The 144,179-nt window shown below is 37.6% G+C and overlaps 3 protein-coding genes and 2 non-coding genes across 5 annotated transcripts; 2 read left to right on the plus strand and 3 right to left on the minus strand.

Annotated features, from left to right (window-relative positions):
* Positions 1-55,688: 55,688 nt before the first annotated feature.
* LOC145637434 (small nucleolar RNA R71) lies at positions 55,689-55,795 on the plus strand. The gene has a single exon (XR_014114219.1). It is a non-coding gene; the product is annotated as a small nucleolar RNA R71 (small nucleolar RNA).
* A 27,852-nt stretch (positions 55,796-83,647) lies between these two features.
* On the minus strand, positions 83,648-84,889 carry LOC145636923 (protein FAR1-RELATED SEQUENCE 1-like). Its single transcript, XM_081688456.1, has 2 exons — positions 84,725-84,889; positions 83,648-84,466 (listed from the first exon to the last, which is right to left on the minus strand). The coding sequence occupies exons 1-2, from the start codon at positions 84,887-84,889 to the stop codon at positions 83,648-83,650; spliced, it is 984 nt and encodes a 327-aa protein (XP_081544582.1).
* Positions 84,890-91,845: 6,956 nt separating this feature from the next.
* LOC145634856 (putative F-box/LRR-repeat protein 23) lies at positions 91,846-95,115 on the plus strand. Its single transcript, XM_081686199.1, has 3 exons — positions 91,846-92,409; positions 94,131-94,762; positions 94,906-95,115. Exons 1-2 carry the CDS (start codon positions 92,054-92,056, stop codon positions 94,720-94,722), a joined length of 948 nt encoding a protein of 315 aa, XP_081542325.1. The 5' UTR covers positions 91,846-92,053; the 3' UTR covers positions 94,723-94,762; positions 94,906-95,115.
* Positions 95,116-104,417: 9,302 nt separating this feature from the next.
* Positions 104,418-105,305, minus strand: LOC145636924 (uncharacterized). The gene has a single exon (XM_081688457.1). The coding sequence runs from the start codon at positions 105,303-105,305 to the stop codon at positions 104,418-104,420; it is 888 nt and encodes a 295-aa protein (XP_081544583.1).
* A 32,894-nt stretch (positions 105,306-138,199) lies between these two features.
* Positions 138,200-138,305, minus strand: LOC145637580 (small nucleolar RNA R71). Its single transcript, XR_014114348.1, has one exon. It is a non-coding gene; the product is annotated as a small nucleolar RNA R71 (small nucleolar RNA).
* Positions 138,306-144,179: the final 5,874 nt, after the last annotated feature.

Raw genomic sequence — 144,179 nt, forward strand, 5'->3', positions numbered from 1 at the left:
CCTCAAGAACGTCGCCAGAACCGCCTCGACAGCTCGCGGCACGCCAAAGCTTGATGATGCAGTACTTCAAAGCATCAACCAGCTTCATGAAGCCCATCATCTCCGGTTGAGTAGGTTGAGAACAAAGCAAAGAGAAAAATCAGTAACAAGCGGTATTAAAAAGGATGATTAATGTATCAAAAGCTTACCGGCTCAAAAACAATAGGTAGAGACTCCTACGCCTGTCTGAAACCCTCCGGCACGTCAGCAATATGGTCCTCGGTAATACCAATCGACCCTGGGTAGCGGACACATTGAGGCGGAATCTCAATCCTCCCCACGCGGCGAACAGCCGTCTGAACAGTCGTCTGAAAATACGATCGAATAATCAAGTTATTCGACTATTAAAACAGAGACTAGAAACAAACTCCTCAAAAGAAATCATACCTCAGGAAGACGGAGTGGAGGAGCCAAAGAGGTAAGCACGCATAATCGCCCTCCATACGCATAAGCTCCTGCCAAGGAAAAGTGTAGCGCTCTCCCCTGTTTATCAACTCCCTAAGCAACCGCGAGTCCAGCATCGACTTTGGTGGAGACAAGGGAACCACAAAGCGATCACCAATGTACTGACAAACGACATGCTCCCCCAGATACCAGACAAAGCGTCCGATACCAACAAAAACAGTGCGGTACGTTGAAAGCTGCAAGGCCTCAGGAAGATTACTCATCCCAGCCCAAGGACGATACCTGACATCAATAGCAATATGAAAACCATAAAAAGTTGCAATGAAGCGCCGGAAATAACGTCAAGATAGAAAATAACAGGCTACAAAAGTAATTCTTACACCAACAGAAGAGGTGCCTCGGCGTAGCATCCCGCGTAGCGCAGAGACAGACTCCACCCATGACTCGCCTCGATCACGCCAGCTGGCCCCGACAGGGAAGTCATGAATCTCTCCACGACACCGTCGAGGGGCTAATCCCGGAAAGTACTCGTAGAACCATAGCTGCAATGAAAAGTAATCTTTGAGCACAAGAGTCGAACAAATTAAAATAAAACAATAAGAGGAAAGGATCGTCACCTCTACGACTCTCCATAAACCGTAGACAGTGACAGGGGACTCGTCATTCAGCTGCCTACAGCCATGACGTAACGACAAGAGAAGATCGGCATATCCAAGGCTGGCCCAGTTATAGGATCCTATCTCACTGATTCTAACCAAAGAAGGAAGGTAGCAAACGAACGCACGCGAACTCCTATCAGGAGAAAGAGTCATGGAAATGAGAATCAAAATGAAGATCCGCACTCGCTTCTTAGGTGATGTCTCCTCCATGTCAAAACCACGGGCCAGAACCGAGGTCAACTCTGATCACCCGCTCCTAGGACCACCTTGAGACACTGGCTGAGTCCATATATGCTGAACGATCGGACCTAAATTGGTTGCCTCAGCCGCTCCCCAAGAAAGATCAAACATCTGTGCTACGGCCCGGTCAGTGAAGCGTAGACCACTGATCATGCTAAAGTCCAGAGGGGTCACTGTCATCTCCCCCCAAGCAAAGTGAAAAGTGTTGGTAGTATCCCAAAAATACTTCAACAACGCGCGAATGACTGTCGCACCACAACCCCGGGGGCTGCGAAACCCTATTATTGCCGAATAAAAGACTACTAGACCAGCAGGATCCCTCGTGATAATCCGATGAAGTCGAGGAATCAAATCTCTGGCTCCAACCGTGATGGCGAAGCGTGCCGTCGACTATGCCGGCAAGTTGACGATGAGAAACGTGGTTCTCACGACAGAAAACCAACTGCTCTGGTGTCCACGGAGGTGGAGCCCACCTACCTCTACCCGTAGAGGGTCAAGGCTCAGACTCTAAGACGTCATCATCCATACCCTCGGGAATCGTGGGAGTGTCTTCTCGAAAAGCCTGACTCCGGCCATGAGTGGAAAGATCGCGATCCCGTCTTCTAGGCAAGCTATTATAAAAAATAAAAATCTAAATGCTTAGCATCATTTCCTAAGATATTTAGTTGTTTATATCGAGTTGCATTTTAATAAAAACCTAAATGCTTAGCATCATTTCCTAAGTTATTTATTGCATTTTCTATTATACGCTAACATTTTACCTCAAGGCTAAAAATTAGCAAAATAATGGAATTATTTATAGTATTTAGTTTATCCATGACGAACTAATACTATGTTCTCCTAATTACATGATACTATGTTCTCCATGACAATGTAGTACATACACAACACAAAACATGTTTCAAAATTGCACGAAAAAAATAGATCGATGCGTCATGGCATATTTTACAACATCTACAACCAGTATGTCATCATTTCAAGTGCAAAAGAACAACATGAACAACAAAGAACACCATTTCCCAGAAGTAGTACCAAAAATGGTGGTTTGCTCAATTCTTCACCAAATCATGCAATTTTTGTCTCAAATCTCTCACAAACACACATACATACATATTCAAGTAAATTCATGAAAAGAATTTCAACATAAACCTCAAAATCAAAAAATGCCCAAATTGATTTTTAAGGGTTTTTTCATGAAATTACTCATTTGAAGCAAATTCGAGACAAAATCAAAGGAAACTTACATATATCCTTGTAAAGAACAAAAAATGAAGAAATTAGCAAAAATTTAGAGCAAAATTGATGAAAATTTGAGCTCCAAATTTCGCAAAAACGTGAAGACAGCAGAGCAGGCCGTCGCGACACGGTCAGCCTACGCCACGACACGGTGATCAGGTACCGTGTCACAATGATCAGGACCCGTGTCACGGTGAATCTAGGAGTCGACGGAGCTCCGATCAGCAGCAACGAGCTCTGAATAGCAGCAGCAGCAACGAGCAGTAGCGAAAAAAAAAATAAAAATAAAAGAAGAAGAAACAAAAACCCAACATAACCGTCGCGTCACGGGACGGAACTCCGTCTGACGGGAAACAAAATGGAGAAGAGGAAGAGCAGAAGTAGCAAGAAAATGGCATAAATGGTGAAGAGTAGCTCGAATTTAAAGACAAAAAAAGCATCTCGTTTCCCGTGCGACGGTTTCCGTTACCGTGTAACGGTAACATATTGACGCGGCGCACGTGCTCTGGACTGGTGAAATATGCCAATTGACTTATTTGCAACAATGAGATTTCTCGTTTCACGGGAATTTTATCCGCGTGACGGGGATCCCTGCCGTGTCACGGGAATTCTGCTTCGTGACACGGTGGTCTCGTGCGTGTCCTACATGTTCCTTGAAGCTGTCAGCAAATATTCCTGGCATTTTGACTAAAATTGCGCAATTTTCCGTACAAATTGGACAGTTAGTAAATTACGCGGAAAATTTTAACTAACGTTTAAAGGGTATCAAAATTACTAGTTTGCCCCTTGTAAACGTCAAAGTCAATTTACCGACGTTTTGAACACCTAGTATGGTCGGATAGTCGACTTGAAGGTGTGAATCATCTGTGGCCCACGTTCGGGGATAATCGAACCATCATTCACTTGCAAATTTCAGCGATTACAATAGTTGTCGGCTTTCCTCAAGCATGAAATGCGTTATCGGTAGATTTTTCTTCAAGTATATAAAACCGCCAAGTCGGCTTTCCTCAAGCATGGAAAGCGTTATCGGTGGATTTTTCTTCAAGTATAGAAAACCACCAAGTCGGCTTTCCTTAAGCATGGAAAGCGTTATTGGTGGATTTTTCTTCAAGTATAGAAAACCGCAAATTCGACTTTTCTCAAGCATGAAAAGCGTTATCGGTGGATTTCTTCAAGTATAGAATGACACCAAATTCATACGTTGACTTTCCTCAGGCATGGAAAGTGTCACTCGGTAGGTTTCTTCAGGCTTAGAAAGCTACCAAATTCCTCAGTCAGCTTTCCTCGGGCATGGAAAGCGTTTCAACAAACTTCATCCGGTGGATTCCTTCAAGCATAGGAAGCTGCCAAACTCATTTGTCACCGACACACTGGTGCCAGATACGTATTCTATGGAATTAACATTTTTTTATAGGTATCGGTGTATACAGAGTGATTTAGGATCGCATAACGTCTCAAATCATTCTCCGTCCCTATCGGCTACTTTGACTATCGTTTTCGAAACTGACGTTTCTACAAACTTAGTCAAAGTGGGGGCTTCTGTAGACACCTAAAAATGTATCCCCAAAACCAAACTTGATGATGAACAACCTTTCACCGCCACTATTGGTCGGGTTCAGTATATAATCCCGAGAGTGCTTTAAAAATCGTGTTTAATTAAATTCAATTTTTTTGAATAGTCCATGGATCAGTATTGATGTTTAGTCAAAACATAGTTTTTAATTTTAGCCCAAACCTTTTTATTTTATTGTTTTATTATTTATTTTGGCCCAAACTTTTTTATTTATTTTATTTTATTTTCTTATTTTAGCCTAAATAATAATAAAAACAGAAATGGCCCGAAATTATTAATCGGCACTTAAAATGCTGAACAAAATTAGGGTTAAAAATGAATTTAGACGGAAAAGCGGACTGAAAACTCCCGCGTCACTGCAACAGTCCACCGTGTCATGGGAAACTTTCCCGTATGACGGTGGGGTTCCCCATGACACGGGACACTTGCTGTGACATGGGGGTTTCCGTGTCCTTTCCACGTAAACCCTTAACGCGTTTTCTTCCCCCGTTCACTAAATATTTCCCGCGTCACACAAAAGAACACCGTGTCACGGGAATGTTTCCTGTCTGACGGTGGGATTTCCCGTGTCACGGTACACTTTGCCGTGTCGTTGTATACCTTTTTAGGGTTTTATCATTTTAGGGTTCCGTGTGTTCCCTCAGCACTTTTTTTCTATAAATACCCCCTCACTTCTGATGTACGGGGCATCAATTAATTCTCTATTTTTCTCTCTTCTATGCTCTAGCCTAAACACTAGCCTACCCTTCTTCTTTCAAAATTCCTTCTTCAAGCACTCCAAGGAGTCCGTAATTTACTCGTGGTTCTGTCCTTAAGCCAAGGCGTGAAAGGTAGAACTGTTTGAGGGTTTGGCCCCAAATAAACTCTACTTAATTTAATTTAATTTAATTATTGTTTCATTATTATTTCCTTAAAGTTACTAACTCGTTTATTATTTTGTAGTTGCAAGCAAACAGAATCAAAGTAAGAATTATGTTCCTTTTATTTCTATTATTTTTCTAACGATTTTATATTTATGGAATTATTGTTGAATTACTTCCAATATTAATGTGTGTTCTATTATATTTATTGATCACCATTTTGCATGTTTAAAGGGAATATGTAATTGAAAATCACGCCTAATAAGATAATTTGGATGACCAGTTTAGGTTCCTTTTTAATCTTGTTGTTTAATCAAGTGATCACGATATTTTAGAATTACGTGTTGCATTAGTATTAAACCAATTTATCATAATAATAGATTGGAGCTAATTGAATCTCTGTTTGTATGCCTTTGAGATTGCAAGAATGCTTTTCACTATAAGAATCGAGTAGAGGCCAATATGGGCGAATGTGACTCCATGACTCACTTCGTACCATCATCCCCGATCCTCCTTTCATGGTTCCCAACCATATGGAGTTAGTAATCTCATGGATTATGAATGGGGTGTAACCTTCACGGATCAATCGTTGTTGCCTATCGTTGTCCCTTAATCGTGGTTGCATTTTATGATCCGTGAACGGTTTACAAGTTCCTTAAAAACTTGTTGGCGGCTCCCTACTTTCCTTGTCCCTAATCGTATATGTCAATTCCAACTTCATATGAGTGCCAAGCATATTCACACATGCTTTAACGTAGGCGCACTTCGAGTGACGCCTACAAAAAGCGACTAGAAGCTCTACATCATACTCAATGCTATCAAACCCGTATGGCTAGACACTTTAATAAGAAGGTCAAGACAAGAAACATCAAAGTGGGAGACTTGGTGTTAAAAGCATTAAGAAAAAATGTTTTGGATCCGAAAGGAAAAATTTAGGCCTAATCGGCCCGGACCATAATTCGTCAAAACCATTCTGTCAAGAGGTGCAGCAAAATTAACTGATATGGATGCCAATGAGTTTTCTAACATGACGAACCTTGACCAACTTAAAAAGTACTACCCATAATTGCTTGAGTAGGATACTCAAGAGAGCTACGTTTGGCCTGATTCATTAGGAAAGGATACGTAGGCAACCCTTTACAGGGTGCGGCCACTTTATTTTTCGCAAACCTCGCATCCCAGCATCAATAAAAACTCGACGCAACATCAGCGCAACAGAAAGAAGTCTGTCGCCAGACGAAAAACTGTAGCGCAAGACGACGAAGCCTGTCGCCAGGCGACAAAAAGCAATGTCTGGCGACATACTTCAAATCGCGGCGCCGATTTTCTGCGAATATCTGGGCAAATTTTGGTGTATTTCGGAAAATTTTGACTTCCGTACTCGAGAAATTTTCTAGAAAATAATTTTAGTCGTTTTCATTGCTTTATCAAATTAATTAAAAAGTTGATTTAATTAAAAAGTTGAAATTGCATTAATAAAATAAAGTAAAAATTACATTAGTGATGGAATTTAAATAAAAGCTTAATAAAATAAATTGACTTAAAATATAAACTAGTCTAATAAATTGGAAGTTAAACAATGCTTTAATCAATTTTCTCTCTCTTTGCCCTTTTCCAATTTTTGTCTGTGTCTTCTTCATCAGCCATGACTTTGGCTAGTAGGCATCCACTGGAAGACCTACATTCAATTTTAGAGTAAATGGTTTCTCCCTTAGCTAGGACTCCATGTTTCTTTTCTACCTATACTTTCTTTTATGAAGTATCATCTTTTTTTTTCTCTTTGCCCTTAGTAGTGTCTTTCTTCTTAGGCATCATAGGGGTTTTGAATTCAACTTTTTTTACCCAAGAGTTCCTTAACAGGAATTACTATTTCACCTAGATGGTTCTTCACATTGGTTCTACTCTGAACTTTCTTCATGTCCTTTTTAGGCTTATTAAGAAGCCAATTCTTCACATTATTGGGCAAGGAAGGAGGAACCTTTTGGGTAATCACTTCCCATAAAGGCCTATCACTCCAATATGTGTCAAACTTCTCTACTTCTTGTGAAACAGGGAATTCATAGGGCCGATGGAGATCCCCAGAAAGAATTTTTTGAAGTAGACCATGCTGCCTTTTTACCCTGCAGGGATAATAAAAAGTCATCTTGGTTAAGCTTGGAAGACGGCAGAAGGGTTGCTTGTTGACACCAACCATCTTCTCAATTTTCCACCATGGGACGACCCAGTTAATAGCAAAGTTACAAGAGGCAAATATTTTACTCCATTCATGGCAACCTATTTTAGAGAAACACTTCTTTTGCCTCACAAAGCAATTTGGAGTGTATTTTTTAATATTTTCAGGAGGACTAATTAATTCTAGTCCCTCCATTAGCCACATCTGCAAAAATATTCAATGCAAATAATTAGTATTACTATACAAAAATATGTTTTTTATTTCTATAATTAAAAATATTATTTTTCTACCTGTAATAAAATTGGAGAGCCCCAAAAAGCTGCTTTTGGATTTTTCTTTAATTCATCTAGACTAAGCATAGTCTCTCCAACAATTAATGGCATTAGATTCCTCTCATATTCAATTTGTTCCAAGACAGATATTATAATTACTTGACCTTCATTATTTCTACCACTAGTAAGAAGATATTGGTTAAGCATGCAAAAGAGAAAAGCCCTTCTTCTATAAACATGAAAAGACTCAAAATACGGTCTATCAAAGTAGTGGCGTGCAAATTCTTTTAGATTACCTACGCTACCATCTACAATATTTGTTAGATCCCTGTCTTTTAAATTAAAGAAGTGCTCAAAATCTTTATAATAATACTTATTCACTCTAGAAATTACCGCAAGATCTAATGAAGGAAAGCCAAGGATGGAACCCAATTCTTCCGGTAGAGGGCTAATTTCATCACAGCCTAGTCTAAAGCAATGTGTGTCAGTATCCCAATATTCTAAGGCGGTATGAATAAAATCTATGTCAAGATCTACCCCCTTAATACCATAAATACCTCCCATGTGAAAAAAAGTCAAGTTCTTTTCTCTCTTTAGCAGTTAAAGACCAACACCACTCGCGAGTAAAATCGCTAAAACTCTAAGTGACTAAAGACGTGATTATTTGTTGAGAGGCTAAGAATATAATTAATAATTAATCTGTTTGAGTTATACAAAAAATTGGCAGATTAGGGGGTTATTTATGTGCAAAACTGATGCAGTTTGACAACAAAAAGCATTCGGAGGCAACACACTACAGCGCCAGACGACAAATCTGTCGCCTGGCGACAGAATGAAGCGCGTGTTGACAAAAAACGCTACAATGCCTGCTCAGCGCGCTATGCAAACTGCGTTTTTCTAACTATGATTCGAATTCGTACATTGACTTTACAATTTTTCTCTTTTGTTCCATCACCCTATACACAAAATTCAATATATTTTTTTTCCTTTTGTGGATTTTTTCGAGCTTAATTAAGTTTAGGCTCATTTTTTGTCCGATTTATTTTCCATTTTTTTTTCTTTTTAGGGGAAAAAAACAGATACCCTCCATTAATAATAAAAATGACTGAAATTTTTGCGCAAATTAATCACAATTTTTTTGCGCACACACATATGCACATAAAATGAAAAATAAAATGCAAAGATAAAAAAGTTATAATAGATAATAGTTTGTATATACAAATATGTCTAATTAATGAGTCATATAATACAATTCGCAAAGTCCTACAAAAGTCAAAATAAAATAAAAACACAAGTACAACTACAATGCTGGAGGGCGTAAATGATGAGGAATGTTCATCATATCGAAGAACATCGCAGACCGAGGAGTATGCTCCTCACCAGCTCCAGACTCGCCATGAGTCGGGAACCTCAACTCAGGGCCGGTCCACCTAGGCTCACCCTAGTGCTGAATCAACAAAGGCTGAGACTGCGGAGGCTGCTACGACGACGAGCCGATCTCGTACGTCCCACCACCTACTGGAGGAGTCGATGTCGCGCCTCCTAGGCCCATTAGCCCTGTCAGTGCACCCTTAGAGGAAGAACCCGAGCCCTCCACTGCCTCGGTCCGAGCAGCGTCAGATCGGCCACCCCAGCCACTAGAAGTTGTGTGGCGACGCCTCGAGCCAGACCTAGACGACTCCCTCCTAGCCTCGAGTCTCGTCCGAGTACGTGAAGGAATAGGCTATCCCTTCAAAATTAAATCAAGTCAAATGCAAAGAAAACGGGAGGATAAACAATGCAAAATATAAGGAAAAAAGATACCTCCTGAGCAACGTCGTCATAACGACAGGAAGCTACGTTCCTCATCCTCACTAGCTGACTCCGAAAGGCGTCTATGCACCTCGCCATAGATGTCATCACCTCGCGCGAGAACTATCAAAAACAAAGTAAGTAACCATACAAGGCAAGTATAAATAAATAGCAAGCAAATAAATCACCCAAGTCTGGTGACGAGGAATAGATCGCTCGACGAAGTGCTGATCCTCAGGAGCCGCTGGAATCATCTCCTCAACAGGGTCGTATGTCCCCTGATAGCTGATGGACATCTGAGGAGGAACGAACTCAGTAGGCCTAACCTGGAAAAAAGCAAATCTAAGTGAATAAGGTCCACTTGGGGGCTATCTAGGAAAGAAATAAAAGATAAAAAGCATACCGCCGTCTCATTGGATAAAATAGAGGACGAAGCTAGTAGTGGCAGCAAGTCCTCCTCGTAACACCGCCCTAAGCTAGCATGAGATCGCCAAGGGTTAACAGCAGGCGACCTCTCGGCCAAGTTTATCAGCATCGCATCATGGAACATATGTGGGGGCGAAGGAGCAGGGATGACAAAAATCTTCGAAGAGTGCTGAATAGCCACTCTCTCACCGAGGTACACCACGGCCTCTTATGTCTCCGGAAAGTAGCGATGCTCAGTGGTGTACAGCACAGCCAGCGCAAGAATAGCTAGATCGGCCCATGGCCAATGCACTACATTAGGCTCCTACAAAATATATGTGTAAGGTAAAATTCTATCAAAACTCAATACAAAGACGACAACTGTTCAAAAGAACATACCTAGAGGATCAACTCTCGGATATAGGCAGTAGTCGCCTGATCACTAATGCAACCTCCCCAACAGGCGCCAATAGGGAGCTCGCGAGGAGATGGTCTCGCCGGCGCTAGCGACAGAAAGTACTCGTAGAACTAAATTTATGAACAAAGACAAAAGAAGATTAGCGAATGCTAGTAAGAATCTAGAACTAACTTTAAAAAGAGATAAAGTATACCTCAACGATTCTCCAAAAGCTGGAGAGTGCGATGTTTCCTGTGAAAGCTCTGTAACGACATGAGCTTCGCAGACCCCGCAAGAAATCAGCATAGGCCAAGTTGGCCCATTCAAAGGTCCCGACTAGCTGAAGGTCGCGGAGAGCAGGAAGGTATTAGAGAAGTACCCGACTACTTTTGTTAGGGGAAAAAGTCCCTATCAACAAGATAAGAACGAAGATGCGCACCCGCTGCTCACTGGTGGTCGCATCATCCTTGAAAGTCATCGCTAGAATAGACCAGCGGATGCACCGAGCGCTAAGTCGAGACGGCTCAATGATGAGTGACATTTATGTCACTCTTAGGAAGTATTTTTAGAGTCATTTTCGTGTTTATTTTACCTTAGTTTCCCTTTTATTCTCTAGTTTTCTTTTTAATAAAGTTTCTAGTTTATTTCTTAGTTTTAGTATGTTTTAATTTAATTTCTTTATTTAATTGGTTTCTAGTTTATTTTCATATTTTATTTTCTTTCGATTTATTTTATTTCTTTCCTTTTCTTTGTTACTTTCATCGTTTTTATTAGTTTTAAGTTTATTTTGTTATTTATTTGATTTTATTTACTTGTATAGTTTTATTTAATTTTTATTAGTTTAGTGTTATTTCTTTTATTTTCTTTTTTATTTATTTTATTTTATTCTTTGTCCCAATTCTATTCTCGGTTTTGTGTGTAGGTGTTTGGGTTACTTGTGAAGTGAGTTTGGAGCTCGGGGACGAGTTCAAGTGTGCATTACTTTGATTGCTGCTGCCTCCTTCCACCACTTTCAGCCACCCAAAACAGCAGCCCCTGCACCATCGTCCACCAAAACCCACACCAACACCACCACAGCCACCTCCTATTATCCTCCACCACACCAATTCCCCTACTCCCTCATGCACCCAATCCACGCACCTGAACCACCATAACCCACCATTTCCACCCACCTAACAACTCCCCAACAACAACGCCCATCACCACCAGCACCAATAAACCGCAACAATAGCAGCCCCGCACCGCTACTACTGCTTCCTTCACCACTTAAACCGAACCAAACCACCTTGGCGCACCAATTCCAGCCCACATCACCCCACGCAATTCACCTGACCAACACGAGCTGCAACCCAGACCACCCAATTTCTTCAATGCAACTACCAATTTACAGCAGCCCCACAATCAGTCATCAAACCACTAATTCGCATAAGCAACGGAAAAAATCAGAGCAAATGACAAATCAATCGAGTTCGGGCAAACCAATAAGAGTTCGGTCAAAGTACGAGTCAGAAACTTGTGAGGTTTTGTAATTTGAAGAGGTGTGGTCGAACACCCCCATGGTTCGACCGAACCAACCCCGTAGTTCGACCACACCAACCCATGGTTCGACCGAACCATTTCATGAGCTATGCACATGATATTTAGTAAAATCGAACGGTTGATATTGAAGGCCAAAGCGAGGATAGCCGATGATGATGGTTGATGAACGGTGGTGATGGTGTGATGCGGTGGTGATGGAGTTCAGAGATCGAAGAAAAAGAAAAAAAGCGTCTGTTGGTTTTGTGGGAATTGGAATTGTGGGTTTTATTTTTCTTTTTCTTTTAATTTTAGTTCTTTTACTTTCCTTTTCTTATTTCTTTCTTTTATTTTATTTTTATTTTATTTTCCTTTTCTTAATTCTTTTTAATTCCTTTTCTTTATTAATTTCCTTCCTTTATTTTTCTATTTTTTATTAGCTTTGTATATATACCTATTTTTGGGGTAATTAGAAGGAGGGGGAGAACAATTACCATTTTATTCAATTCTCTAATTAGTTTTTAGGAGAGATTCTCTCTCTAGGTTTGTTATGGGGTAATTTTGTACAATGGTTGACCGATAATGATAGTCAACGATCGATGCTACAAGACCGAGTCAAGATAGTTACGAGTGCTCCCTAGAATCAAGGAGAGACAGAGGGGCAATAAGAATAATTCTTCAAGGTTGTTACTACGTATATACACTCTAAGAAAGTCCAAGTTCATTGGACACCAAGTAAAAGCAATAACCACTACTCCCAATATTTGAGGATGTGGTTGAGGAAATCATGCAACAACCACCCAAAGTATCTCACAACCACGGTGCTGCTACATTGAAGCTCTATAAATAGGAATGCCCTCTTCCCATGAAGAAGACACATCCTGCGTACATAACCTCCTCCTAAACATACTACTCCTTTATTCCAATGCAATTTCTCCAACCTCCATCCACATGGACCTTCCACTAAAAGTGCCATTGCTCAACTACTATATTTTAATCCCAATACCACTCTCCTAAAAGACCACTACTGCAATGTATTTCCACAATACTACCTAGCCTATTACGCCATATACACCCTGCCATACTACGTACAAAGTCCATACTCCCTGTTTACTTGTAATTAGCTCCGTATATTTCTATAATTATCGTATACATTGTAATTGTAATGTTTGGCTTCATGCCTATATTATAGTGGATTGGTGGCCTCATTGCCACCCGCGGTTTTTACCCACCTTCATTGGGGTTTTCCGCGTCATATTGCGCCTCCCCTCTCTTTCTTTTTTTCCGTTATTTACTTTCCGCATCCAACATTCCTTATTTTAATTTAGTTGATCCATAGCTCGTATCCCACATCAAATCCTACTTGAGGAAATTTAGCATAAACAATTTGGCGCCCACCGTGGGGCTACAACTAGATTGAAATATCAACCCTACAAAAGTTCCTTTCCAAACACATTCAAACACATTCCCATCATCAAGATATATCTAATTCTGTAAAGTGACTTTATAAGAACTATTGTTCGTGGTCTCGGCGACGAGAAGTGGTGATCGACGCCAATTTAACTCAATATGCTGCAACATAGGCGATTATCTTTCACAATCTCGAGACATTTGGTAATATTCTTTTTTGTGGTTTAATTTAACTAACTATTTTGTGTCTCTTTAAGCTATGACAGATTATATCGTCATCAAAAAAGTAAACATCATACTTAAAGGGAAGGACGCCATGGAAAACACTACTTTAAGTCGTGGGTCTCATGATGCCACAAAAATTAAGGGTTTGTCGTCTTGCACAATATTATTTTTTGTTTAACTAACATTATTTTTAGGCTATGTTGTCGCTAAATAAAACAGTATTAAAGTTTCCACAAAGGAAGCCTGCTCCGACGACAGTCAGTTCCGATGACGACAGTCAGCTCCGACGACGACAGTCAGCTCCGATGACGACAGCCGGTGTCGACGACGACATCAATCAGTTTCAACGACACCAGTCAGTAACGTCGTCAGCAGCCTAATATCATCAGTTAGTGACGACAACATTAAGATAAATGTTGCTTTAAAAGACGATGCAAGTAAGCTTTTGCCTAAATGCAAAATTCAGATTTATTACTAAAGACTATTCTATTCTAAAAATAATTTCATTATCTTTTATTTATAACTCATGACATTAGCTTAAGTAGCGCTTAGATTTTTATATTTTATGATGACTAATTTATGTCATACCAAGCGTATTTTTAGATAAAGTAGATTACAGGTGGAGATTTATAACGTTAATTGATTGTGACATCGGAGTATTATCATCGACAACAACAAGTTGACGGTAACATTATATTTTGTGGTTAACTTCATTCCATATTGTTTTCATTTTTTCATGAAGTTGCCACAAGGGGGCAAGATAATATGCTCTGATTATCAATCTAATGCTTTGATTAAATTTTGTTATTTGATCCCTGATGTTTCGATACATCATGCTTTGGTTGTTATGATTATTTTTCCTTAGTTTTGATGCTTTGATCATTATACTTTGATTAACTGTCGATGCTTTGATTATGGTTCATTCTTAACGTAATTATGAATGTTTAACGCTTTTTCGAATACATATGGTGGATATTATTATTTGTTATTATTTCATGAATAGTTAACAACAAGTTGGCATATATGAGAATGCTCTTGTAGATAATTCACCAATGTAGAATATGACGTCGGAAGCTAAACCTGACTTAATCTTCCCGAGTGATCCAACATTGGGGGCTTGATTTAAGTGACATCAATTCTTATCAAGGTAACTTTCTATAATTTAAAATGTATGTCGACTTCCATCAATCTTGTCACAAACCGTGGTAATCACCGACACTATTGAGGTACACCACATTATCGCTTTTAGTTTTTAAATTTACATTGTCATGATCATGCTCTTTAATTGGTTGCCTAGCTTGAAGTATTTATTTCTGTTTCCATTGATCATCTTCATTAAAGTATTATTACTTTGATTTTCTAATTAGCATTGTCATTGACATGATTCTACCGCCTTAAAGTTTTACTTGTTACGTCTATCATCTTTGTTGACGTAGTAATACACATAGTTGATTTATGTTTTCGCTATTTGGCTTACTTATTTTTATTAATTAATTATCAGTATTTCTTGTGATGAAACATGTGGTTACATCTTAGTTTATGAATCAACGCCATATGCAATATCTAAATCTTTTTACGCATCGTTTATGTAGACACCCATTTGTGTCTCCCCAAAACAAAACCCAGTGATGAGTGCCTTTCACGTCGAATCATAATCGAATGAAACGAAAGTGTGGAAAGGTCTAGCGTTGCGGAAAGTTTTATTTCTTTTCTCTTCTCCCTGTTTTTGAAAACTTTATTTTAAGAAAATAGCCAATCCAGTTTGGTTGGTCCATGATATGGGTCCAATAGTGGTGTAGTTGGATAGAGCTTGCAAAGACCTTTCCAACGATATATTATAAGCCCAATTCCGATGAATATTGAGGAAGTTATGGCCAATTTACTAAACTGGGCCCGGTTTGAGTTTTAAGTACGGCCTAATGATCTAGGGAAGGGCCTAAAATAATTTATCATTCCTAATGCAATTAGGAATGGTTTTAGTCTTCTAGAACATTCTAGAAGGTTATTTTCATTCCTAATTCAATTAGGACTCTTCAGAGTTTTAATCAAGATCAAATAGCATTTTCGACTGAAATTATATTATTTTATCTTCCAGTACGGGAAATTTATCTGATTTTCGAAAACGCGTTAAAAATCAGTTTGGCGTCCAACCCCAGGCCTTGGCGCCTGGAACCAGGATTGGCGCCAGGCGCTAGCCACTGGTGCTGGCGCCAACTAGCTAGGGCTGGCGCCAAGGTTGTTTTTCGATCTTCAGACTCTGTTTTGTTAAATTATCTTTTTTGGCTGATTTTCTCTATAAATATCGTATTAAAAACTCCGTTTTCATTCATCATCTACATCTATCATCTACAAATTCTCTCATTATCAAGTATTCTCTAGCATTTAATTCTTTCTTGCTTTTTCATACAAAATTCCGCATTCACAAGATCATGATACACCTAGCCATATTCGAAGTTGCCTTTGCCCTAGACGTGAAAGGTTTTAATTTTTGAGGGTTTGGTCCCAAATCTCTCTTTCAATTATTTAATTTGATTGCTTTGATTATTATTTTCCTTGAAGTTACTAACGTGTGTATTTTGTTATTAGATAGAGGTACGAGGCATCCAAGTAAGTGCTTTAATTGATTTATTGATATTATGATGTAGATATCATGCTTAGATTGTTATTTTAATTCCTAGTATCATGTCTAGGGCAACTTTAATATTAAGTATGATTAAAAGTACGATGCTTCCTATATTCTTCCTAATATTTATTCATGTTAGTATCATGTTAGGGTTAAAGACTTGATTTTTATTGCTTAGTGACATGCTAGGGTTTGTTATTAATCTTGTTAGTATCATGCCTAGGATCTTGCTATGCTTTAAAATGATCATGATTTTTTATGATTATTATTGTTTTAATAATGATTATTTAATTATTATTATGATTATGTTGCTTGATACATATTATATTTATTCTTTATTTCTTGATCACCTTTATTGCATGTTTAAAGGTAATTGGTACTTGCAACCACGCTTAATAAGATAATTAATAATCTTGTTTAGGGTTAATTTAGATTATAATTCAAGTGATCGCCAATAATAGTTTATTTGTGCATTAAATTCAACCAACATAGATAAACAGGTTTAGGGTTAATCCTATTGATTGTATGTTAATCAGAAAGCGCACATGAATACGAGCAGAATAAAGCAGAGGCCTATTATTAGGGCTGGTTCAATCTCTTTTAGGTTGGATTTGTACCATAATCCCCGAACCCTTATTTGGTTCATGACCTTATGGAGTTGACGATCTCTTGGATCGTTAAGGGGTGTAACCTTCACCTCGTGAACGGTTTACAAGTTCCTTAAAAACTTGTTGGCGACTCTTTTGCTCTATCTTCTTCCCTTTTGGACGCCACCGTACTTTAGTGTATGATCACAGTGGGGTTCAAGCTAGTGGGATTTTAAAGGCTTGAAACTATTCCCTACAGTTTTTGGCGACTCCACTGGGGAGGATTTCTATTTTAATTCCTGAATTTGTTTCGGCAATGATTTAGAATGAGTGGATGAGACTCGAAAAGTTCTAAGTATTTCATGTGCGTAATTTTGATTAACATTATTGTCATATGCATAAAAAGGTTCTCATTAGAAAGACCATCCGTAATGAGTCAAAAACATAGGATTTTACACGTAGGAAATTTGAGAAATGTCTTTCACAACTAGGACTGAAATAACACCGCGCGAAACTGGATGATTTTATTGAGCACAGAAAGCTGCTGAGGCATGTGGGAAGTAGCGTCAGGGGCCAGAGCTTGGCGCCAAACTTTTAGCCGTAGCGCCAGACGCCAGTATTGGCGCCAGTCTCTGTTTGCTGGCGCCAATTTCCCCCAATACCGAGCCAGAAATATGCGTTCTAATTTCGATCGGTTTTTCGTATTGTTTGCTCGATCCTGCTTCCTGATTGAATTTTTTCTCACTTTTCTGAAACCCATATATGTTCTACATATGGACATAACCCTCTGGGAATTCATGCTCTATCTACCCGATTGAACGCTCCTGGCAACAAAGGGTACATCTGAGAGGTTGAATTCACCAAACCATGGAAGTGAGTTTTTTCTAAAAACTCTCGGTGTCCTATCCACACGCGTTAACCCTTCACGGTTAGGCTTCTACGCGGTGCATCTGGACAATTAACCATGGACCCTATTTGACTAAACCATATTCCGAACTTTAGAGAACTAGAGCCATGGTTAGGTTGCGAACTCATTGCATCATATTGTGCCTACTTGACTAATTGTGCATTATTTGTTGTGCATATATACTCTATGCTCCTCTTAACCGTTTGTTGATTTGTGTTGAGATTAAAATTAATGACTTAAATAAATTTACCTAATTAATTAATTAATTTATTAATTTGAATCAATAAAGTTTCTTTTTAATCGGAATGGACCTAGTACGACTTTAGGCATACCCCAGTTGACTAATAATACCGAAAACAGTCCCAGACCAAAGCTCCAATGTTGGTGCCAAAGTCTGAGCTGTAGCGCCACTGTATGGTATGTAGCGCCAGACATTTACTAAAAAGTCTGGCGCCATTCACTATGTTGTGACGCCAATCCTGTCGCTTGGGCGACAGTTCGGATTATTTGTCGAGTCATCACCTAATGTCTAATTAATCAGTTTTCTGTTCAATTCGGTTAATTTTGCTGACTATGATGCTTAATTAAATTAATATTTGAGTCTAGGCACTAAGTCCCGTGGTCATGACACGAGTCTCAACATACCATCTACACTCACTAGTCTTAGCACACACTTTGAGCACATGTCACCATGGCCATGTCATAGGTTCATGCATTAGTCGGTTTTTTCCGTCATTTGAGTTGAGGGGGTACATTCTATTCTTAATTCTTCACATCCCTCCACCTAAATCTTCTTCACATTCTTCCATCTTTCTTCACCTCCTCCATCCAATCGCATGTTGAATAAAGTTTGAGTCAAATAATTAACAATAAGTACCCCCAAATTCCTTTTCCACAGTACTTGGTCGAGGAGAGAAGGGCGATTAATCAAGGACAACCTCTTTATTCAAGTATCGCTTTTTGATAAACCGATTCGTCAAAAGAGGAAGGCTAAGAAGATAATGGCAACTCAAGAAGAAGTCAATGAGCTTAGGAACCAATTGGTTACCATGACTGAAACACTGAAGCTACTCACCCTCAAGGTTGATGATCCCGTGAAGCAACAACAAATGAACCTCATGCAAGAAAGCTTGAGCAAGCTATCTAGTGACTACAAATTTCAGGGCATGAGTTCACAAGGGGTCTCGCTGGACAAGGAACTTCTTCCGCATAAGTTCAACGCCGCTGACATCCCTAAATTCAAGGCAACAGATAACCCTTACTTCCATCTAAGAGCTTTTGAAACTATAATGAGCATTAAGGGTATCGATAAGAAGGTTTTCCCCTCTCTGTTCCCACTATCTCTTGAAATCGTTTGCCAACAATGGTTCTTCTCCCTTGACAAGGAGAAAACCTCTACCTGGGAATTGATAGTGAACGCTTTCGTTGATAGGTACAAGTGCAATATCCAAGTTGAAACTGACCATAGACAACTTGAGATGCTAAGACAAAAAGAGAATGAAGGCTTTACTTCTTTATTTAATAAATGGAGGGAAACTTCCGCCAAGATGATTGAGGTCCCCACCGAAAAGGAGTCTGTGAGGATGTTTATCAAGAATCTCCAAGAAAAGTATTCAAAGCATTTAAAATATCAACACAACTTGAATACTTTCAAGGCCGTTTATGACATCGGAATTGAAATCGAAGACGACCTCGCAAAGCAAAAAGCTACTAACAATAGTAACCACGGTGGCTGGAAAGGAAAGAAGAACGACAATCCTTCTTCTTCCGAAAACGCCCACTCTAGTAATAATGTTAGTACCTTTGACCATAATGGTGTCTTAGCCATGGACAATCAAGGATCTAAAAGGAAACCCAGGCGAGATTTCACACCCATTGGAATGACCTACGATGCTGCTTTCGATCGTCTCTATGATCGAGGATTAATCAAACCTATTGGCCCTACCGAGGATCCAACACCAGAAAATAAATCTTTGAGATGGAATCCAAACTCCTATTGCAAGTACCATCGAGGGCGCGGTCATACTACTGATGAATGCTACAGGTTTCAAAACCTCATTCAAGATCTCATAGAGGCAAATAAGATCCCATCGCCTCTAGCTAGCGAGAAGACTGGATGATGTCAGAGCAAACAACACAAGACAAGAGGCGAGCTTCAATGACAAGATTTCATGACCTCCTTTTCTATTTCTTTTTCATTTTTTCCTTTCCCTAATAAGTCTAGCATAGGCACCTTTTCTTTTCCTTTAGATTATTTTTGTAGTTTTTTTTTTCTATTCCCTTTTTAATAAAATGAGCATTTATTTCCTTGCATATGATCATTTCATTACATTGCATTCAAAAAAAAAAAACAAAAAAAAGAAAAAAAAAATCCATGTCGAATTAAGCACAAGGTATACCAATGATTTGAGGCACCCCTTGTAGCCACTTCATATCTCCTTTCACCTTTCAATTATACATCCTTTCTTCATAAACCACTTTGAGCCTCGTCTAACGATAGACCCTTCTTTTTTAACCTACATCTATCTAACCTTGGGATGGGATGGTGTAAAACTTATGCAATTTTCAAAGAACAAAGCTTGAGTGATTTCAAAAGATCAAAATACAAAAAAAGTAAAAAGTAAATAAAAGTGTACAAAAGGGCAAGTGTTCCAATGTCTTTGATATGAAAATACCTTTGATAAGAACACGTCTCAGATTGCGTCTCTTATCGAGTGCTCGGTACCGTGCCTGAGAAACATGAATGCCAAGTGAGTGATAGACTGCATGACCGGGATTGCCCACACTCATAAAAATAAAATAAATGCTAAAGCAAAAGATGAAAGAGAGCTAAAAAAAGAGTAGAAAACCTCAAGCATAAAAATACAAATATTCAAAAGCAAGGTTGCACACCTTGGGGGCTTATCTAGGGTCTTGAGCCTTTATCCCCTTCTTCTTTAAACCTTTAGCCTAACCATGTTACAACCCTTAAAAAGACCTTTTTGAGGTATACACACTTGTGCGAGGTTTGGCTAGAGCTACGTTCGGCCTGATTCCTAACGGATACGTAGGCAACCTCACATCGAGGTGCGGCCGTAATAAATATGCATTCATATTCACATTCACACACTTACACCATGATCATATCAAGGGATCTCCAATGCTCATCCCTATTCATTTAGAGCTAGACTTGGGGGCTTGATCCCTACATCATTAGCTTACCTAGCCTAGGAGTCACCACCATTTGACTCTTTTAACAAATAACATCTTCCCACACACTTAGCTCTTGCGGCCTAACTTTAGTGTCACTATCACACACTGCACAGATACATGACCAAATATACTTCCCTTAGGAACCCTTTGTCATGAAATCTTAACATAACGATGAAGCATGCTTCGTCAAAATCACTCATCACTCATAATTGTCATTGCATCACGAAGTATGAAGTGCTTAGCCTCCGTGCCTAAGTTACCCAAATACTTTCATCATGGAGTCAACAGTTGAGATAGCCTAGGATGAATTAATCCTTGAACCTTGAGAGATAGTATCAAACAACATTTAACTAAGCTCATTCAACATGCATCTTCAAACTTTTTATTTTCTTTTTCACGTCTTTCTTTTCCGGGAGAAAGTCGGTACCCTCCACAAAAATGACGGAAATTTTTGCTTTTTGCATTTTTGAGTCACACGATCACATTACAATGCACACACGGGTCACGAGTCACACATGTGTCATTTCACTTTGAGTCGAGACAACCTCGAGTCAGTCAAACATATCGAGTCAAGTTTATACCTTGAGTCGTGTCAAGTCAATGAGTCAAGCAATGCTAAACCTTAGGTCAACCCTAAGATAATTAAAGAAATTGGCAAAGTTCTATAGTAAAAAATAAATACAGGTGCAGCAGAATAGGGAATACCCTACTCCAATTCTTGGCACCAGAGATATCTCAGCAACGACAGAGCTCGAAGCCTCTCAGAAAGGTGATTTCGACTTCATACAGCAATTTCGGGTTCCTTGGTACGCCAGTTAGCCCCTATAAGAAATTTGACATGATTAGTAGTCGGCTTGATTAAAATTGCAATAAGTGATTGACCTGACGAAAGATCGTCTCACTTAGCTTAAGCGCCTAAGTATTGGCTCATTACAAGCACCAAAGCATCGGTTCAAAAGCAAACACTTAAACGACAATATTTCCAAATATGGATTGTCGCGCATTCTTATTAAACGACAAAGTTTTCCAAAAATTGGATTGTCATCCCCAACTGACAATATTTCCAAAAACGGATTGTCGTGCATCTTCTTCAACGACAATTTTTCCAAGATTGGATTGTCATCTCAGGCAAAGTTTCCAAGCGTGGATTGTCGCGCTCCTTCTTTGTTGGCAAGTTTTTCCAAGTTCGGATTGTCATACATTCATCGGCTTGTTGGCAAGTTTTCCGAGATTGGATTGTCATCTCTGGCAAAGTTTCCCAAAGGATTGTCGTAGGTCTCTACTTATCATAAATTTCGGCAAAAGTTCCTCAACGTGGATTGTCTTCAGCAAGTGGAAAATTTTCCCGAAGTGGATTGTCGGTCGACTCTTTTTTGCAAATGTTCCAAGACGCGGATTGTCAATTGTGGCAATATTTTCCTAAAAGGATTGTCGCATAGCGTTGGCAAATTTCCAAGGTGGATTGCTTTCAAGAGTTATATTCCAAGATATGGATTGTCGATCGTAGCAAAGTTTTTATGAAAGATTGTTACAAAGCATTGGCAACTTTTCCAAAAATTGGATTTTGGCAAATTTTCCGAGGTACGGATTGTCGCTTCATCGTGGCAACATTTCCTAGGATGGATTGCTATGAAGCATTGACAACTTTCCCTAAATCGGATTGTCATACATCATACAAGAGTTATGTTGGCAACTATTCCCAAAGAAAAGAGGATTGTCATCACAGCAAAAGCACCGACATACTGGTTCACAAGCAGCAAAGCGCCGACGTACTGGCATAGCAAATATTAAAAAGCAGTGATCTTTTCGAAGACTATCACAGCGGGAAAAAGAAGCTCTTTGTTCAAAACGTCAAAGCAGCAAGGTGGCATTCCCTAGCTTGCGGAAAGTTGTCACAAACAACTGAAGGTAATTTCGGGCGAAGTTGTCTTCGATCATATTCACTTAGGCATGGAAGATGATCATAGTGCGGATGAGAATTATTTTGAGAGAAATAATTTTCGATAGTGTTCCCTTGGACGTGGGATATTATCAATGCGGATGGGGATTATTTCGAGAGAAATAATCTTCGATGATGTTCCCTTGGACGTGGAATGATATTATAGCGGGGAGGATAGTTTCAGGCGAAGCGATCTTCTAATTTGGAAGCAGTTACAGGCGTAGCGGTTTTCAAGCGGGATGGCATTCTCTAGCTTGCAGAAGGTCGTCACAACAGCAGCAGCAACAATCGGTTACTTTAGAGACGTGTGCTCGACGATGCAAGATACGCGTTTCTTAACTCTTTTATCTGTTTAACTAATGCTAGTTTTGCAGGTATCGGCGTTACAAGATTGATTTAGGATCACAGAACATTCATAATCATTCTCCGTCCCTATCGTTACTTTGGCTTTCGTTTTCGAAACTCACGTTTCTCCAAACTCAGTCAAAGTGGGGGCTTCTGTAGACACCCATTTGTGTCTCCCCAAAACTAAACCTAGTGATGAGTGCCTTTCACGTTGAATCATAATCGAATGAAACGAAAGTGTGGAAAGGTATAGCGTTGCGGAAAGTTTTATTTCTTTTCTCTTCTCCCTGTTTTTGAAAAATTTATTTTAAGAAAATAGCCAATCCAGTTTGGTTGGTCAATTATATGGGTCCAAAAGTGGTGTAGTTGGATAGGGCTTGCAAAGACCTTTCTAACGATATATTATAAGCCCAATTCCGATGAATATTGAGGAAGTTATGGCCAATTTACTAAACTGGGCTCGGTTTGAGTTTTAAGTACGGCCTAATGATCTAGGGGAGGGCCTAATATAATTTATCATTCTTAATGCAATTAGGAATGGTTTTAGTCTTCTAGAACATTCTAGAAGGTTATTTTCATTCCTAATTCAATTAGGACTCTTCAGAGTTTTAATCAATATCAAATAGCATTTTCGACTGAAATTATATTATTTTATCTTCCAGTACGGGAAATTTATCTGATTTTCGAAAACGCGTTAAAAATCAGTTTGGCGTCCAACCCCATGCCTTGGCGCCTGGAACCAGGATTGGCGCCAGGCGCTAGCCATTGGCGCCTGGCGCTAGCCACTGGTGCTGGCCCGCGCCAACTAGCCAGGGCTGGCGCCAAGGTTGTTTTTCGATCTTCAGACTCTGTTTTGTTAAATTATCTTTTTTGGCTGATTTTCTCTATAAATATCGTATTAAAAACTCCGTTTTCATTCATCATCTACATCTATCATCTACCAATTCTCTCATTATCAAGTATTCTCTAGCATTCAATTCTTTCTTGCTTTTTCATACAAAATTCCGCATTCACAAGATCTTGATACACCTAGCCATATTCGAAGTTGCCTTCGCCCTAGACGTGAAAGGTTTTAATTTCTGAGGGTTTGGTCCCAAATCTCTCTTTCAATTATTTAATTTGATTGCTTTGATTATTATTTTCCTTGAAGTTACTAACGTGTGTATTTTGTTATTAGAAAGAGGTACGAGGCATCCAAGTAAGTGCTTTAATTAATTTATTGATATTATGATGTAGATATCATGCTTAGATTGTTATTTTAATTCCTAGTATCATGTCTAGGGTAACTTTAATATTAAGTATGATTAAAAGTACGATGCTTCCTATATTCTTCCTAATATTTATTCATGTTAGTATCATGTTAGGGTTAAAGACTTGATTTTTATTGCTTAGTGACATGCTAGGGTTTGTTATTAATCTTGTTAGTATCATGCCTAGGATCTTGCTATGCTTTAACATGATCATGGGTTTTTATGATTATTATTGTTTTGATAATGATTATTTAATTATTATTATGATTATGTTGCTTGATACATATTATATTTATTCTTTATTGCTTGATCACCTTTATTACATGTTTAAAGGGAATTGGTACTTGCAACCACGCTTAATAAGATAATTAATAATCTTGTTTAGGGTTAATTTTGATTATAATTCAAGTGATCGCCAATAATAGTTTATTTGTGCATTAAATTCAACCAACATAGATAAACAGGTTTAGGGTTAATCCTATTGATTGTATGTTAATCGGAAAGCGCACATGAATACGAGCAGAATAAAGTAGAGGCCTATTATTAGGGCTGGTTCAATCTCTTTTAGGTTGGATTTGTACCATCATCCCCGAACCCTTATTTGGTTCATGACCTTATGGAGTTGACGATCTCTTGGATCGTTAAGGGGTGTAACCTTCACCTCGTGAACGGTTTACAAGTTCCTTAAAAACTTGTTGGCGACTCTTTTGCTCTATCTTCTTCCCTTTTGGACGCCACCGTACTTTAGTGTATGATCACAGTGGGGTTCAAGCTAGTGGGATTTTAAAGGCTTGAAACTATTCCCTACAGTTTACAATTCATATTTTCAATTTATTTATGACTTAATGCAAAATCCGACATTAGTGTTTAGAGTGATGACGAACAGGTTACTCGACGCCAAGATTAAGCATAACGATTTCAATATTATGTATGAAAACATTATACACCTCGACGCCATGAAGATGATGACATAAATAAAGATCATGACGACATGTGTGAATTGGGAACCTCAATGTCATGGCGATGACAACCAAGGGTCACACCAACAAGTTATAGTGACATTGACAAAGGATCAGAGCATCAGATAATTATGATCAAGGGTCATGACGACACCAAAGTAAACTCTAACCCACTTAAATACATTTTAACAAAATATTTCAAATGCTTACAATAACTCACTAACTAAGTCGTCAAAAGAATATCCATTGATTTATCCTATATTTTGCAGAATACAATGAACGACGGTGTCAAAGGAAAAAGTTCATGACCAAAGCTCCAAACAACGGTTACTCACAAAGGTGTCAGTTACACTGACATCCCTAAAAGGGATGAGGAAAATTGCCTCTCAAAAGAACATCGTAGCAAACGAATCTCGGGAAAAGTAGACCTTAGCGTTAGACGCCAAACGCTCGGTACCTGAACTACCAGTTTAATCCTCAGTGTTAAGCGTCATATGCCAGGACGCAAGGGGTATTGGCGCACAATGCAATTATGGCAATACAACGATAGTATAACTTTTTAAAGTTATTCTTCAAAAGTACACCAAAAGGATTGGTCGTAACGATTGATCATATTGACAAATGAAACACTGCAAAACGAGCAAGTCCTAACACCGAAAGGTTTGGTCGTAACGATTAATCATATTGACAAACGAAACACTGCAAAACGAGCAATTCCTAAAGTACATAAAGTTCCTTATGTCTACAAAGTGTCATAAGCATGTAGAGTATCGTTAGTGTTGACAAAAAATCGTTTTAGAAAAACATTCTTTTATTTATTTGCATGTCTTCAATATTTTATCTATGAAACATTTATTTTTTGTTCTCTAAGTTAAATTGGTTTTGTCATGCATCGGTAACATAGACACATAATGTCCAATGTCGGCAGCTCTTTGTTCTCAACGATGTTACAAAAGTTATCACATACAATAAATATTTGGTACTTTAAAATTTTAAAGTGCAAGACAAAGCGGTCGAATGTTATCTCCGTACAAAGAAAACGTTTGAAATGTTAATGGCCTTGACGCCTGAAATTATTATGACGAAAGCACCACTTGGTTGTGACACCAAGTGTGAACACTTAATACATTCAACAAACTTAGCGTCGTACATCGCAACAAAGTTTTCCGATTGGCTTTAACGCCAAAAAATGAGTTAGCACATTAAGAAATCCTTTATTGATTGCATTCAAATTACATATGTGGCCTCGTCGCCAGACACCATGTTGAAAAGAGTTTGTCGCCTAAATAGGCCGAGTTCGACACCATAGATCATAACAAAGAGCTAACGTATCATCTTGGTTATTACTATAATGACAACAATTCAATTGCTCTACCCTCGAATTGAGCGACCATAAAGCAACATCACTATCATCAACAGGTTTGGTTTAATTTAATGTCTTTCTTATTAATGAATTATTATATTATCCTCTAACAACATGTTGATGCAGGATCAAAAGTAAGTATATTTATTGTCTTTCTATAATCATTATTCATATTTAAAGTAATTCTATCATCTAATTGTCCAAGTACTCAATCTATGTTACAACATTCGAGATTTGGCTTTATCGCCAGTGTACACAGACATCGTCTCTTTCTTCAATGGTCTTAGCACCCGAATCACCTATTTTAGCCTTGTCGCCAGTTCATTATTTGTTGACAATATTTGACTAATGTTGTGACCATTATCACAACCAACTTTCAACATCGACAAAGTCCTTCCGACGTCGAAGACATCAAATTCTGTCCGTCAACGTGTCCGTCAACGATCAGCTTTCGTCCGTCGATGATATTAGCCTCCGTCCGTCGATGACATCATCTTCCGTCCGTCGACAACATCAGCTTCCGTCCGTCGACGACCGCCTTCTGTCTGTCAACGAACATCTTTCATTCGTCTACGACATATGCTTCTGTCCGTCGACGACCATCTTTCGTCCGTCATCAGCGACACTTGCTTCCAAAGTTGACACTAGCTTTCTACTCGACGAACAACGTCCAATGACATCATTGACATTGATAAGGCAGCAACTTAAGCTTACATATGAACAAATTATGACCTCTAAAAGACCAACGATGAAGGCATCAGGAGTCAAGACACAAAGGCAATGCCACTAATATTGAAATGAAGACAGAGTCGAGATTAAAGTAAGTATAATTTCCTAGTTTCGCCGTGCTCTAACTAAGAAAATGGGGGCTATTGTTATGGGGTAATTTTGTACAATGGTTGACCGATAACGATAGTCAACGATCGATGCTATAAGACTGGGTCAAGATAGTTACGAGTGCTCCCTAGAATCAAGGAGAGAAAGAGGGGCAATAAGAATAATTCTTCAAGGTTGTTACTACGTATCTACACTCTAAGCAAGTCCAAGTTCATTGGAGACCAAGTAAAAGCAATAACCGCTACTCCCACTATTTGAGGATGTGGTTGAGGAAATCATGCAACAACCACCCAAAGTATCTCACAACCACGGTGCTGCTACATTGAAGCTCTATAAAGAGGAAAGCCCTCTTCCCATGAAGAAGACACATCCTACGTGCGTAACCTCCTCCTAAACATACTACTCCTTTATTCCCATGCAATTTCTCAAACCTCCATCCACATGGACCTTCCACTAAAAGTGCCATTGCTCAACTACAATATTTTAATCCCAATACCACTCTCCTAAAAGACCACTACTGCAATGTATTTCCACAATACTACCTAGCCTATTACGTCGTATACACCCTGCCATACTACGTACAAATTCCATACTCCCTGTTTACTTGTAATTAGCTCCGTATATTTTTATAATTATCGTATACATTGTAATTGTAATGTTTGTCTTCATGCCCATATTATAGTGGATTGGTAACCTCATTGCCACCCGCGGTTTTTTTACCCACCTTCATTGGGGTTTTCCGCGTCACCATATTGTGCCTCCCCTCTCTTTCTTTACTTTTCCGTCATTTACTTTCCACATCCAACATTCCTTATTTTAATTTAGTTGATCCGTAGCCCGTATCCCACATCAAATCCTACTTGACGAAATTTAGCATAAACAAGGTTTAGGTTAGGATTAGGATAGTTTAAAGAGAGAAAGTAAGGGTTTCACCATTGATGAACTTGGATTTTGAAGAAGAAATTGATCATCTTTTCTACAGATTTTCACATTCAATTAATGAGAATCTCTAACTCTCTCTCCTCTTTTTTTATTGCTTTCTTTTGATTATTATTTTCGTTGTTGGTATTGCTTATTAATCATGTTTATTCTTGATTATTTGTTAATTAATCTTGTTATTAGCAAGATTAGTGAGTAATTCCCCCATTAAGGGGATGGTTGTGGTGTAGTTAGTTCTTGAGCATGTTCTAGGGTTTAGAATTGATTTATTTGTGATTAAAGTCTTTATATACTTGATATTCTTTAATCTTCTTGCAAGTTCACATTGTTGGTTGATTAAAGGTGAATCTTTGCTAACAAGGAACGGAAGTTGACTTAGCTAGGGTTCATTATTATCGATTGTTATTTAATAGTACCTCCTAGTATATGGTTCTAATGTGGAAGCATATAGGCTATGTTAGGAGAAGCCAATTGACCCCGGAAAGCGGCTAGATTGGATCCTTTACTTCGATATTCATGCATGTTTAGTTCATAATTAATTCAATTTATATGCCTTTGTTTATGTTCAAGTTAATGCTAAACCTAAACCATTTCCCTTAGTGTTTTATTTCTTGTTTTAGCATATTTAGACTTTAGTTTATTTATCTCTTATTTCGAACTAGCTTAATTGTCGATAACATTTGGTGGTGTTTATTCGTTCTCTGTGGTTCGACCCCTATGCTTGCCTTATACTCGTATTAGGTTTGTTTAGGTTGTATAAATTATATTTGATTTAGGGATAGTCATTTAACGACGCGATTATTCCCTTGTCAAATTGGCGCTGTTACCGAGGAACGACTTCCATTACCGTTGTGTTATCTTATGGAGACTAGTCCATTGTATATATTTTTCTTTTGATTTATTTTTGTTCTCTTTTTTTTTTTTGTTGAAAATTGGTACGTTTTTCTTTTCCTCAATATGATGGTGAGTCTTTTTATGTCAACTTCCATAGACTTGTAGGGTTTTTGAACTATAATGGTTGTAATCCTTGTGAAGCTTGTGAGATTTGTTATTATGCCATGAATGAACAAACGAGATATGAAGTTAAAAGTAGGTTTAATGGCGAATTTCAAGCATTATCGGTTCATAGTGCTTAAATCTTTTTTGTATGGTTTGCTAAAGATGTACGCAATAGGGCATGTAATGTTGCTAATTTTGATTCTCAATGTGATAATAGTTTTATTAGTGGCATGCATCCCCATGATTTGTCTTGTGATCCTATTTGTGAACCTAGTACAAGTGATTTCAACTCTCTATCTCCTATTATTGATGATGAATCTCATTTGCTTGATTATGCCCCCTCTCCCCAATATGATGATGCTCATGTTTATAATGTGAATGATCCTCCCTCCTCATCTTCTTGTTCTTACATGGCTTCAAATGATTTCCCTTATGCTTCTAATGAGTCCTTTTAGGAGGGTAATTCTATGGAAAATTTGAAGGAAGAGAAGATAATGAAGATAATGGAGATGATGGAGAAGTATAACGAGAAGAGGGAAGTTGAGAATAGGGAGACAGAAGCTAGAATGAAGATGCTCGAGAGCCAAATTCTCCAACTAGCCAACTCTCAAGAAAATGCCCTTCCTTCTTCTTCTCTTCCCTATATGAGTGAGGATCCCATTAGAGAGCATTCGAGTGATGGTGAAGGAGTTGAAAATGAAGAGAGTGTTTTTATTTTTTGAAATCCTAATCCTTCTTCCCATCTTGATGAGTCTCAAGTGTATGTTTGTGACCCTTCAATCTATGAGTACATAGACTCTTTTGAGGTAATGTCCCACATATTTTTTGAGAGTCATATGAGGACTTATAGATTATTGGATGATTTCATCGAGAACGCTTCTTAGGACTTAGATGAGTTTGAGATGAATCTACCTCCATTCATGCACGATTTTGGGACCTTGGATTTTGAGATAGTTGAAGGAAAGGTTGTATATTGTGGTGAAAAGGAGGATAAGGTTGATTCCCTTGGAGTTTTTGAGCTTGAGGGAGGTGTAGATCATGAGTGTCCTTCGTTTGAGGACTCTATGATTGATTTTCATGCCCTCATTGGCGATGTGCGTGAGACCTTGTGGTGAGGGAGTAGCTACCCCTTTTCCCGTTTCTCATACCCCTTTTTCTCTAAGGTTTGACCACATCTCTCCTTACCTTATTTCTCTCCCTTCTCACCTCAAAGAGCTTATTAGGGAGCGACCCTCTATGGATGATTTTCATGTCCCTCATTCCATCATTATTGAGGAAGACATGAATTTTGTCAACCAAAAATTTTGTGATGAGGATTTTCCTTTTTCCTTTTCTTTCCATTCTTCTTTTCCTTCTTCTACTTCCTACTTTCTTGAGTTTCCTTTCGATCCTTGTTCTTCTTTCTTTTGGCATCTCCCTCTTCACTTGCGTGCTATGATTTTGTTGCACGTTCTTATTTCGTCATTTGCCTATTTACACCCCCATGAAATGTGTAGTAGTGCATTTGACAATCTCTTGCGTGCGTTGAATTATTATTTCCTAGAGCGGTCTCGCTTGGACGTTAAGCAAGCCTTTGCGGGAAGTAACCCGTGTTTTATTTCTTTCATTTTCTTTTCTTTTTAGATTAGATTTTCTCTCATGGACGTGTTTGTGTTCCTTGCTAGGTACACAACTCGATATACTCTTGTGCATTGGTGATGATCAAGAATAAAGGAAATGTGCCTCAACTTACCCATGTGGAGTTCAAGCCTTATTTGTAGAGATTGTGGCTCCTATGAGGTTATTTCGAATTTTTGTGTGATTTTGCATTTTCCCCATATCCGGTAATATTCTTCTTTTCCCTCTCTCTTACTTATTGTGACTTGAAGATCATGTGTTGGTAATGTTGGATTAATTTCTCTTTGTTTTCCCCTCTTTGGTTTCATTGTTCATGTTTGAGTTTGGTGCCTCATTCAAGCTTGGGGGAGGGTATTCTATCACATTTGGTGGGATGTTGATTCATATATGTCATGCACTTGAGTATATGCATTTCCATGTTTTTCATGCTTTTGAAAATACAAAAAGATTTTCGTTTTAATCAAGGCAATTAGGTGTTGTGTCTTTGTTTAAACTTGGATTGGACATTATATCTTGTAGATTTTTTTACTCTTGAATGCCTTTCTTCCTAAGTGGTTAATGTGTGCACGATTTGAGAGTGTCATTGGTTGACTCTAGGATATTACATGCTAAGGTAGTCGGGTTAAGAACTTTTAGGAATCCATGAAGCCCTAGTTCACGAGTATGTGGTAAGATTGTGTTGCTCTCTATAGTGGATTTGACACCCTTGATTGGTATTTGACTAGTTATAATCCCTTGTAAGGTAACATTGTTCTAGCCTTCATCACTTTGTTGTGTGGCACATTTTGATCCTTAGCTATGCATGTCTTGATCCTTGTTTTGACTTATAGCTCCCAAGATCGTGACCGAAGAAATCTAGGGGAGGAAAAGGGAACTCTTTCTCATTTTTCTTAATCTTCTTTTTGTTTTGTTACAAATTTGATTTTCTATTTTGCATCCACCTACTTGCTAAACAATTTAAGCCTTATGTTTCCCGCTCTTGTTTAAATTACGTTACAAACCTAATGGCCTATGTTTACCAACCTTTTAGTTAGTGAAGCATTGGCATGTGAGGTTTGAGTTTTGAGAATATTGATCATAAACAAGAAGCACTTTGAGATTTGGTTAGAGTTAAGTTTCAAAAGAAAGATGAAATTCAAGAAAATCAAATGATGTTGCGAGAAAAATCCGTCCATAGTTAAAAAGACAAGGACAACGAATAAAATAAAAAAAAAAGGAAAAAAATTGGAAAAGAAACAAAAATAATAAAAATATTTTTGATGGTTTCGTTTTCTTCCTTAGTTTAAGCATTGGGGACAATGCTTTGTTCAAGCTTGGGGGGATCGTTCCTTCATTTGGTATATATTGTGTGTTGGTGTTGAATAAGCTTGGGGGAGTGGCATTATTGGTATTTTTCTTTGATATTTAGTGACTTCTTAAGTTGTTTTTGAGTGTCGGCCGCACTTTTTGCTTCACTTAGGAAATATCACCAGATTTCAAATTTTTACCCCGCCTTAACCCTTAGCCTTACGTTACTACCAATAAAAAGACCCTTAGACTCTAGTGGGTTAGGTCAAAAGAACGGTGGAGGGAGATAGACTTCAAACCTATGGAAAGAATATGCATAGCTGAGACGTCGGGATTACCTTCTCAAAGTTTTTCATTTCTTTATCTTTTTCCGGTTCCTTCGTGGAATCTTGAGAAGCTAGCTTAAGGGTTGATTTGAAGCTAGTGGAGAGAACGTGGCCCGATTGGTTGGGGCTAGGGTGGATTGAGTCCTAAGTAGTTCTCTATGCTTAGCATGTGTTATGTTTCAATCAACCATAGACATCTTGGAACGTGCATACATTTGTCCATTTAGAAAGGGTTGCATTCATTAGTACTTCTCCCTATCTTTTGTTCATACATGAGCTTGTGTTTGTTTTCTCTTTTCATGTTTCTTATTTTTTTCCCTTTGTTTCCTTGCCTTGGTTTTTGTCGAATGTTGTGGATTAAACCTCTTAGGAAACCCTCATGAGAGCTTACTCGTCCTCTTTGGCGACATGGGGGTTTAAAGGGCTTGATGCATACGCTAAATGCATCCGTGATTCCTACAGCACTGAGTTAGTGTACATTCTTCCTCTTTGTTTCTATTTTGTTTCTTTTACTTTAAATAATTCCATCTTATTCTCTTTTTCCTTAGCTTTGCTCGAGGACGAGCAAAGGTTTAGCTTGGGGGAATTTGATGAGTGACATTTACGTCACTCTTAGGAAGTATTTTTAGAGTCATTTTCGTGTTTATTTTACCTTATTTTCCCTTTTATTCTCTAGTTTTCTTTTTAATAAACTTTCTAGTTTATTTCTTAGTTTTAGTATGTTTTAATTTAATTTCTTTATTTAATTGGTTTCTAGTTTATTTTCATATTTTATTTGCTTTCGATTTATTTTATTTTGTTTCTTTTCTTTGTTACTTTCATAGTTTTTATTAGTTTTAAGTTTATTTTGTTATTTATTTGATTTTATTTACTTGTATAGTTTTATTTAATTTTTATTAGTTTAGTGTTATTTCTTTTATTTTCTTTTTTATTTATTTTATTTTATTCTTTGTCCCAATTCTATTCTCGGTTTTGTGTGTAGGTGTTTGGGTTTCATGTCAAGTGAGTTTGGAGCTCGGGGACGAGTTCAAGTGTGCATTACTTTGATTGCTGCTGCCTCCTTCCACCACTTTCAGCCACCCAAAACAGCAGCCCCTGCACCACCGTCCACCAAAACCCACACCAACACCACCGCAGCCACCTCCTATTATCCTCCACCACCCCAATTCCCCTGCTCCCTCACGCACCCAATCCACACACCTGAACCATCATCACCCACCATTTCCACCCACCTAACAACTTCCCAACAACCACGCACATCACCACCAGCACCCACAAACCGCAACAGCAGCAGCCCCGCACCGCTACTGCATCCTCCTTCACCACTTAAACAGAACCAAACCACCTTGGCGCACCAATTCCAGCCCACATCACCCCACACAATTCACCTGACCAACACGAGCTGCAACCCAGACCACCCAATTTCTTCAATGCAACTACCAATTTACAGCAGCCCCACAATCAGTCATCAAACCACCAATTCGCATAAGCAACGGCAAAAATCAGAGAAAAGGGCAAATCAAACGAGTTTGGGCAAACCAATAAGAGTTCGATCGAAGTAGGAGTCAGAAACTTTTGAGGTTTTGTAATTTGAAGAGGTGTGGTCGAACATACCCTTGGTTCGACCAAACCAACCCCGTAGTTCGACCACACCAACCCATGGTTCGACCGAACCATTTCACGAGCTATGCACATGATATTTAGTAAAATCAAACGGTTGATATTGAAGGCCGAAGCGAGGATAGCCGATGATGATGGTTGATGAACGGTGGTGATTGTGTGATGCAGTGGTGATGGAGTTCAGAGCAACCATAAAATCGAAGAAAAAGAAAAAAAGCGTCTGTTGGTTTTGTGGGAATTGGAATTGTGGGTTTTTTTTTTCTTTTTCTTTTAATTTTAGTTCTTTTACTTTCCTTTTCTTATTTCTTTCTTTTATTTTATTTTTATTTTATTTTCCTTTTCTTAATTCTTTTTAATTTTTTTTCTTTATTAATTTCCTTCCTTTATTTTTCTATTTTTTATTAGCTTTGTATATAATACCCATTTTTGGGATAATTAGAACGAGGGAGAGAACAATTACCATTTTATTCAATTCTCTAATTAGTTTAAAGGAGAGATTCTCTCTCTAGGTTTAGGTTAGGATTAGGATAGTTTAGAGAGAGAAAGTAAAGGTTTCACCATTGATGAACTTGGATATTGAAGAAGAAATTGATCATCTTTTCTATAGATTTTCACATTCAATCAATGAGAATCTCTAACTCTCTCTCCTATATATTTATTGCTATCTTTTTATTATTATTTTTGTTGTTGGTATTGCTTATTAATCATGTTTATTCTTGATTATTTTTTAATTAATCTTGTTATTAGCATGATTAGTGAGTAATTCCCCCATTAAGGGGATGGTTGTGGTGTAGTAGGATCTTGAGCATGTTCTAGGGTTTAGAATTGATTTATTTGTGATTAAAGTCTTTATATGCTTGATATTCTTTAATCTTCTTGCAAGTGCACATTGTTGGTTGATTAAATGTGAATCTTTGCTAACAAGGAACGGAAGTTGACTTAGCTAGGGTTCATTATTATCGATTGTTATTTAATAGTACCTCCTAGTATATGGTTCTAATGTGGAAGCATAGAGGCTATGTTAGGAGAAGCTAATTGACCCCGGAAGGCGGCTAGATTGGATCCTTTACTTCGATATTCATGCATGTTTAGTTCATAATTAATTCAATTAATATGCCTTTGTTTATGTTCAAGTGAATGCTATACCTAAACCATTTCCCTTAGTGTTTTATTTCTTTTTTTTATCATCTTTAGACTTTAGTTTATTTATCTCTAATTCCAGACTAGCTTAATTGTCGATAACATTTGGTGGTGTTTATTCGTTCTCTGTGGTTCAACCCCTATGCTTGCCTTATACTCGTATTAGGTTTGTTTAGGTTGTATAAATTGTATTTGATTTAGGGATAATCATTTAACGACGCGATTATTCCCCTGTCACTCAACCTCGGCACGTGCCCGAAAAGTAATCGGACCCAACAGCTCCTCGACTAAGGGAGAAAGGACAGAAATCGTACTATTGAATGGTAGCGCAATCAAGCGAAACTCTAGTCCCGAGATGAGACTAAAGTCAGCAGGGGTGATAGTCATCTCACTCTAGGGAAATTGAAAGGTGTTGTTGGTGTCCCAGAAGAACTCCACCAAAGCTCTAACCACGTGGTAGTCGTGTCAAAAGAGTGCATGGCCTGAGTGGCCCGAAACAAGGCAATCAGCCCACAAAACTCCCAAATTCGTCGCAATCCCTCATCATTGTGTAAATACTTGTCGTACAAGTAGCCAATGGGACTCGTTTCCGGAGCTGTGGCTATGCGTCCTCCCGCTAACGATCCCGCGACGCACTTGCTCAGAAATGTGGTGCTCAGGAGCGAAAAACAAAGTCCGCTCATCCCACTTAGGGAGGGGACCAATAGAGGTGGATGGCTCCTCGCCCTCATCCACGGGCTCGTGCTCCTGTCGAGTATCTCTAGACCGGGAACCAGAACCGCGTTGCCTAGTCATACTACATTATGCAAACTAACAACAAATAAGGCTTTATAGTATCTAAGGTTCACCTAGCTGCATGATAACTATGTTCGCAAAAAAAAAAAACAGAGTACGTAGTACTAAAACAGAGCACAATTTCAATTCAAGCATATATGCCATTTTCAGGCAATCAAACAATTTCATGCAATACTATGACAGTTATTGTGACAAATTGAACAAGAATAGCTAGCGAATTCGCGAAAAACAAGCCACATTGTTCTCACGACCTTAAGGGGTTCAACAATGGTGAATTGTTCATTTTTCCACCAAATTGAATAAAACAAGTCTCAAAATACTCCCACGGCAATATACAAACATAATCAGGCAATTTCATGGCATAAAATTCAACAAACAAAGCAAATTAAGCAAAATGAATTTTGAATTTTCAGAAAATTCTTAAATAAACATGTAAAAATTCAGCAAAATTCGAGTGAGTTTGAAGAATACTTACATTGATCAGCAAACTAAATGAACTAAGCTTTGATTTGCAAAAAGTTTGAGCAAATTTGGTTGAAAAATGAGTAAGAACGAGTGGATTGAAGTCTGAGGCGAATCGCGAGCAAATCACAACAGCAGCGACGAAATGAAGAAGAAAGGGGATTTATTCGAAAATCCCGAGTGCAGCGCCGCGACAGAAAGAATTTGCAGCGACAGCAACTTCCAGCTGCCGCTGGTGCAGCGACAAGATGTGAGGCCTCGTAAAACGGTTATGTGGACCTCGTGCAACAGTTTGGGTTCCTTGGTACGCTAGTTATCCCCTCTAAGCAACTTGACATGATTTAATAATTGGCTCGATTACAATTACATTAAGTGATCAACCTGATAAATGATCGTCTCACTTAGCTTAAAGCGCCTAAACATTAGCTCATTGCAAAGGAAGCGATATAATGGTTGATAAAAAGAAGAAGCACCGACATAATGGTTAACAAGCAGCAAAAAGCGCCGACGTACTGGCATAGCGGAAGCAAAGTTCAAGCGAGCTTTGAAGGATCGACAAGCGTTGATCTTCGGTAATTTTCTTTGGAATATTATCACAACAAATGAGGATGACTTCAAGCAAAGATGTCTTCGGCAGCGTTCCCTAGCTTGCGGAGGGTTGTCACAAACAACTGGAGGTGATTTCAAGCGAAGTTATCTTTGATATTGTTTCCTGGTTTACGGAAGATGGCCACAAGGCGGTAGAAGATCGTTTCAAGCAAAGCAATCTTTGATAGGATTCTCTGGCTTACAGAAAACTATCACAGCCAAATTGGAGGCGGTTACAAGCGTAGCAGTCTTCAGGCGGTATCCTCTAGCTTGAGGAAGATTGTCAAAACAGCAAGATAGCGTTCCCTAGCTTGTGAAAGGTTTTCATGACAGCAAATGCAACAAATCGATTACCTGCAGAGACGTGTGCTCCACGGTGCAAGATACACGTTTCTTAACTCTCTTATCTATTTTAACTAATGCTAGTTTGTAGGTATTAGCGTTACAAGAATGATTTAGGATCACAGAACGTTCTGAATCATTCTATGTCCTTATCGATACTTTGACTTTTGTTTTCGAAACTTGCGTTACTCCAAACTCAGTCAAAGTGGGGGCTTCTGTAGACACCCATTTGTGTCTCCCCAAAACCAAACCCAGTGATGAATACCTTTCGCATTGAATTATAATCGAATGAAGTGAAAGTGTGGAAAGCCTAATGTTGCGGTTAGTTTTTATTAAAAATCTCTCTTTCTGTCTTCGAAAACCTGCTCTATTTTATGAAAATAGCCAATCCAGTTTTGTTTGGTCCAAAAAAAAGGTCCAATAATAGTGTAGTTGGATAGGGCTCAAAAAGAGCTTTCCAACGATATATTATAAGCCCAATTCCGATGAATAATGAGGAAGTTATGGCCAAATTACTAAACTGGGCCCGGTTTGGTTCTTATATGCGGCCCAATGATCTAGAGGAGGGCTTATTATGAATTATCATTCCTAATGCAATTAGAATTGATTATAGTCTTCTAGAATCTTCTAGATGGTTCTTTTTAATCCTAATGGGATTAGGATTGATAATTATGTTTTATGAGTTTCATTTGGAATAAAAGAAGTGTTTTATGTGAAATTACGATTTTACCCTTCGTACAGACTTTTACGACTTGATTTTATCAAAAAGTAGAAAACGTGTAGAAAACCTTCTGCGTCACCTGCAACAGACCCTTCCTTTTCGAATTCTGATTCTTTTTATCAATTCCAGACTATTTCATTATAAATAGCGTCCTTAGACCTCCGTTTTTAATCATCAACTCTCATCAAGAATTTCTTGATGCTCTCTCTCTCTCTCTCTCTCTCTCTCTCTCTCTCTCTCTCTCTCTCTCTCTCTCTCTAAACCAACCCTTTTTAAACAAAATTCCGCATTCACAAGATCAAGACACACCTAGCCAAGTTCAAAGTTGCCTTCGCCCTAGACATGAAAGGTTTGATAATTCTGAGGGTTTGGTCTCAAATCTCTATTTCAATTATTCAATTGTTTTAATTTTATATTTTCCTTGAAGTCACTAACGTGTGTATTTTGTTATTAAAAAGAGGTACGAGGCATCCAAGTAAGTGCTTTAATTGTTTTTTGATATTATGATATAGAGATCATGTTTAGGTTGTTATTTTGATTCCTAGTATCATGTTAGGATGCTTTTCTTAGTATGATGTTTAGGGTAAGAATAAGTTTCTTAATTATATCAATTAAGATTTCTGTGATGCTTCCTATTTTCTATCTTAATAGCATGTTAGTATCATGTTAGAGCTAAAGATTTAATTTTTATTGTTTATTGAAATGCTAGGGTTTGTTATTAATCTTGTTATTATCATGCCTAGGATCTTGCTATTATTATTATGCTTTATTTTTAACATGATTATGATTATAATTATTTGAATTATTTTGATTATTATTATGTTGCTTGATATATGTTTATTGTTATTGCTTGATCACACCTTTTATGCATGTTTAAAGGGAATTGGTACTTGTAATCACGCTTAATAAGATAATTAATAATCTTATTTAGGGTTAATATGATTATAATTCAAGTGATCGCCAATAATAGATTTGTTTGTGCATTAATATTCAACCAACATAGATAAACAAGTTAAGGGTAAATCTAATGATTGCATGCATATCGGTTAGAAAGCGCGTATGAATACGAGAAGAATAAAATAGAGGCCTATTATTAGGGCAGGTTCTTTCTCTTTTAGATTGGATTAGTACCTTCATCCCTGAACTTCCGGTCTTGGTTCCAGACCAATTGGAGTTAACGATCTCTTCGATCGTTAAGGGGTGTAACCTTCACCTCGTGAACGGTTTACAAATTCCTTAAACTTGTTGGCGACTCTTTTGCTCTAGCCTCCTTCCCTTTGGACGCCACCATGCTTAAGTGTATGATCATAGTGGGGTTCAAGTTTGGGGTAATTCTTGAAATATTCCCTACAGCAAGATATCAAAACGTCTAGATTAGATCGAGCAATGTTTGCTTAATTCAAGCATGACCACACAAAGTTATGAAATTAATATTTTCATAAATAACTCCATAAAGAACATAGTGTGTCTTCACGGAGACCTCGATGCCATTTAAAAATGACTCAAACAATGATGGATCACATCCCTTCCAATAAAGTTCTTAAGATTTGCACAAAGGACTAATGTTACACTAAACAAAATGTCGAAGCTAAGAAAGGACGTCATATTCAATTATGGATAGAATTAACTTCTAAATGTCTTTTCAAGTATATGTCTAAAACTCTTTGCCACAGTGGGAGTTCACTGGCTTAGTGGGAGCTAAGTGACTCAGTGGGAGCTCACCGGCTTAACAAGAGCTAGGTGGTTGAGTGGGAGCTTAATGACTCATTAAAGGCTAAGATAGCTCAAGTGGAAGCTAACTGTTTGTTTTACAACGAACTTTTACCCAAAGACAATATACATGTCTCTTTGTAAGCATTCAAGTGAGGCCACGGGCATTACCTCCACGACCTAATTGAGAACATAGTGTTTGTTGCTCTAAGTGGTGTCTTTCTGGAAAGTAACACATTTCCAAAACAACAAGTGGGAGGAAAATGAACTTGATGACAATCGAGCTTAGCAACAAACTAGAACTGAGAATCTCGGAAAACCTTAAAAGGGCTTCATGAGAATACTTGATCAAGAATACTCAAAAGGACTTTACAAGTGCCTTAAAAGAGAATTCATTTCTCACAAAACTTTCGAAAAGTTTGAGTAAGATCACGAAAGTCAAAGGGCTTTGGTAGCGCCTTGAAACTCAGTGTTTGATGCAATAACCCCGTATAGGTATAGAATTCGCCAAAGGCTTGGATTGAATCCTATAAATTTTCTATTAAGTTAGAAATAAACCTAAGACTTAAAATCATACTATTTACTATTAGATAGTAAAGGAATAATGTCTTGTAAAATAGCTACGACAAATCCAAATTCTGAATAATGGTTAGAGGCCATAAAAATCCGAAATAGACTCCATGTTTGAAAATCATGTTTTACAACTTGATTAATTTGCATAAAGGGTGAAAGACCCATCGATTGCACATAAGTTTTCAAGGAGAAAACTAACAAATGTGGAAATGTATATGTATACATAGCTAGATAGGTTGAAAAGGATACAATTAAATTCACGGAGTTGATTTTAATAAAAATATGTTCACCAATCGGAATGCTAAAGTCTTTTCGTGATTGTTCTAGCAAAATTCCACATATGAAATATGGCAAAATAGATACCAAAATCGCCTTCCTAAAATAGGATTTTGGAAGTGACTATAAAATAGTCTAAGGGTTTGAAATCTAAATAAATAATAGATTTTTGAAAGCAAGCTCAAGGAATCCATTATGGGATTAAAGGAAGCATTGCATATAGGAATTGGAACGTGTTTTCTCATGAAGTTAATAAGAGGATTGGCTTATGGAGAAACATAGAAATTCAGATGAATAAAAAGTTTAGTTGGATCAAAAGTAAAGGTCCAACAAAAAGTTTACGAACTTCATTGTGAAATAAATATCAAATGCTAAATGATTATATTTGAAAGTATTTTCGACAACGGACCAAACAAAAGACGATAATGACAAGGCAATAATCGTGTCATTGAGCGACTACACCTAAATCAAATGAATTTATAACGCTCTACCGACCTAATACGTGTATAGGGTAAATAGAGGGGTCGAACCACAGGGAGAAATGCTTAAGCACTGCATTCATTACCTAGGGTCTAAGCTATCTCGGAACAAGAAGTGTGAATAACTAGAAGGTTAAACTAAGAACAAAATGGATTAAAATTAATATAGCTAGGCACCAAGGGAAATGGGTAGGTGAAGTTGACGCTTGATCATGCAATAACAAAGTAGCATATCAATGGTAAACTAAACATGCACGAATACCGAAGTAAATGGGTCCAATCTAACCGTCTTCCGGGGTTAATTGGTTTCTCCTAACATAGCCTCTATGTTTCCACATTAGAACCATATATTAGAAGGTGCAAACAAAGAATTATCGATAGTAATGAATCTCAACTAAGTCAACTTCCGTTACTTGTTAGTAAAGACTCATCTTTGATCAACTAACAATGTGCACTTGCAAGAAAGACCAAAGAATATCAAGCATGCAAAGACTTTAATCACCATTAACATAACCCCAACATTATAAGCATGAACAATTAGCAACTACACCATCCCCACACCCTTGGCTAGGTGACTACTCACAAATCATATTAAAAACAATATCAATCATCAAATCAATAAGCATCAACATGATTAATAAGCAAAGAAGAAAAATCAAAGCAAATAAGCAAAATCAAAAACAAAGGTAAAGTGAAAGAGTAAGAGATTGCTCATTAATTGAAGATGAAGGTCAACAAAGGATTGAACAAAACTCCTTCTTAAAAATCCAAGTTCATCAATGAAGAAAACCACACTTTCTCTCTCTACCAATGAAGTCTAATAGTGTTTATCTCTCTAGATTAAGCTAACATATAGAACAATTAAAACTAATTAATCTAATCTTCAAAACGTTCTAAGATGGGACTTATATAGTCCGTACAGAGCCAGCTAATAAAAGGAGAGGTCCGACCGAACAAATGGGAAGGTTCGGCCGGACTACAGGTTAGGTTCGGCCAGACTACAGGGTAGGTTCGGCCGAACCATGGGTAGGTTCGGTCGAACCTCCCTGATCCTGGTCTGGTCGAACTCCTGTGGTTCGGCCACTCCTGCAAAACTGCCAATTTTCAACTTGCCCCTGCCTCAACGTTCGGCCGAACCACTGAGAAGGTTCAGCCACACCTTGGTTCGGCCACACCATCAGGGGGTTCGGCCGAACCTCTTCTGAATCATGCTTCCTCTGGCTTCCCTTGAGCTTAGCTTCCTCCTCTTGAAAATCCCGATGGTTCCTACAAAGCATAAGCATGAAAATCACAATAAGAACAAAGCGGGAAAACTAAGAAAAGGGAGGATAAAGGAGAAAGAAAAGAGGAAGCAAAACTAAGTAAAAATGCTTAGAAAAAGGGCCAAACAAGTACAAATGAGGGGAGAATCCTTAGAGAAAAAAAGGATAAAAGAGTGGCATAAATGTCACTCATCAGATACTTAGTATGTATTGGGTATTAAGTTCTATGGTATAGACTTAATTAAATGTTTAAATGAGTAAAGGAATTTACCGTGTTAAACATGAATTGAAGGACTTTGAAAGCCTTTCGACCCGTACGTATAAAGCTAAGTAAATGTTTGACCTAAGTATGAGCTAGGCTAAATACTAAGTTAAACAAGAAAGATTGTAGTAGAGACTTTCAACCATATCACATAGAAAATAATTTAGTAAGACTCAGTGAAACTGAATAAGCTAAGATGTCACATGGATGGAATAAGATTGAGAATTACTCAGCAACTTAATCCATCATGTACGCTATGATATGGAATCGTCGCACGACTTACTCGCTTAGAGCATTTGAAGTATGTATGTAGTACCAATTAACATGAATCTATGTAATAGATTGTTAGATTATGGCTAAGAACATCCAAATTACTTGGATAAGTAATAGGATAAGTTCTTGACTTGTGGAAACAAATACCATTTGAGAATTGATGTTGCAAGCACAAACCTTAACAAGGATTAGATCCTTAACAAGGAAGCCGTTTATGAGCACAAGCTAAAAATGAGTCGTGGCTTGAGAATGGTAACATGGACGTGCATCCATGTGTAATGTGCGGGAATTTAAAGTAAATTTCCATGAGCACAAGTGATTAGGGTATCCCAAATCATTGTGAGCCATTTAGAGTAAAACCCAACCAAAGCATCACCAGGAAGTCTACTAAAATATATGTTGAGAATATTGTTGCCTTAAAAGCGATAATAAAGAAGATGCTCTATGGAAATTTCATTGTTGAACGTTAATGATTGTAGGTTGTCAAGTTGAAGATCTCAATCATAAAAATGAGTGGGAGCCATCACTTCGACAATAAATCCTAAATCACATATAATCCATGAAACTCTCAAATTTTATCATCTTATTATGAAAGTGATCGGTAATGAAGATGTTAAGATTAGCAAAGTAGTTATAACTAAACCTATGCAATAAGTGAACGACAACATTCACAATTTCATGAAAGAAATCAAGCATATTAGATATGGGTGTGATTTCTATAAATGTTTTATAAAGAGTGACAATCTTAAAATATTCGAAAAACCATTTATCATAAGATGAACCATTCAGGTTTTGGAGTAATTTAAAATTTCATGCAATTTAAATCACTCCGTTGACTATTTGATTGTTATTTAGAATTAAATAATGAGTCCATTCGATTTATAAACGACGGACAATTAATTACCAATTGAGATTAGTGTGTAGTTAGATTCATAGCATCGTTTCTTGTGCTACAAGGACATGATCATTATGAATCATTTTCACAGGTATTGGTTTAGAACTGTACTAGATCGACCTATGAGAATACTTTAAGAGATTTAAAATCATCATATGTATACTTCTCATTATTGCTATCGAAACCTTTTTCCTCGACCATGAGTATTATGAGCTTTCTTGTTTTAGTACTAGTCCGCTTTGATGATTGTCAAACATCTATCGTAATAGGGGATTATAACGGCATCACTCGGGCGACTTGGTCCTCTTAGTAAAAGAAGCTACATTACAAGACTGGAAAGGTCCCCTTACTAAAAATAGGGAAGATGTCTTTGTTTTTTACAAGGCCTCTCGTAGAGCGAGAACGTAAAAATGCATGGCCGTGCTCGGATGGATTTAAGAAATCATCTGTTTATTGACAGTCAGACTCGGAATCGAGAAACACTTCTGGACGTAATAAGGATGACAAATTAATCTTACCTTATACTTCATGAAGAGGCATTAAGCGACATAGGAAAAGGGCTATACACTAAAAGCACACTTATCCTGAAGGACAAGTGAGAGATTGAAAGGAATAGTGTCCTTAGAACAAGTGTATTAATCTGATAGTGGGTTCATTATTATTAGAAAGTTAATATATTTAGTAAGGTCAAGTGATCGGAATGCCTGGGTGGAGGCCGCTTTCTATCAGTAATATTAATGCATAATTAATATTATAGCTTAATCTTGACTGAACCCTTCGGGTCACACCCAAGCAACCAAAGAGCCGAAGCGACGAATTAATTCAGAAGGAATTATTGAGTCAACCGAGTAATTTATATTTAGACGTCGGAAATTCAAGCTTAGAGCGTCGAAACCGAGCGTCGGAGAATCTCAAATGTCAAGGCAAAATTTAGGAATTGGCGAGTGATAGGCCGTCGTCGAGCCTACCAAAGATAAAGTCCTATCTTGGTCTCACTAGCTAATAGCAAGGGTAAGAAAGGGTCGAACCCAAGAGAGGCGTTGAATCAACCACCGAAATACTACCGCATAAATAAGCTAAATGAAGTCGAAATTGGTTTGGTTTTATGTAACAAGTGCTAGTTCAAGTCAACTAGAGCTAGGGGGAGATTAACTATATTTAGAGAGTTCTAGGTCTTGGGATATACCACTCAATTTTGTCACAAATCACAATTAGCAAGTAGCAAACAATGGTAATTAGGGGATGATATAGGGGAAGTCATCTAAAGCACCCAACTACTCTCTCGAGCTAGAGGGATTACTCGAATTATGAATACAACCTACTCTCGTGGTTACAAAGCATAAAACAAGTATTAAAGCATAGTCACGATGACAAAAACATTCCCTTGACTGGAAATTCCTATTCTCATGGTATTTCAAGTCAATTAAGCATAAGGGAGCTAACTCAAGTTCATCTCTCCATCCTTCGTTGAGAAAGCTTAGATAATAGTCCTAGCAATGGCCATATACAAGAACTAAGCAATTAAACCACTTAAGCTCAACTAATTAACACCTAACAATTACCAAATTAACACATGCAACAAGTAATTAGTGACTACATTGAGGGTTTTACCCAAACCCTAGAAAATTAGACTACTCACAATCCATGGAGATTAAAGAAATTAAGGATTTCAAGTAACTCATGAACAAGAATTAACCAAGGATTAAGCTAAATAACAATCTAAGCATACAAGAATTAAGCAAGATGATTAACAATCAAAGCAATTAAAATGGAAGAGAAGAGTGAGAAAATGTTACTAGAAGCTTCAACTTGAATATCAATGGTGGAACTTGTCTTTTACAATGATTGAGAATCAAATTTCCAAGCTAATAATTATAATCTAGCTAATGATTTGAGAATATTTGTGTTTCTACAATTGCAAACTAAGAGGAGGCACTAAAAACTTAGATCCGTACAAATGAGCTTCCAAGGTTATTTATAAAGACCCCCAAATAAAAAGGACGGAGAAAACAAGAGTCGGGCACGGCTACAGGTCAGCACGGACGTGCTGAGGTTGGCACGGACGTGCAGCTATACCTGCACGGACGTGCTGAGATTGGCACGGGCGTGCACCTGGGAGGCAGAAGGTACTGTTTTAGTCAGGGCATCCTGCACGGACGTGCCGATATTGGCACGGGCGTGCACCTGGGAGGCAGAAGGATCAGTTTTGGCTGAGCAACCTGCACGGACGTGCAGGATCATGCACGGACGTGCTGAATAACCTGCACGGGCGTGCTGAGTTCTGCACGGACGTGCAGGCCTTGAAAACAGTAGGCAGTAGCTTCTGGTCGTGCTGGAACACTTCTACACGGACGTGCAAAGTATTGCACGTCCGTGCAGACTCTCTAAGGCCTTTATCTTCACTTTTCTTCGGTTTTGCTCCATTGTTTCGGCTTCTAACCTCGGTTTATCATCCAAATGCCTCAAATGGTCGCCTTTGAACCTAAAAACCCAACAAAAACACTAACAACCCGTGAAGCAAGGGATACACAAAAGTTGAACAAAAATAGAGTAAAAGTGAACCAAAATGCCAATATACCAAGTAAACAAGGTTCGAAATCACTCTAAAATCGTATCAAATAACAAGTTATCAAATCCCCCCAAGCTAAGCTTTTTCTAGTCCTCGACCAAAACAAACATGTCAAATCAAGAAGGAAGATTACTTGCTAATGATCAAACCAAGAAAAGATACTTAAAGAGAAAACACAAACACAAATCCGCATGGCAAGAACCATAAACACTTTTAGCACAAGTGAAAAGCAATTTGAACCCCTAAGTCGCCTAAGAGGACGAGTTTTTATCTCGTGAGGGTTTCCCTTGAGCTTAACCCACAACTCACACAAACCAAGCCAAAATTGTCATAACACATCATCATCATCAAGGTGATCAATACACACCAAAACCAAGGTTTTTATTGCCCAAGTCAACTCATCGGGATATAAATCACAAGCAAGACAAGTGAGCGACTTTCAAGAATTATCGATCATACAAATGTACACATGAGTTGGGGGTAGAGAGGAGAATTAAGCAAGGTTGCACTAGGATACTTCCTTATACCTTTTACTAGTTCATTAGAGCACGTCTAGATATTCCAAAGTTGCAAAAAGCCCTCTTTCGGTTATAAAATCTCAAAATGCAAGTCCACATCTCAAAATGCACTCCCAATCCCCTTTAACTACACTCTAACTCGGAAATTTACACAAGAAACATCAAAATAGACAATGTGTGGGAGGCATCCACAATTTGACCTCTAGAGAAGAAAAAGTGAAAACTTTGAGAAATTTGAAGGAGTTTTTTATCTCCTTTTCTTTTTCTATTTTTTTTTTCTTTTCTTTTCTTTTCTTTTCTTTTTTTTTTTTTTTTTTTTAACATTCATTGCCCTCGCCTCTTTTAACTGTGAGCGGCTCTTTCTTTTATTCGATACATGTGGCTTATTATGCCACTTATTTCACAAGATACAAATAGAACCAATTTCCTAATAGAGTTTCATTTAGGGGGAGGTGGGGAGGAACATCAAGGGCACAAGGGACCGCAATTCGATTCAAACATATCCTACTTTGGGCAAATTTGACAATATCCTATACTAGACGTGCAATAGAGCATTCATCGGTTTTCATTTCATATACTCTAATGCAATCAAGATTAATAAGCCTTTAAATGACCCCAACTCTTGCACACACCCTTCTAAAAGAAATTTTACTCATCACTCAAGAGTCAAGCAAGCAAATCATATAAGCATCGTCATTTGAGTCTCATCCAAGGGCTTTTTTTTTATTTTTTTTTTATTTTTTTTTATTTTTTTTTTATTTAATTTTTATTTTTTTACTAGTTACTAGAAAGCAAGAATAGATAAGAAAAAAAAAGTTAAGAAAACTAAGCTAATCATAAAAAAGAAATTTGAAGCACAACTATACATCTAAAAAAAATAAAGAGAGAAGAGAAGAGAAGTATTCACATATTAAGAGATTTGGATTTAGGGTGTTGGATTTCAAAGGGAGCAAATTTGGATGTTTAGGGGTTTGGATGCTAGGGGAAGGAACAAACAACATGCAAGGTTTATACCAACAAGGACATACAAGAGCCAACATATGAACCAAAGAGAAAGACTCCCCCCCAAGCTATCATAAACATTGTCCCCAATGTTAAAACAATTAAAGCACAAGAAGGGGAAGAAAGAGAACTAACTCATTGGCTCTGGCCTCCTTGGGAGCTTGAGCCCCCGGGGTACCAATGTCGGTAGACGTTCCGGAATTCACCCAATTCCGATCGAAGATCCTCAAAGCTTGTCCTCATATTGTCGTAGGAGGACCTCATGTCTTCGTGAGACTTTCTCATAGTCTCGAACTCCGTGGACATGCGGTTGAACCCGGCATTCATCATCTGCATTTATTGCTCAAATGAAAGGGGTGGGTTGCCCTCACCCATTCCTTGACCTTGGTACCCTTCTTGGTACCCTTGTTGGTGCTCATATTGTTGTTGTTGTTGGAATTGTTGCTGGAAATGTTGTTGATGCGGTTGTTGCTATTGTGGTTGTTCTTGCTCTTACTCTTCTTCATCATCGCCGGGAATCCAAGGGTGTTCCCTCTCGAAGACCCAGTTGCTCTCGTCGTAGATGTAGGTCCGCTCCGGATCGAGGAGGTAGGCATAGGGGCAGCCACTCACGTGCCACAAGTAAGGATGTGGCCCTTCCACATCCGCAATCCATCTCATGGTCCTAAGAGACTGCATGTCTAGCTGCATCGGCCCTGGGCGAACCTGCTCATCTGCAAAATCAAGGTTAAGAGCAGAAGCAATAATAGTGATCATTCCACCTATGGTGATGTTGCCGGACCCAGTGGCAACATCCTCTAGGTGATCGACAAACCAAGCCCCTACATCTAGGGCCGTACTACCCTCGCTCAAGTGTCATAGGAAGTGAAGCTTCCTAGTGGACACTACACCCTAACTATCACCTCTAGAGAACGTCGTGTTCGCTATGGTGCGCTGTGACATCCTAAAGGCGGGGTGGATTATGGCCATAGCTTTATCAGTCCTAGGGTTGTAGTCAAAAAGGCCGGTGATCTTCCTCCAAAACTCACCCGCACAATAGTTACGGGGGGGGCCTATCCTTTGGTCCTATGGTGCCGTTAATTGGCCACCTAAAAGCTTGGTTCACCCTCTTTATATTCAAGTTGTGTTGGGTGTTCATGAGTTGGAAGGTAAGGCGGCGGGGGGATCTATTGTTGTCTCGTTGCTCTTGAAGGGTGGAGAGGAATTCAAGTGTCAACCTTTTGTAGGTCGGGGCGCTTAAATCTAGCCAATTTCCTAATCCACAGCCCTCGAAAAGCATCCTAACATCGTCCCCTACCCTAAGGCCTCGGCAACACTCTCGTCATAGAACTTTGTAGGTCGAACTCTCCTCCTACTTATTCTTATATATTTATTCAAGAATGTTGGGTCATTGAACACGATTCCCATGGTGTCCACTTGTGGTGGATCAACGGGAGGAGGAGGAGAGGGGTTGCGGTACCTAGCATCCGTGTTTCTAGGTCGATTTCTTCTAGACATGGTCGGTCTTGATGTAATGCAATCAAACAAACCAAGACAAAATAATTACCTCGCAACCACACAAAGAGACTAAGTCCGCAAATCGACCAACCAAAGCTCAAACAAGGCCAATGGACACAACACAATCAAGTCAAGTTCTAAGTCTCCCACCTAAAACAAGAAAATCACCAAGCAACAAAGACCACTTCAATAATGCATCTACAACAATTTTATATCGATTTCATGCAACATTACCAAACAAACCAACACAGCAATCCACCTAAACAAGCATGTTCTTCCTTCATAAAAATCAATTTTTCAACCTCTCTTACAAAAAAAATCCAATTCTCAAAACACACCAAAATTCATTCAAACTCAATAATGCTTTTCAATTATCAACTATCAATCACTCACAACCAATTCAAACAAACTTTCTCAAGCAATTTCATGCAAAAATTCAAGAAATTAAACATGAAATTAGTGAAAGGGAGGAACGATTATACCGAGCCTATCGTGGGTGTAAAACCCGCAAATGAACCTTTCTAACCCTCCTTTTGCTTACTTGAACTTACTCCTTCAACCAATTGTCTTGAATTTTAACTCCAAAGAAAACCCCCAAATTGATTTTTCAAGGTTAGGATTTGAGTATTTTGGGTGATTTTTAGGTTTGAATGTGAGAAAAGGAGTAGTAGATTGTGAAAATGTTGAAATGGAGTGAAGATTTTGGGGAAAATTGTTGAATTTGGGTGAGAATTTGAGGATTGAGTGGGTTTTGAAAGAAAGTAAGAGTTTTAGAGAGAGGAGGAGGGAGAAACGTGAAATGGAGAAATGAGAGTGAGTGAATTTTATTTTTTTTTCGTTATAACCGTGCTGCTGCCAGGTTTTTTCGGGGCGGCACGGACGTGCAACAATTGGCACGGACGTGCAGCCTCAGACAGAAGGGTCAATAGGATACTGACTTGCTTGGCACGAACGTGTAGAATTCGGCACGGACGTGCTACGTAGCACGGACGTGCGTAATTTGGCACGGACGTGCAGCCTCTGGCAGAAACTTAGATAACATACTGACTTGTTAAGCACGGACGTGCAGGACTTGGCACGGACGTGCTTAGCCACCTTGCACGGACGTGCTTAATTTGGCACGTCCGTGCCAATCTGGAGAAATTTAATTCAAAGTTTCTTATTGCTTCTGACTGCCTCTGCACGGACGTGCAATACTCTGCACGTCCGTGCAGACCTGATGCTGCACGATCCTTATTTTTTTCTTTTTTTTTTTTTGAATAATAGTAATAGTAAGGCATAATAATAATAGAATTATTATCATTACCATTAATATTATTATTATTATTATCTACTACATCACTTCCACAAAAACCTTTTCTTACTTTTCTTTTCATCAACACCTACAAAAGACATTTGAGAGAAAAGTTAGTAATAGTAAGAGTGATGGAAATTAAATAATAGTTTGTGAGAGAGAGAGAGTTGAGAAACTCGGGTTGCCTCCCGGAAGCGCTCTTTTAACGTCACTAGCTTGACGACATTGCGAGATCAATGAGAGTAGGGAACATCAAACTCATCAAGGTGAACAACCTTGGCTTCCTCATGCGCAAAACCGTCAAAGTATGCCTTAAGCCTTTGGCCATTCACTTTGAACGGTTCACCATTGTTATTTGATATTTCTATCGCTCCATATGGAAACACCTTCTTAACGGTGAAAGGTCCACTCCATCTTGACTTAAGCTTACCCGGAAACAACTTCAACCGGGAATTGAAAAGTAAGACCTTATCACCTTCCTTGAACTCTTTTTTGCTAATATGCTTGTCATGCCAAACCTTGGTCTTTTCTTTGTAAATCCTTGCACTCTCATATGCATCCATTCTTAATTCTTCCAAGGCGTGGAGGTCAAGCAACCTCTTCTTACCGGCGCTTTGAAGGTCGAAATTTAATGTTTTGATAGCCCAATGAGCCCGATGCTCCAGTTCTACCGGCAAGTGGCATGACTTCCCATAAACAAGCTTGTATGGTGTGGTGCCAATAGGAGTTTTGAACGCGGTGCGATAGGCCCATAGAGCATCATCAAGCTTTGTAGACCAATCTTTTCTAGACCTGTCCACCGTTTTCTCAAGGATCATTTTTACCTCCCGGTTTGAAATTTCAGCTTGACCACTTGTTTGGGGGTGGTAAGCTAATGACACCTTGTGCCTCACACCATATTTCTTAAGGAGAGCTTGAAAGGATCGCTTTGCAAAGTGTGAACCTCCATCACTAATCACAGCCCGGGGCACTCCAAACCTTGGGAAAATTACTCTTTTGAAGAGCTTGACCACAACCTTAGCATCATTAGTAGGAGATGCAACCGCTTCCACCCACTTTGATACGTAATCGACGGCCACTATAATGAACTTGTTCCCAAAAGATCTCGGGAAAGGCCCCATAAAATCGATGCCCCATACATCAAAAATTTCAAGTTCAAGGATGTTGTTCAAAGGCATTTCATTTCTTTTTGAAATATTACCGGTTCTTTGACACCGGTCACAAGCTTTCACCACACCCCACACATCCTTGAACATTGTTGGCCAAAAGAAACCGCATTGCAATATTTTCGCCAAGGTCTTGTTGGCACTCATATGTCCTCCACAAGGTGAGGAGTGACACATTATGATAACATCTTCAATTTCATTATCCGGGACACACCTTCTAAAAAGGCCATCAACACCTTGTTTGAAGAGCAAGGGGTTGTCCCAAAAGTATTGGCGAACATCGTGAAGAAACTTCCTTTTTTGTTGATAGGAGAGGTCGGGAGGAAGAATAGATCAAGACAAGTAGTTTGCAATGTCCGCAAACCATGGTGCCGGTGCTTGGAGAATAGCAAATAGTTGATCATCCGGGAATGAATCGTCAATTGGCAAGTTATCAAGATCACCTACAAGGATAGGCAACCGTGAAAGATGATCGGCCACCACATTTTCGGCACCCTTCTTGTCCCTAATCTCAATGTCATAGTCTTGTAAGAGCAAGACCCACCGTATCAATCTTGGCTTTGGTTCCTTCTTGGACAAGAGGTACTTCAAGGCCGCATGGTCGGTGAAGACTATGACTTTAGATCCCAACAAGTATGACCTAAACTTCTCAATTGCATGAACAATGGCTAGAAACTCCTTTTCCGTGGTTGTGTAATTCCTTTGTGCATCACCCAAAGTTTTGCTAGTGTAGTAGATAGCATGGAGCTTCTTATCCTTCCTTTGTCCAAGAATGGACCTAATGGTAAAATCCGATGCATCACACATAAGCTCAAAAGGAAGCTCCCAATTAGGGGGTTGAATGATAGGAGCCGAAATCAATGCCTCCTTCAACCTATCAAATGCTAGCAAACAATCATTAGTAAACACAAAAGGGGCATCCTTTACCAACAATTGAGTGAGCGGCTATGCGAGTTTTGAAAAATCCTTTATGAACCGGCGGTAAAAACCCGTGTGTCCAAGAAAGCTCCTTATCCCCTTCACATTTGTAGGGGGTGGGAGGCACTCAATGACCTCAATTTTGGAACGATCTACTTCAATGTCCCTACTAGAAATTACATGACCAAGAACAATTCCTTCCTCTACCATGAAATGACATTTTTCCCAATTCAAAACCAAGTTCACCTCTTGACATCTTTTTAATACTTTAATCAAATTTGAAAGGCAAATGTCAAAAGATGAACCAAAAACAGAAAAGTCATCCATGAATACTTCAATTGATGATTCAAGCATGTCGGAAAAAATAGACATCATACACCTTTGGAATGTGGAAGGTGCATTACAAAGTCCAAATGGCATCCTTCGATAAGCAAAGGTGCCAAAAGGGCATGTGAATGTAGTCTTCTCTTGATCCTCGGGTTGGATTGGGATTTGGAAGAATCCCGAGTATCCATCCAAGAAACAATAGTGACTATGTGATGCTAGTCTTTCCAATATTTGATCGATGAAGGGGAGTGGGAAGTGGTCTTTCCGGGTGGACTTATTCAATTTTCGATAATCAATACACATCCTCCACCCGATGACCGACCTCGTAGAAATGGTCTCACCCTTATCATTCTTGATGATGGTCATGCCTCCTTTTTTAGGCACAACTTGAACCGGGCTAACCCACTTACTATCGGAGATAGGGTAGATTATGCCCGCTTCAAGAAGTTTTAAAACTTCTTTTTTCACAACTTCCTTCATGTTTGGATTGAGCCTTCTTTGGTTCTCAATCGAGGAAGCATGATCATCATCAAGTAAAATCTTATGCATGCATATAGTAAGACTTATCCCCTTAATGTCATCAATTTTGTACCCAATGACGCCTCTATACTCCCTTAAAACAACTAGGAGTTTCCCAAGAGAGGTATCATCAAGTTTAGCATTGACAATAACGAGATAATTCTCACTATCATCAAGAAAAGAATATTTAAGTAAAGGAGGAAGGGGTTTAAGTTCAACCTTGTGAGGAGGCGTAGTCCTCTCCTCTTTTACCTCCACATTAAGCACTTCCATTTTCTTTTCGTTGTGGACCAAAGGTTGGTTGAGCAAAAGATCATACCCCCTCGTTTCTTCACCTTCCTCAACTAAGCCTCCCGTTAGGATAGCTTGTAAAGGATCTCCTTCAAACAAATTTTCTTGGAACTTCTCTAAGTCCCTTTCCAATGTATCAACTCTATGAACTTCATCATACAATGGCTTTTTCAATGTTTGTGGAAATGAAAATGATATTTTCTCATCTCCCACATTCAAGGTCAATCTTCCTTGCTTCATATCAATCACAACACCCGCGGTGTTAAAAAACGGTCTTCCCAAGATTAGGGGCACCGTAGTATCTTCTTCCATTTCCATTACCACAAAATCACATGGCACAAATACTCTTCCAACTTGAACCGGTACATCTTCAAGAATTCCCAAAGGTAGTCTAACCGTGCGGTCGGCCAATTGTAAGGACATTCTTGTTGGCTTCAAGTCTCCCACTTTCAAACTCTTAGCAATAGAATAGGGCATCAAACTCACACTTGCCCCAAGATCACATAAAGCATCCATAGCCTCTAAGTCTCCAATCTTCACCGGTATTGCATAGCTACCGGGGTCACCAAGCTTTTGAGGGAGCTTGTTTTGAATGATTGCACTCACCTCCTTAGGAAGGGAGATGGTTGCACTCTCTTCAAGCCTACTCTTGTCGGATAAAAGATCCTTCAAAAATTTTGCATATGTAGGCATTTGTGACATAGCATGAAGAAAGGGGATATTCACTTGAAGTCCTCTCATGACTTCAAGAAAGTTTGAAAACTTTTCATTCAATTTCTTTTCAACAATCCTATGAGGGAATGGAATGGGAGGCTTGTATACTTTCATAGGGGGTTTTTCTACCTTTTCCTCATCTCCCTCATTCTTACTTTGTGGCTCCTTTCTCTCAACATCAACTATCTCATTTTCAAACTCATCCTCATTTCTTACCACAATTCCCTCATCTCTCTTTTGTGGCTCCTCTTCACTCATAACCGGCCCTTCATAACCTCTCCCCGATCTCAAAGTAATGGCCTTAGCTTTCTCCTTTGGGTTCACAACCGTTGAGCTTGGGAAGTGACCACTAGGATTGGAGGATGAACTTCCAACTTGTTGCGCAATTTGAGCCAATTGATTCTCAATTATCTTGTTGTGTGCTTGAAGTTGTTGGATGTTCGCTTGCATATCCGCATTGATTCTTCCTTGTTGTGTAATGAAGGTTTCAAGTGCGGATTCAAGGCTAGATTTTTAAGGAGGTGGAGGAGCGGGTTGGTTATATTGTTGCCTTTGTTGGTTTTGGTCCCTTTGGTTAGGGTGACGGTAAGGAGCTTGTTGGTTTTGTGGATGAGATTGATTGTATTGGTTTTGAGGAGGGCCTTGATTTTGTTGTTTCCAACCCGTGTTTTGTTGGGGTTTCCAACCTTGATTGTAGGGTTGAGAGTATTGATCGTTTCTTTGCCCAATAGCCGCAGCTTGTTCTTGGTTAGTTGAGTTGCAATAGGAGGACAAGTGATCATTTCCTCCACAAGTTTCACAAGACATGACTTGTTGTGAAGAAGAGCTTGGAGATGTAAGGGTGGCTTGATCTAGCTTGTGAGCTAGCATGTAAAACTTTGATGCAATAAGGTCTATTGCACTAAGGTCGTGGATTCCGCCCTTCTTTGCTTGAGGTTGCCGTCTATCACCTCCGTATGCATAGTGCTTTGCCACTTCTTCAATCATCTTGTATGCATCATCCACCGATAGCTTTTTAAGGCTACCACCGGCCTCGTTATCAAGGTTGGCCCTTGAAGTAGGAGTAAGACCATCATAAAAGCTTTGAACAATGATCCATGACGTGAAACCATGGTGTGGGCATTTTCTAGTGTAGTCCTTGAAACTCTCCCAAGCTTCACTTAAGGTTTCATCAATCTCTTGGTTGAAATTGGTGATTTTCCTTCTTAGTTCAGCGGTCTTTTCGGGTGGACAATACTTTCCAAGGAAAGCTCTAGTAACTTCATCCCATGTGGTCAATGATCCCTCTTCTACCGTTCTCAACCAATGCTTTGCTTTGTCACGGAGGGAGAATTGAAACATGTGCATACGGATGAACTCTTCCGTAATGTTGTTTTGCTTAATGGTTGTGCACAATTCGAGAAAGTTGTCCAAATGAGCAAAAGGACACTCATGAGAACTCCCACCAAATTGATCACTTTGTATCATACGAATGAGTTGAGGTGAAAGCTCAAAATTATTTGCATTCGTAGTAGGGAGACGTATGCCACTCCGAAGTGTGAAGGCATTGGGGTGGTCATAATCCCGTAACAATGGTGGAGGAGGATCGTTGTCACCCATGTTATCTTCTTCGTTGGTTGCAAATATTTCCTCCGGATCGGAATCCAAATATACAATAGAGAACTCGGGGGTGCCTTGCAAAAGCCTCCTCACGTTTCTCAAACTCCTATTTAACTCTGGATCAACGGGAATAAGCGGTGATTGCTTACTCTTCCGTGTCATGCAAGGTCAAACAAAGCTAAGAAAAACGTTAGCAATGACTATCACAAGTTGAAAACACAAATATACAAAAATAAATAAGAAAAATTATGATACAAATATACACACTTAGACTCATTCAACAATAATACATTCAATGTGACTTTGCCTCCTCGGCAACGGCGCCAAAATTTTATAGGCCGTTGTCGAGCCTACCAAAGATAAAGTCCTATCTTGGTCTCACTAGCTAATAGCAAGGGTAAGAAAGGGTCGAACCCAAGAGAGGCGTTGAATCAACCACCGAAATACTACCGCATAAATAAGCTAAATGAAGTCGAAATTGGTTTGGTTTTATGTAACAAGTGCTAGTTCAAGTCAACTAGAGCTAGGGGGAGATTAACTATATTTAGAGAGTTCTAGGGCTTGGGATATACCACTCAATTTCGTCACAAATCACAATTAGCAAGTAGCAAACAATGGTAATTAGGGGATGATATAGGGGAAGTCATCTAAAGCACCCAACTACTCTCTCAAGCTAGAGGGATTACTCGAATTATGAATACAACCTACTCTCGTGGTTACAAAGCATAAAACAAGTATTAAAGCATAGTCACAATGACAAAAACATTCCCTTGACTGGAAATTCCTATTCTCATGGTATTTCAAGTCAATTAAGCATAAGGGAGCTAACTCAAGTTCATCTCTCAATCCTTCATTGAGAAAGCTTAGATAATAGTCCTAGCAATGGCCATATACAAGAACTAAGCAATTAAACCACTTAAGCTCAATTAATTAACACCTAACAATTACCAAATTAACACATGCAACAAGTAATTAGTGACTACATTGAGGGTTTTACCCAAACCCTAGAAAATTAGACTACTCACAATCCATGGAGATTAAAGCAATTAAGGATTTCAAGTAACTCATGAACAAGAATTAACCAAGGATTAAGCTAAATAACAATCTAAGCATACAAGAATTAAGCAAGATGATTAACAATCAAAGCAATTAAAATGGAAGAGAAGAGTGAGAAAATGTTACTAGAAGCTTCAACTTGAATATCAATGGTGGAACTTGTCTTCTACAATGATTGAGAATCAAATTTCCAAGCTAATAATTATAATCTAGCTAATGATTTGAGAATATTTGTGTTTCTACAATTGCAAACTAAGAGGAGGCAATAAAAACTTAGATCCGTACAAATGAGCTTCCAAGGTTATTTATAAAGACCCCCAAATAAAAAGGACGGAGAAAACAAGAGTCGGGCACGGCTACAGGTCAGCACGGACGTGCTGAGGTTGGCACGGACGTGCAGCTATACCTGCACGGACGTGCTGAGATTGGCACGGGCATGCACCTGGGAGGCAGAAGGTACTGTTTTAGTCAGGGCATCCTGCACGGACGTGCCGATATTGGAACGGGCGTGCACCTGAAAGGCAGAAGGATCAGTTTTGGCTGAGCAACCTGCACGGACGTGCAGGATCATGCACGGACGTGCTGAATAACCTGCACGGGCGTGCTGAGTTCTGCACGGACGTGCAGGCCTTGAAAACAGTAGGTAGTAGTTTCTGGTCGTGCTGGAACACTTCTGCACGGACGTGCAAAGTATGGCACGTCCGTGCAGACTCTCTAAGGCCTTTATCTTCACTTTTCTTCGGTTTTGCTCCATTGTTTCGGCTTCTAACCTTGGTTTATCATCCAAATGCCTCAAATGGTCGCCTTTGAACCTAAAAACCCAACAAAAACACTAACAATCCGTGAAGGAAGGGATACACAAAAGTTGAACAAAAATAGAGTAAAAGTGAACCAAAATGCCAATATACCAAGTAAACAAGGTTCGAAATCACTCTAAAATCGTATCAAATAACAAGTTATCAGCGAGACGGGAAAATGTTTCAAGCAATAAGCAAAAACCCTAGCCACGCAAAAACAAGGGAAGCGCGCCAAATAGGAGCGTGCCACGTGGCAGCATACATGGCAGCACGCCATGTGTCAACACACGTGGCAGCCAGGTTGGCAGTCACCAAGTGGCATCGTGCCACGTGGCAGCGCACCATGTGGCAAAGTGCCACGTTGAAAGCGCGCCATGGTGGCAGCGCATGTAGCACAAGGGGGATGTGGACACGGGCCAAAAAAAAGTGGCCTAACCGAACCCAACTTGGGGCTCAAGGTTTGGCGACACATGGGTAGCTCACAATGCATGTGAGTTGCCTTTGGGACCAAGTGAGAAAATGGTCCTCACCTAACCATGTTACACTTGTTACTTATACCTTAGTTTATTTAACTAAGGGTTGAATTCATTTATCTTTCCCATGTGGGATATTATTGTGAAAAGTCCCACATTGAAATATGAGTGTAATTCACAAGGAAGTTGTCCTTATAAATAGCCAAGGCATGGCTTGGGATTACTTGCTTGAATAAGAGTTGTAAAGGGCATCATTAGTAAGTGAAAAGCCTTGATCTCAAGAGTTGGAAAAGGTATCACATTTAGTGAAAGCCTTTGAACTAAATTACTCGGGTTTTATTGGTCGGGTCTTACTAACCCCAAGACATTGGACCTTGTCAGTATTCGTTGGTGCGGGTGGATCAACGTTGGAGGCTTCGTGTTTTCGGAGCTAGTTTTCAAGTAAGAGCCCATTCAGTCGGGGAAAGCACGCTCCAAAAGGTAATGTTTTTATCTTAATCTTGTATTTCATTTAATTATGTTTATGGTTTTATTTATTGCGAGTGCGGTCTTGTTTTTGGGTTTGTTTTCACGGTGAGTCGGACTCACCAAACCCTAACAGGGTGAACAACCTCTTTTGGACCAGGTCGAACCGTCCTTTATGAAAGGAATGGTGTCCTTCGAACAAGTGTATTATTCTGATAACGGGTTCAGAATTATTAGAAAGCTAATATATTCAGTAAGGTCAAGTGATCGAAATGCCTGGGTGGAGGTCGCTTCCGATCAGTAATATTAATATAATTAATATTACAGCTTAATCTTAACTGAACCCTTCGGGTCACACCCAAGCAAAATATACGAACCGACTCGACGAATTAATTCGGAAGAAATTAATTCGTCGCCCGAGTGTTAAATATTTAGACGTCGGTAATTCGAGCTTGGAGCGTCGAAACCGATCGTCGGAAGTCGAGTCAAAAATAATAAAAAGACGAGACGCGCAAAATAATAATAAATCGACCATATTCCCAAAATACCCCTAGCATCGGAATGCCCCGAGCATCCGAATGCTAGGGGCAAAAATGTCCAAGCATAGGTGGCTAGCAAGCGCACCAAGCCAAGCCTAGCATGGCTGGCTAGGTGCGTGCTAGCGCACCGTGCTAGCAGCCACGCACAGCAGCAGCTAGCAGCCGCATGCACGTGGTGCGTGCAGCAGCTACCGCAAACTAAGCGTGCTAGTAGCGCATGCACTAGCAGCCACGCACAGCAGCAAGCCCGCACCAAGTGTGTGGCTTGCGCGCACAGCAACAGCCCGCATCTTGGTGCGAGGCTGGGCTCGTAGCTGGGCCATAGGGCCGATCACTATGGGGAAGCTTGAGGAATATGGGAGCAAGTGGGTAAGGACATGTGGCACAAGGAGAGTATTGAGTGGGGAGCAAGTATGGTCCCCTACTCTCCATGTGGTCCTCACCAACCCATTTCACATGGTAATGCTACTTGTAGATTTATTATTAGTTTGCAATTTAAATTTAATTTAGCTTTAAATTAATTTGTGGAATTTCATGATCCCACATTGATGGGATAGAAATTCCCACTCATACTTTCCCCTATAAATACCTACCTTGGGATTTGGAGTAAAGTACTTGAGTGGGAGTTAGAAAGAGCATTCCATATTTAGGGAAAAACTCTTAAACTCCATTAACACTTGGGTTTTGGTCGGACCTTGCTAACTCCAAGGTAGCGGACCTAAAAAGTCGTGTTTGTCCTTTGTGGGTGGATACCTTTGGAGGCACGGCATTTGCGGTGCTCAAGGCTTTCAAGTAAGAGCCCGTTTTGAGAGGGTGAAGCTCGCTTCAAGGGTATGATTTGTTCTTCCTTTTTCTTGTGTTTATTTAATTATGCTTTATGGTTTTATTAATTACGAGTGGTTCCTTGGGTCGGGGTTGTTTCCGCGGTGAGTCGGACTCACCAAACCCCAACACTTTAGGCCCTTAAAGAAGTATGTATATGGTACCTCGTCAGACAGCCCCTAGATTTGAATTCTCACCAGGTTAAACCGCCTAACATAGGAGCGAAGCCCTTTTTTATCGCCCTGTCGGATGGTGCTCAAGTCGAGACCTGTCTTTTTGGCAGGGATGTTCATCGAGAAGTTGGAGGCAAACAGGAAGGCGAGCTTCCTGAAGCTGTCGATGCATCCGGCTGGCAGATTGCCGAACCATTGTTGGGAAATTTTCTTCAATGTAGCCGGGAAGCACTTACATCACATAGCATCCTCCAGCCCTTGCATTTGCATAAGGTTGGTGTAGTCCATGAGGTGATCCTCCGGGTTGGTGGTACCATCATAAGCACCCGCCAACACATTCTTTACCTTGGTCGGCTATGCGGCCTTGGTTATCTCCTTAGTGAACGCAGAAGTTTGTTCACCATGTTTGAGCAGACGGAGTTGCTAGTCCAAAGGTTGGACATTGTATGCCGCCTGACCCCCAAAGAGGGATGGCTGCATGAAGTGAGGAGAATACAAACCATAGACCATAGAGGGTACATACGGTGCATTCCCAATCATCTAAGGGCCAGAGTAGACGCTATTACCGCCTGTATGGCTCTCATGCAAGGATTGAATATTTCCTACATGTATTCTTGAAGCTGTCTGGAAAGCTCGAGGTGGAGGCTGACTCAGACAGCTGATAACTTCTCCAGCGGGTAATGATTTCCCGAGCGTCAATTGTTGATTTTTTTTTTTTACCCACCGGTTGTTCCTCCTGGCGGAGGTTTCTTGTATTCTTCTGGGGTATAAGAATCTTGGACTAGTCAAGGGTCCCAGCTTCCTTATCCTTTGGATGCGGAGTTGGTTGTTTGTCCCTTACTGGCTTCTTCCTCTTTGGAGGTGTCTTCTTTGCCGACTGACCCTTGCTTGGGCCAGCCTTGCTTTTGGTGATTAGATCCTTGATTTCACCCTTGAAACTAGTCATGAATTTCATGAGTTCGTCTCGGGTGACTAGGGAGGATCCGTTTGCCATTCAGGTTTCCCCTTCCGGCTGGATAGGAGGCCTGCTTTTACCCGCCTGGCTTGCACCCCGCTCCAGAGTGTCTCTGGGACGGATGCACTTGGTTATTAGAGAGCCATCTTTGGAAATGTACGTTTTGGCCTGAGGATCATCATCCTAATGGTCAGTAAAGACCTCTAGCTGATTAACCATGTGGTAAGGAGGTGGTACAGACTCTTGAACCATCCTTGAGGTACTCTCCCCACAGACAGCGCCAAATGTTTTGGGTGTTTTTATCTCTCGGGAGAGTTACAGCTCGAGGACTGATCCGACTGCGCTTGTACCAGCAAAACAACGGAGACTCCGGGTGTTTGGAGCTCTGCCTCTGACGGTCAAGTTAGTACTTAAATATGAGTAGGAGAAAGTGCGGAAAATAAAGTGAGATCTTCTTGGATTCCGAGATCAGATGTTTCTCTAATGTGAGAGAATGTAGGGTAGGTGTAATAAATGATTAAATGTGCCCAAAAGTTGGGGAATATCTCACTATTTGTAGAGTCATTGGAGGACGTGCCATCTCTAGGTCATTTGACCTAGATGTGGTGGGTTGCGCCGTTTTACGGCGTTCTTGGGAATTGGGCCTTGAATGCCGCAATCCAGGAAGCATCTGAGGTTGACACATGTTAGCTGGTAATTTACCCAAGTGGACCTACCTAGGCTTGACACTTGGCCCTCTCTGATTGGTCCACGTGGACACGGTAATTTTACCCAAAACAAGGTTCATTAAAAAAATTATTATAAATTCTCATTAATTAAAAAGTGATAATATAGTTAAGATGGATCTTGTTAAATTCGTCTCATCGTATTAATATGGTTTTTATGCATATAAAAATGAAGATATTTACGTTTTAAGATGTGTCTTGAAAACTGTGAAAAGTTCAATTGCGCAAACAAATAGAAATAAAGGAAGTAATTTTTAAGGAGTCCATATAGGCGCATAACACCTACATGTTAATCATATATATATATAGGACCAGGTTATAATGAGAACCAATTAAAAAATAGGAACTAAGAACCAATCAAGACCGTTAGATCAGAAACAAAAAGAGCGTGATCTAACGGCCGAAATTGATTCAGACAAATTAAATGTAGCACACAAATTAAGGCGTGATTTCTCTCTCCTCTCTCTCTCTCTTTACTCCGTCATTTTCGCTCTCCTCTCTCTCTACTCTTCTTCGCCATTTTAAACTTCTCACAAGCTTCGAAAACCGCCATAAGCGTCCATACAACTGCTTAATTTTGCTATATAATCACAATTATAACTTCTACTGTCTACATATTTTATTTTCTAAACAAAAAATTTCGAAAATAGGTAAAAATTGACGAATATTAGGTATTATATCGAAACTTAGAAGTTCATACTCTTTTTTGCTATTTTTGTTGCAATTTTTTACTTATATTTGTTTTTTTTTTTTTTTTTTGCTTGTTTATGTTAAATTTGAAGTACCAGAAGTTGAATCAGAGTACTTCGAAGTTCAATTGGGCATTTTTAAGTTCGATTTCTTCTGAATCATGTATTTTCACAATTTAGTTTGGTTTTTGTTTACATTATGTTTAATTTAATTATTATTTTGGTTTGAATTTGTTGTAATTTAGGTTTCAATTGGTACTAATTTAGAATAGTTTTGAATAATTTAGGAGTAATTGTTTATAATAGTTAATTTATGAGTAAGTATTTAGTGCATTATTGTTGCTTTGGTACTTCTCCTCTGCTATTTGCTATTGAAAATGTTGCTACGGAGTAATCAAGTAAATTTGGTTAATTTATGAGAAATTTTTAACTGCATTATTGTTACTATTTGCTAAAAGTAGATAGAAATTGCCTAATAGTAAATTGATGTGCCTAAAAGTAAATAACATTTTTACAAGTACATAGAAATATACTTAAAGTAACTTTAAATTGATTAAATGTTACTGAATTACTATGAGGTCTATAGCTAATGTGGCTTGTGTATAAATCAATTAATTGATGTGACTTTTTTATTATGGATTGTGTATAACATATCAAAATAGATGAAAATACTTACTCATTACAATACCCTATACATTATCCTTAGTCATCTCATTTTTGTTTTGAATTGTAGACATATTAAAACAGCCAAAACTACAAAGAAAAAACCTCCAACACAACCAAATCCAACAAAGGAAATTCCTGTAGCAAAGAAGGTTGCTGCAAGTAAAAAACTTACTGTAGGCAAGAAATCTCCTGCAGCTAAGAAACCTCCTACGGCCAAAATAACTCCTGCAGCCAAGAAAGTTCCTGCAAATTCAAAGCAATCTCCAATTAAAGGTATATAATATTGAAATACAATAATTATTTAATAAAGTAAATAGAAACACTTATAAAGTAAATCATTTATATGTATAAGTCTATGTTACAAATTTAAAGATGCATACTATTACATAATTGAATATAAAAGTAAATGGTTAGTTTAGTAAAGTAAATAAAAAAGCTTATAAAGTAAATATATATGTTTTAAAAGTTCTTTAACATGTCTATACTTATAAACTGATTGTGCAAACTAAATGTATTAGGTGCTAAGCTTCAAAGGATTTTAAAAAAACAAATATTGATAAAGAGAAGGATTAAGGAACTAGAAGCATCAAAAGGTTCATAAAAGTTTATTAAATTAAATTCATATGTTATGTATTAAATTTATATAGTAAAGAATCTATTACTCCAAGGTACTAATCTGTTATAAAGTAAATGGAGACTGTTATAAAGTAAATAGAAATTGTTATAAAGTAAATAGAAACTCTTATAAAGTAAACAGAAACTGTTATAAAGTAAACTATTTACTATTATATGTCTATGATGTTTATTAAGTTTAATAAAGTTAATAAAAATGCTTATAAAGTAAATACAAATGTTTCCAAAGTTAGTTAACATATTTTAACAAATTATAGGAACAAAGAAAAGGACAAAATCTGAAGTGAAAGATAGCAATTATGAACCATAAGAAGATCAAAATGAGGATTGTGATGGATCATCAGAAGAAGACAGAAAAAAGGGAAAAGCTCATTTGAAGAAAAAAATGAAGCTTGACAATTTTGACCTTGATGTACATGAAGTTATTGATGTTAATGATTATGATGATGGTAATCTGGAAATCAAGAAAACACATTGCAGGCCCAATGCAGTTGTTGATTTGATCAAGGATTTTAATGAGCAGCAAAAAAAAGATGTCATAAGTATTGGTTTTGGAGGAATGCTTGAACTAAAGTTAACAAGAATTTCAACAAAGATTCTTCCATGGCTTTGTAACCATTTCAATGAAAGCAGCTGCATGTTCAATATTGACATGGTGAAGGAATTTTTAGTTAGTTCTTATGATGTTGAAGATATATTCTTGCTTCCACATGTAACTGAGAACAAGTTCAGTTTTTAATTAAGGAAGCAACCTCTCTCACACTTGTTGATTCAAAAAGAATGGAAGAAGAAGCTAGGAATTCCATAAGATGATGAGATAATTGTTAATAATTTGGAGAACAAATTAAAGAATTTAAAGAAAGGAGGGGAGGATTTTAAAAGATTCTTTGTGATGTATGTTTGCAGCACATTCTTGGCCCCTATTGCAAATAAAGTGATTAATTACAAGATAATCAACTATGTAGACAATGTGAAACAGATACATAACCTAGATTGGTGTGGTTATGTGATGAATAACCTGTGCAAAGCAGTGGGGAGCTTCAAGAACAACAAAAACAAGGAATCAAGATTAGGAATCAGTGGATGTGTCTTGATTCTTCAACTTGTCTACTTTCATCATCTAGCATTCAGAGGGCAGCCTGAACCTACAACACTGCCATTGATCAAACATTTGTCAGATGAGAAACTGAAAGAAAGAATTGCAAATGAGGCAAAAAAATCTTTTGGTCAAGGAGAACTCCAAAAAGATGACTATCCAATTTATAAAAAAAAAAAAAAAAAAAAAAAAAAAAAAAAAAAAGGACACCAAGCATTCTTGGGAGATGTAATTGAGAATGCTTATAAAAACTTTGCTGATAGAGAGAGAAGAATGGTTACATTCAACCTACAAGAAGGTGTCATGACAAATAGTGAAATACATGATGCTGCAAAAGATGTGAGTAATTTTTTTATAAGTTTCAATGATTTCTTGTATTTACTTTAAAATGAAATATCTTTACTTTTATTATATTGAATTGCTCTTCTTCTAGTAGTAATTGAAAGGAATGGTGTCTTTCGAACAAGTGTATTATTCTGATAATGGATTCAGAATTATTAGAAAGCTAATATATTCAGTAAGGTCAATTGATCGGAATGCCTGGGTGGAGGCCGCTTCCGATCAGTAATATTAATGCATAATTAATATTACAGCTTAATCTTGACTGAACCCTTCGGGCCACACCCAAGCAACAAACGAGCCAAAGCGACGAATTAATTCGAAAGGAATTAATGAGTCGGCTGAGTAATTTATATTTAGACGTTGGAAATTCGAGCTTGGAGCGTCAAAACCGAGCGTCGGAGAATCTCAAATGTCGAGCCAAAATTTAGGAATTGGCAAGACGGGAAAATGTTTTAAGAAACAAGCAAAAACTCTAGCCACGCAAAAATAAGGGAAGCGCGCCAAATAAGAGCGTGCCACGTGGCAGCACGCCATGTGGCAGCACACGTGGCAGCCACATTGGTAGCCACCAAGTGGCAGCGTGCCACGTGGCAGCACGCCACGTTAGCAGCACGCCACGTTGACAGCACACCATGGTGGCAGCGCATGTGGCACAAGGGGGTCGTGGACCCGGGTGACGGATCATGGACACGGGCCAAAAGAAAGTGGCCCAACCGAACCCAACTTGGGGCTCAATGTTGGGTGACACATGGTTAGCTCACAATGCATGTGAGTTGCCTTGGGGACCAAGTGAGAAAGTGGTCCTCACCTAACCATGTGACACTTGTTACTTATTCCTTGGTTTATTTAACTAAGAGTTGAATTCATCAATCTTTCCATGTGGGATATTTTTGTGAAAAGTCCCACATTGAAAGATAAGTGGAATTAACAAAGAAGATTTCCTTATAAACAACCAAGGCATAGCTTGGGATTACTTGCTTGAATAAGAGTTGTAAAGGGAATCACTAGTAAGTGAATACCCTTGAACTCAAGAGTTGGAAATGGTATCACATTTAGTGAAAGCCTTTAAACTCAATTACTCGGGTTTTATTGGTCGGGCCTTGCTTACCCCAAGACATTGGACCTTGTTGGTATTCGTTGGTGCGGGTGGATCAACGTTGGAGGCTTCGTGTTTTCGGAGCTAGCTTTCAAGTAAGAGCCCATTCGGTCGAGCGAAGCACGCTCCAAAAGGTAATCGTTTTATCATAATCTTGTGATTAATTTAATTATGTTTATGGTTTTATTTATTGCGAGTGCGGTCTTGTTTTTGGGTTTGTTTCCGCGGTGAGTCGGACTCACCAAACCCTAACAGCAGTATTGGAGCCTCGCTCGTTTATTTTTAAAATCATAATATTTAAGGTGTTTTTATGGCTTAATTTTTCTGGTTTTAAGTTTCTAATTAGATTAGTAGCTCGTTTTATCCATTTTAACCTCGTATAAGAGCTGACTTCAGCTCCCGAACTCATATTTTGACCCAAAAATAGTGAATGTTGGGTGGAAAAGGCGTTCTAGAAATGGTCTTACCCTATAAGAACTCGATTTTTAGCCAAAAAACGACCAGAAATGCACTTTTCGAGGGGTTTTTCATTTTTACGAAAAAATTTAAGTCTTTCTAACCTTGAAAATTAATTGCATATTTATGGTGGTTATGTAATTGGTTCAATACATATTTTATATGCAATTTTAAACCCTTTTAGGCATGATTACTTTGTGGTAATTTGTGTTTGAAAACTTGGTTTTATTTTTCACATAATTACAAATTAATTGCATTAAGTGTGAATTTGTTGTTATTTGAGGCTTCTAAGTACTAAAGATTCAATCTTTAATTATGTTAGGTGATTGAAACTTTGTGTTACTAAATTCCATGAATTTTTGTTGAACATTGTTGATTTAATCGTTTTTTTAGTTGATTGGAATCATAAAGTTTGAAACTTGTGATAGAAATTTGTTTATCTTCATATTGGAATATATAATTTTTTAAGGATTCATAAGTATTAAAGTTAGAATCTTTATTGAACTTATGTTCAATTTTTTAAACTCCCTTTTATTTTGTCAAAATATCAAGATTAATTTAAATTGATTAAACTAATAATAGTGAGTAATTGCCCTCTTATTTTTGTTGCACCAAGTTAAACCAATTTTATTAAAGAATGGTTCTTGGAAATAATTTAGTTAAATGCACTTGGATGAATTTATTTAAGTTGGACTTGTTATATTTTCATTTTTCCTCAAAATTAATTGATTCTAAAATTAATTTAGAATTGATTAAATATGTCACACAAAATCGGGATTTTTCCCGAGGCATGAGCACCAAATCGAGGCCTAAGAGCCCCAAGCATGCTCTCGGCAACCCAGGTTGCTCACGCAACCCACATGGGGCTGTCGAGGCTGTTGGGCGCCTCGAAGTGGTGCGTGTGTGCTGGGGAGCTGCTGTGCGACACCATGGCGCACCATGGTAGCCGCCTTATGGCTGGCAATGGATAAGCCGTGGGTGGGGCTTTCATAGAGTGTGTATGTGTGCGTAGCTTGGTACAAAATTGAGGGTAATATGCGTAGAAATTGCTTGTAAAGCAATGTTGTGCAATGAGATCGTGTGAGTTGTGTGCAAGTTGTGAGCACTCCAAGTCTTAGTGCTAGGCACTTGGATATTTTGGACTACGTAATTTTGCTTAATTTGTCGTTTTAATTATTTTAATCATTTTGTTTTATTTAATTAAATTTTGGAGGCTAGGCCTCGGGTTTTTTAGCGACATTTACAAAATTTTATTTTGCAAATAATTAGGTTTTACCGGCTTAATTAATTGGATTAATTAAGATGGATGCAGAATTTAGTGGGAGCTTCAAATATTAATTGCGTTTATTTACATAATCGGTTAAAACAACTTTGACTAGTTTTAATTAGGCGTGTTAATTGGATTAACCACCTAGATTAGTTACTAGTTATCGCGTGTTTATACTTTGTTACTTGTTTTATCATTGTAAAATGCATGGGCCATTCACAAATAGTAAATGGATGAATGAAATGTATATTCTCTCAAAGGTTTTATAAAATGGCAACTAGTGAGGCCCGATTAGGATAGAAAATACGGACTGCGATCCGTGATGTATTTTTGTAAATCTAAATACGGTCTGCATACCGTTGAGTATTTTTGTACCTTAATATTTAGATTAGTCCTAATCGTAGATACTAGTAGTAGCATAATTTTGGTCAAGTCTTGAAGACGGAGGTTCTTCGAAGACAAATCCATGAAGTTGGAAAAGAAGACCTTTTGAAGACTTGAAGAATTCAAGGGCTCATGCTAGTTGCTAATATGCATCAAAATGCTTATGCTTTACATATTTATGATCATTTTTTATGTATCAATAATATGTTGGATGCATGTTTAGGATTTCAAATGTTGTGATGATTAATTAAGTTCACTAAAATCAACCAACATAGAAACCCTAGGTCCCTAAATATTGAGTAAAATTGTCATTCCAAAACAACACTTATCGAGCTATTGAGAGTAGTTATGGGCTACGCCAAAGCGAGGCATCACTATTATTCCCTAGGATACGTAAGGTATGTGGATGGGTTTGCCAAAGCAAGAGATCACATACAAGTTGGTTTGGTTGTACTCAACGATATGAGTGATGGAGTCCAAACATGTCGTGGCAAAGTGAATAAATTTGTTGAGAGAGAATTAAATGCAACGATTTATTAAACAAAGAGTGGCTTGGAGCCATTAGCAAAGCGTTGCTTACCTTAGGAGATTGAGTGTTAAAACAAGTCAAAGCATGCTTAACCACTCTTTGTTTCTTTGGATCTTAGAATCGACTTATTCTCGCCAAATGGGGACAAATTTAATGCGTGGATAAGACGTTTAATAAGATTGAAAATTTGCAAGAATACCTTTTAATTTTCAAACTTATTATGTTATTTACTTCATAAATGGTTATACTTTGCACTTATATTTGTAGAATTCCAAATCAAACTGTATTGTTTTCCATGATTGGTAAAGAAAATCTTTGAGAATGGTTCTCAAAGAAAGGTAAAGCATTTCTAAAATACAATTCTCGTAAATGACTTTTATAACAAAGTCCGAAAGGACGGTTGGACATCATGTATTCAAAATATTAGGTAGTTTTGATAAAACAAGAAGTATTGAGTTGCAAACTCAAATTATCAATATTGACAACCAACATATATGTTCGCTTAATACATAGATGAGTAGAACTCATTGATGTAGTAATTCAAGCGTGAATTAAAGGAAAAGATGGAACTTTGTTTTACGGCGCATTAGATGCTTAATTATGCCTAACAAAGTATAAAAGTCAAAGACTCTTCAAGAAATGGTTCTTAAAGATTATGAGATAAAGTATGATAAGAAATATAGGAAACGAGGAACAAAGAGAAGGAATGAGATTTCATTTTACTAAAGAATTCATGTTATTGAAGTAAACATAGCAACTCATTATCTTCACAAAGTATTGGATACTACTTGAGTGTTCTAGTTTGAAAGTGACCTCAAACTATTGAAGATAAGCTAAGTTATCGACTTACAAGCTCAGAATGAAGCAACTGGTGCTACATAAGTTGTAAGGTCGTATGCTTTGTTTAAAGACCTTTAAGCTAAGGCTGGAACAAATAAATGGTTATTGTGTTCCATAATCAGCAATTGATCTGTTTACACACAGAAAGACTCACATTCAAAGCAATGAGCAATAGTTGCAAATTTGTTTGAATGGCATGGTTGTCTAAACCATGAGTCAAGAATGCTTTATTATAAACAAACATTTTCTTAACATGATAAACTGGCAAAAGGTCAAAGTCATGGGCACGATTTGCGTTCCGAACATCTTTAGCAATGTCAACTCGACAAGAACGTACTTAAGGCTTTATTAGATAGGCTCTTTATAGTTGATCGATTCAAAATCGTTCTAAAACAAGCAAGTCTTACTTGCTGAAACCGACAAAGGAAAGAGCTATTGTTCATGGTATAGACAATTGACTCAGAAAGTTAAAGAAGATTCATTTACTTCAACGTTTCAAAAAGAATTTGAAAAATATGTCTATATTCATCAAATGTGAACAAACTTGACCTTGAATAGTTCAAGAGTTCAGTGAAGTACAAAATCGACTTGGCAACATATCAAAACGCCTAGATTAGATCGAGCGATGTTTGCTTGAGCTAAGCGTGACCATCACAAAGTTATGAAATGGAAATTTTCATAAATAACTCCACAAAGAACATAGTGTGTCTTCACGGAGACCTCATTGCCATTTAAAAATGACTCGAACAATGATGGATCACATCCCTTCCTGTAAAATTCTTAAGATTTGCACGAAGGACTAATGTTACACTAAACAAAATGTCGAAGCTAAGAAAGGACTCCATATTCAGTTATGGATAGAATTAACTTCTAAATGTCTTTTCAAGTATATGTCTAAAACTCTTAGCCACAATGGGAGTTCACTGGCTCAGTGGGAGCTCACCGGCTTAGCAAGAGCTAAGTGGTTGAGTGGGAGCTTAATGGCTCATTAAAGGCTAAGATAGCTCAAGTGGGAGAAAACTGTTTGTTTTACAATGAACTTTTACCCAAAGACAATATACATGTCTCTTTGTAAGCATTCATGTGAGACCACGGGCATTACCTCCACAACATAAATGAGAACATAATGTTTGTTGCTCTAAGTAGTGTCTTTCTGGAAAGTAACACGTTTCCAAAATGACAAGTGGGATGAAAATGAACTCGATGACCATCGAGATTAGCAACAAACTAGAACTGAGAATCTCGGAAGACCATCAAAGGGCTTCGTAAGAATACTCGATCAAGAATACTCCAAAGGACTTTACAAATGCCTTAAAAGAGAATTCATTTCTCACAAACTTTTGAAAAGTTGGAGTAAGATCAAGAAAATCAAAGGGCTTTGGAAGCGCCTTGAAACTCAGTGTTTGATGCAATTACCCCATATAGGTATACAATTCACCAAAGGCTTGGATTGAATCCTATAAATTTTCTATTAAGTTAGAAATAAACCTAAGACTTACAAGCATACTATTTAGTATTAGATAGTAAGGGAATAATGTCTTGTAAAATAGCTATGACAAATTCAAATTCTAAATAATGGTTAGAGACCATAAAACCGAAATAGACTCTATGTTTGAAAATCATGTTTTAAAACATAATTAATTTGCATAAAGGGTGAAAGTCCCATCGATTGCAAATAATTTTTCAGGGAGAAAACTAACAAATATGGAAATGTATATGCATACATAGCTAGATTTGTTGAAATGGATATAATTAAATTCACGGAGTTGATTTTAATAAAAACCTACTCACCAATCGGAATGCTTATGTCTTTTCGTGATTGATCTAGCAAAATTGCACATATAAAATATGACAAAATAGATACCAAAACCGCCTTCCTATAATAGGATTTTTGAAGTGACTATAAAATAGTATAAGGGTTTTGAAAATCTAAATAATGCTAGATTTGAAAGTGAGCTCAAGGAATCCATTATGGGATTAAAGGAAGCATTGCATATAGGAACTAGAACGTGTTTTTCTCATGAAGTTAATAAGAGGATTGACTTATGGAGAAACATAGAAATTCTTATGAATAAGAAGTTTAGTGGGAGCAAAAGTAAATATATAACGGTCCAATGAAAAGTTTACGAACTCTATTGTGAAATAACTGTCAAATTCTAAATGCTTAGATTTGAAAGTATTTTTGACTATGGACCAAACAAAAGAGGATACTTAGTACGTATTGGGTATTAAGATCTATTATATAGACTTAATAAAATGTTTGAACGTGTAAAGGAATTTACCGTGTTAAACAAGAATTGAAGGATTTTGAGAGACTTTCTACCATATGTATAAAATAAAAAAATGTTTGAAGTAAGTATAAGCTAGGCTAAATACTAAGTCGAACTAGAAAGATTTTAGTAAGAGACTTTCAACCGTATCACATAGCGAACAATTTAAGCAAGACTCAGTGAAACTGAATAAGCTAAAATATCACTATAGACACCCATTTGTGTCTCCCCAAAACCAAACCCAGTGATGAGTACCTTTCGCGTCGAATCATAATCGAATGAAGCGAAAGTGTGGAGAGTCTAGTGTTACGGAAAGTTTTAATTTCTGTTCTCTTCTCTCTGTTTTTGAAAACTTATTTTAAGAAAACAGCCAATCCAGTTTGGTTGGTCCATGATATGGGTCCAATAGTAGTTTAGTTGGATGGGGCTTGACAAGAGCTTTCCAACGATATATTATAGGCCCAATTCCGATGAATATTGAGGAAGTTATGGCCAATTTACTAAACTAGGCCCGTTTTGAGCCTTATATGCGGCCCAATGATCTAGAGGAGGGCCTAATATGATTTATCATTCCTAATGCAATTAGGAATGGTTTTAGTCTTCTAGATTCTTCTAGAAGGTTCTTTTCATTCCTAATTCAATTAGCATTGATAAATTGACTTTTGTTGATTTTTCAAAGCTTTAATTAAAATCAAAAAGCATTTTCGAGGAAAAGATAGGATTTTATCCTCCAGTACGGCAAACTTATCTGATTTTCAAAAACGCGTCAAAAATAGGCCTGGGGCCTGACTCCAGGCATTGGCGCTTGGAACCAGGCCTGGCGCCTGGCGCCAATTAGCTGGTGCTGGCGCCAGCTCTGTTTTGCGTGCGCCAACCTCGTTTTGCGTGCGCCAAGTGCTCTGTTTTGATATTTTATATTTTTGGCTGATTTTCTCTATAAATAACGTATAAAAAACTCCGTTTTCATGGACCTGCAATCAGTTTTCATTCGCAATCATTAATTCTCTCTTAATCATTCACCAATTCTCGTCAAGTTTTCTTGATTATTCCATCTTTCTTTCTTTCTCTTTTCTAAATTTTGTTTTCACATACAAAATTCTGCATTCGCAAGATCTAGAAACACCTAGCCATATTCGAAGTTGCCTTCGCCCTAGACGTAAAAGGTTTAATTTCTGAGGGTTTGGTCCCTAATCTCTATTTCAATTATTTAATTTAATTGTTTGTTTATTATTTTCCTTGAAGTTACTAACGTGTGTATTTTGTTATTAGAAAGAGGTACGAGGCATCAAAGTAAGTGCTTTAATTGATTTATTGATATTGTGATGTAGAAATCATGTTTAGATTGTTATTATGATATTCCTAGTATCATGTCTAGGGTAATTTTAATATTAAATATGATTCCTACGATGCTTCCTATGTTCTTCCTAATATTTATGATTGTTAGTATCATGTTAAGGTTAAAGTTTGATTTTTATTGCTTAGTGACATGCTAGGGTTTGTTATTAATCTTGTTAGTATCATGCCTAGGATCTTGCTATTTTTATTATGCTTTAATATTAACATGAACATGATTATGATTATAACTGTTATAATTTACGATGATTATGAATATATATTATTATTTTGATGATGATTATTTTATCTATGATGATATTATTATTATTATGATTATTATAATTATTCATGATTATTATTCATGATTATTATGTTGCTTGATATTTATTTTTATTTCTTGATCACGCCTTTTATTACATGTTTAAAGGGAATTTGTACTTGTAATCACGCTTAATAAGATAATTAATAATCTTGTTTAGGGTTAATTGTTATTATAATTCAAGTGATCACCAATAATAGTTTATTTGTGCATTAAATTCAACCAACATAGATTAAACAGGTTTAGGGTTAATCCTATTGATTGCATGTTAATTAAGAAGCGCACATGAATACGATCAGAATAAAGTAGAGGCCTATTATTAGGGCAGGTTCAATCTCTTTTAGGTTGGATTTGTACCTTCATCCCCGAACCCTTATTTGGTTCTAGACCTTATGGAGTTGACGATCTCTTGGATCGTTAAGGGGTGTAACCTTCACCCTGTGAATGGTTTACAAGTTCCTAAAACTTGTTGGCGACTCTTTTGCTCTATCTTCTTCCCTTTTGGACGCCACCGTACTTTAGTGTATGATCACAGTGGGGTTCAAGCTAGGGGATTAACGCTTGAAATTATTCCCTACAGTCACATAGATGGAATAAGATAGAGAATTACTATGCAACTTAATCCATCATGTACTCTATGATATGGAATCGTCGCACGACTTACTTGCTTAGAGCACGTGAAGTATGTATGTAGTACCAATCAACCTAAATCTATGTAATAGATTGTTAGATTATGGCCAAGAACATCCAAAGTATTTGGATAAGTAACAGGATGAGTTCTTGTCTGGTGGAAACAAATACAATTTGATAATTGATGTTGCAAGCACAAACCTTAACAAGGATTAGATCCTTAAAAAGGAAGCCGTTTATAAGCACGAGCTAACAATGAGTCGTGGCTTGAGAATGGTAACATGGATGTGCATCCATGTGTAATGTGTGGGAATTGGAAGTAAATTTCCATGATCACAAGTGATTAGGGTATTGTACACACCCATTTGTGTCTCCCCAAAACCAAACCCAGTGATGAGTACCTTTCACGTCGAATCATAATCGAATGAAGCGAAAGTGTGGAAAGTCTAGTGTTGCGATTAGTTTTTAATTCTTTTCTTTCTCTATGTTTTTTAGAAAACCTATTTTATGAAAACAACCAATCTAGTTTAATTTTGTCCATGTCAAGGGTCCAATAATAGTGTAGTTGGGTCAGGTTCTAAAAGAGCTTTCCAACGATATATTATAAGCCCAATTCCGATGAATGATGAGGAAGTTATGGCTAAATTACTAAACTGGGCCCGGTTTGATTCTTATATGCGGCCCGATGATCTAGGAGGGCCTATTATGATTTATCATTCCTAATGCAATTAGGATTGATTATAGTCTTCTAGAATCTTCTAGAAGGTTCTTTTGAATCCTAATTTGATTAGCATTGATAAATTGACTTTTAAGAGTTTTATTTAGAATAAAAGAAGTGTTTTAAGGAAATTACAGTTTTGCCCTCTTGTACGCTTAAATTTTATCAAAATAAGAAAACGAGTGGAAAAATTGATTGCAGCGTCGTACAACACGTCTGGCGACACGTCTGGCGTCTGGCGACAGCCCTGTCGTCTGGCGACAGCCCTGTCGTCTTACGACAGCCGCGTGTTTGGCGACAGCGTCATGTTTTATTCTTTTTGAAACTCTTATACGTTTTTTATCATATCCGGCTGATTTTCTCTATAAATAGCCTCCTAAAACCTCCGTTTTAAATCACCAACTCTTATCAAGAAATTCTTGATATACTCTCTCTCTCTCTCTTTTCTAAACTAGCCTTCTCTCAAACACAATTCCTCACACATTAGATCTTTCTGAGTTTCTTGATTGAGTGTTATTTCAATTATTTAATTTAATTGTTTTTATTATATTTTCCTTGAAGTTACTAACGTGTGTATTTTGTTATTAGAAAGAGATACGAGGCATCCAAGTAAGTTCTTTAATTGTTTAATTGATATTATGGTATAGAAATCATGTCTAGGTTGTTATTTTAATTCCTAGTCTCATGTTTAGGATGTTTTCCTTGATTTGATGTTTTGAATGACAGCAATAAGTTCCTAGTATAATGTTTAGGGTAAAGGTTATAATATCAAATATGCTTATTATGATGATGTCTTTTATTTTCTTTCCTAATATTCATGCTAGTATCATGTTAGGTCTAAAAGCTTTGATTTTTAATGTTTAGTGACATGCTAGGGTTTGTTATTAATCTTGTTAGTATCATGCATAGGATCTTGCTATTGTTATGCTTTGACATGATTATGATTGTTATGATATTTTAATTATGATTATTATTATGTTGCTTGATGATTATTATTGATAATGCTTGATCACACCTTTTATTGCATGTTTAAAGGGAATTGGTACTTGTAATCACGCTTAATAAGATAATTAATAATCTTGTTAGGGTTAATTTGATTATAATTCAAGTGATCGCCAATAATAGTTTTGTTTGTGCATTAATATTCAACCAACATAGATAAACAGGTTTAGGGTAAACCTATTAATTGCATGTTATTCAGAAAGCGCACATGAATACGAGTAGAATAAAGTAGAGGCATATTATTAGGGTAGGTTCAATCTCTTTTAGGTTGGATTTGTAACTTCATCCCCGAACTTCCAGTCATGGTTCCAGACCTATTGGAGTTAACGATCTCCTGGATCATTAAGGGGTGTAACCTTCACCCTGTGAACGGTTTACAAGTTCCTAAAACTTGTTGGCGACTCTTTTGCTCTATCTTCCTTCCCTTTGGACACCACCATGCTTAAGTGTATGATCACAGTGAGGTTCAAGTTTTGGGTAATGCTTGAAATATTTCCTACAGTTTTTAGCGACTCCACTGGGGAGGATTTCTATTTTAATTCCTGAAATTTAATTCGGAAATGATTTAGAATGAGTGGATGAACTCAAAAAGTTCTAAGTATTTCATGTGCGTAATTTTGATTAACATTATTGTCATATTAATAAAAAAAATATCTCATTGGAAAGACCATCCGTAATGAGTTAAAACATAGGATTTTTACACGTAGGAAATTTGAGGAATATCTTTCACAACTAGGATCGAAATAATGCTGCGAAAAACTGGAAAATGTTATCGAGCACAGAAAGTTGCTGAGGCATGTAGGAATTGGCGTCTAGAAAATAGAGTTTGTCACCGATGATATGACTATGTCGCCAGGCAACACTCCTATCGCCAGGCGATAGAGTTATATTGCGGTGTTGGCCTCTATTCGCTGGCGCCAAGTTCTTCCAATACCGAGCCAGAAATATGAGTTCTAATTTCGACCAGTTTTAGCAGTGTTTGCTCGATTCTACTTCCTGATTGAGTTTTTCTCACTTTTCTGAAACCCATATGTGTTCTACATATGGACATAACCCTTTGGGAATTCATGCTCCATCTACCTGACTGAACGCTCTGTGCAACAAAGGGTACATCCAAGAATGTTGAATTCACCAAACCATGGAAGTGATTTTTTAACTCGCGGTGTCCCATCCACTCGCGCCAACCCTTTAAAAGGTAAGGCTTCCGCGCGGTGCATCCGGACAAATAACCATGGACCCTCTTTGATTAACCCATATCCCGAACTTTAGAGAACTAGATCTATGGTTAGGTTGCAAACTCATTGCATCATATTGTGCCTACTTGTCTAATTGTGCATTGTTGTGCATACTCTATGTGTTTTTCCTAATCGTTTTTTTTACTTGTGTTTAAGTCTTAAATAAACTGATTAATGACTAAAAGGACTTTGTCTAATTAATTAATTAATTAATTAATTAATTTGAGTAATTAAAGTCTAATAATCTAATCGGAATTGACTCAGTATGACTTTAGGCATGTCCCGTAGAGTTAAAATACTGAAAGCATTCCCAGATTAATGCTCCAATAATTGCGCCACAATTTGGGCTGCAGCGCCACTCGCTGTTGTGCAATACCGAGCGACAACTTTATCGTCTGGCGCTGCACTATAGAGTGCGGCGACAGTTCAGCATTTTACTCGAGCCATCACGATGAATCTAATTAAACAGTTTTCTAATCAGTTTGATTAATTTTTTTATTAACAGTACCTGTGTTAAGTCCTTAATTGAGTCTAGACACTAAGTCTCATGGTCTTACACAAGAGTCAAAGCATGTCAGTTGCACTCACAAATAAAGCACACACTTTGTGTATATGTCACCATGACCATGTCTTAGGTTCATGCATGAGTCGGTTTTTCCGTCATTTGAGTTGGTGGGTACATTCTATTCCTAATTTTTTCATATATCCCATCTACATGATTCTTCCATATCACAACCTTCATTCTTCCTATCTTCTTCCATCCATGCATGTTGAATAGAGTTTGAATCAAATAATTAACAGTGAATATCCCTAATCTCCCTTTCCATAGCACTTGGTCAAGGAGAGAAGAGCGATTAATCAAAGACAACACCTTTGTTCACATTCAACTTTTTGATAAACTAGTGAGTCGGAAACAAAAAGCTAAGAAGATAATGGCAAGTCAAGAAGAAGTCAATGAGCTTAAGAAGCAAATGGCTAGTGTTACTGAGGTGTTGAAGACTTTAACCCTCCAAATTAATGACCCTGTGAAGCAACAACAAATGGAGCTCATGCAAGAGAGCTTGAGAAAAATATCCAATGCCTATAAATTCCAGGGTATTAGCTCGCAAGGGGTCTCGATGGACAAGGAGCTTCTTCCGCAAAAATTCAATGCCACTGACATCCCTAAGTTCAAGGCAATAGATAATCCTTATTTCCACTTAAGAGCTTTTGAAACCATAATGAACATTAAAGGGATTGATAGGAAAATCTTTCATTCCTTGTTTTCTTTATCTCTTGAAACCGTTTGTCAACAATGGTTCTTTTCTCTTGATAAAGAGAAAACTACTACTTGGGATGCTATTGTAAATGCTTTCATTGATAGATATAAGTGTAATATTCAAGTCGAAACCGATTATAGACAACTTGAGATGCTAAGACAAAAAGAGAATGAAGGCTTTACTTCTTTCTTTAATAAGTGGAGGGAAAATTCCGCTAAGATGATTGAGGTTCCCTCCGTAAAAGAATCTGTGAGGATGTTCATAAAAAATTTACAAGAAAAGTATTCGAAGCATTTAAAATATCAACACAACTTGAATACTTTCAAAGCCGTTTATGACATTGGAATTGAAATTGAAGATGACCTCGCAAAGCAAAAAGCTACTAACAATGGTAACCACAGTGGCTGGAAAGGAAAGAAGAACGACAATCCTTCTTCTTCCGAAAACTCCCACTCTAGTAACAATGTTAGTACCTTTGACCATAATGGTGTCTTAGCTATGGATAATCAATGATATAAAAAAGAAACCCAGGAGAGAGTTCACACCCATTGGAATGACCTATGATGTTGCTTTTGATCGTCTCTATGATCGGGGATTAATCAAACTTATTGGTCCTACCGAGGATCCAACGCCTGAAAAGCGATCTTCAAGATGGGATCCCAATTCCTATTGCAAATACCATCAAGGAAATGGGAAAACCACCAATGAATGCTACAGGTTTCAAAATCTAATTCAAGATCTCATAGAAGCAAACAAGATCCCATTGCCTCTAGTTAGAGAGAAGACTGGGTGGTGATGAAGCAAACGACACAAGACAAGAGGCGAGCTTTAACGACAAGATTTCATGACCTCTTTTTCTATTTCTTTTTCATTTTTCCCTTTCCCCAATAAGTCTAGAATAGGCACCTTTCTGTTCCCTTAGATTTATTTTGTAGGTTTTTTCTTTTTCCCCTTTTAATAAAATGAGCATTTATTTCCTTGCATATAATCATTGCATTGCATCCAAAAGAAAAAAAAAAATTTGTCGAACTAAGCATAAGGTATACCAATGATTTGAGGCACCTCTTTTAGCCACACCATATCATACCTTTCACCCTTCAAATATACATCATTTCTTGATAAACCACTTTGAGCCTCGTCTAACAATAGACCTTTCTTTCTTCAACCCACATCTACCTAACCTTGGGATGGGATGGTGTGTAACTTGATGCAATTTTCAAAGAACAAAAGCTTAAGTGACTTCAAAAGATTAAAATATCAAAAAATAAGCAAAAAAACAATAAAAGTGTACAAAAGGGCAAGTGTTCCAATATCTTTGACATGAACATGTCTTTGATATGAACACGTCTCAGATAGCGTTTCTTATCGAGTGTTCGGTACCGTGCCTGAGAAACATGAATGCCAAGTGAGTGATAGACTGCATGATCGGGATTGCCCACATTTATAAAAATAAAATAAAAGCTAAAGCAAAAGAGAGAGCTAAAAAAGAGTTAAAAGCTTCAAGCATAAAAATACAAAGATTCAAAAGCAAGGTTGCACACCTTTGGGGCTTATCTAGGGTCTTCAGCTTTTGTCCCTTTCTTCTTCAACCTTTAGCCTAACCACATTACAACCCTTACAAAGACCTTTTTGAGGTATACACATACTTGTGCGAGGTCCGGCTAGAGCTACGTTCGACCTGATTCTTAACGGATACGTAGACAACCTCACATCGAGGTGCGGCCGTAATAAACATGCATTCATATTCACATTCACACACTCACACCATGATCATATCAAAGGATCTACAATGCTCATCCCTGTTCATGTAGAGCTAGACTTGGGGGCTTGATCTCTACATCATTAGCTTACCTAGCCTAAGAGTCACCATCATTTGACTCTTCTTGAAATAATTTTTCCACACACTTAGCCATTGCGGCCTAACTTTAGTGTCACTATCACACACATCACAGATACATGACCAAATATAATTCCTCTTAGGAACCTTATGTCATGAAATCTTAACACAACGATGAAGCATGCTTTGTCATATCAATATCAATCATCATTGCATCACAAAGTATGAAGTACTTAGCCTCTGCGCCTAAGTCACCTAAATACTTTCATTATTGAGTCAACTAGGATAATCTAAGATGTTACAATATTTGTACTGTGAGAGACAACATTAACGGATTAAGCTCATTCAACATGCACCTTCAAAAACTTCGCTTCTTTATTTTTTCGCGTCTTTCTTTTTCGGGAGAAAGTCGATACCCTCCACAAAAATGACAGAAAATTTTTTCTTTTTTGCATTTTCGAGTCGCACGATCACATTACAATGCACACACGAGTCATGTACACATTGAGTCATGTCGTGAGTCACATTGAGTCGAGTTAACCTCAAGTCAATCACAATGAGTCAAATTTATACCTTGAGTCATGATGAGTCAAGCAACACTAAACCTTAGGTCAACCCTAAGATAATTAAAGAGATTAGCAAAGTCCTATAGTCAAAGATATAAATGCAGGTGCATCCCAGCAAGCAAGAACATTCCCGGATTTTTTCGAAAAACCGATAATATGAACACAAGATATTCTTCCAAGATGAGAGGAGTTTGAGCAAAATAACAGGGATCAGTAAATTAGAGATGAAGAGCTTAAATTTACAAAAGATTTGAGCGGATTTGGTTGAAAGGAAACGACTAAGTTCAAACTTCGAAGCAAAACCGAGCAACAGCAGCAGCAAGAGCAAAATAGGGAAGACTCCAGCGCCAGGTGACAAGGCTGTCGCCTAGCGACAACATCTGTCGCCTAGCAATAGAAGCAAAGTGCAGCGCCAGAGTCTTCCAGCAGGCGCCGGTGCAGCGACAGGATACGTTGGCCCCATATTAGTTTATGCGGACCTCATACAGCAATTTTGGGTTCCTTGGTACGCTAGTTAGCCCCTATAAGCAAATTAACATGATTAGTAGTCGACTCGATTACAATCGCAGTAAGTAATTGACCTGACGACGATCATCTCACTTAGCTTAAGCGCCTAAGCATTGGCTCATTACAAGCACCAACACATCGGTTCTAAAGCAAAACAAGCACTTATACGACAATTTTTCCAAGATTGGATTGTCATCCCTAACTGACAATATTTCCAAATATGGATTGTCGCACATTCTTCTTCAACGACAATTTTTCCAAGGTTGGATTGTCATCTCTGGCAAAGTTTCCAAGCGTGGATTGTCGTGCTCCTTCTCTGTTTGGCAAGTTTTTCCAAAGTTTGGATTGTCATCTCTGGTAAGTTTTCCGAGATTGGATTATCATACACATAGTTCCCTATGGAAAAATTTCCCAAAGAATTGTCGTAGGTCTGTACTCATCATAAATTTCGGCAAAGGTTCCTTAACGTGGATTGTCATTCATTTCAGTAAGTGGCAAAATTTCCAGAAGTGGATTGTCGGTCGACTCTTTTTTCTGCAAATGTTCCAAGACGCGGATTGTCAATAATGGCAATATTTTCCTAAAATGATTGTCGCAATGCGTTGGAAAATTTCCAAGGTGGATTGCTTTCAAGAGTTATATTCCAAGATGTGGATTGTCGATCGTAGCAAATTGACAGATTGTTACGAAGCATTGTCAACTTTTCCCAAAATAGGATTTTGGCAAATTTTCCGAGATACGGATTGTCGCTTCATTGTAGCAACATTTCCAAGGATTGATTGTTACGAAGCATTGATAACTTTCCCTAAATCGGATCGTCATACATCACACAAGAGTTGTGTTGACAACTGTTCCCAAAGAAAAGAGGATTGTCATCACTCGAAGTATCGCAAACAACTGAGGATCGTTTCAGGCGAAGCAATCTTCGATAGTATTCTCTGGCTTGCAGAAGACTATCAGAGTGGAAATTAGAGGCAGTTACAGGCGTAGAAGTCTTCAGGCGGTATCCCCTAGCTTGAGGAAGATCGTCAAACAAAAAGAAGCTCTTTGTTCAAAGACGTGTGGACATATCAAAAAGGCTCCATTGTTCAGAGATGAGTGAACATCAAAACAGCAAGATGGCGTTCCCTAGCTTGTGGAAGGTTGTCACAACAACAAAATGCAACACAAATCGGTTACTCCAGAGACGTGTGCTCGACGGTGCAAGATACGCGTTTCTTAACTCTTTTATCTGTTTTAAACTAACGCTAGTTTCATTCAATTTCAAACTCTTTGAAACATAATTATCAATCCTAACTCCATTAGGATTCAAAAGAACCTTCTAGAGTATCCTAGAAGACTATAATCAATCCTAATAGCTTTAGGAATGATAATTAATAATAGGCCCTCCTCTAGATCATTGGGCCGTATGTAAGAACCAAATCGGGCCCAGTTTAATATTTTGGCCATAACTTCCTCATTATTCATCGGAATTGGGCTTATAATATATCGTTGGAAAGGTCTTTTCAAACCCCATCCAACTACACTACTGTTGGACCCATATCATGGACCAAACTAAACTGGAATGCACTTTTTTCATAAATAGGGTAAGAAAAGAAATATTTTCAAAAACAGAAAGAATAGATACTTTAATAAAAACATCCTCATCACTGGACTTTTCACACTTTCACCTCGTTCAATAATCAAATGACATGAAAGGTATTCAACGTTGGGTTTGGTTTTGGGGAGACACAAATGGGTGTGTACATAAATCGAACACATTTAAAAGTAAAATACCTGAAAAATTACTTGTTTAGACAGTTTCTACTGTCATGGGAAACACCATATTGCCCATAAGCTCTACAGGTTATGCCCTTTTTGGATTTTTGTTCAGTAGCTATTTCTTTTACACTCTTCAATCGCTTTGAACTTTTGGCAGAACCTTTATTAAGACACTGATTAGGAGGCAAGATATTTACATCTACTTCATTTGACCCAACCAAAATTTGAATATCAGCATCTTTCACCTCTTTTGAACTAGGTGCATTTTCAGGATTATTCTTTGATATCATCTGCTCCTCAAATGAAGATAATGTCCTAATAAGCTCAGATAAATCATCCTCAGATTGGTCAGTTAAATTCACACAACTGAAAATCTTGGACCATACATCACTGACCAATTGCTTCTTCTTATCATACTTAGAAGCATCATCTAAAGCAACATTTATGACAGAATCTTTCTTTAGAACATCTTTTCTCCAACGATTCAAGATACAAGGATCGGGAATTTCATGTATACATTTTTCTTTTATTACAAACAGAATGTGTCTACATAAAACGCCTTGACTCTCAAACATTCTACAAGTACAACTTGACTCATATGTGGCCAAGTTAAAAGTTACATCAAAAATTTTCCTTTTCTCATGATCAACAATAATAGAAAACTCCACACCATCTCCATACAAAGAACTACAACTTTCAACACCACATGAAAGACAGGCTCCCCGGCATTCTTCTTGAAAATCATAAAATATGGCACGAGTATAAACAACAGCAGCGTGCTTTTCCAAGTGTAAATGAGTAACCAATTGAGGCTTGAGTTTATTAAGCCTGATCAACTCATCCTATTCATGCCTTTGAGCATCAAGAGCAGTTTCATAACGGACAAAGAATTCAACACAGGTCACATGAGGGTTTGTAAAATTACAAAAGAAACTGTTTTCACCTTCAAACCTAGAAGTAGAACGCAGTAACCCACCCATAAATAAGTTCCTAAAATATGTAGGAATCCAAAGATGTTTAATCTTAAACATGTATGCAAACCACTCATGATCGACAAGGTCAAACTCCTCCAAAACACTATTCTAGCCATCAACAAATACATGAGGATCAATTTCTCTATCCCAAACTACTACACTTAGCTTTTTCAGGAAATTAGTTTCATTACAAAAAGCAGTTCCAACATTTTCAGGTACTTTCCTCATTATGTGCCACATACATAGCCTATGTTTAGTCTTGGTAAAAACCTTTTCTATGGCAATACCCATTGTAGGATCTTGATTAGTGATAATACAAGAGGTTATCTTCCCATACACTTCAAAAAAGTTTGAAATAGCCACACAAAAGTGTAACACCCCCAAATCTCCCTCTACGAAAATACCAGTATAATACGTATAATTATACCGTAGAGATAGACTTGGGCGTATTACCGCCGCGTGATTACGCAAGGCTACTCAAAATACTTAACTCAACAACAAAACCTGCAGCGGAAACTCAACTTTCTTTTATTAATACTTATAAAACTAGTAACATTGTTATGAGCCCTCAAAAATAAAGACAAGACCAACATTCCTAAACTAGGTGAAGCAAATCCCTAGACTCCCATATGCTCATTCATGACTCCACCTGAAAATAGTCAACACTGCTTACCATTACGGTAAATAGGGCAAACCAAAACAAATAAGAAATACGGATTAGCAAAATATGCTAAGTACGATAAGTGCAAGATAGTGTAAACTCAATTTATTTGCAAACATGCTTTTAAAGCCAATTCCAATAATTAACCCAATAAATTCAAAACTCATTATTCCAAAACCGATTCCAATGATTCAATATTCAAAATAATAGTTAATAAAACCAATTCCTTTATTAAGAACCAATTCCTTTTAATCCAATTCCTCACTCAAGTGTGCACACCCCCCAAGCTAGTCTCCTTATATTACAAGACTATTCTTGAGGAAAGACCCGGTCATACAAAGGCAAAGGCCTTATCAATAAATCAAATCCGCATAGTGAGATTACTAACATGCTTATAAAGCATTAATAATAATAATAATAATTTAATGGTTCAATAAATCCTTTCAATATCCAATAGTTCCCAATATTATTTAAACACGATAAGTAATCCAAACCATTCAAAACATGATTTTAAAATCAATCATTCAAATACTTTTATTAAAATAAATATCTTCAAACATAATTTATTTCAAAATCAATTTAATTCAATCACCAATTAAATCATGTAAATTTAAAACATGTTATTCAACCCAATTACTTTCAAAGATATCTAGCCACCTAAACGTACCTTGATCCTTGCTAGAAAAATCACACAAAAAGAACCTCAAGAACCTTGATTGAATACACCCTACAAATAAATATAACCTTAATCAATATAAGGTTAACAAATAATCACAAATAATTAAATTAAAACCTCCCAACTATATGTACATGAACCTTTCAACATAAACATTATTAAAAATCTGATTTTATATAATTAAAACTACTCATAATAATTATTTATAAATCCCCCATAATAATAATAATAATAATAATAATAATAATAATAATAATAATAATAATAATAATAATAATAATAATAATAATAATAATAATAATAATAATAATAATAATAATAATAATAATAATAATAATAATAATAATAATAATAATAATAATAATAATAATAATAATAATAATAATAATAATAATAATAATAATTTAATAAGATAAGAGAATAAGAAAAGATAAGAAACCAAGGAAAAGAGAAGAATTGGATTTGCGTTGGAAAGAATAAGCAGAACTTGCAGAGGCTGTAACTCCTTTGATATAACTCTGAATTGGGTGATTTTTGAGCCTAAACTCAAGAATTTTTTGAGAGGAACAATCTTCTGTGAAACGTTAACACCCCATAAACTAAGCAGAAGTTCCCGAAAATTGGCTTCAAAGATAAACGGGATGATTTGTGTAAAAAGAGGAGAAGAAAAGTAGAGAATTGGTGTGAATAAGTGGGAAGAATTAAGGGTCTATTTATAGTTTTGAGAGTGTAGAAAGGATAGATTTTAAGGTGTGATATGATTACTAGAAAATGTGATAAGTTTTTGGGGTTGTTAAGGTACTTGAATCAAATTAAGTCTAGATTTATAGTTGGGTTAAAAGATAAGAAAATTTAAATGGATATACATATGGTTGGGAGAAGAAACATATAAACAAAATGAGATAATGAAGAAGAAAATTAGAGGTTAATTTAAAATATAATAATTAACAAACTAAAGTGATAACAATCACTCTTCAAAACACGATCAAATCACGTTTCACAATAATTTATTTTAATATAAATACAAAAATAATAATAAAATAATTGAATAAATAAATATTTTAGATAATATAAAATTAGTTAAATACATAATGTATATTAGATATTTCTCTTGAAATAGTTAGTATAATAAAATATGGACCGACCTTAAAAAAGATAATTAAACCTATATTATCAATTTAGAAATTCGAAAATAATTAATTATTCAAATGATTAAATACTTATATTTGGCGCCAAAATTCAAATATTATTTTGGCCTCAAATAATGAATTTACTAAAATACCCTTTTTATAAAATAATTCTTAATTAATTAATTATAAAATACGTATGAAAATACGGGGTATTACAAAAAGAATCTATGTCTTCTTTAGATAATAAAGCAGCATAAAATGTAACACATCTCTTGTGATTATTAACGCCAGTAAAAGGACAAAAAACTAATGAATATTTATTTTTATCATAGGTAGAATCAAAAGATAAAGAGTCCCCAAATAATTGATAATCTCTTCTACCAATAACATCAGCTCAAAAGACACGGGTCAAATGCCTGCTTTCATCAACACAGTAATCAAAATAATAACCCCCTTTACTGGTTTTCACTTTTTGTTCAAGGTTCTGAACAAACATTGCACCATCAACATTAGAGATATAAACGTTCAAGTCCCTAGAAAAATTTTTGAAATCATTTTTACTGCCCTTGGCATTTTGAAACCCACCACAAAGTTCTTTCATGATCCTATAAGACATAACAACCCCTATATTTAACTTTCAGTTGTCAAAAATAAACTTTTTATGAGTAAAATTTAAACCAACTTCATGTTTAGTAACCCGCCTATGTAATAGGTGTAGAAAAAGGATGAGAATGAGATTCATAAAAACAATAAAACATATACTTCCCACAAGTACAAAACCTAAATTTTATCTTAGCAGGACAACAAACTCTTTTCACAGTCTTTCTCTTTAAACAAGAACCTTCAACTGGTTTACCAGATTTCTTGTTATTTGTCACATACCCTTCTTTGCTACATAATAAATATTTAATTACAGTAACTCCTTTACCAGTAGGATCATCCTTATTCTTTTGTGATTTAATAGTACTAGAACGGACTTTAAATCCACACTCATTAGCATATTTGTAATGAAAGTCAATACCATCTTGAAGAGTATCAAATATCATTCCAGCAAAAGGTTTGTTTTCCAAAGAACAACCTGGCATATACTCTTTATCACCTCCAGAATTATAATATATTTTAGGAAGCAAAGGCTGAGTGAGTGTTTTGAAAATTCTTACATTGTTATCTTCAGTAGTGACAGAAGAAGAACAATGCTCTACACTTTCAGACATGTTCTTGAAAAGTAAATGAATCGAAGGAAAAAGTAAACAAACAATAAATAAAAGTAAATAAACTATAACTAAAAGTAAACAAATTTTTTAAAAAAATGTACTAATAAAAACTATTAGAGTTTTACTAAAACGTAAATGACTTAGAGCATAAAGTAAAAAAAAATTTAAAAACTTGAAGAAACTAAAAAACATGATGTTATAAGGATTAAGTAAAACTAATAATGAGAAGTTAATGAGTGAATGCAAAAAGTAAATTTAAAACAACAACAAATTATACTACTTGATTAATAACAGCAAGCAATATATCAACTATATGCAGAAAACATCTACAATGAATTCCGTAAGTGTAAAACCATAAAATAGAAATTAAAAACCAAAATTGTAAACATAAAACACTAAATTGTATAGAATAATTCAAAGAACAATTAATAAGTAAAAATTGATAAAAATTACGATAAGAAACCCTAAATAGGAAAACCTGTAATAAGATAAACAATAAAATCAAAATAAACAACGAAAATACAAATATAATTAGAAAATTACCTTAATGAATGAAAAAATATCGAAGAATACGATGTAATTGAAGGTCAAAATCGAAAAATCTGGGCAAAAAAATTCGCAAAATCGAAGAACAGATGGCGCAGCGGAGAAAGCAATGTTAGAGAGAGAAAATGAGGACGCGAAAAGAGAGAAAATGAAAGGAAGAGAGAGAAAAAGAAAGGAGGTCATTCAAAGTGGAAAAATTACTAAAATGCCATTACTGAAATGAAAAAAACGGGTGGAATGTCAGCCGTTGGATTAAGGACGATCAACGCACCAGATTAGTTCCTAATTCCTATTCTATGCTTATGTTCTCACATGATCCTATATATATATATGTATATATATATATATATATATATACCATTTGATGTTTTTCTTTTGGAACATTTGTCAGAAACAACTTTTTAAAGTGTCCACTTTATATCACTTTTATCTCTATCCTCTCTCTCCTCCTTTCTCTCTCCAAAACTCTAGCCTCCATTGTTGAATTTGGAAGGGGCTTCCACCGATTTTAATCGGTGGAAAGCCCCAATCCTTGTTTCTTTATTGTTTTTTTTAGGTTTATAATAATGCTTCCTCCTTTTGGGAGGAACTTTTCTCCCTCGAAAGAAAGGGTTTTCGATCTCCTTCGAAAGACAAGGGTTTTTCGACCTCCTTCGAAAGACAAGGTTTATCTCCTCTTTTCGAGGGAGAAATTTATTAGTTTTGAATCCATGGTAGCAGATCTAATGGATTGTCGTGAAATTATTTCGTTGGTGAAAAAGTTATCAAGTTTTCGAATACGAACAGATGAATCAGAAGGAAAACATCCTCACGGCTACAAAGGATCGTTAGATTGTCTCTCCAACAAGGCTGTAATTTTCAGCGATAAAAGCGGGAAATGCTCCGCAGTGCAGGATCTACTCGACGATCGTAGTTTTTATGAAGGAAAATTCTATTTAATTCAATATCTTATGTATTTGTTAACGTCGTATCTCTATTGTAGATGTCGTATGACTTTTAATTAATGAAATATTTTTGCTATTCAAAAAAAAAAAAGTGTCCACTTTATTTAAAACAACCTTTTAATTTTTTTTTGCAATTTCAGACCACATTATAAAATTTTTTTACCAAAGACAACCAAATGTTACTTTCCGGCGTTGAATCTTTTTTTCCTGATGTTGACCACGAGTGTGCGAGTCACATGACCTCCTATATTGATTAATACACCCCTTTTCCCTCCAAATAACTCCTATTAAAACCACTGCTTCTCTTTCATTTCTCTTTTAGTACGAGTGAATTGGAGGGAAAATTGGTGTATTAAGCAATATACGAGTTCATGTGCGTTGTACACTAGTGGTCAACATCGGGAAAAATAGAGTCAACGCCGCAAAGTAGCATTTGGTTGTCTTTTACAAAAAAAATTTATAATGTGGTTTGAAATTGCTAAAAAAAATAAAATAAAATATATATATATATATATATATATTTAAAACGTTGTTTTAAATAAAGTGGACATTTTAAAAGGTTGTTTCTAACAAATTTTCCTTTTTTTTTTTTTTTTTTTTTTTTTTTTTTTTTTTTTTTTACCGTGGTACATTTTTGTGTATTATATGCATATATAATACTACCTCCGTTAAATGTTATGTGCAACTTTGGAATATTTTATATCTCACACATAATACCCCAAAGTTGCACATAACATTTAACGGAGGTAGTATACCATTAAAGTATAAGTTATTTTAATAATACTTTTTATGTACTATTATACATGTAGTGGTACTTTTCGTTATCCTTAGTGTTGATTATTTTCTCCGAAAATACCTACCACCTATAACCTATTATTAGAGCTGTCAAAAACTGACCCGAACTGGTGAATCCGAACCGTTTCGAAAAGGAACCGAACTGATAAGAGCTTGTTATTTTAAAACCGTAAACCGACCCGACCCGATTTTTCAAAACTTGAAACTGAACCGATCCAAATGTTTGAGAACCGATAATGAACCGTACCTGTTATCAAGCCAAACTGATACAACCCGAAACCGAGAACAACCCGAACCGAGTACTTCCGAACCCGGTAGCAACCCGACCCATTGTAAACTGAAACCGTTTAAACCCGACAAAACCCCGATAAACCCAAATCGCTTACAACCTGTAACTAGTTAGGACCGAACCATTTATATCCCGTACTAAATTATAACTGAACAGTTTACAACCCGTAACCGGTTATAACCAAACCGTTTATAACTTGTAAGTGCGTAACCTGTTATGACCCTAGAGGATTTTTTTTGTTTTTTTTTTTTTTTTTTTTTTTTTATCGACAGTAAAACAAAAGGGTTTAATTTGAAATACAAAGTATTTATATTGAATAGGTTTTTGATGTCAATGAAACTCTTATGATAAAATATTATCCTCCTTTTACGAGCAATGGCTTGTAGAACACTAAACTGTATTAAAAAAAATCTGAATCAAAAGGTAAATCTAGATTTGTTAATATCATTTGATTCTGAAAATCATTATACAAAAAAGGGACATAAAGCTAAACAACTAATTAATCCTCAATATGATCTACTGGAATAACTAATTAAAGAATGTAGAGGGTATACTAGAAGATATACGTTAACGAAACCCGTTTAAAAATGGCAAAATAAGTTGTCAAACCGACTGAGTTCAACTCATACCGATTATGACCTGAACCGATTACAACCCGACCCGATTAGGACCCAATATGTTTTGAACCAAAACCCGATTTAAACTGATAAACCCCGTTTTTAAACCGACCTAATTTAAATCGAACTGATTATGAGCCGGACCAATTATAACCCAACCCGATTAGAATCCGATCCGAAAAGAAACTGTGATAAAAATAAACCAAACCGATACGACCCAAAATTATTTAAAACTGACCCGAACTTACCCGATAAGAATTCCAACCCGTTAAAAACCGGCCCGTTATAAATCGAAAATCGAACCGAAAACCCGATTGACCCCCCTACCTATTATGCTGTAGTGGTATATTTTGCCTAAAGCGTGGCAATTCCGTTCAGCAGGTCGGGTTTAGTTGAATTGCCACCCCAATCAGATTTGAACCCCATCCTACAATCCTACACTCCTACTTAAATTGACTCCCGTATTCACTCTCGATGTCTGTCCACTGACGCACTATCGCCACGGATCAGGCGCTCAGTGCAACAGTGCGAGAAAGAGAGAGATTGTGGAGCGAAATACTAAGAAAAAGAGAGAGTGTGTAAAATGGTGGAAACCCTAGCTTTGTCGTCAATCCAATCCCTATTACCAACTCCTTCTTCCATAGAAGAACCTCGAAACTGGTTAGAATTACCGCGCGATGTAACACTGATAATATTGATGAAATTGGAGGCCATTGAAATCCTTGAAACCGCTCAATTTGTGTGTAAATTATGGTACAGTCTCTGCAAAGATCCATCAATGTGGCGTTCCATTGTGATGTTGAATTTGGATGAACCTGAATTGGCGGATAAATACCAGAAAATGTTGTACAGTGCTGTTGATCGTAGCTCTGGTGGTTTGATCAATCTCAATATCGAGGGTTTTGGTTGTGATGAACTTGTTATGCATATTGCGCAAAGGTACGTTTGTTTGTTCATCAGTTTTGCAGTTTTAATTTTATTTTTTGAGATTTTTTATTTGATTAATGGATTATTGCTTTAATTGATGATTGTCTTTCGATTTGTTTTAATGTAGTTTTTAATGTTTATTGCAAATTAGTTTGTTAATTTGTGATTTGTTCATGTTTATGGGGTTTTGATTTTATTAAATGAAGATGATTATCCTATATAAGACTTGTTGGTTTGTTGATGTTTTCTTTATAGTTTATTACTCTTTCAATTGTGTTCTAGTCTCAGGTGATTTCTGCTATTTTAGTCGGGAATTAACTGATTCCTTAGTTGGTATTAAATTTAGCTGCAAGATAACAACCAATTCATAATTTGCGGTTAGTTTGGCTATGAAAAGAGTGTAGGTACAATTTGCAACTCTTTTATGAAATTGTTTATCGGTTATAATGTTGCATAAAATCACACATTTCTGCTTTCTTGGTTCGATGTGATGATGTGGAATTAAGACTGCTCCTCGCCTCCTCCTATGTAGAGCAAAATGGAAGAAATGGTAAAGGAAACTATGTTTGGGCGGTTCATAATCATTTTTTTTGGCTAGCTTTCTGGAGTTGATTTCCTGCTCTAGTAAATTAGTTTGTTACTGTGTTTACTCAATTGTTCCGAAGCTTTCATTGCTCCAGACTTCTGCTTGTGTTTGAGGGATCATGAGTTCAGAACCATGCTAGAATCGTTGCTTATGTGCACTAGGATGACCTGTATATTCTGATTTGGAGGGCTGCTCGTTTATAACAGTGTTACTAGTTCTGAACATTGAAAATCCCTGACTTCTCTTTAGGGGTGTGTTTGGCATTAGCGTTTTAGGTAGCTCTTATAGGTTTAAACCTTATTTATGATTTGAATGCTCCGATTTTTGTTGGTTTATGATGTTTGTTAAAGTGCAATAGTGGACATCATTTTGTACCTGTCATGAATAAGGTTTAACCAACTATATTCTGGAATTTTAACTAACTTTCCCTCTTTAGAGGATGCTATAGGTAAATAAACTAGTAAAAGCAAAAATCCATTGGTCGCAATTTGATCAGTCATCGTATCTTTTGTGTAGACTACAGGTTATGGTTAACTGTGTCTAGCCAATTCTTTATCACTCTTATTATAATTGATGCATCTCCTGTGTGTTTGCTCATTGTTGAATCCATGATATCAATTTCTTCTTTTTCAATATTGTGCATTTTGGCTGTGGATTAAGTAGGTCATGAACAACATCTTTACTCTTATTAGGGGAGGTGTTTCAGATCATGACTAGGGTGGAAACTACTTTGCAGTAACTGTATTTGCATTTTTGAATAGGAATGTTTTATACAGTGGTATAATTGCTTTGAATATACTAGCCATAATATTAAGCTTGGTTATCTCATTAGTGTCATTACTATTTGTTTGCTGATTATTATTGATAATATTAAGCTTGGTTATCTCATTAGTGTCATTACTATATGTTTGCTTATTATAATTAAGATCTGAATTACAGTTCAAATTTATCTGACACTGCAAGTAATTAATCACTGTACCTTGGTAAGCATTAAAAGCCCATTTTAATTTTAAAAACGGAGATTATAGTTGTGTTATTGCTTTGTTGCTCACTTTATAGTGTTTGTTGGCTTGTATACTTTGGCGATTTTTGATGTTGGTGCAATTAGAGATTCAGATGTTTATTGACCATTATATCTGGGGTGCAGATCAAGTCTTCTTAAACACCTTCGCCTTGCATGCTGCTATAAAATATCCGCTGATGCACTGATTGAAGCATTTGAAAAGTTTCCTTTACTGGAGGAGCTTGAGCTTACTCTGGTCTCATTCTCAGGAGAGCAAATTCTAAACTTTATTCTTCGTTGCCCCTTCCTTAAAACTTTCAAATTGAATCAGCAAGGATCTAGAAACCCAAGTTTAGCTTGTGATGATGAGGCACTGGCAATTGCAGCAAGCATGCGTGAATTGCGCCACCTTCAGCTCATTGGAAATAGCATGACAAATGATGGTTTGAAAGCCATTTTAAATAATTGTCCTCATCTTCAGTCTCTTGACCTGCGTGCATGTTTTCACGTGCATCTTGAGGGCAATTTGGTGAAGAGATGTTTTGAAAAGATTAAGGACTTGCGTCGTCCCAATGATTCTATTGATGACTACAACTATCTTACCACAGATTATGATAGTGATTTCGATGAAATCTACGCAGATGAATATGATGACATGGACTACATTTCTGATGGTGATCATTATGAATTCTCAGATGATGATGAACTCCCCTACTATGCAGATGTGTATGATTAGTTGTGTGTTCAGCCACAAGTTCCAAGGAAAGCCATACTTGGTAAGCTCTTAAATTCTCCTTGACGCTAGACTTGTATTTGCTTTCTCATGATTAGTAGTACCTTTGTTTTAATGAAAGCCTTTTTTTTTTTTTTTTTTTTTTTTTTTTTTTTTTTTAACTCCCATTTCTCTTATTCCTTTTAGTGGCAATGCAAGGGTATCAACGAGAAAAAAAACCCGGAGAAATGATCTGATCTTTGGAGGGTAGTAGAACAATTTAAGTAGTTTTCGAAACTTATTACTGTGCTACCGACTGTTAGTTTGTGCTTGTATAATTGTATTAATGTGAATATCGTTTAAAGATGGTGTGTGCTTGATTGCTTGTGTGTAAAAAGAGCTATTATAAACGGTTTATGATGATGATTCACCAAAATCCTATGTGACTTTGATTAAAACATCATATTGCATATTCTCCCACCTACTGGAGGTGGGTAAGCTATTTTAAATCCAAAAAAAAAAAAAAAAAAAAAAAAAGTTATCCCCTCATCTAGTATTGTATGTAGACCGTAGGCATGCAATCTGGTCCTTCATATCAGGTAGATCCATTTGAATTGGGTCATTTTGATATTTAGATTGGGTTTTGGATTAGGTTCGGACCATTCAATTTTCAAGTTCGATTTGGTGCCATAAAATATTGTTCAATATCGAATAAAGTTATTTTGAATCGGATTAGTTTGGTGTAGGTGATTATTGTTTCGGGTGTTTTTGTGTCCCCTCGGAGAGTTACAACTCGAAGACTGGGTCCAACAAAGCTGCTTGTACCTGCAAAACAACTGAGCTCCGAATGTTCAGAGGTTTGCCTACGAAGGTTAAGTTAGTATGGATTCAGAGTAAAATGTCCGGAAAGTAAATATCTTCTCGGATTTCGAGATCAGGTGTTCTCTGAATTCGAGAGCAATAAATGATGTAATGATTAAGATGTGCCCCAATAAATAGGGGAATCTCCCTATTTATAGGTTCCTATAAAAGTGTGCCCTACCCTAGGGTTTGATGACCTAGGGATTTGGGCTGTGCCGTTTTGCGCTACCTCGGGAATTGGGCCTTGAAGGCCCCTAATTCCTGAAGGGATACCTGCTTGACACGTGTCATCCCTTGAGAGCTCCATTGGGAGGCCTTCTCAGGTGAGATGTGGCAAGCTCACATTGTTCCAAGTGGCGGGGGAGAAATACCCAAATCATTTGCCCCTCATAGGGGTTACGTGGCATGCCACGTGGTGCCTGTGACAAGTGTCGCCTCAATCATTGGTTTGGCATTTTATCGTTTACCATAGGTAGAATATGAGTTTTTACCCTAGACTTTTCACCCTTTCTATAAATAGGGGTTGACCCCTCCTTCGCATTCACACGTTTGCATGGATTTTAGAGAGAATCTTTGAATATTTGACTTTAAAAACTTGTCCTCTTTTGTGAAAGCATCCGACGCTTAGCCACTAGTCCGCATGCAAACAGTCGATTAGATTTTCCAAGCGGCTTATCGTACCTTCACTTAGTAAGGTAACCGTCTGCTCTTCTTTTTTAATATTTGTTTCTTTTTTTTCGAAAATGGTTTTCCAAACGCACTCGGCAGGGCTTAGGTTAGTGAGGAGTGTCGAATGCTTATTCGAGGACTCCCCTTTGGGAACTTCTCCAAATTCAACCGTGTTATGCAGGACACCATGGCTAGAACGAAGCAAACCAGTAGGACGTATAGGACGGAGGGTACCCGGTACCATTCAGAAAACTTGAACATATACTCAGAAGGCTCCATTAGGTCGCCTGTTGTTGAAGTCCATGATCATCCGCCTAGTGCTATTAACGCCCAAGGCTCCTCGATTTTGGAGGAGTCTGATAATGAACGACAAATTCCCGGGCCGAATGAGGAAATGGGGGAGGACATTGCTGGCATGCCCCTAACACGGACGATAGCTCTGATAATGACTAATTTATCATCTTCTGATAGCGCCTCCGTTGACTCGGAGGAGGTGCGTTTAAAATTAAATTCTGCAAGAGAGTCCCTGTCTGTAGACGGGGGGAACGATTGGCGAAGTCGTCTGCTTCACTAATCACGCCGGCTGGAACGTGCTCCTTATTATTTGCATGTTCCCAAAAGCAGGTGAGAGAAGATGGCGAGGGATTTTGGGAAGTTCATTTCCAAACATGTCATGGGACATAAGTTTATTCTCTCTATGCCGGACGACTGTGGCGTCTGCAGAGAAGGCCAGCTATGATGACCAATGCTTCGGCTGTTATGAGACAACCATTCAAGTTGGTCTTTGATAAGAATGATGTCCTTCAAACAAGTGCATTATTCCGCTAGATGGTTCGAAATTATTAGAAAGCTAATTATTCAGTGAGGTCAAGTGATCGGAATGCTTAGGTGGAGGCCGCTTCCAATCAGTAATATTAATGTATAATTAATATTACAGCTTAATCTTGATTGGACCTTTCGGGTCACACCCAAGCAACTAACGATTCGACGTGACGAATTAATAAGTCACTCGAGTAGTGTGAACAAAGACGTCGGTTTTCGAGCTTAGATCGTCGGAACCGAATCTTAAAAGTTGAGCAAAAATTTACCGCGCGAAAGGCTAGGGAAGCGCGCCAAATGGAAGTGTGCCACGTGGTAGTGCCATATGGCAGTACAGGGTGGCAGCAACCAAGTGGCAGCGCGCCACGTGGTAGCCATCATGTGGCAGCGACATGTGGCAAGGGGCCCGAACCCGGGTGATGGGTCATGGACGTGGGCAAAAAGGTGGCGGCGCAACCGAAGTTAACTTGGGGCTCAAGGTAGGTGCCACATGGTTAGCTCATAATGCAAGTGAGTTGCCTTGGGGAGCAAGTGAGGAAGTGGTGCTCACCTAACCATGTGAGACTTGTTACTTTGTTATTCCTTGGTTTATTTAACTAAGGATTGAATTAAACATTCTGTATATGTGGGATCTTTTTGTTAAAAAGTCTCACATGAAAAATGAGTGGAATTCACAAGGAAGCACTGCTTATAAATAGTCAAGGCATACCTTGGGATTGTTCACATGAGTAAGAGTTAGAAAAGACATCTCCATTGAGAAAACCTTTAAACTCATAATTACTCGAGTAGTTTGGTCGGACTTGGCTAACCTCCAAGTAATAGACCTAGTTAGGGTCGTGTTGCAAGTGGGTACCGTAGTTGGTTATCGCCCGTTGCGAGACTTGAGCTTTCTCAAGTAAAAGCTCGGTGAACGAGCGAAGCACGCTTTAAAGGTAATTTCATATTTCCTTAATTCTTGTTAAATATGTCTTTTGATTATATTAATTGTGAGTTTGATCTTTGCTCGGGTTTTATTTTTCGCGATGAGTCGGACTCATTAAAACTCAACATCGGTATCAGAGCCTCGCTCATTTATTTTTATAATAATAATTTTCAAGGTGTTTTTATGGCTTTATTTTTCTGGTTCTATGTTACTAATTAGATGAGTAGCTCGGTTTTATTAATTTTAAACTTGTTTTACAGCTAACTATGGCCTTTTGTGGAAAAGGCGTTCTGGAAATGTTTTCACCCTTTTAGGATTGTGTTTTAGGCCAAAATCTGACCAAAATTGCCGTTTACGAGGGATTTTTCGTTTTGACAAAAAATTTAAGTATTTCTAACCTTGAATCTTAATGACATATTTATGGTAATTATGTATTTGGTTCTTTCCTTAATGTTTCTGCATTTTTGAACCTCTTTAAGCATCGTTACGTTGTAGTAATTAGTGCTTGAAAGATTGGTTAAAGTTTTCACATAATTGCAAATCCATTGCATTAAGTGTGAAAAATTTATTCTTTAAGGCCTCTAAGTACTAAAGATTCAACCTTCAATTATTTTAAGAGTTTGAAACTTTGAGTTACTAAATTCTATGAAATTTTTTAGCTGAACTTTGTTGATTTAATCATTTTAAGTTGATTGGAATCATAATGTTTGAATCTTGTGATAGAAATTTCATTTATCTTCATATTGGAAGTTATAATTTTTCAAGTATACACAAGTTAAAGTTGGAATCTTTATTTGAATATTTTTGTTTATAATTCCAACTCCCCTTTATTTTTGCCAAAATCTCATGATTAATTTCAAGTAATTAAATTAATAATGAGTATTGTCCTAATTTATTTCATTGCACCAAGTTGAACCAATTTTATTAAAGAATAGTTCTTGGAAATAATTTTGGTTTAGTGCACATGGATGAATTTATTTAAGTTGGACTTGTTATAATTTTTCATTTTTTCTCATTGAATAAATTCTAAAATTAATTTGGGATTAATTAGTTTGTGTCACGCAAAAACTCATGTTTAATCCCGAGAGTGTGGCATGCAAACAAAGGCACACTACCCTCGGCCAGCCGGCTGCTAAGCAGCCCACATGTGGTTGCCCTGATGCACTTGGTGCGTGCCTCACAATAGCAGCGTGGCTAGTGCGCCCAGCCACATCAGCAGCACAGCCGCATCAGCAAGGCAGCAGCGCGCTACGGCTGTGCTATGTGAGATGCGTGTTGTTGTGTTGTGGGTGCATGTGTGCGCAGCTTGGTGCGGAAGAGGGTGTGCGAGAGAAAGGTCGTGGTACGACAGCAGTATAATAGCTGCAGCCTTGGCTCGCCATAATGTGCGGGGTTCCAGGCAGCACCTAGCAGCACCTTAGCACACATGGCTGGAGCTATTAGGTAGTGCCAAGCACACGCATGCATACGAGGGCTGGGTTGATAGCCTAGGCCAACCCGACACACTTTGTTTTTTTCGGTTTTAATTTTGCAAAATTTGTGGCTTTAATTATTCTAATTAATTTAATTATTTTGGTTTTAATTATTTTAATTAAATTTTTGAGGCTAGGCCTCGATTTTGAGCGGCATTGGCAAAATTTTATTTTGGAAATTTTTTGGGTTTACCGGCTTAATTAATTGGGTTAATTAAGATAGATGCGGAATTTAGTGGGAGCTTCAATTTTAATTGCGCTAAATTACATAATCGGTTAAACAACTTAGACTAGTTTTATTAGGTGTGTTAATGGGATTAACGACCTAAATTAGTTACTAGTTTACACTTGTTTGTGCATCGTTACTTGTTTATTGTTGTAAAATGCATGTGCCATTCACAAATAGTGAATGGAATGTATATTCTCCCGCAGGTTTTATGAAATGGCAACTAGTGGGGCCAGATTAGAATAGAAAATACGGATTGCGTTCCGTCTCGTATTTCTGTAAATCTAAATATGGTCTGCGAACCGTTGAGTATTTTTGTTGAATGCATTTGACATCCATTTAATTTAAAAAGCTTTGTTAAAATGTGTTTGACTTTCATTTGATTCTAAAATATTTGTTTGAATGTGTTTGTGTTTCATTTGATTCAATTAATATTGTTGAATGCAATTGACTTTCATTTACATTAAAAAGCTCTATTTGTATGTGTTTGACTTTCATTTAATTGAAAAAACTTTGTTTGAATTAGTTTGATTTTCATTTGATTCAATTAGCATTGTTAAATACATTTGACTTTCGTTTGATTAAAAAATCTTTGTTTCAATGTGTTAGATTTTCCTTTGATTCAATTAACTTTGTTGAATGCATTTGAGTTTCGTTTGATTGAAATGCTTTGTTTGAAAGTGTTTGACTTTCATTTGATTCAAAAAGCTTTGTTTGAATGTGTTTGACTTTTATTTTATTCAATTAGCATTGTTTAATGCATTTGACTTTCATTTACTTTAAAAAGCTCTATTTGAATGTGCGTGATTTTTAATTTATTGATAAATCTTTGTTTGAATGTGTTTGATTTTCATTTTATTTAATTAGCATTGGTTAATACATTTGATTTTCATTTGATTCAAAAATCTTTGTTTCAATGTGTTGGACTTTCATTTGATTCAATTAGCTTTGTTGAATTCTTTTTAGTTTCGTTTAATTAAAAATACTTTATTTGAATGTGTTTGACTTTCATTTGATTTAATCAGCTTTGTTTGAATGTGTTTGACTTTCATTTAATTCAATTAGCTATGTTGAAGACATTTGACTTTTATTTAATTTTAAAAGCTCTGTTTGAATGTGTTTGGCTTTCATTTGATTCAAAAGGCTTTGTTTGAGTTTCTTTGATTTTCATTTGATTCAAAAAGCTTTGTTTGAATGTATTTGACTTTCATTTTGTTCAATTATTATCTTTGTTGAATACATTTGTCTTTAGATTGATTCAAAAATCTTTGTTTAAACGTGTTGGACTTTCATTTAATTCAATTAGCTTTGTTGAATGCATTTGAATTTCGTTTGATTAAAAATGTTTTGTTTGAATGTGTTTGACTTTCATTTGATTAAATTATATTTGTTGAATGCATTTGACTTTCATTTAATTTTAAAAGCTCTGTTTGAATGAGTTTTACTTTCATTTGATTCAAAAAGCTATGTTTGAATTTTTTTAACTCTCATTTGATTCAAAAAGATATGTTTGAATGTGTTTGACTTTCATTTGATTCAATTTGCTTTGTTGAATGTGTTTGACTTTCATTTAATTCAATTAGCTTTGTTGAATACATTGGGTTTTCATTTTATTTAGGAAAGTTTTTTTAACTACCACCTAAAAATGTATCCATTCTCAAAATAACCACCCGTTTAATTTTTATTTTAATTTACCACCCTTTAAATTAAAAAACTACTAGAGTACCACCAATATCAAAAAGCTTTGTTTGAATGTTTTTTATTTTCGTTTTATTAAATTAGCTGTGTTAAACGCAAATGACCCAAAATTTGATGGGCAGTCGTCGAGCCTACCAAAGATAAAAACCTAACTTGGTCTCTCTAATGGGTAGAAAGGGCAAGTAAGGGTTGATCCTACAAGGACTAAGGGGAGCACTAACAAGTATCGATTTATGATAAGCTAAGTCAAGTCTATTTGGCTTTTTTTTTTTTTTTTTTTTTTTTTTTTTTTTTTTTTTTTGACAATAGCAAAATAAGGACTAGAAATACAATAACCTATCTATAATCAGATAGGGAGAGCCTACAACGCTTAGCCATGTCATTTGCCCTCTGCACTTGATCTCGCTGAAATTTTAGGACCGTGCACCTTGTGAAGGTTTCGCCCACTTCCCTAATTTCTTTTAACATCCAAGTTATTGTGATGTCCTTACCTTGCCTATCCTGTAGATTGCTTAGAAGAGAGACCGAGTCTGAGAGAATAAGAACCCCTTGTTTGCCTTTGGCCCGAGCCCATTTCATTGCTTCGATGCACGCCCATGCTTCGCCGTGCAAAGCTAAAGAAGCTACCCCATGTTTCCCATATTCTTCGCTCGAACCTAACACCGCCCAACCTACCCCTGCCCTTCCCGTCTTTTTATCCCACGACCCATCCACTTCTACGATAAATTTGTCATATCCATCCCTTTCCTTCCCCAAGTGCACATGATTGAAACCAAGTGGCAAAATGGGACCTTCCCTGCTATCCCCTTCTCCATCTTCATACCTGTCATTTTGAGTGTAAGTCCCATGATCATCCATGGATTTACTGATGAATTCCCTTACCAGACTCGCTGTCCTAGTTGCACCATTAAAGCTTCTGGCATGCCTGGTTTTCCAACAATCCCCACATAGTGGTGATAAACAAAACACCACGAATCCCTGTATACCATATTTGCTATAGAAAAGCAGGATATGATGTTGGATCCAACGGTAGAGTCAGAGCAAATTGCCAGGGAGTTCTCCCAGACTTCCTTTGCTAGAGTATATAACCTAAAAAGATGCTGACTGTCTTCCAACTCCAACCCACAGTGGCCACACATTGCATCTAAATGTATTCCCCTGTTAGCTAGATTAAGTTTAACTACGATCCCATCATGAAAAAGCTTCCACATGAACAATTTCCATTTGGGTTGGATATTCATCCTACAGATGACCTTTACCAACTCTTGCTCGTTGTTATCAATGTGCGGTCTCTCTAACACCTGTGCCCTAGAGCAAAAGTAGTATCCTGTCTTAACTGTGTGTCTGCTTGACGGGTGGAATTTCCAGTATAGGAAGTCATCTTCCTGTGAATGGGAGATTTCCATAGCTAGAATTGACTTTGCACTATTCCAATCAAAGCACTCCCTAACCTTCCCTGCTTTCCACTGCAAAGATTCTCTGTCAATAAAGTCACTGACCTTCCATCCTAAGGCGGCCCCTAAAGTTTGGTTCGAATTAACTAGAGGCGTATCACCATTAACCCAAGGCATGCTGATGGCCTTGATATTCTTTCCGTTGCCAACTTTCCACACAAACCTTCCCTAAAAGTTTCTGTGACCTTTTGAAAGTTTGCCCTTCCCATCGAGGGGTTTCCTACCCTAACATAAGGCCTTGCCATATTGCAGATCCCCCAGCCTGAAAACCATTATATACTCTAGAAAGAAGAAGTTGCGGGTTGAGCTGCATCCTAGTAGCTTGCTTGAAGAGTAGGGCATTGTTTAGGTTTGAAGCTCCTCTAATGCCTAAGCCTCCCATGCTCTTGGGGAGTTGGATAGTAGCCCTGTTAACCCAATGCATCCCCTTATTCCCATTACTTGACCACCAAAATCTCGTGATCAGGGAGTCGATTCTGTTTGCTATGCTTTGTGGCAACTTTATACATTTCATAACATGAGCCGAGATGCTTACCAGGACAGTGTTGATAAAAATAAGTTTTGAAGCTTGGGAGAGGCACAGGGTAGCCCAAGCCATGATTTTCTCAGTTACCTTATCCACTAGGAATTGAAAGGAGAGGCTCCTTTTTCCTCTTATATCAATCGGGGCACCAAGGTGTGTACCCATATTGGTTGTTTCTGTCATACCCAGAATCCTTTTAAAAGATAATTTTGTGCTATCCTCCACCCCCGGGGAAAATTTCACAAAAGACTTCTGGACATTAAGTTGTTGGCCCGATGCCTTACCAAACCTGTGAAGGATGTCCCCTATACATAGACAGGAGTCCTCTGTTGCTTTGAAAAAGAGCATTGCATCATCCGCAAAGAACAGGTGGGAGATAGACGGTGCTCTCCTCGAAACTTTCAACCCTTTAAATTGTTTGATATCTTCTGCCAAGGTCACCATCCTAGAAAGGATATCCATATAGAAAATGAAGAGATACGGGGATAGTGGATCTCTTTGTCTTAGACCACACTTGGGAGCAAAGTGTTCAGAGGTCTTCCTGTTGATGACTGTCTTATAACTTACTATTGAGATGCATTGAGAGATCATCCTAATCCAGTGGCTCGAAAACCCATAAGCGTGTAGCACTTTTAAGAGGAAGACCCAATCTACCCTGTCGTATGCCTTTGAAATGTCAATCTTGACCGCATTAGAGCCCTTTCTCGAATTTATAAGGTGCAGGAGTTCATGACTCAAGAGGATGTTATCCTCCATATACCTACCTAGTATAAATGCATGTTGATTCTCTGAGATAAGGTTTGGCAGAACCTTTTTTAGCCTATTGACAAGGCACTTTGAGATGCATTTGTAGACCGTGTTGCATAAAATTATCTTCCTGAATTGATTGGCAAGTTCTGGCACCTTAACCTTCGGGATCAAAACCAAAAGGGATTGGTTCCACTCCTTAAGCATGTGACCTAATTTCAAGAACTGATGAACACTGTCCAACACTAGCTGTCCTACCTCCTTCCAATAGACCTAAAAGAAATTTGCAGTGAAACCATCCGGGCCCGGGGACTTGGATTTATGAATGCTAAGCATTGCCTTTTTTAATTTCATGATCTGTGAAATCCCCGTCCAGCCAGCCTTTATCCTCTACTGTCAATCCCGGGATATCAAGCTGCCTTATCAAAAGATCAACCTCTTCCCCATGATTATCATCCATGGTCGGGTTATAGATATCCTTGATTGACTTCAGGATTACATCTTCCACTTCTCTTTGCCCTTTAACCCAAGTATCATTCCCATTTCTTAACGTCAATATTTCATTGTTTGATTGCCTTTGTTTAATTTTCCTGTACATCAAAGAAGTAGGGCAGTCACCATACCTAACCCAATTGGCTTTCATCCTCTGTTTCCAAAAATCGAAACACAGTTGGCTTTCGGGAATAAGCCGTTTGATGTGTTGGATGTAATCATCCCCTTCCTGAACTGTGTTGATGTTCATACCCATTTCATGAAGGTCTTTATAAAGTTTCCTCCAATTTATGCCCCTACTTTTCTTGTTACTCAAACACCAGTTTTGAAGCTTTGTCCTTACCAAGATTAGCTTTCGCGATAGTTGAAACATGTGAGACCCATTAAACTTAGTCTTCCATGTTACTTCCACTATGGTCTTAACCTCTGGGAAGTTGAGACACCAACTCTCAATTTGGTATGGCCTGTTAGACCCCATAGTACTAGGGTGGGAGTAGTAAGTAATTGCCGCATGATCTGACACCGTAATTGGTTCATGTACAATTCTCCCATCGGGGGAGTGGACGAACCATTCCTCCGTTATGTATCCTCGATCTAGCCTCTCAAGAATGAGGCCACTTCCTTCTCTTTTATTGCTCCAAGTAAACTTTGGACCCGAGAAAGGGACTTCCGTTGCATTGCTACTGAACCTCCAATTAAGAAAAGCATCAACGCCTCTAATCATAACCGAGCCCCCTAACTTGTCACTTTCGCTTTCAATTTGATTGAAATCCCCTATTACTAGCACATTTTTGTATTCTTCTAGGAGCCATTGAAGTTGCTCCCAAACTAAACCCCTATTTTCTACTTGAGGTTCACCGTAAAGAAAAAGGACATACTTTAAATTACCATTCGATTCATTAATGATCTTACAAAAGATAAAGTTCTTAGAAGAGTACAAGCATTCCACTACATCATTAGACCAACTTAAAACTTAAAGGCCTCCACTACTTCCTTCCGAGTTCCAACCAAAAATCGAAGTAGGATGCAAAATATCTAACTGACTAGCCGCAATAACATAATCCATCTTAGTTTCCGAGATGAACATAAAAATAGGTAGCTTCGAACGATAGAGTCACACTAGGTAGGGAATTGCAAGGGAGTGTGGGTCATTCAAGCCCCTACAATTCCAAGACACAACATTCATATTCCATTCGGGGGCTGATCTGGTACAACCACCTCACCAATTGAAGCTAGTCTCACCGAGTCAAACATTGCCACTTGTAGATCGATATCCATGTCATCCTTCCTAACCCTTAGAGCCGAAGTCACTTCTTCACTTTTTTGCCTTTTGTACGAACCCGAAGAAGAAGAAGAGTCCGATTGGCGCCTTTTAGAAGACATCATTTTCTCAATATCCTCATCGATATCAACCTAAACTCTCTTGCCATATCCGGATCCGAGATTGCCGTGGAAGCAAACTTGCTTCCCCCTTTTTGATCCCTAATCCAAATGCTAAACCCTCCTTTGTCGGCCCATCGATGAAGCCTTTTAAGCCTCTTACGTCCTACCCAAGAGTAATCCACTTCACTATATCTCACCGAGTCTCCATCACAAGAATGAGGCAAATGCCCAATAGCCTCTCTTATCCTCTCCCTACAATTTGTACTATCATCATAGTTAAATAAATCCGTAAAATTGAATGAGCTAAAAGGAGATACCGGTGTGTTGGGTAGGTCGAACTCAGTAAGTGGCAAGTAAATCCGAATGAGAAAGGCGCAAGAAAGGTGGAGACGTGCTCCTCACGTTTCGATGTAAAACCCTGATTTCTGCACCTTTAGCACTCCTTAATTGGTGGATACCATAAAGCCGCGCGCAAGACAATTAGTTGTGCTGCCCATAGAAACGCAACCAAATCACTTGTGCTGTGATGCCGCGCGCAACTCATTCTATTGCGCGCGACACCTGCTGTGGCAGAATGCTCGTTCTATTGCGCGCGACACCTGCTGTGGCATAAAGATAAGAATTGAATTAAATTATTGTTGGTTGATCACTTAAGCCAAGGCGAATATTGTTTATTTTCTTGTCCTTTTCACGAATTTGATTAAATAAGAATAACGACATTACGATGTAATTCCTACGTGAATTAATATGTGTAAATAAAATCAACTAACATAGTGTTAGGTATCGCGTTGCATATATTGTTTGGTGATGAAATTGTAAAAAAGGAAGAGCTAGTAGAGGCCGCACTAGAGCTAGGATAACGATTCCCCTCTAAAGGGAACGTTATTTTGATACCCTCGCTCTCGAAATCATTTTTGGTTTATAGACCAATTTGGGCATGGGTAAACTTATGATTCGTGTTAATTATTCCATGAACTCCACATGGAAGAAAGGCATGAACGAGGTTTATGAGTTTTCCCTAAAACTCATTGGCGATTCCCTACTTGTTTCTTACAAAAAAGCGTAATGATAGAATCAATTCTGATTCAAGGTCCCCAAAACAGTCAGGAATTCAAATCCTACTACACCCTAACAAGTGTAAAGTCCTAGGCTTTTAAAGGGCCATGGGCATTTAAGGAGAGGACCCCTTACGATGGGAACCCCCCTCCTTACAGTGGCGATTCCATTGGGGACTTAGAGGTTACATGATTAGTTCGTATTTATGATCCAAAGGTTTCTAACACTAGGTTGCTTATGGGTTGTAATGAGAATTAACTTGGATAATCTCTAGTTAGAGAGCGAGACTTGAACGCATAATATCTTCCTTTTGCACAAAAGTAAACACCAAACAAGCAACATTGCATAATGCATAAGCATAGCACACTTAAACCATTGGGGATTTGTCATTGATTAAGGGTCTCCAACACTAGGCTTCTATCTCGAAATCAATAACAATCATCCCACCCATATCTCCAACAAAATGTTGGGAGGGCGATGCCATGAGTCAACACGTTGAGTGATTGATTTGTGCGTCGTTTTTTAAGATACGGTACCTTTGGACACCCAAGCTTTTTTGACCTTAGAATGACATTGCGTGAATCTTGACTTATGACATGCTTATGTGATTATGTGACTATATGCAACGTGTTGGGACAGTCTTCTTTTTTTCTTTTTAGTTTGGTCTAAGTTACCAATTACGAAGTTGTCTCTTCGTGATTTAGAGTCATTTTCAAAGGATAACAAAAAAAATAAATTATAAATCAAATAAAAAGAAAAATGATGACAAAAAAAAAAAAAAAAAAAAAACGCTCGAATTAAAAAAAAATCCTACGAGCAGGTGGCGAGCGCAACACAGTGAGTTGCGCGACCCCTCCCAGCGTAAGAGATTTCATTGCGCGCGATAGCCGCACGCAACTGAATCACTTGCGCGCGCCCACTGAACGAGTCAACTTTGATTTCTGAAAAAACAAATTGACTCGTCCGAACGATACCTTCATCGAAGAATTGTTAAGGGTGATGTAATCCATTTGAATATATTTTGCGTCTTTTCTTTTTTCTCCCTTTTTCAAGTAAGCGTATCAATTTACTTATCCTTTGGTACTCCTTTAAAGGCCGGTTTCCAAGCTTGGGAAAGAAGAATCCCGGGCATTAGCATTCTACGTTTACCACCCAAAGATCAATCCCTTTCAAACCACTTTTCTTCGACAACTAATCCTAGTCCAACAACAATGCCAACCATCGAGGAACTTCAGCAAGTGATTCTTCGTTTGGGAGAGGAAAAGGCTCAAGAGGCCGAGGAGAGAAGAATTAAGAAAATAAAAAAGGCAGAAAAGAAAAATGCTGAAACCTTAGCCTTGCAAGAAAAGATGGAACAATTATCCATCAAAGAAAAGTCGTTGGAGAAGCTAGTTCTTCGTTCTACAATGGGGAACAAGTACTTTGACGTAGAAAAGTTTGCTCCTCCCCAGGACTTGCTTCACCGGAAAAGTTCGTGGCTACGGACTTGCCAATATTTAAGGTGACCAATAATCCACAAAATCATTTAATGTGTTTTAATTTACTAGCACTATAGCATTAAAGGGAGTTGATCCTAAGCTTTATGCTTTGACTTTCCTTTTATCCCTAGACCCAACCGCGAGAGAGTGGTACTATGGGCTAGATCTAAAATTCAAGGCAACATGGGAAGATGTAGTTTCGGCTTTCATTACCCAATATAAGAGTAACGTAGAGTTTAAGTCAACTTTACGTGAACTCGAGGCGCTGAATCAAGGCGACGATGAAGGTTTCCTTGCTTTTTATGGTAGATGGCGAGAAAAGGCGGCCCACCTTGCCTAAAGGCCACCTGAACTCGAGTTAGTACAAAAGTTCATTGACAACTGTCATGAAAAATACAACAACCATTTACGTTACCTTGGTTTAGACACTTTTCAAAAGGTCTATTCTGTGGCTACTAGGATTGAAGATGATCTTGCTAAAGAAAAAGAAAACAAACATCATTATCATCATCAACCTAAGAATATCTACAAGAAGGGGAATGATAATGCATCATCCTTTATTGACGTATTTGCGACTACCATGCAATACAATAACACAAATCGATATGATGATCCTAGAAAAAGATGGACAAAAGAAAGAAAACTTACTCCATTTCCTGTAAGCTATAAAGAATTGTTAGATACATTAAATGAAAAAGGCTTACTTGCGCCAAAAGGGCCAACACCACCCACTCCACCAGAAAGAAGATTTCCTCAATGGGATGGTAATGCTTATTGTGCTTATCATAGAGACGTTAGACATAACACTGAATGTTGCTATGTCTTAAAGCACAAAATACAAGATTTAGTAGACGATGGGAGAATTCCCACGCCTAAACCTAACAATAATGCATCCCCCTTAGGGGTGTTTCACATTGATGAGGACCATATGGGAAGTGATATGTTCAATCCTTTGGACTATATCACACCTATAGGAGAACCTCTATCCACAATACTCATAGGGGCAACTAATGAAGTATGTGGACTATGCGACGACGACTTTCAAGACTTATATGCCTCTAAGTATGCCGCCATCCCACCTCCATCTTGTTTACAAATTGAAGCAAATGGAGCGCTTGATTGGGATCATTTCTTGGGGAAGTCGCAAGTTTTATTGAATCTCTCCTTGGATGAACAATGGCATGAAGCACAACTCATGAAACATCTTGAAATGGAGGCACATCTAAAGCCTCTAGAAGAAAGTTGGTTTGTTAGTCCTACAACTAACCCAAACGAGATAGATCATTTAACTCGTTCTGGGCGATTCTACCAAGCACCACCTACAAATGGATCTTCGACCACACAAAATCAAACTCAAGGTTAAGTACAAAATCCAATACCACCTCCACTTGAGGTGGAAGATCCATTGGTCAAACAATTTCACCAATCCAAGGCAAATGTTAGCATTTGGGAACTCCTATGTACTTCTAAAGAACATAGGAATTCTCTCATGAACGCTCTAATAGCTTTGTCTGTAAGCACAGACACAACCCCTTAGGATCTCGTTAGCTTGCTTACTAGCGAGAAATCCGACAAATCAATCATTTTCTCTAATGATGATTTACCTTCAAAAGACACTACCCACAACAATGCGTTATACTTAACCGTGGGGTGCAAGGGGTACAATATCCCTCTAACTTTGGTAAACAATGGGTCAGCTGTAAACGTATGCCCATTGCGAACGGAAAAATACCTAGGCCTAAATCCAGAAAAAGATTTTCAATCAACAACACAAAACATTAGGGCCTATGACAATTCGAGAAGATCGGTGTGTGGAACTATTAAGCTACCAATTACCACAAGCCCAATACAAAAGATGGTTGAATTCCATGTTATGGACATAAAACCTACATTCAACCTTTTACTTGGACGTCCTTGGATACATGAGCTTAGTGCAATACCATCTTCACTTCATCAAATGATTAGGTTGAACTGTCAAGGGCTTCTTAAAACTATACATGCTTCTCCACTCAAATTAGCAATAAATGATCAATCACTCTTAGAAATAAATTAAACCATGATAATGATGAAGAGGGCATGTGGGGATTCACTGCGGAGCCAATCTTCACAATTGAAATGGAAGAAGACTTTGAAGAACCATTCAAGCTTGATCCATATTCCACTCGGATACTAAACAACATCTTACTCAAGTGTAGTTACTTTCCTAGGATGCCTTTGGGAATAGCAATGAAGAAATCTCTCTTCCTATCCCAAAGAAAAGCTTCTCCTTTGGATTGGGATATAAACCAACCAAAGAAAAATTGGAGTCTCACGATGTAAAAAACAAAGCACGTAGAGACAATAATAAGAAAGGGATAATCACTTTACTCCTATCCTACCAACAAACCCTTAATGGACAATTCATTAGGGAAGGAGAAGATTATCCATGCTACGACTTTCCAGAACCCTTAGTTCTGGAAGGAATCAAGAAGCCTGGATTTGAAATATTTCATGATTGCTACTTCTAGGATGACGATCTTAGTATCGTTAAATATGAAAGGAATGGTGTCCTTCGAACAAGTGTACTATTCCGTTAGCGGGTTCAGAATTATTAGAAAGCTAATATATTCAATAAGGTCAAGTGATCGGAATGCTTGGGTGGAGGCCGCTTCCGATCAGTAATATTAATGTATAATTAATATTACGTCTTAATCTTGACTGAACCCTTCGGGTCACACCCTAGCAAATATACGAACCAACTCGACGAATTAATTCGGAAGAAATTAATTCGTCGCCCGAGTGTTAAATATTTAGACGTCGGAAATTCGAGCTTGTAGCGTCGAAACCGAGCGTTGGAGAATCTCAAATGTCGAGCAAAAATTTAGGATTTGGCGAGACGGGAAAATGCTTCAAGTATCAAGTAAAATCCTAGCCACGCGAAAGGCTAGGAAAGCGCGCCCAATAGGTGCGTGCCACGTGGCAACACACATGGAAAAGCGCCATGTGGCAGCACACGTGGCAGTCGCCAAGTGCCAGCCACCTAGTGGCACTCCCCAAGTGGCAGCCGCCAAGTGGTAGCGTGCCACGTGGCGACACATATGGCAAGGGTCGTGGACCCGGGGCGATGGGTCATGGACATGGGCCAAAATAAAATAGCCCAACCGAACCCAACTTGGGGCTCAAGGTTGGGTGACACATGGTTAGTTCACATTGCATGTGAATTGCCTTAGGGACCAAGTGGGAAAGTGGTCCTCACCTAACCATGTGACACTTGTTACTTGTTCCTTGGTTTATTTAACTAAGGATTGAATTCATCAATCTTTCCATGTGGGATCTTTTTGTGAAAAAGTCCCGCATTGAAAGATGAGTGGAATTCACAAGCTATCCTTACTTATAAATAGCCAAAGCATGACTTGAGAATTCTTTGCTTGAGTGGGAGTTAGAAAGAGCATTGCATTTTGGCAAAAACTCTTAAACTCCATTAACACTTGGGTTTTGGTCGGACCTTGCTAACTAAGGCAGCGGACCTAAAAAGTCGGTGTTCGTCCTTTGTGGGTGGATACCGTTGGAGGCTCGGTATTTTCGGAGCTAAAGCTTTCAAGTAAGAGCCCATTAGGTCGGGCGAAGCACGCTTCAAAGGTAAATTCCGATTTTATCCTTTTATGTTTATCTGTTATGCTTTATGGTTTTATTAATTGCGAGTGGTTCTTTGGGTCGAGGTCATTTCCGTGGTAAGTTGGACTTACCAAACCCCAACAACGGTATCGGAGCCACGCTCGTTTAATTTTAAAATCATAATATTTTTTCAAGGTGATTTTTGTGGCTTAATTTTTCTGGTTTAAGTTGCTAATTAGATTAATAGCTCGTATTATTTATTTTAACCTCGTATTTAAGCTACCTTCAGCCCTGAACCCAGATTTCGACCCAAAAATAGTAAATTTTGGGTGGAAAAGGCGTTCTGGAAATGGTTTTACCTTTTACAGAACTCGGTTTTTAGCCAAAAAACGACCAGAAATGCTATTTTCGAGGGTTTTTTCGTTTTTACGAAAAATTTTAAATCTTTCTAACCTTGAAAATTAATTGCATATTTATGGTGGTTATGTAGTTGGTTCAATACATATTTTATATGCAATTTTAAACCTCTTTAGGCATGATTACTTTGTAGTAATTTGTGCTTGAATGCTTGGTTTTATTTTTTCACATAATTGCAAACTAATTGCATTAAGTGTGAAATTGTTGTTCTTTGAGGCTTCCAAGTATTAAAAATTCAATATTTAATTGTGTTAAGTGATTGAAGCTTTATATTACTAAATTCCATGAATTTTTGTTAAACTTTGTTGATTTAATCATTTTTTAGTTCATTGGAATCATAAAGTTTGAAACTTTGTGATAGAAAAATTGTATATCTTCATATTGGAAGATATAATTTTTTCAAGGATTCACAAGTATTAAAGTCGGAATCTTTATTGAACTTATGTTCATTTTTCCAACTTCCTCTTATTTTGTCAAAAACTCAAGATTAATTTAAACTAATTAAATTAATAGTGAGTAATTGCCCTCTTATTATTTTTGTTGCACCAAGTTAAACCAATTTAATGAAAGAATGGTTCTTGGGAATTATTTTGGTTAGATGCACTTTGAAAATTTTATTTTAAGTTAGACTTGTTTAAATTTTCATTGTGCTCAATGAATTAATTCTAAAATTAATTTAGAATTGATTAGAGATGTCACACAAAATTGGGAATTAATCCCAAGGCACAAGCACGCAAACAAAGGCACAATAGCCATGTACATCCCTCGGCCAGCTGGCTGCTCGCTCAGCCCGCATGTGGCTGCCGAGGGACGAGGCTGCTGCGCTTGGTGTGTGTGGTGCTAGGTGTGTGCGAGGACCCGTGTGCTGACTTGGTGCATGAGGGGCGTGCGAGACGATGCAAGGCGTAGCATCTGTGCTAGGCAGTTGCAGCTAGACGCGTATCGAGTGCGCGCTGCCAAGCAGCGCCCAGCAGCATCACAACACGCAAGGCCGAGGCTGCTAGGCAAGCGCCCAACACTTGCGTGCGTGTGAGTGCTCAGGTGCTAGCCTTGGGTAGTCGATGCACTTTTCTCTCGGTTTTAATTTTGCTTTTTGGCCGTTTGGTTTATTTTAATTAAAAATTTTGGAGGCTAGGCCTCGGGTTTTGAGAGGCATTGTTGGTAAAATTTATTTTTGACAAATTTTGGGTTTTACCGGCTTAATTAATTGGATTAATTAAGTTGGATGCGGAATTTAGTGGGAGTTTCAAATGTTAAATTGCGCTTATTTACATAACCGGTGAAAATAATTTTGACTAGTTTTAATTAGGCGTATTAATTGGATTAACCACCTAGATTAGTTACTAGTTCACGCGTGTTTATGAATTGTTACTTGTTTATCGTCGTAAAATGCATGGGCATTCACAAATAGTGAATGGATGAATGGAATGTATAATCCCTCACAGGTTTGATGAAATGGCAACTAGTGGGGCCCGATTAGGATAGAAAATACGGACTGCGATCCGTGATGTATTTTTGTAAATCTAAATACGGTCTGCGTACCGTTGAGTATTTTTGTACATTAATATTTAGATTAGTCCTAATCGTAGATACTAGTAGTTGCATTTAATTATGGTCAAGTTTTGAAGATGGAGGTTCTTGGAAGACGTAGCCATGAAAGTTGCAAATGAAGACCTTTTGAAGATTTGAAGATCTTAGGGGGTCATGCTAGTTGCCAAATGCATCTCTATTTATGTTTTTCGATATATATATGTTTATGTATCTGAATTATATGTTAGATGCATGTTTAAGATTTAGAATGTTGTGATGATTAATTAAGTTCACTTAAATCAACCAACATAGAAACCCTAGGTTCCTAAAAATTGAGTAAAAACTTGCCATTCCAAAACAACACTTACCGGCCGAACGAGGGTAGTGGTATGCTACGCCAAAGTGAGGCATCACTACCTCTCCTAGGAAGTAAGGCATACCGGGTATGCAAGTTGGTTTTGATTCTACTCAACGATATGAGTGGAGTCCTAACATGTCGTGGCAAAGTGAATAAATTGTTGAGAGAGCATTAGATGCGACGATTTATTCAACCAAGAGTGGCTTGGAGCCATTAGCAAAGCGTTGCTTACCTTAGGAGATTGAGTATTAAGACAAGCCAAAGCATGCTTAACCACTCTTTGTTTCTTCGGATCTTGGAATCGACGTATTCTCGCCAAATTGGGACAATTTTAATGCGTGGATAAGACGTTTAATAAGTATGAAGATTTGCATGAATACCTTTTAATTTTCAAACTTATTATGTTATTTACTTGATAAATGGTTATACTTTGCACTTATATTTGTAGAATTCCAAATTAAACTGTATTGCTTTCCATGATTGGTAAAAGAAATCTTTGAGAATGGTTTTAAAGAAAAGTAAAGCATTTCTAAAATACAATTCTCATAAATGACTTTTATAACAAAGTCCGAAATGACGGTTGGACATCATGTATTCAAAATACTAGGTAGTTTTGATAAAACAAGAAGTATTGAGTTGCAAACTCAAAATTGTCAATATTGACAACCAACATATCTTTTCTCTTAATACATAGATAAGTAGGACTCATTGATGTAGTAATTCAAGTGTGAATTAAAAGAAAAGATGGAACTTTGTTTTACGGTGCATTAGATGCTTAATTATGCCTAACAAAGTATAAAAGTCAAAGACTCTTAAGAAATGGTTCTTAAAATATTATGAGATAAAGTATGATAAGAAATATAGGAAACGAGGAACGAAGAAAAGAAATAAGATTCCATTTCAACCCATGAGTTCATATTATTGTAGTTAACTTAGCAATTTGTTATCTTCACAAGTATCGGATATTGCTTGAGTGTTCCACTTTGAAAGTGACCTCAAACTATTGAAGATAAGCTAAGTTAATCGACTTCCAAGCTTAAAATGAAGCAAGTGGTGCTACATCAGTTGTAAGGCCGTATGCTTTGTTTAAAGACTTTTAAGCTAAGGCTGGAACAAATAAATGGTTATTGTGTTCCATAATCAGCAATTGATCCGTTTACACACGGAAAGACTCACATTCAAAGCAATGAGCAATAGTTGCAAGTTTATTTAAATGGCATGGTTGTCTAAACCATGAGTCAAGAATGCTTGATTATAAACAAACATTATCTTAACATGATAAACTAGCAAAAGCTCAAATTCATGGGCATGATTTGTGTTCCAAACATCTTTAGCAATGTCACATCGACAAGAACGTACTCAAGGCTCTATTAGATAGGCTCTTGATAGTTGATCGATTCGGAATCGTTCTAAGACAAGCAAGTCTTACTTGTTTAAACTGACAAAGTAAAGAGCTATTGTTCTTGGTATAGGCAATTGACTCCGAAAGCTAGAGAGGATTCATTTACTTCAATGGCTCACAAAGAATTTGAAAGAATATGGCTATATTCATCAAATGTGAACGAACTTAACCTTGAATAGTTCAAGAGTTCAGTGAAGTACAGAATCGACTTGGCAAGATATCAAAACGTCTAGATTAGATCGAGCGATGTTTGCTTGAGCCAAGCGTGACCATCACAAAGTTATGAAAACGAAATTTTCATAAATAAATCCACAAAGAACATAGTGTGTCTTCATGGAGACCTCGATGCCATTTAAAAATGACTCGAATAATGATGGATCACATCCCTTCCTATAAAGTTCTTAAGATTTGCACGAAGGACTAATGTTACAATAAACAAAATGTCGAAGCTAAGAAAGGACACCATATTCAGTTATGGATAGAATTATCTTCTAAATGTCTTTTCAAGTATATGTCTAAAACTCTTAGCCACAGTGGGAGTTCATTGGCTCAGTGGGAGCTAAGTGACTCAGTGGGAGCTCACCAGCTTAGTAAGAGCTAGGTGGTTGAGTGGAAGCTTAATGGCCCATTAAAGGCTAAAATAGCTCAAGTGGGAGCTAACTGTTTGTTTCATCACAACGAACTTTTTTCCAAAGATAATATACATGTCTCTTTATAAGCATTCAAGTGAGACCATGGGCATTACCTCCACAACCTAATTGAGAACATAGTGTTTGTTGCTCTAAGTGGTGTCTTTCTGGAAATTAACATGTTTCCAAAACGACAAGTGGGAGGAAAATGAACTCGATGACCATCGAGCTTAGCAACAAACTAGAACTGAGAATCTCGGTAGACCTTAAAAGGGATTCGTGAGAATACTTGATCAAGAATACTCAAAAGAACTTTACAAGTGCCTTATAAGTGAATTCATTTCTCACAAAACTTTTGAAAAGTTGGAGTAAGATTAAGAATATCAAAGGGCTTTGGAAGCGCTTTGAAACTCGGTGGTTGATGCAATTGGCCCGTATAGGTATAGAATTCACCAAAGGCTTGGATTGAATCCTATAAATTTTCTATTAAGTTAGAAATATTCCTAAGACTTACAAGCATACTCTTTACTATTAGATAGTAAAGGAATAATGTCTTGTAAGATAGCTACGACAAATCCAAATTCCGAATAATGGTTAGAGGCCATAGAAATCCGAGATAGACTCCATGTTTGAAAATCATGTTTGAAACTTGATTAATTTGCATAAAGGGTGAAAGACCCATCGATTGCAAATAAGTTTTCAAGTAGACAACTAACAAATGTGGAAATGTACGTGGATACATACCTAGATTGATTTAAAAGGATACAATTAAATTCACGGAGTTGATTTTAATAAAAACCTATTCACCAATCAGAATGCTAAAGTCTTTTCGTGATTGTTTTAGCAAAATTGCTCATATGAAATATGGAAAAATAGATACAAAAACCACCTTCCCAAAATAGGATTTTGGAAGTGACTATGGAATAGTCTAAGGGTTTTGAAAATCTAAATAATGCTAGATTTGAAAGCAAGCTCAAGGAATCCGTTATGGGATTTAAGGAAGCATTGCATATAGGAATTGGAACGTGTTTTCTCATAAAGTTAATAAGAGGATTGACTTATGGAGAAACATAGAAATTCTTATGAATTAGAAGTTTAGTGGGAGCAAAAGTAAAGGTCCAATGAGAAGTTTACGAACTCTATTGTGAAATAACTATCAAATGCTAAATGCTTAGATTTGAAAGTATTTTCGACAATGGACCAATCAAAAGACGATACTTAGTATACATATTGGGAATTAAGTTCTGTGATATAGACTTAATTAAATGTTTAAATGAGTAAAAGAATTTACTATATTAAACATGAAGGAATTTGAAAGACTTTTGACCCTTATGTATAAAACTAAGTAAACGTTTGAACAAAGTATAAGCTAAGCTAAATACTAAGTCAAACATGAAAGACTCTAATTAAGACTTTTAACCATATCACATAGCAAACAATTTAGCAAAGACTCAGTGAAACTGAATGAGCTAAAATGGCAAATTAATGGAATAAGATTGAGAATTACTCTACAATTTATTCCATCATGTACGTTGTGATATGGAATCGTCGTAGGACGTACTTGCTTAGAACATGTGAAGTATGTATGAAGCACCAATCAACTTGAATCTATGTATTAGATCGTTAGATTATGGCGAAGAACATCCAAAGTACTTGGATAACTAACAGGATGAGTTCTTGACTTGTGGAAACAAATACAATTTAAGAATTGATGTTGCAAGCACAAGCCTTAACAAGGATTAGATCCTTAACAAGGATTAGATCCTTAACAAGGAAGTCGTTTATAAGCACGAGCTAACAATAAGTCATGGCTTGAGAATGGTAATATGGACGTGGATCCATGTGTAATGTGCAGGAATTTTTGGAAAATTTCCATGATCACAAGTGATTAGGGTATCCCAAATCATTGTGGGCCGTTTGGAGTGAAACCCAAGCAAATCATCATCAAGAAGTCTACTAAAATATATGTTGAGAATATTGTTGCCTTAATACGATAATAAAAAAGATGTTCTATGGAAAGTTCGTTGTTGAACGTTAATGATTGTAGGTTGTCTAGTTGAAGGTCTCAATCATGAAAATGAGTGGGAGCCATCACTTGAACAATAAATCCTGAATCACATATAATCCATGACACTCTCAAATTTTATCATCTTATTATGAAAGTGATCAGTAGTGAAGATGCTAAGATTAGCAAAGTAGTTATAACTAAACCTATGCAATAAGTGACGACAACATTCACAATTGCACGAAAGAAATCAAGCATATTAGATATGGGTGTGAATTCTATAGATGTTTTATAAAGAGTGATACTCTTAAAACATTCGGAAAACCATTTATCATAAGATGAACCATTCAGGTTTTGTAGTAATTTAAAATTTCATGCAATTTTATCACTCCGTTTGCTATTTAATTGTTGTTTATGATTAAAAAATGAGTCCATTCGATTCTTGGAATATTCAAAATAGGGTATCAATGTAGGGAATTATAGTTACTACGCAACGGAAAAACATGAATCATATTCATACAATACCTAATCCCAAGATCTAATGCATAACACATAAAGAACATATAATCGTACCTTTGAAGCGTGATTCCACGTGCGATCGAGCAAGAACATTGGGAGATAAAAAACCCCACGTGTGATTCCTCTACTTAGTCCACGAGCACGGATTAAACTTCTAGTAATGCTAGTTAGTTGTGACTGAACACTTCAATCCACCTTCAATAGAGATTTGAGCCATGAACACACAACAACACCACCCACGCATCACCACACGCGCCACCCAAGGAGGAGGGCCGTACGGACAGGGAGGAGAGAGAAAGGGCCGAGTAGAGAGAGAGAGAGTTAGGGTTTTTGGGAAACTTGGTTGCTTGTGTGACAATTCACTGTATGTCAATTGTTGTGTGTAATGAAACCCTAGGCATGGTTTATATTTATAGATCATATCTATAAATAATACCATGTCAAGTCCAAAAACCATTAGACTCTTCTAACTATCCAAGCCCAATTATCAACATGGTATGTCATGAAATAATGAGGCCCAATAATGGGCCTCTAACTTGTTTAACCCAATACTCTTATGTGTGACCTTGTAGGATCCATTCTATAAGGCTTTGGGCCATTAAGCTAGCCCAAAGATCAAATGTCATATCTAGCACCAAACATTGACGACCCTATAGAATGAACTAATTATCTCCATAATCGTGATCCTTGATATATGTAGTAATTGCACTTATCGAAGACATAACTCCTTCAAGACAAGTGCGCAATATTCAAATTCCTTAAGTCAATGTGTGTCGATTTAATAATATGATTGCATCTCATGTTGTGATCATATTAGTCTACAAATCTTTTCTTGCAATACTGAGTTAGATTCATAGAACAAATGATTACTATGTAATGCATTTGAGCACGACCATGCATTTTCTGAATTCTCCCTTTTGAAGAGGCCAAGACACATTCCTAATTAAATAGGTAGACTCAATCCAATCTTGTGGCAAACAAAGCTCCCACTCAACTCTTGAAGCAACCGGGAAACACCCTTTATAATCCCCAGTTACGGCTGGACGTTTGAGTGTACCACAGTTAAATCAATCATTGAATGGAATTAGTGTTCCACTCATGTCAAAGGAATCCACTAATATATCCGGAAGCTCTATACTTGAACTTTAAAGTAGGTCTATAGTTCGATCATGCATCATTCATGCATATCCATGTGATTGACCGAGCTTCACTACGCTCCTATTGCCCATGAAACTGCGCTATCCAATCAATCTTACATGCTAGTCCATTAATTGAAATCATTTATGTCCAGTTTAATGATTCCGAACTAGGAACTTAAATAATGTATGAATTTAGTTCACTTGTGGGTTTTCATTCAACAGGTCATCAACCTGATGAGTCCATCAATTCATAATTATTTTGGACATTTTATTTCATCTTGAAACCACGATTAAATAAGATTGAAACTTTGTTTCAATTGATAAACATAATGAATGTATTACACATGTAACTTGTTTTTCTCCAAAAACAAATACAACTTCTAATTACATCATTTGCCTCAATCCAGTTTCATTAGAATGTTTCTCATGCTTTGGTAATGGAAGGGGTTTAGTAAGTAGAGTTCATGAGACATTCTCATAAACATGAACTTTGCAATTTCTAAATCTTATAATCATTTTCATCTCCATACACTAAGAATTTTCCTTCGCCCTTTCGCAAGGAACTCTGGAATTTCTAATTTGTATTCCAACGTTATATTGGATTTCGATTGTAATCTATAATCACTTGTTCTTTAAAACATGTGAATCAAATAGACGAGTATAGTCCATGGCATGCACGATGAATCCTTTGCGAATTGAATAAGGATCATCACTCAAAACCTTAATTTCATCAACCTTTCTCAAAGCATTGAATCATTAAGCAACGTGTCATGTTACATGGGATTGAAACTCCTTTCAATATAATGTTGAACCTCATAAGAATCTTATCAATATAAGCTTCTTAACCAAACTCAAACATCCATCAAAACCTATCTCTATAGATTTTGAATCCCAAATGTACTCATCATTCTCTTCAAGGTTTTTTTATACAAAATGCATCAGCCATTACTTGACCCTTCAAGCAATGAATAATTTCTACTTAATACTAGACCAAGAAGACTTCAGAGCTCCCACTAAACATCTTGTATACATAAGACCTTTTCTTCATTTTACGAGAACTTCAAACGATTTGATTAACTCACAAAATTAAGAACATGAATCAACTCCATGATGCTATGCATCCCTAGGATTATTGGATCTTCAAACTTTTGATTGTATCATAGACAAATATTCTTTCATGAACAATTTCAAGAAAGTAATTTGAAATCCATCTACCAAATCTTATAAGGTAGAAATCACTAAAATATCTTTAAAAGATCTTTGCAAAATGACTAATGTAAAGGTTTCATCGTAGTCATAGTCAAACTATGAATTAGTTGAATCCTCTAACAAGTCTTTAATTTAGTTAGAAAACATTTTTCTATCTTGTCTGTTTTGCTTATAATGGGTCTCACCCAATTAAGCAAATTATTTAAGTGTCATACACTTGCTTACAGACTTAGAATCTATTTCAGATTTCTTGGTTTTTAAACCACTTGGAGTCATAACTTGTCAAATCATCTTTATTACTTGAATAATCATCATGTTCCAAAATGAATATTTTAGAACTCTTAGTCAATATGAAATCATATTTTTTTGGCTAAGTTTTACATATGCTAGTCATCATTGGGGGTTTTTATGCAACAATTGAGACTCATACAACAACTTTGTTTAGTTTTCAATGAGAAACGACAATTTAAGGATGTGCACTTGGAATGTATTACCTTCGACACATGGTTATTACTCCCATTACACTTAATGAGACCATGCGTTGTCATTTGTAACATGAGGTGAATCATGCTCATATTGTTGCTTTGATTCGATTACTTCTCAAATTTCTTCAAGATTTTCGAAATCATTTTTCTTGAACTCTTTCAAGGCTCTCGAACTTTTCGAGATTCTTATACTCCCACTTGCCTTTTTGAGGAGGCACTTTTAGCATAGGGTGAACCAACCATGGTTTGTTTGTTGCTTTCATCGAACTCTTTCAAGATTTACACTACTCCCACTTGACCTTTTGGATCAATTTCCATAAGGGCACCTACTTTAGCAACAAACATTTTGTGCTAAGTATGATTTGTGTAGTAGTACCCCGTGCTCTGTATAGGAATTGATCATGCATTAAATGATTTAATGCAACATTTATTCCTTGCTTTGTAGAAAGACTTAATAAGAACTTTTCTTATCCATATCACATATGAAGCCTTTGCTATAATTTGATTTGACCTATGTAGTTTGTTTAGTTTTGTAGCTTATCTTAAAAGTATAACCCCTGAATAATGGTTGGAAGATAGGTAATTTTATCCATTATCAAAACATATATCATATAGATTGATAGCTCCTTTCATAAACACTTCACAAGGTTTTCTTTCGGAGTTTGTCGTAAAACGATTTCACAACTCTTGGATGTTCATCAAGGTCTTGCCTTAAATTCTCATTATTACGATCATATCGCAATACTTTGAATGTGTTGCCAAGTATATGTCTTGACTTAAATTTTCACAATTACAATCATATTGTAATGTAATCATTATCTTGTCAAGTATCACTGAACTTCATACCGAACCTTTTGAACTTTTCAGTATTTTCATTTCCATGATTCAACAAAGCATAAATAGTGATTATATCACAAATGAAGTTTCATTGTCCGTCTCTAGCCTTTGAACCTTTGGTTTTCTTACATCGATATGTATTCGACCTCGAGTTCACATCATCATTTCTCTAAATGGTGACTTAGTTAAAATTTCAAATTAGAATGATAATTACATATATCAATGGATTCATAATCCAATGATATTGAAAGTCCATCCCTTTGGATCCTCCGCATGCAATTTTCATTTTTTATTCGAATTAATTGACATTTTAGAGACAATTTATATATAGAAATGGTTTAATAATTTCTATCATATAGAACTTTGAACCTATTTAGCAATCTCAAAACACATTATGACTCAATGAAGCATAGAATAACATTTATTCCACGTTTTTGAATCTTCGATGCTTAGTCATTACTAACATTGAATGGTGTTTTGATAATGGCAAGAATGAATAACATTTATTTAATTCCAGCCAGTAACAAGGTAAGGAGAAATATAGCTTTTACTTGTAAAGTTGCAACTTTTGCTTCCGAACTCGTAGATTCTACTTGTGAAGTATCAACATTTGCTTCTAAACTTGTAGATTTATTTCTCCTTTAGCTATACTTCTTCATTTAGTTCAACCTCATTCTCAATAAGAGAGAACTAAACAAGACATCATATGTCCAAGAAGTAGTAATGTGCTAAATCAATTTCTATAATATACTTCTTAAATTGGAACATTTCCATTCTTTTACCTTCCAACTATATGAGGTAGTTTCTAATCAATTGGAATTGGTCCATTTAATTAGAATTATTTGTCGTTCATAACAACTTTTAGCATATTAGTAGTTCTAGGTTTGAGAAGTAGAAACTTGTTTGCATTTCTTGGCCTATCACTTCTTAATGCAATCCTCATATATTCCTAAACCTTTTCCATTTGAGCCACTTAGAACACTTCTCTTTGGTTCCAAATGATATTTTGCTTAACTATTTTAAGCACTTTTAATGATTTTGCTAAGTCTATTCAATCATCATTCATATTAGAGTTTAATCAACTATTTAACTCTTATATAAAATGGATGAAGAATAACGTCATTTGATCAACTTTTGATCATAGAAATTTCTAATCACTTTCTTATATCCAATCATATTGAAAATAAGAGATTTTATTGGACTTCTATACTTGTCTTTTAGAGGGTTTGTACCTCCCATCTCATTATATCCCTTGAAACACTTTTCAAAATGAAGATGTGTTGGTAATTTACTCAAACATTTTGAATAAAGCCAACTTCAGATATATGACATGGGTTTCTAAAACTTGTTTTTTAGAACCATCTTAGCAAAATTGGAATATAGTTTTATGGATTATCTTTTAACCTTTAGAGAACGTTTCTCAAATTTATTTTCAATCGAGGAGATTATATATAATATTAAAATTAGAACGACATGTTACTTGTAAGTAAACGCAAAATTCAATTATGTTTAATAAAATTTAAAGTACCATAAGCGATTATAAAACTGGTAACTTTAAAACATTCATTCAATTTAATTGATCCCTATTGAATAGAATGATTCCAAGATCCTTTATTTGTGCAATAATTGACCGGACTTTGGCCCTACCATCCACTATTACATTTTCAAGGTGAGTAAACTCTTTACTGATTACAACTCTTTGTAATTCTTGGTTGAATAATTATCAATCACATGTTTAATTATTACCCTTAGCTTCAAGGTTCTAAACTCTTTAGGTAACCTTGTTGAGTAAAACCAATCAAAAGTGTAAAATTTGTTTTACCCCCACTCCCCTAAGATATAATATGACACCCTTCTTTGGCATGACCCATCATAAATATCGAAGGTTTCATCGGGTTTTTGATTGGAAAAGCTACCTCAATATTACTGGGACCTAGATTCATTATGCTGTGATTATTTAGTGAACTCTAACGCATCATCAGACAACATAAATAAAATCTAACATGCATAATCTACCAATGCATAAATAAAAACATGACATAGTATGGACCCTTAATCCTAAGAAAACTAATAAAGCAAAAGCTCCCACTTGAACCTTCATGGATCTCATCCATCTTGCTCCTTAGGGCCTCCACTCCATGGATTCTTGGATTAATTGCAACATGTAATATTATTCTATTCTATCTACTACTTAAATAAAATAAAATAAATTACAAAAATACTTAACGGTACGCAGACCGTATTTAGATTACAAAAATACGAAACGATGCGCAGATCGTATTTAGAATCTATGGGCCATACTAGTCTATATAGCAATAAATAACATCATATATTATAAAATTTCCACATAATAAATCACTCATCATTCTTTCCTAAACTACAACATCGAATGTTCACAATTAAGGAAACATGGCACCAAAATATCTAATATTTTTAATTAATGCAATTAGATAATATCATATATTATTCATGACCATCAATAAAATATAATATATTCTAAATTAGTCATGAGATAGAATCAAATCTTATTTTAATCATAAAAGATAAATCATATTTATCCTCAAAGATTATCCTAACAATGTTAGGAAATTCTATCCTAATTACTAGCCAATCATAAAATTTTAAATCAATTATATCCAAAATTAATTATGGGATAATCACATTATTTAAATCAATTATTATCTTTTTGGAATATGCTCAGAATATCCTAATCAATGTTATCCAAAATTAACCACTTTAATTATGAATAATTACCAATTTAACAACATTAAATATGGATAATATCAATAACAACTTTTGAAAGATTTGATTTTATCCTAAAATAAAAGATTTTATCCAAATAAAACAGAATTTATCTTTTAAAATAAAAGATCATATTTTCAAAATATTTTATCTCATCCAAAATAAATCATATTTATCTTGAAATATTTTTAAAATAATTTTTTTTTTTTTGAAAAAATGGGGCACTAGCCACCATGGTGTGGCTATCCAAAGCCGGCCACGGTGGCCGTACACTGTGAGGTGTACGCTGCTCTGCAGCGGTGCACAGCAGCAGCAGCAGTGCCGCGCAACCCTTGCACGGTGCTGCTGTTGCTGCCTTTGCTGACCCACCCTCCTGCCCCACCCCGCCCTTCCCTCCGGACCACCTGCAGCGGCAGCCGCCGTGGCTGCGCCACCCAGCCGCGGTTGCCGCTGCTAAAACCCCCTTTATTTTTTTTTACTTAAACAAAACATATTTTGTAAAATTAAATTAATGTTAATGTGGTCCAATTAATTTCAAAATCAAATCTCATTCAATCTTAAAATTAGGGTTTTTCATGAAATTAATCCCCAATTTAATTTAACACTTAAATTAAATAATTTGATCTTGAAAATTCATAATTTAGCATGAAATCAAATAGATTAAAATCATTAATTACATAGTAAACGAATTAAATCAAAACCAAAACACAAAATTCATAATTTAGGGTTAGGGTTTCGAAATTTTTGAAATTAGGGTTTGGGGGGTTTAAATTTTCAAGTAATCTAGGGCAAAATTCAGATCTCTTCATGGCTATTTTGAGCATTATTAAATTACATCTAATCAATTCCAAGAGTTAAATCACATTTAATATAATAATTGACCCATAATTAAATTATTCTCCCTTCTAATTGAATTAAAATTGTGGAGTATCAAAGAATTATAGTCAATATGCGTAAATGCAATAGGCTAACTGATACCACTGTAGGGAATTATAGGTACTACGCAGCGGAAAAACATGAATCATATTTATACAATATCTAATCCCAAGATCTAATGCATAACACATAAAGAACATATAATCGTACCTTTGAAGCGTGATTCCACGTGCGATCCAGCAAGAACAATGGGAGATAAAGAACCCCACGTGTCATTCCTCTACTTAGTCCACGAGCACGGATTAAACCTCCACTAATGCTAGTTAGTTATGACTGAACACTTCAATCAACCTTCAACAGAGATTTGAGCCACGAACACACAACAACACCACCCACGCACCACCACACGCGCCACCCAAGGAGGAGGTCCGTACGGACAGGGAGGAGAGAGAGAGGGCCGAGTAGAGAGAGAGAGAGTTAGGGTTTTTGGGAAACTTGGTTTCTTGTGTGACAATTCACTGTATGTCAATTGTTGTGTGTAATGAAACCCTAGGCATGATTTATATTTATAGATCATATTTATAAATAAAACCATGTCAAGTCCGAAAACCATTAGACTCTTCTAACTATCCAAGCCCAATTATCAACGTGGTATGTCATGAACTCATGAGGCCCAATAATGAGCCTCTAACTTGTTTAACCCAATACTCTTATGTGTGACCTTGTAGGATCCATTCTATAAGGCTTTGGGCCATTAAGCTAGCCCAAAGATCAAATGTCATATCTAGCACCAAACATTGATGACCCTATAGAATGAACTAATTATCTCCATAATCGTGATCCTTGATATATGTAATAATTGCACTTATCGAAGACATAACTCCTTCAATGAAGACCAGTCTTGGTAAGGAAACACCTATTAAGTGAACATTGAATATTATAATCTAAAATTATCCCTAATCGAGGTCATTTAAACGATGGGCGATTAATGACCAATTGAGATCAGTGTGTAGTCTGATTTATAGCACTGTTTTTTGTGCTACGAGGACATGGTTCTCATAAATCATTTGCACAGGTATTGGTTTAGAACCATATTGGATCGACCTATGAGAATACTTTAAGAGATTGAAAATCGTCATAAGTATACATCTCATTATGGCTATCGGAACCTATTTCCTCGACCATGAGTATTGTGAGTTCTTTTATTTGAGTACTAGTCCGCTTTGATGTTGTCAAACGTCTACCGTAATAGGGGATTATAACGGCAACACTCAGGCGGCTAGGTCCTTTCAGTAAGAGGAGCTACATTACAAGACTGGGAATGTCCCCCTACTAAAATAGGGAAGACGTCTTTGTTATATACAAGGCCTCTCGTAGAGCGAGACTGTAAAAATGCATGGTCGTGCTCGGATGGATTTTAGAAATCATCTGTTTATTGAAAGTCGGACTCAGAATCAAGAAACACTTCTGGACGTAATAAGGATGACGAAATAATCTTACCTTATAGTTCATGAAGAGACATTAAGTGACATAGGAAAAAGGTTGTACACTAAATGCGCACTTGTTCGGAAGGACAAGTGGGAGATTGAAAGGAATGGTGTCCTTCGAACAAGTCTAGTATTCCGTTAGCGGGTTCAGAATTATTATGAAAGCTAATATATTTAGTAAGGTCAAGTGATCTGAATGCCTCGGTGGAGGCCGCTTCCGATCAGTAATATTAATGTATAATTAATATTACAGCTTAATCTTGACTTAACCCTTTGGGTCACACCCTAGCAAATATACGAACCGACTCGACGAATTATTTCGGAAGAAATTAATATACGGAAGAAATTAATATATGGAAGAAATTAATTCGTCGCCCGAGTGTTAAATATTTAGATGTCGGAATATCGAGCTTGGAGCGTCAAAATTGAGCGTCGGAGAATCTCAAATGTCGAGCCAAAATTTAGGATTTGGTGAGACGGGAAAATGCTTCAAGTAACAAGTAAAATCCTAGCCACGCGAAAGGCTAGGAAAGCGCGCCTAATAGGTGCGTGCCACGTGGCAGCACATATGGCAAAGCGCCATGTGGCAGCACACGTGGCAGTCGCCAAGTGGCAGCATGCCACGCAAGCAGCGTGTCACGTGGCAGCGCGCCATGGTGGCGACACATATGGCAAGGGCCGTGGACCCAGGGCGATGGGTCATGGACACGGGCCAAAATAAAATAGCCCAACCGAACCCTACTTGGGGTTTAAGGTTGGGTGACACATGGTAAGTTCAGATTGCATGTGAATTGCCTTGGGGACCAAGTGGGAAAGTGGTCCTCACCTAACCATGTGACACTTGTTACTTGTTCCTTAGTTTGTTTAACTAAGGATTTGATTCATCAATCTTTCCATGTGGGACCTTTTTGTGAAAAAGTCCTACATTGAAAGATGAGTGGAATTCACAAGCTATCCTTCCTTATAAATAGCCAAAGCATGACTTGAGAATTTTTTACTTGAGTGGGAGTTAGAAAGAGCATTGTATTTTTGCAAAAACTCTTAAACTCCATTAACACTTGCGTTTTGGTCGGACCTTGCTAACTCCAAGGTAGCGGACCTAAAAACTCGGTGTTCTTCCTTTGTGGGTGGATACCGTTGGAGGCTCGGTATTTTTGGAGCTAAAGCTTTCAAGTAAGAGCCCATAAGGTCGAGCGAAGCACGCGTCAAAGGTAAATTCCGATTTTATCCTTTTATGTTTATTTGTTATGCTTTATGGTTTTATTAATTGCGAGTGATTCTTTGGGCCGGGGTCGTTTCCGCGATAAGTTGGACTTACCAAACCCCAACAAAATCAAAACACCAAACTCTAGGGTGCTATGATAGGCAAGGATTTAACTTGCTATTTGGACTAGAGCAAAATTATGTCGCTACAATGACCAATCAAAATGCCATTCAAGATGAAGCTTTTGACCCAACCTCGTTGATCACCCCTTCAAATGAAACTTTTGAGCATGGATGGAGGAAATCTTTCAAATGGACCAATCACAAAGGCGATAAGCTGAAAATCTTCACAGGCGAAGGAAAGATGTTTGAAGAATTGGACGATGAATCTATTATAGATTCTAGGGAAGCTGAAAATCTAGGCCTTGTGGCCATTACTAAGTCTTTATTTTCTAGTTCTAAGGATGAAGATCCTAAAAAGGATTATTCTTTTGATGTACTCTCTTTTGATTTTAATAATATGAGCTCTATTTCCAAGTATATGCCTTTTCTTTAATCTTTCGAATGCTATAACAATCAATCTAATGAAGATGATAACATTAATAAATTGGTTGAACTAATGAATGAACGAGAACAAAAGAACCCTATCGTTGAAGAAACTGAAATAGTTAATATAGGAACTAACGAAAATAAAAGAAAAGTAAAAATTGGCTTAACTCTAAATCCGGAAGAGCGATCGACCCAAATATCGACGCTCAAAGAATTCGAAGACGTGTGTGCTTGGTCATACAAGGACATGCCTGGAATAGATAGGGAAATTGTGGAACATACCATTCCCTTGAACCCTACCTCTAAACTAGTAAAACAAAAACTTCGACGAATGAAACCTGATGTCGCATTAAAAATGAAAGAAGAAGTACAAAAACAGTTAGACGCAGGTTTTATTCGCGTATTTAATTACCCAGAATGGGTAGCGAACATCGTCCCAGTCCCTAAAAAGGATGGACGAGTTCGCATGTGTGTCGACTTTAGGGATCTTAATAAAGCTAGCCCTAAAGACGATTTTCCTCTACCACATATTGATATATTGGTAGATAACACGGCTGAACATGCGATGTTATCCTTTATGGATGGATACGCAGGTTACAACTAAATTTTAATGGAAAAAGAAGACGAAGAAAAGACGTGCTTTATTACCCCATGGTGTACGTATTACTACACAGTCATGCCATTTGGTTTAAAAAATGCAGGAGCTACGTACCAAAGAACGGCTATGACTCTCTGGCATGATATGATGCATAACGAAATAGAAGTGTATGTAGATGATATGATCGTAAAGTCTAAAGATAGAATGGGATATATAAAAGCTTTACGCAAATTTTTCACTCGCATAAAAGAATACAAAATGCGATTGAATACATAAAAATGTGCCTTCGGAGTAACTTCTGGCAAGTTACTCAGATATGTAGTAAGCACACGTGGCATCAAGATCAATCCCTCTAAAGTAAAGGAAATTGTTGACATGCCTCCCCCTCAAACAGAAAAAGAAATCAAGGGATTCCTTGGCAAACTACAATACATTAGTTGATTTATCAACAAATTGACTATGACTTGTGAGCTAATATTTAAAAAATTGAAAAAAGAGGAGAAACATGAATGGGACGATCAATGCCAAAAGGCCTTTGAGAAAATCGAAGATTATCTCAATTGTCCACCAATTTTAGCACCACCAGTACCCAAACTACCTCTTAGGCTATACATTACAGTTAGAGACACAACCACAGGCGCCATGTTAGCACAAGAGGTAGAAAAAGTCGAGCGTGCAATATATTACATAAGTAAAAAATTCATCCAATATGAAACAAAATATAGCACCTTGGAAAAGACAAGCCTAGCATTAGTGTGGGAAACCAAAAAATTACTTCCTCTGTTCTTTTTTACTTGACCTGTTTCTTTTATCACGCTTTCCAATGTAAAACTTTAACAATCAATAACTTAAATTCTTCATAAGTAAAAATTATAAAAGTTATATATTATGATAGTACTTATTGAGATGAATTCAAAAAGATCACACATGAATATATTTTTCTATACATATAATTCACAAAAGACGGTCAAAAGAGGGGTGGTGAATAGTGTAAAAGTCAAAGCGGGTTAAGTAATAAAGAACGGAGGAAGTACGACATTATATGTTACCACACACTACTCGTGATTTCTCAACAAAATCCGATAAAGTATTTGTTTGAACAACCACCCATACAAGGAAGGATATCAAAGTGGTTGGTAATGTTGGCCGAATTTGAGTTAAAATATATTCCTGAAAAATCAATGACAGGAAAAGTAATTTTCGACTTTCTGGCACAACATCCAATTCAAACAAGTCGTGCAGAAACTACTTATCTTCCGAATGAAGAGATTCTCATGACACAAGATGACAAATGGGTAATGTACTTTGACGGTGCGTCTAATCATAAAGGATGTGGCGTAGGAGTGTTACTCATAAGTCCAGAGGGAGCACATACTCCAATCTCTGTTAAACTAGACTTTGAGGTTACTAATAATGCCGCAGAATGTGAAGCGTGCATTATTGGACTAGAAGCAGCAGCTAGCATAGGTGTGCGAAAATTAGAGGTATGTGGAGACTCCAGTTTGATTATAAATCATATACTAAAAAAATGGAAAATAAAGAACTCCACAATAATATTATACCAAGCACACCTAGAGCAACTCATCGAGTATTTTGAACATATTGATTTTAAATATCTCCCAAGGGATGACAATCAATTTTCCGATGCGCTAGCAAAATTAGCCTTAATGATCAACATTAAGGATCACTTAAATATGATGCCATTATGCATTGATAGAAGGGAAGAACCAGCGTATTGCAACGCAATAGAGGAAATAAATGACATCGAAGGAGACAGCCCCTGGTTTGATCATATCCTCCAATATATTACCCATGACACATATCCCGAAAATACTTCATTGAAAGACCAACGAGTCTTACGAACACTTGTGGCCCAATATGGTCTATTAGATGGTCAATTATGCAAAAAAGGACCTAATGGTCAAAGTTTATTGTGTATAGACTAACCGGAAGCCACACGCCTTATTGATCGCGGGTGAAAGTAGGTCGTTGGGACTACTAACCCTAAAAAAATTAGAAATTTATAATACCTAAACTTACACTGAACTAGTTAGTGGCAAGTAAAGGGTCGAACCCAAAAGGACTAAGTGTATTAATTTGTGCCAACTAGACTACTAGGAAAGGTCGTGAGATAAAAAGATGTTAAACTAAACACGACTAAGAACAAACAACTAAAACTAGGGAAAGTGGAATCCAATCACATCAATGTATTAAACAACATCATACAAATAGATGAAAATGACCTCGACTAGGAACATCAACACATTTAACTCATTCTCGCACAATTAAGCATATTAATTATCCTACTAAACTAATTCACTCTCTTGCAACTAGCCTAGAAAAGGTATGGAAGAATTTAGGGCTCTCAACCAACTCACTCTCGCACAATTGATTGAAAGCACAATTAAGAGCATAGAATCGATTAGCTAGAAAGATTCTAATCCATAAAAGCATCACCCATACACAATAATCAAGTAACAATTTCATACTAATCACAATCAATCATTCAATTCATTAATATAACCTTCATCCAATTCCCTAGAACAAGACCTAAGCTAACATAATGAAGAAAGACATAGAAAACAAGGTAAAATAAGAATAAAAACAAGATTAAATAAAAAAACTAATTAATCTACTCAAATCAACAAACAAAAAGCAAAAAACTAAGAATTAAGCAAAGAAATAAAGATGAGAGAGAGTTAGAAAATGCTCATTGAATAGATGAGAAGAAGTTCCACAAAGTTGCTTCTTCAACCTCTCAAAAACTCCATGAAAATCCAAGCTTTCTCTCTCTACACTACTCCTAAACTAACCCTAAGAGAGAGAAAATAAGGGCTAAACTAATCTAATCTATCTAAAATAAAATGTTGATTGAAAGTTTTTAGAAAATAACCCCAAAGGGGGTATTTATAATACAAGTTAAATAAAAATAAAATAAAAGAAATTAAAAAGAAAAATAAAACAAAATAAAACAATTAAAATAACTAAACTAAAAACAAAAAAATAACAAAACTACAGTAAAATAAAATAAAAGGAAATGAAAAGGAAAAAGAAAAACCCCAAAACCCCACTAAAATTCCCACCCAAACCCACGAAACATCAGACCTCCGTTCTCCCTTCACTTTCGAATTTGGCTGCTCCAATTCAAACACCATTCACGCATTATCATCACCGTTCATACTCCATCATCATCAGCAATTATCACTCAATCACCACCGTTCATCAACCACAATCATCTAGCATCACCAGATTCTCGGCTTTTGGATTAATTGAAGGGATCGTGGCCATCCGATCTTCATTAAAATCACGTGAAAAGCTCGTGATTAACCCACAATTGCGCGCCCGCACAGAAGTCGCGCACAGGTCGCGCAAAGCTACTGCCTCAACTCGATTTTGAACTCCAATTTGTGCGCCTTCTGACAGGGCTGCGTGCCCGCGGTGGTCTGGGTTGCTACAGATGCTGATTTGGGCGAATTCGGAGGTTCGATTGAAGCGGCTTCTCTGATTGGTGGGTGGTGTTGTATGCGGCGGACTGCAGGCGAGGTAAATGCGATGTCTGGGAGCAGCGTGGGGGTTGATTGGAGTTGCGGGGTGTTGGTGGTGATTTGGGTGGTTGTTGTGCGCTGAGTTGAGGTGGTGCGAGTAGGGTGAGGTGGCCGGTGGCTGCTGTTGGTGAGTAATGGGTTGCGTGAGGTGTGAGGATGCGGTGGCTGATGGTGTTGTGTTTGTTGTTGTAGCTGTTGGTGTTGGTGAGGAAAGCAGGGGTGGTGAATTGGTGGGTGCGTGAATTGGTGGGCTGATTTGTGTGAGATTGATGTGGTGGAGGATAAGGAAGGTGGGGTGTATGATAAGTTGGCAGCAAAAGGAGGTAAGGGGCAGCAGCTTGCTTGGCTCAAATTATGTTCCTCGAACCTCGGACCTTGAACTCGAATATGACTTTGAAACCCGGAATACCAAACTCGACCTACAACAAAAACACGAGGTTAATACCAAGAGATAAAATAAAATAAAATAAGAGAAAATAAAATAAAATAACTTAAAAATAAAATCAAATGAAATTAAATAAAATAAAGAAAACAAATATGAAAATAAAATAAAATAAGAAAATGAGAGAAACTACGAATTATTAACTAAAAATACGAAAATAAACTAAAAACTATTAAAAATTACAAAAATACTCAAATTAAAGATCAAATAAGGAAAATAAGAAAGTGAGATAAATAAAGCCTAAAACTAGGAAAATTATTAGAAACTAAATCGAAAAATAAGTATAAAAATACCCTAAAAGTGATATAAAAGTCACTTATCAAATTTCCCCAAGCTAAAATTTTGCTCGTCCTCGAGCAAATGAACATGAAACACAAGATAAGGAGAATGATTTATTCAAGCAAATCTAAGACACTAAAGGAGACAGGAATGTACACTAACTCACTTTCGTAGGAATCACGGTCAATTTTAGCAACTAAAGAAAAGCCCTTTAAACCCCTAGATCGCCATGACGAGTGTGCTCTCGTGAGGGTGTCCTAAGAGTTTGACCCACAACTCTAAACAAAAACTAAGGCAAGGAAATAAAAAGAAAAGAAAAAGAAACCTAAAAAGAGAAAGAAAACACAAAGTTCATACTTGGACGAGAGATAGGAACAAGTAGCAATGAATGCAAACCTTTCTAAATAGACAAACATATGCACGTTCCAAGATATCAATGGTTGATTGAAACATAACATATGCTAAGCATAGAGAACTAATGGGGACACAATCCACCCAAGCCCCAACCGATCGGGCCGCGTTCTCTCCACTAGCTTCAAATCAACCCTTAAGCTAGTTTCTCATGATTCCACGAAGGAACCGGAAAAAAAGGTAAAGAAATGAAAAACTTTGAGAAGTTAATCCCGATATCTCAACAATGCATACTCTCTCCATAGGTTTGAAGTCTATCTCCCTCCACCGTTGTTTGACCCAACCCCACTAAAGTCTAAGGGTTTTTTATTGGGTTGTAACGTAAGGCTAAGGGTTAAGACGGGGTAAAAATTTGAAAATTTTGGTGATATTTCCTAAGTGAAGCAAAAGAGTGGCCTACTCTCAAAAACAAACTCAAGAAGTCACAAAATATCAAACAAAAATACCAATAATGCCATCTCCCCCAAGCTTATTCAACACTAACACAATATATACCAAAACCGAAGTAACGCTCCCCCCCCAAGCTTGAACGAAGCATTGTCCTCAATGCTTAAACTAGGGAAGAAAAAGAAACCAAACTAAAATATTTTTGTGATTTTTTTGTTTCTTTTCCATTTTTTTTTTGATGTCCTTGCCTTTTTTTACTATGGACGACTTTTTTTTTCTTGAAACTTCCTTGATTTTCTTGAATTGCATCTTTCTTTTCAAACTTTTCTTGCATATTCTTTTCAAGCTCAACTTTCAATACCGTACTTAAACCAATTCTCAAAATGTCTTGTTCATGATCAACACTCTCAAAACTCAAACCTCACATGCCAATGCTTCACTAACTAAAAGGGTTGGTAAACATAGGCCATTAGGTTTGTAACGCGGTTTAAACAAGAGCGGGAAACATTAGGCTCAAATTTGTTAATAAGTAGGTTGATGCAAAATAGAAAAGCAAATTTGTAACAAAATAAAAAGAAGATAAAGAAAAATGAGAAAAGGTGCCCTTTTCCTCCCCTAGAGTGGCTCGGTCACGATCTTGGGAGCTAGAGGTCAAAACAAGGATTAGGACATGCATAGTCAAGGATCCTAAATTGCCGCTTGATGAGTGGCATTTATGCCACTCTTTTTATCCTTTTTCTCTAAGGATTCTCCCCTCGTTTGCACTTGTTTGGCCTTCTTTCTAAGCAATTTTACTTAGTTTTGCTTTCTCTTTTCTTTCTCCTTTATCCTCCCTTTTCTTAGTCTTCCCGCTTTGTTCTTACTGTGCTTTTCATGCTTATGCTTTGTAGGAACCATCGAGATTTTCAAGAGGAGGAAGCTAAGCTCAAAGGAGGCTAGAGGAAGCATGATTCAGAAGAGGTTCGGCCGAACCTCCTGATGGTGTGGCCGAACCAAGGTGTGGCCGAACCTGCTCAGTGGTTCGGCCGAACTTCGAGGCAGGGGCAAGATGAAAATCGGCAGTTTTGCAGGAGTGGCCGAACCGCAGGAGTTCGACCAGACCAGGATCAGGGAGGTTCGACCGAACCTGCTCAGTGGTTCGGCCGAACTTCGAGGCAGGGGCAAGATGAAAATCGGCAGTTTTGCAGGAGTGGCCGAACCGCAGGAGTTCGACCAGACCAGGATCAGGGAGGTTCGACCGAACCTACCCATGGTTTGGCCGAACCTACCCTGTAGTCCGGCCGAACCTTCCCATTTGTTCGGTCGGACCTCTCCTTTTGTCAGCTGACTCTGTACGGACTATATAAGTCCCTTTTTTAGAACGTTTTGGGGGATGAACTTAGTTTTAATTTTCTACATTTTTAGCTTAATCTAGAGAGAGAAACTTCATTAGTAGAGAGAGAAAGTGTGGATTTCTATTGATGAACTTGGATATTGAAGAAGGAGCTTGATTGAACCTTTGTAAATCTTCATCTTCAATGAATGAGCAATCCCTTACTCTCTCTCTTTACTTTTGTATCTAGTTTTGTTTGCTTATTTTGATTTTCCTTCTTTGCTTATTGATCATGTTGATGCTTATTGATTTGATGATTGAAATTGTCTTCAATATGATTTGTGAGTAGTCACCTAGCCAAGGGTGTGGGGATGGTGTAGTTGTTAATTGATTCATGCTTATGATGTTGGGGGTTATGTTAATGGTGATTAAAGTCTTTGTATGCTTGATATTCTTTGGTCTTTCTTGCAAGTGCACATTGTTAGTTGATCAAAGATGAGTCTTTACTAACAAGTAACGGAAGTTGACTTAGTTGAGATTCATTACTATCGATAATTCTTTGTTTGCACCTTCTAATATATGGTTCTAATGTGGAAGCATAGAGGCTATGTTAGGAGGAATCGATTAACCCCGGAAGGCGGTTAGATCGAGCTTTATTTCGATATTCTTGCATGCTTAGTTTACCATTGCTTTGCTTCTGTGTTATTGCATGATCAAGTGACATCTACATCTACCCACTTCCCTTGGTGTTTAGTTATATTGATCTTTAATCATTCTTAATCCTTAGTTTAATCTCTTAGTTATTCATACTTCTTGTCCCGAGATAGCTTAAAGTCTTAAGTAGTGAATGCGGTGTTTATGCATGTCTCCCTGTGGTTCGACCCCTCTATTTACCCTATACACGTATTAGGTTGGTAGAGCGTTATAAATTAATTTGACTTAGGTGTAGTCGCTCAACGACACGATTATTCCCTTGTCAAATTGGCGCCGTTGCCGGGGACGACGGTTTCCATTGCTATTTCATTGCTTGTTTAAGACTATCTCACCTTTATTTGTTAGTGTTCGCTACTTTTGTTACTTGTCAGTGCTTACGTTCTTCTTAGCTTTGTTGTATGAACAGAGGACGAACCCGCTCAAGATCTTTAATTCCCATCGATCCAGAGCTAGAGAGGTCTTTGTCCCTACTTCGAAGAGAAGCAAGAGCAAGGAGTAGAAATTCCCGCACTCCAACGAGAGGAGTAAGAGAATTAGAAGATACTCCACCCTCTTCACCCTCAAGTGAAGAATTAGATAGCCCTAAATCATCTTCGAATTCAGAAATCAACCCTTTCTCAGCCTATAAGTTTGAAAGTAAAGAAGGTTCTAAAATGGGAGAGAATACGCCTTTGAGTCGTCTTGGGGCCCCCGAAGCTTTTAGAGCGCAAAGTGGGATCCTAACTCCTACTACTCAAGCCAACAATTTCGAGATCAAGCCTAATTTGATTGCCTTGATTGAGAGGAAACAATTCTCGGGTGGAAAGTTTGAGAGTCCTCATGAGCACCTAAAAGAGTTTGAGAAATATTGTGACACAATAAAGGCCAATGGAGTGACTCAAGAATATATTCGCCTCAAAATGTTTCCATTTTCGCTAATTGGGAGAGGTCTAGAATGGCTAGAGAAGGAGGTGCCCCCTAATTCTCTCACGACATGGGACCAAGTGACTACGACTTTCTTGAGGAGGTTTTATAACCATAGGAAGACCGCCGAGGCTCGGTCTTTGATTCAAGGTTTTCGCCAAAAGAGTGGTGAGTCTCTAAGTGCGGCATGGGAACGATACAAAGAGCTTCAACGTCAATGCCCACACCATGGGATACCCAAGTATCAACTCATTCACACTTTCTATGGAGGTCTCACACCTCAAGGAAGAACAAGCCTAGACGCCGCGGCCGGTGGTCCAATTATGAACAAAGGAGAGCATGAAGTGGAGTGTATTATAGAGGAAGCCGCAAAGCACTATGATGATTGGTACGAAGGAGAAAGGGATGCTACTTCTAGCAAGGGCGTTTATGCATTGGAGCAAGCCAACGCAATCAACAACCTTTCTACCCAAATCTCCAAAATGACCAAGCAAATGGATGAATTGATGAAAGAAAGGCCCAACCCTCATGGTAATATCTCCCCTTCAACCAAGGGAGGCAATGGTATGGATACTTCCTCCCCCTCTTCTTACAATACAATGCCCCAAGGGTGCATGTTTTGTTCTAATTGTGAAACCTATGATCATGATACCTCTCAATGTGTCTATGCTTGTGAAGTTAAACCCCCTTCCCATGAACATGATAGTAATATGGAAAATGTCAATGCTATGAATTTTGCTCCTAGAATGGGAAATGTAGGAAACTTGAGGCCAAACTCCAATCAAATGGGGAATTGGAATCAAGGTGGAAACCGTGGTTGGAACCAAAATGGTGGTGGTTATGATAACCAATACCATGGTGGGGGAGGCCCTTCCAATTTCAATGGAAGGGGCTACTCTAACCAAAGAGGATATGGTAATCAAAACCAACAACCTAATCCCCGATACCAAGACCATCAAAATCAAAATTTTGGTGACCAAGGTAACATGGGAAACAATCAACAAATGAATGTTCCTAACCAAGGCACCGGAGGCAATAGGGGCCAATTTGTTTCTAACTATGCCCAAACTAATAGGCCTCCGGGTTTCCATCAACCCCAACTTCCTCCACCTCAACAACCTCTTCAAATTGAAGCCCCTCCAATAGATCCCGTGATGGCTAAATTAGATGCTCTTTTAAAAATGCGTGAGGAGGATCAAAAGAAGCATGAAGAGGCTCAAAAACGAACCAATGCTCATATGAAAATGCTTGAGACTCAAATTGCTCAACTTGCATCTAATTCATCCCCTTCTTCTTCTTCTCCTTCTTCTTCTCACATCCCAAGTCAAGGAGTCAACCCAAAACCTTTGTATGCCGTGACAACAAGGAGTGGGAAGGTAGTAGGGAGTGACCCTTTAATTGAGGAAGAACCCCAAGAAGAGGCGGAGTTAGAGAATGAGGGTGAAAAACCCAATGAGCCATTGAGTGTTGAAAAAGAAAAACAGGTTGAGGTGCTCAAGGAAAAAGAAGCCACCCCCTTGCCCCTAAATCGCCAACCTAGAGAGGAAAAGCTACCCTTTCCACAACGATTTGTGAGAGCTAAACTTGATGCCCAATTTGGGAAGTTTTTGGAAGTCATTAAGAATTTGCATATCTCCGTCCCTTTTGTTGATGCTATGAAGCAAATGCCCCACTATTCCAAATTTTTGAAAGATCTTTTGAGTGGAAGAAGGGAGTGTGAGACGGTGAGTTTAACCGCTAATTGTAGTGCAATTCTTTCCAACAAACTACCTACCAAATTGAAAGATCCGGGTAACTTTTCCATCCCTTGCTCTATCAATGGCATTGAATTTGATAAAGCCTTGTGTGATTTAGGAGCAAGTGTGAGTCTCATGCCCTATTCCGTCTACCAAAAGCTTAGTGTAGGAACCCTCTCTCCCACTAACATTACTCTCCAACTAGCGGACCGTTCCGTTAAGTTCCCCATGGGCAAAGTTGAGGACATTCCCCTTAGGGTAGGAAAGTTCACATTCCCCGTGGATTTCTATGTGCTAGAAATGGATGAGGATGAGAGGATTCCCATAATTTTGGGTAGGCCATTTCTAGCCACTTCTAGAGCTATCATCGATGTGAAGGAGGGGAAGATATCCTTGAAAATTGACAATGATTCTATTGAGTTTGATTTGAACAATGTCATGCAACAACCCTCCTCAAGTGGTGAATGCTTTAGGGTAGATATTCTTGATACGGTTCTTGATGAATTTTCTCGCTCCCACTTGCATGCCACTAATGATCCCCTTGAAAGTGTGTTGTTGAATGAATCAAAGATAGGTACTCACAAAGAAGACATACAATTCTATGAGGATTTGCTTGAGGAAAGCAAGGAGTGCAAGGGCGCGAGCATGGAAGAAGAGGCTCCTTACATTCACGACCTCTTTCAAGTTGAAGAAAGAGAAGAGAGTCCCAATGGTAAGGGAGCACCAAAGGTAGACTTGAAACCTCTACCTTTGGGCTTGAGGTATGCATTTCTTGGTCCCAACGAGTCTTTCCCCGTGATTGTAAATTCTAATCTAACGGAGGAGCAAACCTCCCTCTTGATCAATGTTTTGAGAAATCACAAAAAAGCTTTGGGTTATACTATTGATGATATCAAGGGTATAAGTCCATCTTTATGTATGCACAAAATTGATCTAGAGGGAGATGCCAAACCCGTCAGGCAAAGGCAAAGAAAGCTTAACCCTTCCATGCAAGAGGTTGTGCGGAAAGAAGTGGCTAAGCTTCTTGATGCGGGAATTATTTACCCAATTGCTCATAGTGATTGGGTATCTCCCGTGCAAGTTGTGCCTAAGAAAGGGGGCATGACGGTAGTGAAAAATGATCATGATCAACTAGTACCCACTAGACTTGTTACCGGTTGGCGCATGTGTATTGACTATCGCCAACTTAACACAAGTACATGCAAAGATCATTTTCCACTACCGTTCATTGATCAAATGTTGGAAAGGCTTACAAAGCATTCCTTCTATTGTTTCCTTGATGGTTACTCGGGATTTTTCCAAATCCCAATTGACCCTAAGGATCAAGAGAAGACAACTTTCACATGCCCCTACGGTACTTATGCGTACCGTAGGATGCCTTTCGGGCTTTGTAATGCCCCCGCAACATTCCAACGTTGCATGATGTCCATTTTTAGTGATATGATTGAGGATGAGATAGAAGTCTTCATGGATGACTTCTCCGTTGGAGGAGCCACCTATGAAGATTGTCTATCTAATTTATCTCGTTGCTTAGAAAGGTGTGAGAGGGCTAACCTCGTGTTGAATTGGGAAAAGTGCCACTTTATGGTCGAAAGTGGGATTGTTCTTGGGCACAAAATTTCCCATGCCGGCATTGAGGTCGATAGAGCCAAGGTTGAGGTCATCGAAAAACTTCCTCCCCCCACCAACGTGAGGGAAGTGAGGTCTTTTCTTGGCCATGCCGGGTTCTATCGGCGCTTTATTAAAGATTTTTCAATGATTGCTAAGCCTCTCACATCCCTATTGCAACAGGATAAGGAGTTTGTGTTTGATGATGCTTGTCATAAGTCCTTTTGTAGGTTGAAAGAAGCCCTTTGCACCGCTCCTATTGTCCAAGGTCCGGATTGGTCTCTTTCATTTGAGCTCATGTGCGATGCAAGCGACGAGGCCATTGGATCGGTTCTTGGACAACGAAAGAATGGAAAACTTCATGTCATACATTATTTGTCTAAAACTCTCAATGATGCCCAACGAAACTACACAACTACCGAGAAGGAGTTCCTAGCGGTTATCCATTCATTCGAGAAGTTTAGAACCTACCTCATTGGTTCTAAGACAATTGTGTATACCGACCACTCGGCTCTCAAATATTTGATAGGGAAGAAGGAAGCTAAACCAAGGTTGTTGAGATGGGTTTTAGTCCTCCAAGACTTCGATTATGAGATGAGAGACAAGAAGGGAGCCGAGAATGTGGTGGCGGATCACCTCTCAAGGTTGGGCGGTGCAAGGTTTGAAGATGATGGCTTGCCAATAGAGGACGCTCTAAGAGATGATGTGCTTTATGTCCTTGAAGTGAAATCGGAGCCTTGGTATGCGGATATTGTGAATTACTTAGCTTGTAGTGCCATACCACCAGATTTCACTTCACAACAACGTCGAAAACTCAAGCACGAGGCCAAGAGATACATTTGGGATGATCCCATTTTATTGAAAAGAGGGGTCGATGGTTTGTTGAGGAGATGCGTCCCCAACGACGAGGTTCAAAGTGTTCTCCATATGTGCCACTCTTCTCCTTGTGGTGGGCATATGAGTGCTCAAAAGACCGCCTCAAAGGTCCTTCAATCTATGCTCTTTTGGCCTTCTCTATTCAAGGATGCGTGGATATTTGTCAAAACTTGTGATAGATGTCAACGGATGGGGAATATTTCTAGAAGGGATGAAATGCCGCAAAATCCCATCCTTGAGCTTGAAGTTTTTGATGTGTGGGCTATAGACTTCATGGGCCCTTTCATTTCTTCACATGGGAACAAGTATATTTTGGTCGCCGTTGACTATGTATCTAAGTGGGCGGAGGTCGTGGCTTCTCCAACGAATGACTCTAAGGTGGTGGTCGACCTTTTCAAAAAGGTGATCTTTCAGAGATTTGGTGTTCCAAGAGCAATAATTAGTGATGGGGGATCGCATTTCAAGCACCACACCTTCGTTCGACTACTTGATAAATATGGGGTTTCTCACAAGCGAGGGCTTGCATACCACCCTCAAACGAGTGGCCAAGCGGAGGTCACCAATAGAGAGCTCAAGGTGATTTTGGAGAAGACGGTTGCTAGGACAAGGAAGGATTGGTCCTCCAAACTTATTGATTCACTATGGGCTTATAGGACCGCCTTCAAAACCCCAATAGGGACCACTCCCTACAAGCTTGTCTATGGGAAAAATTGTCATTTGCCCGTGGAGATGGAGCATCGAACGCATTGGGCAATCAAGCAAATCAACTTTGATCTCCATAGTGCGGGTGAGCAAAGGCTTCTAGAGCTACATGAGTTAGAGGAGTTGAGGATGAATGCCTACGATAGCGCAAGCATGTATAAGGCGCGGACTAAGGCTTGGCACGATGCTCAAATTGTCAAGAAGGCATTCGTCAAAGGCCAAAAAGTCCTCCTATTCAACTCCCGCTTGAAGCTTTTCCCGGGCAAACTTAGGTCAAGATGGAGTGGGCCGTACATTGTCACGGAAGTGTTTCCTTATGGAGCCTATGAAATTTCCCAAGACGGCCACTCCCCTTTCAAAGTCAACGGTCACCGTCTCAAGCCCTATCATGAAGGATTCCCAAGTGATGAACCAGTTTCTGTGACACTTCTTGATGTGCATCGTCAATTCGACCCTCCTTGATCAACTCAAGGAACGTCGAGCTAACGACGTTAACCAAATGCGCTTCCGGGAGGCAACCCGAGTTTCTAACCCTTTTATACTTTTTCTTTTAATGTTGCTTCTATTTTTCCATCTACGACTTTGGATTGTTTGGATTTTTGGGTTTTGATTGTGCTTGGGCTTTAGATATACTTTGCATCCAGCATGATTGTAATGTGTTTAGATGTGTGTTAGAGGACTATTTTTACTTGCGTGATTCTTTATGGAAGTTTGGCCGAACCACTTCATGTTCGGCCACTGTAGCAATTTCAAGGATTTATGGCAACATTCTGCCAAAAACAAAAATATTGACTTCTGGCAGAAGGTTCGACCGAACCCATGGGAGGTTCGACCGAACTTATACTGTAGTGCGGCCGAACTTCCCTGGTTCGGTCACTCCTTAATTTTTAGAAATTTCCAGCAACTTTCTGCCAGAATCTGAAAATTTGCAGTTCCAGCATAGGTTCGACCGAACCCAAGTATGGTTCGACCGAACTTAATTCGTAGTGCGGCCGAACTTCTCTGGGTTCGGTCACTCCTCTCTTTTTGCGATTTTGCTGGAACTTTCTGCCCGGATTTTAAAATGTAGAGTTTTGGCAATGGTTCGACCGAACCAAAGGGGAGTTCGGCCGAACTGTTACTGTGGTTCGACCGAACATACCCTCGGTTCGGCCGAACCTATCTTCAGAATCGAAAAAAAATGCTGC

This window comes from Chenopodium album, chromosome 6 (assembly GCF_948465745.1).
Source record: "Chenopodium album chromosome 6, dcCheAlbu1.1, whole genome shotgun sequence".
Lineage (NCBI taxonomy): Eukaryota > Viridiplantae > Streptophyta > Magnoliopsida > Caryophyllales > Amaranthaceae > Chenopodium > Chenopodium album.

Coding starts and splice junctions, on each gene's coding strand:
- LOC145636923 (XM_081688456.1), bottom strand. CDS start 84,889: ATGGGTATTGCCATAGAAAAGGTTTTTACCAAGACTAAACATAGGCTA. Junction 84,467..84,724: donor ATAGAGAAATTGATCCTCAT/GTATTTGTTGAT, acceptor AGGCATGAATAG/GATGAGTTGATCAGGCTTAA.
- LOC145634856 (XM_081686199.1), top strand. CDS start 92,054: ATGGTGGAAACCCTAGCTTTGTCGTCAATCCAATCCCTATTACCAACT. Junction 92,410..94,130: donor GTTATGCATATTGCGCAAAG/GTACGTTTGTTT, acceptor TCTGGGGTGCAG/ATCAAGTCTTCTTAAACACC.
- LOC145636924 (XM_081688457.1), bottom strand. CDS start 105,305: ATGATTAGAGGCGTTGATGCTTTTCTTAATTGGAGGTTCAGTAGCAAT.